We start from the raw sequence: 121,896 nt of genomic DNA on the forward strand, positions 1-121,896 counted from the left end.
TTGAATCCATATTTTAGCATGGAACTAACTCAAATTTAGCAAGAAACAAATTATGTTGATAAACTTGTTTGTTTAATTTCTTTTTACAAGAAAACTTTTCAATTATTTACAGCGAGACCTCATAATTACGTTCGATATTTATTTCTTGTAACGAAAAATACATTATAAAACTTTTTGTATAAAGAATCACAACAATATTAATTTTTACATCGATAAGTATTTTCAAAGTTTCTAGAAACTATTGTCTGATCGACCATTTCTTTGGCTTTGTAAATGAAGAAATGTAGCCAATTAGTAGGAGATCAACATTTTCAAAGGGAGCTGTTTTATGCCAGTAAATATTGTTCAAGGTTTTGTTTCTACTAACCCAGTTGGCATCTAGGGCAATGTTGGGCAATGTTGAACTTATCCTCTGTAACATTTCTAGACCAAAGTTTAATAGCATTAGTTCTAAGAGTTTTAAAAACACACTGACACATACCGTCCTCTGCTGGTGTCAAATAATGTTCTGTTTTCACCTATGGGTCTCCATGGCAACGGGTGACAATGCCAGGTGAAAGAGATCCACAAGAGATACTACTAGAGTCACATAAAAAATATGGAATATTGTCCAATAATTTAAGAACTCAAAGTTCAAAGCTATATGATTCTGTTTGTAGTACATTGAAAATATTTGTATGTCTGTAGATCTTTTCCCATCAGCCGATCTTTGCACATCAGCTTTACTTTAAAAAAGAAAATACTGTATAACAATTCTATAAAGGATGTGTAATTGGGTAGCTCATGAGGTTGGGGTCAAAGGTCACAAGTATTGCCCCCAAATATGCTAGATAGTCAGAAAATGATCTCCTTTGCTCCAATTTCGATTTGATTTTACTGCCACTCTAGAAAGTAGTTAACCCACACTCGAGATATTTTAATCGTCTATTTTAAAAGTCCTCAATGTCTGGGAGTCATACGGTGGATCAGAACCTCTAGGAGAGGAGACTTTTGAGAAAAAAAATCTAGCGATTTTGTAGCTTGCTAAAGTTTTTAACCAAATACTGACAACCTTTAATGCTACTTTACCAAAACCTGATGATATTACTCTTTGAGGTGTGTGAATGGAATCTATCAAACAACTGGAAAATATCAACTTTAATTCACTTTGATCACCAGTTTTCCTTCTTTTTTTCTTTTAAATTATGACATTATATATTTTTTATTCATACACTAAACGTATCAAAGATACGTCAGAAACCCACCTTCTCTCTCTGTTTGTGAGAAGAGTTTTCCGAAGGTGACACCAGTACAGGGTAGATCAGGGTTGTCCAACCTACGGCCCGCGGGCCACAGTCCGGCAGGGTGGCGTCCGGCCCGCCAGAGATGCTGTACGGTGTGAAATTTTAGTGAGCAGATTTATTGATAACAATTTGAAGCTATATAATCAATCATTCGAAACTTCTGAGTCCAAAAAACTGCATACAGGTCAGTTTGTGTGACACTCTCAGCGGAGGAGTGGGGGGGGGTGGCTGTACTTTATTCATCTGTTTTGTCAGGAAGGAAAATAAATCAGTGCTCTCCGCGCACATTGCTCACATTTTGTTGCCTTGGGCTTCGGGCAAAAGATCGAGCGTAGGGTTCATGTGGCCCCGTCCTTCATCATAATCATTCCATGTGGCACTCCTCTGCAAAAGGTTGGACAACCCTGGGGTAGATAATACTTAACTTCAAGATTTATAGTCTTCTGCTGCTATATCTATTTATTTACACTATGACGTAAGCAAACAAAACATTAAAAAAAAAAAGGTGCAAAGTTCACACCGCCCGCAGGGTAGATCAGTCAAAGTTGAATTAAAAACTAGTGTCGACCATAAATTTTGTGGAGCAGATCTTTGATAGTTCAGATATTACATCAATGATCTATGGGTAAAATATAGTATTTACAGATAAAACTAGTGAAGTGCCGGGCGTCACGTCCGTCCGTCACCGTGTAAGCTCAGTGTCTGTATTTTTCTCTGTTATTCATATCTGATCTACAGTCAGTGCTTTTGAGCTCTTAGGTATTCCTCTGAGTCTGTTTGTGAGTGCAGAGTGGGACATACATACTGTGAATGACAAAGGTGGCTGGTTTGTGTATTAACTATGGGTCTCAAAGCTGTTTTGACAAAATGGGGACCGGAGGGGGTGGGAAGGAGGGGTGAACACTTATATGGGGTTTATAGACTGTCATAACCAATTGTTGACAATTAAAAAGGCTGTGTTACAGAAAAATAGTAGATTGCAGAACAATGTAGCCCTTGTTTCCAAAGTGCATTCATCATTCTCACTCCTGGTGGGGTTTTGAAATTACACCCTTCCCCACACCTTCCTCTTCACCCCCCCAACACCCCTCCCCTCCCCACCCTTTTACTTTCATCCCATCTTTCAGTAACATGAACTGAAGGTAGCATATAATTAAGATACCTATAAAACAGATCTCGGTTTGAAGATTTGATGCTTTTCTTGACCTTGTATTAATAAATCAATATCAAAATGTTGGCCTATATCATAACGAGTGTCAATAAGGTAGTTAAAGAAGAGAAAAGATTTTTTTTTATAATCACTTTTTTTCTATTCAGTTTGTAGACATGAAAACAAATGTTGTGAGTGATAATTGAAAGCTCACCAGGTTAAAGACCATATACTAGACAAGGCTATTCTGTGAATGTACTGTTCACTGTTCTCAGTATTGCCCCCTAAAGTTTGGTAGACAATGATGAAAATTCATTCCTGGAGGGTCTCATACCCTGTTAACTTTGCCTTTGACATTACAAAGTGAGTAAAGCTTAGTAAGGTTCAAAACCATTCAGATATGTCCTAGATATGGATGAGGGGTTAGGTTGGTACAAAGTGGAATTTCACTGGCATATTATTTCAGGTCTTTTATGGTCAAAGGTCAGTTTGGGATGCAGGCTAGGTGGCGAGGAATTGACGAGTGACAAGGAAGGACATGTGACAAGAACATGTGACCAGACTTATTAAACATTAAATCGAAGATACTTTAGTTTGTTCATCAGAAAGAGACAAATTTTAGGAAAAAGTTTGAAAAATTAACCTTCCAAGAATCCTTGACGATGGGTTTGTTATGATTAAGTACATGAGATATATAATGCATAGTATAGTGATATATTTTACAATGTAAATGAAGTAGTGTAATGGAGTGACGACGTATCATCCTCTATTCAGAACTTGTGCCTTTGTGAACGATTGTATGTGTTTTACCAAAATGGCTAAATTATAGTCATCCTTTCTTAATGTCTTAAATTTTCTCTAGTCAATACACCACATTCTTGTCATTGATCCTCCTAAGAATTTTAGCTGTGTTTACATTACGGGTCAGACCCCATGTACAGTGTTTGGCATTCAATTGATTTTGGACCCCCTCGCGATTAGATTTGACACCGTCCTTGGTATCGGACCCTCCTCTCGCGATTCACTGAACAAGAAGGGGGAGGTTCTTATCAGAAGACGAGGCGCAAAACATACACCATGTGATGCCTGCTTCTATTTTCTTTCCTAATAACTGGCATAGCAAACAACAATGGAAGTTTAAGGTCACCGCTGAGTACGGGGTCTGATCCTCCCTAGGTCCTAGGGTTCATTTTGCAGGGTCTGATCCTCCCTAGGTCCCAGGGTTCATTTTGCAGGGTCTGATCCTCCCTAGGTCCTGGGGTTCATTTTGCGGGGTCTGATCCTCCATAGGTCCCAGGTTTCATTTTGCAGGGTCTGATCCTCCCTAGGTCCTGGGGTTCATTTTGCAGGGTCTGATCCTCCCTAGGTCCTGGGGTTCATTTTGCAGGGTCTGATCCTCGTCGACGTTACAAATTTAATTTTAAAATCAAACACTGCAGGGTTCAACACCATGCTCGTGGTCTAATGTTAACAGGGTCTTTCATGTTTGGTTTGGTTTCCTTGGGTGGCATATTACTCACAGCTGGAGTTTTTGAAGGATGACACAGTGGTATTGTCAATTTCAATGTTTACCCATTCCCCTCACCACTTCATGTCCCATTAGCATGTATGTCAACCCCCCCCCCCAAAAAAAAACCCCTGCTGATCTAAGCCTCTGTGTATTCCACTGCCAGCACAGAACACTGTCATACTAGCCTGAATGTATTGATATACACAACTGACTCGTTAGTGTTGATATTGTAAATTAGCAGTACAATGCTAAACTGTACAAAGGAAAATGTCTTTAAAATGTATCACATTTCTTTTATTTTCCCCATTTTCTTTTTAAGTGGCCAGTGACATCCATGTGCTAAACTATGATGCTATTTAGTTTGATTTTGATACGTTCTGGTGACGATTGTGTCTGAAATAACCATTCTGTTATCTCTTTCTTGCTTTTCTATTTCCTTTCTCTTTGGATGGGGGAGGGGGAGGGGGTGGGTGAGGGGGGGGGGGTGAGTAGTTGTCATTTTGTAGAATATCAGGTCACAAAGAGATATCCAAAAATCTCTAGAAACTTCATTAATTTTTGCATCATGCTAGTAAAAGTGAACTGTACGGAGAAACTCTATGATGGGGGGGTCACTTGTCTCAAGTTGGAATTAAGGCAAAAAGTGCAAACAAAGACCTGTTGTTTGTCACAAAAGGAACTATTGTGTTTGCAAATAATGCTGATGGTTTTAGAGTTACTCCTTGTAATATATCTGGCAGTCTGGATGTGTACCTGCAATTAATTTCATGTGACCTTAAATGACTTCAGGCAGAATGTTAGTCTTGATTTGTCATAGTCCAAGGAAATAATAAAAAAGAAATAAGAATGAGGGTTATTAGTACAGGTTTCTATAGCTACTCAAGATCTTCATGTCAGCATATAGTAAATCTCTTGAAATGCTCCCTGTATGACTAAATGTAATGTCTGACAACAGCTCCCTGAGGGCAGGCCTAAATGTTAAGTGTTATCCAAAGCTATAGACTGAAACCAGTTCTTTTTAACTTCAGTTAAACCAGGGAGTTGTTCCATAACAACTCCTTGTTAAACCATGGTTAAACATAAGAGCACCCATGGTTGTCATTCAATACCATTTGTCCTTGGACAAGTTAGTAATGCATTTTAAACATGTCATTTTATAGGCTATCAAAAGTCTCATGTTTTCCCATTGAGCTGCTTTGTGTTACATCTAAAGAAACTAGTGGATTAATGGTATGTTGATTAGACTATGTAGTTCAGTCACTTCAATTATTAAACCTAAATTGTTAAGGGGGCCATTTTCTCAAAAATTCAAAGAAATTTGATAGAAATACAGCCGAGACTGATAACAGTGTCTTTTTTGAATGGTTTACAACATATAAATGATATGTTTTTTTGTGTGTGAATTTACCCTGTAAAGCTGTACCTGTAAGATGGTACCTGTATGTCACCTTGATCCGATAGAATCACACCAGGAACAATAGAATGCCCTATGAAACAATGTTACATTAAATATGTGGGACACAAAATTGTCTGTGCCGGAGAGTTAATAAAATGTTAATATCCTTGGTCCACCAGAATGGCACAATTTTTAATGTCAAATGCCATTACATTCAAAGTAGTGCAAATTAAACGATACAACAACATTACATTAAATATGTGGGACACAAAATTTCCAGTGCTGGACGGTTAATGATAACTTACGATTACCAATGGTTGCTTTGTTTAAACATTATATTAAAATAATTTGGACAGGTTTTGTTTTGGAACCACCAGCCAACTGGTTTTAGCCACAGAGAGATATTAGAGTGACTTATAGAAGGGTATGCAATTATGTGTGGCTATGAATAAATTAAAACATGGTCTCACTAACCCCACAAAGGTTAAAACCCAACATGTTATGCAGCTTATATTAGAATCACAAGGCAAGATTATGTGTATCAATTTATTTTGCAATGAAAAGAATAAGAATGTGATGGTATACAAGTAAAATTTCTCGTCATGTCACACTCTTTGCATTTTTCCTTTGTTGTAAATCTGCAATTTCATAGAAGTTTTCAAATTTCCAAGAAGAATCATAAAAGTATCATGTTTCTCTTTAGGTTATTGGTTAAAGTAATCACTGTTTTGTTCCCCTCGATATTATGTTGGTTTACTTTGGGGAATTGATTGATGGAGGGGTTGGGGAAATGACGGGGAGAGGTGGTAAGGGACAACGACTGAACATTTTGAAAAATTTCACGTTTCAATCATTTAAATGTCGTTCATGGGCCCTCCAAATTACACTTGTCTTGCTAGTGTAGAAAAGAAAATACAGAAGGATCGAAAGAAAAACATTTTTCATCATCAAGTAGGATTATTTTTGCTCCTTTAGTAACATTTTAAGTTTTCTTTTCTTATCAATAGACAACAAATTAAAGTAACTTTTAGCAGTGAAATAATTGAAACAGTGTGAAAGTTTGTACCACTGGAAAACATTTGTATCATTTGGGGTTGTAATATGCACCCCCTCTTTTTTTTTTTTTGCTGGTTTTTGCATTTGAAAATGGACAGTCACTCTTTTAATATTGTCTCTTCTTGTTTTGTGCCTGAAATCTAGTTTGTACTTGTGTGGACAAGTGAAGTCACCAATTTGAAAGGAAGTTAATATTTCACATTTCGAAATTAATTAAAAAATATAATACAAGTTGTTAAGAAATGTTTCTTTGTAAAGCCCCTTGAGCAGTGACTTTTGTCTACTGATTTGGTGCTATATAAGTCTCATTTATTATATTATCTGAAGGTGGTAACAGAGAAGGCAGGTTGTATGCCTAAACATTTATGTTCACATTACTGAGCAATTTGCAAATTTAAGGGGAAAAAATGAAATTAATAGTCAGTTGTATTTTTAACAGAAAGGTTCTGTTAGTAATATACTTGATAATTTATTCTGTGACATGTTAATGTGACATTAGAATACTTAGTGGTATAGACAAGAATTATTTTAGCATCGGTAGCCTATGGACAGAAAGCTCATGATCATCATCGTCATCTAGGGAGGGAGAGAGGGGGGTTATGGGGGGGGTGTTCATATGCATTGTGTCCACAGTTTTCTCTCCTGTATTAAGCTTAAACTGTTACAAGCAACATGTGTATCTACTGGCAGAAAAATACCAGTTCTTTTTGGATTGTCTACTGGTAAACGACAAAATCCACTGGCATGTATCTAGTAAATAGACTAAGTTTCGATGCATGTTGTATACTTGTACAATTATCACCAAACCCAACGGGAATTGGGGTCAAAACTGATACTAAGGAAGCAAAATTCCCCATGACTTCTCCCCCCCCCCATCCCCACCCTGGTGTCTATGTCATGGTGGAAGCCAGTACAATGGTAAATATGATTATTCCATGAATGTGATCTCTTGTTCTTCTTGTAATGTCTGTATTCTATTGTGTCCTTTTCTTTACTTCCGAGTGCTACTTATTATGCTGAAAGTAGGACTCAGCATATCAATTAATTATTAATTATCAGCTATTGTTTGGACCATTTCAGTACCATGTGATAACGGTATAATGTATACAATCGGTATTGTTCATATACTTATTATTTTAATGTGAAAACAGTAAAAGTTATCTGTGAGATAATATTAATAAAAAAAAAACCTCTTCCTTACAAAAAATTGTCTCCTTGTACTATTTCTAATTGTTGTACTAACTGTCAGTTGGTGTAAGCTAACTTTTCAGAGAATAAAACTCAGGTTGTCTTTTTTCACCCACACTTTTCGGTCTTTTATCCTTCTCTAATTTTACTCCCTACCCTCTTCCCTTAATCCTCCCTTTGTCCCTCTACAGTTTATCTCCTACCTCTCCTCATCCCCTGTTGGTTTCTTTCTTTCTTCTCTCCATCCCTTGTCTACTAATCCCCTTACATCTATCTCTTTGTGTTCACCGTGCTCATTAACCTGTCTGTATTCTGTGTGTGTTTTTGTCCCTTCTGTTACTGTGACTTGTCATTCAGCCTCTGAAGAAGATCCTGCTAGGATCGAAACGTCACTTTACTTTTGCACAATAAAAACCAGTATTTGAAAAATATATATTTAAAGGGTTCTTCCAATAGTTGACAACGTGGAAAAGTATATAGAAAAGGAAATTGAATATTCTACGCTGTGAGTCGTACCTAACTCGAGGTATGTTTGTTTTTAATATAAACTTTTTACTTTTCCCTGGTAAACTCTCCCTTGCGTCAATGAAGTGGTTTGTAACAGGTGGTCTGTGTTTTATCATTGTGACGGATGTTCTTCAAAAATTGACATCAAGTAAAAAAATTTAAAAAAAAAGTTGATTTATCTTTGAAATGTGATATATTTGTGCTTCTTCCCTTTAAATTCCCATCAAAATGAAAACTTGTTTGTAAGAATATTTTTTCCTTCCATTGATAAATGAATTCATTTTAACAAAAAACAAGGGTCATTTCCAGCTAAATTGCCATGATGTTATTTGTTGCTGTCTCTCAAGGATGCAAACTAACTACAAGCATTGTTATTCAGCTATGAACTTCAGTCCTACAATGCAGTATATTCGCTTTAACAAATTCTCTGCATGGTAAACAAAAGTGAAAATATCCGTAAAAACAAAGTACTAAATTTATCTCATTGCTCTCTTACCTGTCTACTCGCAACAAATGCACTCTCGATCTACCGTCTCTATACCACTTGGTAACATTTTGGCTTTGCCCTTTCTACGGGACAGACCTTTTCATCCGTGGTCCCATTTCGGTCTACCGCCCTACTTCTCATTCTATACCACCCAGATTGTCTGGAGTACATAAGGGGTCCACAAGAGTCAAATCAATATTCTTCATATTATTCAGTTTATAACAACAACTTCAAAGATAACCTGGGAGGTAGCAAAGGAAAATTAATTTTGGTGATGCATTCAAGACTTGCCATTAAGTTCAAAACAATCAGTCTGTACAGGTTGACTTTAAATAACACTTATGTTTTTGTTTTCTTTAAAAAAAGGATTAATTAAATATATGAAGCTCATCAATCGAAGAGGTTATAGATTACCAGATCAATATATTGCAAAAGGAGAGATTTCTGTTTCCTTGAACGTGTCATCATACCAGGTTATTAATTCTAAGGTTAATTAAGCTTCAGTTTACATTTTGCGGCCCTTTACCAATATACTGACACTGCACTTGACCTTAATTAGCCCTACAGCTGTATATGGTGTCCTATGCCATAAAACAATAAACAGTATGAAAATATAGGCTATTAGCTTCACCAGTCACGTTTCGTTTTCAAATAATAAAGAATACAGTGATAAATTTCACAAATTTCCGATTTACTGTTTTTGGATATGATCAATAGTAATATGAAAAAAAAGTGTCAAAAGGGCAAAAGAAAAAATATAAATGCCTAAAATCGTACGGATCAATTAATTATATTATATCCATTAATGATACTCTCTAAACAAGCTTTATTAGGTGAGGCCACTACAGGAGTCGGTCATTGTTTGAACTATTGCAATATTAGTTCAAGGTCAAATTTAGAGCTTGGTATGGCTTGGTAAAAAATATTACCGTATTTTAAAGTAGCTTATTGCATGTGGATATTAACGTGAAATTCCTTATAATTAATATCCCAACCGAGGCCAAGTTAAGGGAGAAAAAGAACTTGAACGTCACAGTCCTAATGATCAATGTGATTATTGATTAAACATATATCCTTCCGTATCCTATGTGGACCGATCCACCGTGTGGTGAGAGCGATTTCAAGTTTTGTTTATAACACACTACATTAAAGGGGCCCATGTGTACTGTTACATATATGCAAGTATAGTAGTAAGTTGAGTCTCGTCTATCCGACATGCTCAGTGATTAACCTCCGCCACGTATCACGATCTTGTGCAAGGTTTATTGCTTCCTCGAAATTGTTAATGTTAACGTCCTTAAATTGCGACTTTATTTTTCCAAGCAAGGTAGTCACGGGCCTTCCTACTGTTTTAGCAGTATGTCTCAATGCTTCTCTTAAAGCAACCTTTGCTGGAGCGTCCTACTGGAGTCTTGCTACAATGATGACCGAAAAATCTCAATCTTCTATGTGCGACTCTGGATGACCAAGGCGTTTGGTTGGTTTCATTGTAGAGTTCATAGTTTGATAATCAATTGCTATTGGTCCATCTAATGTTGAGAATATTACGAAGTAGTCTCCTTTGAAAAGTGTCAATTTTGCGATCAAGATCCTTCGTTGTGCCCACAGTTCGCAATTGTACAAAAAAAAATCTTTAATAAAGCCTCAAAAATCCTATAGAAGCTTAATGTTTCGGCTTGTTTTTGCTTTGAAAATACTTGACAGTGTGTTGAAAGCACCGTTGGTTATACCAATTCTTCGGTTAACGTCTTTTTCGGTCCCCAGTAAGCTTCCAACATATTTACACTTCTTCCAACTTTCGTTTCCTTTTCTTGTGATTGAAAATTTCTCAGTTTTTGTGCAATTGATTTTCAGATTCCTTCCTGTCAGTTTCTCAGAAACTCGTTTTTCGATATCTTGCAGTATTTGCTGACCAGTTGATGCCCAAGTTATATCTTCAGCGTATTGTTGGTCTACTGTGAAAAGGGAGTTGGTGGTTGTGCTGTAATCATGATCAGCTAGCTGCGATGGCAGGATAACTGCATCGATATCATTATCATCTGATTTCAAAGAGTTGGCTAGATAAGTTATAAAAAATAGTGCGCTTGCACTGTCTCGTTGTGGTGAACCAATGTTAGTGTTAAAAGGAAGTCCGAGTTTGCCCTCTAGTTTGACGGTGTATGAGACCTTATCGATTAGCAGGGTATCAGGTGAAGTTCGTCGTTTTCAAGAACCTTTGTTTTCTAGGTCATTAAACAAGGATCCTATTTGAATTGTGTCGAACGCCTTGCTCATATCTGTTTATATCTCCATGCTCATATCTAGCATCAATGGATTTATCGTGTAACATACGGATGTTATAGCTTTTTCTGCTAGCACATTAAATGCGAAGACGAGTTCAGCTGTGCAACGTCCTGAAGTGTAGGCAGTTTGGGTAATGGGGAGGATATGCTCATCAATTAACGGACGAATCCTCCTGGCCACACAAATCGGAAGAATTTTCCTTAGTGATGATCATAAAATAACTGGTCTTAAGTTTTCTTGTGGACCTTTAGTCTTTCCCGGTTTTTGGATAGGAGTTAGGATTCCTTGTTTAATTTCAATTGGGAAATCTCCTGATATACTATACTCCTATATACTATTTAAGATATTTGCTATGTGTTTGTTGGTGCATGGGGCATATTTGAGATGTTCGGCTGTGACCTTGTCACAACCTGGGGTTCTATTATTTTTTAAGGATGAGACTGCTTGTTTAATTTCATCTTCATCAAAGGGCGTGTTTAGTTTTTCTGAAAACACGTTTGGTTTGGGATCTGGGATATTGCAGTTTAAAGTCTTTTCGAAATGTACTGTTACATATATGCAAACGGCTAGCCTTATATGCCAACAAATGCCCGACCATGAAATATTTTTCTTACTATTTTTAAATTTGAAAGGCTATAACCAGCCGTTGCATTTAAATAGTTTTCTTCACTAGTTTCTTTCCAACTGTTTAGAGTTAATTATTTTCTTCTCCAACTATTTTAAGTGTTTCTTCGTCCTTATGCAGATATACGCTGTTGGTTGTTAGTAGCCTTCGACGAGGTTGTATGTACTGCACTGCGGGAATGAGTCGAGTTTTCGAACTCGCCGACTGAAAAACCGTATTGCGGCTGTTTGCAGCAAATGTATGGATCACATGTCCGAAGACAGCTGACACGCACGCGTTGTCTCTGTGTGGAACTTTCGTGCGCACAAAACTTCAAATGCTTGATTGACCGAAATTATACGCGCGCTGAGTTCGCAGAGCAGATGGTTAAACAAGAGGTAATCGAGAAAAATGCATTAGCAATTATCATCACCTGTGTCTGAGATGTGGTGTAGCGTCGAGACAACATTTTTCTTGTTAACCTCAGTAGGGGATATAAAAATGCGTCTATATAATGCGCGCTCAGATATGAAGCATATGGCTGGGATCTCAATATGAAAGCCCGGCGGCATGCTTTCAAGTGCATGATAAGCAGCGTATATATGCTAATACATATTTTCTATTCAGTCATTTGAAAATTAATGACTGCCGTAATTAACCACAGCCTATCTAGCGGTAACCTTAATGGCTGTATATAAAGTTCCCGGGAACTTTGTATGGAGGACACACCTAGAGTCATAACATGTTCGTATATAGTGTCTCATGGCACAGAGAAGGCCGGGGATCAAGTTGAAGTTAGTGCCGTCAACGGTACTCAAGTGGAATAATGCAGGTGATGAATCATGGGGTGTGGGGTGAACAAACCTTACATAACCATAAACTTATGTTTACGACCTATAAGTATAGACTACATAGGCGTAGAAGCCCAATTTGATTGGGGTGGGAGCTGTAACGACTTGCCCGAAAAATATAAACAACATTTTTCGTGCGCTCCGCGCGCGTTCAACATGTTAATGTGCATATCATATAGGCATGCATCAGTTATTACATCGCATGCCAATCACATTCAATCATTTGCCGTGTTGTTACCCTTCCATATTGGTTAACCTTTTTTTGGCGAGTCGTTACAATAATAATGATATCAGTTTAACCATAGAAAAAAAACATTGAAATTTATTTTTCTTTCAGTAGGTGCCCGAAAAATTCTCAGCATATTGCCCGAATTTTCACAAAATATTTGGTCGGGGGGCTGTAGTCCCCCAGTCTCCAGCCCCCCCCCCCCCGCCTCCTACGCCTATGATAGACTATTATATCACTATACAATATATATAACTTAAATATATCCCCAGAATGCACCATTTCACGTCTATTGTTTTTGGTTGGGGTGACACTCAATAGCTACACGAGAGTCGGTTTCCCTTAATCCAGGGTCGCACCTCCTCCTGTGCAAAATCCTGGATCCGCCGCCGAGGAAAGCATTCCGGGATTCAGCCTTTTTTTTTAAATTTTTCTGAAGCTTCCGTTGGTGAAAATCGACTCTGAAAGTTGCGGTTTTAGAATGGCTCTGTGTGAAATGCTTTGTGGTTTGACACTGCAAGCTTCAATTGAGAGGCATTCAACTTTGTACAATCATGGCTCCATGGTACAATATATACTAGTGTTTACAGGATTTCAAATGCTCTCGTGGCTGTTGCAAGGTTAGGCATAGTCGAACTTCTAGCATTCACTGTACAATTCGGGAGCGTGCTTTACATGTATACATGGTTACATGCCACGAGACCGAAGGTCCGCGAGACCGAAATTAAAATAGGTCCGCGACACCGAAGGTCTTCGAGACCGAGGTCCGCGAGACCGAAACTATTACTAAGCCTATAATAGTGGTAAGGCAAATATTACTACCGGTAATATTACGTTGATAAAGCGCGTAATTTAAAAAGAATTTACAGCCAGTTCTTTTCAAAGTAGATTACCAGTGACTTGCGCAAGGGGGCTGGGGCGGCTTGCATTGATACTAGGCCGCCAACAGTGGCGTAATCAGAGGGGGTTGCAGAGGGACGAAAGCCCCCGTTCTCAACTTAAGTTTCGCCCCCCGCCCCCCAAAATATGCAAAAATCAAGGATTTTTGACTGCGGGAAATATTGCAAACCAAAAGATCAATTCATCACGATACTCTTTCACAGCCATTAACACTCGTCGCGGGTTATAACGTCTATGTACGTGAACATACCCCCCCCCCCCCCCCACCCCCTCCCGCCCTCACACACCTACGCATACCTAAATACACTAACCGGTTTAAGATTATTTCGCAAGGCTAGGCTATTATTTCACACACTATTTTGTAACGGCCTATTCCGCACTCAATAACTTCGGTTCAGGTAGAATGACACAGCCGAAACTACTAGTAGTCTCATGATACGCCTCCCGAAAAGGCCGGACTAATAATGCGATTTACGTCCGGGAAGTGGGTATCAGTAAACAGAAAGATAACCAACACTACGACGTTTGTCACAGAATGTTAGCACCAATCAAAATAGATCTCAGAAAAGATTTAGGGTTTCAGCCAATCGCAGGCATTTCCTGGATAAACAACATGTCTGCGCCCTTGTGTAAACTTATGCCGATCCCGGTTTCAGTAGTGTACATGGAATTACGTACTAATAGCCAAGGCCTATTCTAGTTACAGTAACTTTATTACGCTGAACAACCAAAGTGAAGGCTTCAGTTCCTATTTTTGATATGAACGCAATGCATGTGTGCCCGGTGACTGTGCTGAGGACTAGCAGGTAAAAGTGGTCGGATTTTCACAAAATAACGTTATTGCGTTACTTGACAAATTGACAATTCGGCCATATGAGTCAGTTACACACTGAGACGTGAGACTGGAGTAGGCTAGGCCTTATTAATAAATAGGCAAAGGCCTAACGTTTACAGCTCGTATGGCACCAGTACCTATTTATCTGAAAACCAAACTCATAATGAGGGACGTTGAAGATTCATGTGGATCTTCCAGGCAGGTAGGTCTAGGCCAGGGTTGTCCAACCTTTTGCAGAGGAGGGCCACATGGAATGATTATGATGAAGGAGGGGGCCGCATGAACCCTAGCCTACGCTCGATTTTTTGCCGAAGCCCAAGGCAACAAAATGTGAGCACTGCAAGCAGAGCGCACTGATTATACAGTTGTTATTCTGCCGATTCGAAGTAAGCTTTCACATTCATATGGTACGGATTCTAAAGTCAGGCCCTGATGGTACTGATTTATTTCCCGTCCTGATAAAACGGATGAATAAAGTTCAGCCGCCTGCCCCTCCCCCCCCCCCTCCACTGAGAGAGTGTCACAAAAACTGACCTGTATGCATTTTTTTGGACGCAGAAGGTTCGGATGATGATTATATAGCTTCAAATTGTTATCAATATATCTGCTCACTAAAATTTCGCACCGTAGATAATCTCTGGCGGGCCGAACGCAGCCCTGAGGCCGGTCGGACTGTGGCCCGCGGGCCATAGGTTGGACAACCCTGGGCTAGGCTATATAATGTTTCTTCTCCAGTCCTACATTTGTTCAAACAAGAGGATATTATTCCTACTTCCCCATGATATTTCAGAAATATGATAGATTTGAAGACAAACAAAGGTCTGATTGAGATATTGAAATGCAATGGTCTCCAACTGTGTAAACTCATTGAACTTCAATAGGCCTGTACATGTTATGATATTCGTTGTAAATTGATTGTGCCATTAATAACATTGTCTGCAAAAAAAAATCATTTTTACAGGTTGCACAAGATTATTTTTCCCCTGATGAAGTCTTCTCAAAATAGGTGGGCTGTGTGGAATGCAATGTATTTTCCATATAGTGGAGACTTACTCCACATCCATGACTTACTCCACATTCATCATATTCATACATTCATCCCCCTGCTGATGGTTCTCCAAAGTTTCATTCCCTACAGTATGTGTGGCAATTGTATTGAGGTATGATTTGTTCTTTGACATTCAACTCCAAAATTGGACTTCAGTTTTAAAGTTCCAGGTGCTAGAAACATAGACCAAATTGATTTTTTTCTTTTTGGAACTTGTTAGGCCATTATATAATCTGTTCTGGTGATGCAGAATTTATTCAGCAGATGGTTCAATTCCATCAACAGATATCATACAGCCAAACAGTTTCCAAAAAGAAGGTCAAGTATTCGGCACCATCATGAGACTTGTAACAAAAGGAATTACAGGATTTTTCAATGGCAAAGCTCTCGTTGAATTTCCTCACATTGTCTACACAGGAATTTTCTTTGTGATACAGTAATCTAGCTTTCTAGTGTCAATCACTCTACATAGCAAATGCGAACAGTAGGGGTAATTTTAATGTTATCATGACTTCATTATAGACCATCCACTGGTGTTCCAATGAAAGGCTCAAAATGAGTTGTTAGCTCGGCAGCTAACTTCAGATTAAACAACAACAAAAACTGTTTAAAGAAAATGTGTTTGGATGTTGCCATCTCAGACTTTGGAACTACTGGAACAGATAACTATTATAGAGAAGAACAGCTTTCAGCAAACTGGTTATCCACCATAAGCCATGTGTATGGAAATGTCTGTAGTTAGTGGACCTGAAGTTTCCCACCGGGATGCTCTGTAGGCTAGTGTAGGCCCATATGTTTAAACAAAAGAAATTTTTATTACACACATAGGCATACATTTCTCATCAGCGAAACAAATTGTTGAACTATGCAAATATTACAGCATGTTGGCATGGCTGTGCTAACATTGGATGATTTTGAGCACCTCTTGTAAAGCCAATGTGTTCATAAGCACCATTAGATGACTGGAAAAACCCCCGATATTTTCACTTGTATGTAATCCATTTGTGCTTAACTTTGCACCTAACCACCCCAGATAAAGTTATCATGAACAATGTTCATCTTGTATAGTGTTCTCCATAAATTCTCCCTTCGTATTTGCTATTCTGTGTTCCCCAGTTTTCCATTAAGGACATGCATTAGTCACTGAATCACATATATTATCTGTCTAGTTTTTGTCCATTTTAGGGCACTGTACCACCCCAGAAGTGTTTAATACTGAAACTGGTAAATGGAAAGTGGTGGACACAGCATACATAAGCCTATGAAGAATTGGGGACAGCATAATGAACACATAAATTGGTGTCACTGTTCCTGTGGCTATGTAAAGGTCTCTTGTAATTTCTTTATATTCTTGCAAGGAAAAAGTTAATGAGTAAAATGTTTTGTGCAATATAGAGGCCCAGTTAAAAGAAAGTAGATATGCATTGAGAGTGTTTCAAGTAAATCACTAATTCCAGGTGGGGTTCCTCTTAAAGGTGTACTTTATTGGCTAACTATGCTAGATATTCAAATATGGTCACCTTTGGTCAATATTCTTAAACTTTTTTTTATTACAAACTTTCAGGAAAATTCCTAACTGGGACATTTAGTCATCTTGTGTGTTCCTTAAAAATTTCTGAGAACAGTTTGTATAGTAAAGACCTCCAGGAAAGTACTTTTTGAAAACTTCAAGCAGTTATAGCATGCTAGAATTTGGGGCTCATACTGAAAAATCTTGCCCCCTAACAATTGAATGTTGGCTACGCCACAGTGGGAGGCCACGTTGACTTAGAACTTATGTTGTTGGTAGAAGACCACAGATGGGACTCACTATTGTTTATAGTCTTGCCCGATTTAAAATGTCCCGTGATTAAAATGGCATGCAAATGTGGCCAAGGAACAAATAAATATTAGTAGAGGGCGCTCTTGTTAGCTTACATTTAGAGCTAATTTATGTTCTACTTACATTCAGAGCCATGTATACCTTTTTGTTTACATTAATGTAAGATACATAACCTGTCATATTTCAAAGCTATAAGCCTTAAAGTGTTGAGATTCTTCATCCTATCAGACCAACCTATGAGAGGTTATTGATCCCCCCCCCCCCCCCCACTCCCCTTGGCAGTAGTATACTGCATGATGTTGGTGCGAAGAAGAGTTTTGCCTGACCATTGCCTTTTCCAAACTTAAATGATCGGGCTGTTGTTAGAATTATAGGAGTGCTGTTGTAGGTGCAACTTTCCGAGTTTTCCCTACGAAAACACTTGGGTATGGGGGAGGGGGCAAAGTGGAAATGTTATAAATAAATCAGCCTCCCTAGAGAGTCATGTTTTTTGTGGTAACATTAAACATGGACCCTCACACTTGCAAAGTCATTCACATCCAGTGTGAGGGTATGACAGATAGGTGGGGGGGGGCAGGGGAGACACACCCAAAATGTTCTGCTCAGTATCCCCAGGGGAGTCACACCCAAAATGTTCTGCTCAGTATGTGCTGTAGACATGCTGACGGAGTTAGTGTGAAGGCTAGTTGCATGTGAGATAGTTGTTACAACATCAAATGATGTAGCATCACAGGCAATTGGGTTCATCTAATAATTTTAAATTATTTTATGCTAGAGAGCACCTTGACAAGATTTCAGTCCCTTCCGTAATAATAAAAATGACAAGAATGTGGATTTTTATCCATCTGTCAATAATAGTTAATGAAATAACAACCAAATACCATTATCAATTGAGACTTGAGTTTATTGAAATCACCAAGTACAGTCCTCTTGTTGCAATGTCACCAGATTAAAGTATTGCCTTTATTCACCACAAATATGCTTTGATATCACTTGAATAACAAAACAAATCACTGCTTTTTTCCAGCAACTAGATCGTAAGTAGAAATAAGCAAGCACAAAGCACACATACTAATTTACATATGAAACACAACCAGCTATGGTATTTCCAAGATACATTTGGCATAGCAAGGTACTGTCAACCAGAATGAAAACATTTCATGGTTCCTGCTGCTGCTCATTGATTAACAGGGAACACTCCAAGTATGTAATGATGAAGCAAGATCAATAATTGCCTTACAAAGCCACACCTCCTCATAAATACACACGTTATCAATTGTAACACACATCACCATGTGTAAGCTACTGTACCTATCAATAACACACTCACTTTTGATGGGACTGTGACTTATGGTTGTCTACTGTAGGTTTAACCCTGTGACCTCATTAATATTCATGATATGAGCACCAAAATCAATATTTTTATCAACAAATTATGGACCACCCACCCACCCACCAAATATAGCATTGATCAATCATAGCCCTTGTTGAGTTATCGTGCATAAAAACTTAAGTGTCACACACATACACATATACACACACCCACACCGACCTGATTACAAAGGTTCCTTTGCTTTCAGCAAGGAACCAAAACTACAAAATGCCGTACACAAAATGCACATAAATTTAAGTTAACTGCTGTTTTTGATCCAGGCACCATGCAACATGATATTTCTTGTTAATTAAACAAAAAGGTAATTGCATACTACCTTGACAGCAAGGAAATGTTAATTGACTGAAAAGACTGACTGAAACCACAGAATGCTTAACATACAATGGGTGGGTTCATTTACTGCAATGTTCAGTATTTTACATACACTGTGCTTGATCTCCATTAACCAGGTGCCACTCCATTAAATATGGAATAACAACATTTTGCTCCAGAGTCTCCGTTCATACAATACCATGATGGCAACTTCCATAGACCAGTCATGGAACCAAGCAAAATATTTTGTGTGTCTTTGAGTGCAGCTTAACTTTCCTTTCCAATGTTTTTTTGGTTGTGCTTCTATACTGCTAGTACTATCCTTTTTTATCAGCATGTTAACGATCATTGACATCTGCTGCCAGGGTGTGTTGTCAGTAAACCATCTTTTGAAATTAAGGCCAGAATGTATAGTCATGCTTTTGAATGACATATCAAGTTCTCTTGGATCTCATGCTGATCACCTGTCACAATTTTATTAAAATAGCTCAACACCTTGTCCAAACAAGGATCTCAATCACTGCAGTTTACAAAGTCATTACAAACTGAGGGCTTCCAATTTCATCCACAAAAGTCCACGAAATACGTACAGTATAGCCTAGTGCTGAAGAACATGTGGAGTGAGTACTTGGTAATAATATTATATTTTCAAAATTGCAGACAATACGCTGCACATTGTTATACAGTGTACAAAGGACAAACAATGGGGCATTAGACATATTGTGAATCGCCTTTGGGAAAGCACGACACCCCTCCCCTTGGATCCACCAGTACAAAAAGCTAAGTATTGATCCTAGGCCCTAGGGTACTAATAATTATTAAAATACCAGAGTGAATTGCCGTGCATGACACTGGCAGTAGTTTGCAGGCCTAAGTAAGGCTAACACAGTTACATTCCTAAAATACAGTTACGCCTAGTAGTAGTAGTACTAACTACAGTAGTTAATACTATGCCTACTACTAGTTATAGGTAGGCTATATTGAAATTCGGACTTCTCCATCATTTCCAAAGCGCCCGAATCGACCGCTCGCCATTTCTCTATTTCTATGCTCCTTCACCTTGACTATACACGCTTGAAGTCGGGCTGGAAGTCGCCATTCTTCTGGTATACGCTTTGCACTTTGTTTACATCTATGGGCGCAGACATCTTGATTTGGGGTGCGTGGCAGCGATTGGCTGAAACCCCAAACCTTCTTTAAGATCTATTTTGATTGGTGCTAACATACTGTGACACCGTCACCCTCCCAAGGTTGGAGATAAGAGACACACCCCCAAGTTTAAACAGACTCGATTTGCATACAATGGTTTCCGATGAACTATAGTGCTAACCACAATAGGCAAACGGATACCTGTATCCATAAATTATTTCCATATGATACTGCCATACTTGTTACATGGAGCTATAAACAGATAGCTCCATGCTTGTACCGAATATGTTTTTCAACTCTTCGAGTACTTCTCTGTCACGCATTGCATCATTCAATTAACGGAATCACAAAAGACATGTATGTTAGTGATTATCCAACTGTTATGCGACTCCTACGTGATGCAATTGTTCACGTGAACCGTAGCTTCGCTGTATCACTGAAGATCATGTGCGTGGTTTATTGCGATTGCGAAATACTCTGTTACGTCACAAAACAGCTGATTTCTCACACACACAAAAAAAACCTTCACAGTACTGCTTAGGTCTTCGAGTAAGTATGGTGTTCGACACGGAACTAAACATGCAGCCTGTTAGTCTGTTCTCGTTGTACATGAGCGGGGCTAATGAAGTCAACAACCGTTGATACCCGGAGCATTGAGAATGGACATCTATGAAATCAAACATTTTACCTGAATAATTTCTAACATGGACGGCGCGGAGTTCAATGAAGACACAGACAGTCACCATGCATATTTGCATCGTAAAGTGGAGAAACTTTGAACCTCGACGGAATTCCACAGCAAGACATGACAGTGATCCTTGTTCATTCATTAAAGTCGAACGAATGACTGTGTTATGTTCGTATCAATAATACGGTAGTTGTTGGTATTTGTTTGTATATGGCTATTAATTATCGATACAACGACTATCTTGAACTTTGGAGCCCTACGGTACCTATAGTCTAACAAACCGTTACTAAGTTGCAACAATCATTTCAGTTACACCGTTGCTGGTATAGAAGTGTCATGAGGGACGGAGTAACACATACCCCTCCAGATGGAGGGTTCTATGCCTGGTTAGTATGTGCGGCCTCGTGTTGGACCAATGGTACTGTCTTTGGAGTTATCAATTCATTTGGAGTACTTTTGGTCGCCATGAAGGATCTTAAGGGTGCTGACGTATTTAAAATAGGTAGGTATTTATAAAGCTATAATTTAACACATTTTAAATGACAACGGAGTAATTAAGGTCACTCTTTGTTATTGACTACATATAGCCTAGGATGAGATCATATGACTGTAACCTACATATAAAGGCTTGATACCCCGATCGCTGCATAGGCCTAATATACGTTTAGTCAGGACTGTTTGGTTATCCCCTTAAAGTTCCGTCTTAGCTTGACTATTCAATTGAAGATTTTTATATATTGTTATTTTTGTTGACACAATGAAGGATTTTTTTTTTTAATGTGAATAATTCTAATCAATATGAAATAGGCCTAGCGTCTGAACGACAATAGCTTGCAAACAATCTACAAAAGCTCATTGGTTTTCCCGTTTTTTTTTTTTTGGTCTTTTTTTGGGGGGGGGGGGGTGTACGTGGGATCATTAAATCTACTTAATACAAAAAAGATATGACATTGAATACAATTTGATGAAATTGCAATGTTTCCTTGAATAATGGTTCGGTATCTTTTATTAAAAAAGGAAAGATGTTAACCAAAGGCAATTTGCTGCTCTGAAAGCTAATTATAGCCACCTTTGTTTCAGTACAGTATCTTAATTTCTCTCCGTCATTGAATCTCATTACACAAAAGAGTTCTAACGTGATCATCGACCCGTAGTTCTATTTGTATTACTGGTCAGACGGAAATCTTGACCACAATCCTTTTCATTACAACTATGGCTGTCTGCGATAAATTCTCAGTCTGCAGAAACCACAGCGTCGGTTTTCATTCAAGATCTATGGAAGGGAAACAGCTCTTGTTAGTTAGTTAATTATTATCGGGTATTTTGTTTTGTTTTAGATCATGTGCTTAGTGCAATGATCTTTTCAAAGGATTCGTGATACAGTATATAGACACCGTTGCCATGACCACATGGTCACGAGCCGTCAGTGACGCGCGCAGACAAGGTGAATTGGTTTAGTCGGGGTATTTGTTTTACACACAGCAGGGAAGAATGCAAGTCCACTGCTATTGGTGTATTGAAGGTGTATTACGGGTGTACCTTTTCAATCTCACATTGTACCAAAATGCAGGAGTAATTATAAGCACAACTTAATTTACGTTAAGAGCTAATTATGGACCAAATTTTTATAGCATAAATATGCTTCAGAATACACTATTGAACAATTTCAATGTCGAATTTCAATTCTGTTGTCACCCGGCCGGGAAACGGTTGTAACGACCCAAGGGACACAGCCGCAATACTCCCTCCCTTATGAAATCCTTCATTCGCCTCTGGCGCTACCATAAGAGTTCAGCCCCTATACCTAAATCAAACGGGGGTTGTGTCTCCCCCACCTTTGGTAACCACGTGCAGGCCACTGCGAGGGCAGCGGGGGGGGGGGGTGGACAGTATTGCGGCTTACAGTGAGTTGCGTACAGTAAACTCGGGCTGGCTTTATATATACGTAGACAGACTCAATATCGTATGGTGTCTTGTCTTCGAATAGAGTGACTGTCGCCGCATTACCATCAATGTTATGTTGATGTAAAGGCTGTACATTTTATTCTAAACATGTGTGCGCAGTTCTTTGGCTCAGATTGCCTAACATCGTGCACGCATGGCACAAATTGAAACCGACAAGTTTGTCGCCCGTCTAAATCTCCCCATGCTTGCTCCCGTGCACGACTACATTTGAATGTCGAATTACTTCCTTTACCAACTGAAGGCTGACGGTGGTAAAACTTTCAAATATTTAACTTGATCGAAGTTTTAGATGGAAGGCAAATCTTATAGCAACTATAAGGACAACATTGAGTTGGACAAAATATAATAATGATAATAAATTATAATGATATTAAATTATAAGAAAGTACAGTAAAAGCCAAAGCAAGAGTGCTCGTATGCATTCATAGCTTGTAGAGGGAAGTAAGGAGGGGGGGGGGGTTGGAGAGGGGAGGGGAGGTGTTGCGCAAGATTGGATCCAGGGCGGATGGATGTGTACAATAGTGCAACCGTGGGTTTAGATTTAGATATATATATATATATATATATATATATATATATAAACCTTAAGTCTATATATGACTAAGTAGGTGTTATTTCACGTATACTTTTTGTTCATGGGGAGATGTCCCACTGACTCCCGACATGAAAATCGACTTAAACGGCCCAAGGGTCATTCATCCTTGATTGACCCCTTGGAGCCATACGCCACGATGGAAAATTATATCATGGATAAATAGCAACGAACCGGTATGGTTACCTAAATGCTTTCAGTCCTAATAACATTTCTTCCTCGAAAGGTTTAGCAAGTCTCTAGGTCTGCCCAATCCCCCACCCCCCCCCCCACCCCCGCCCCCATCTTCACTTATAGTTCCCACTCCTCTCTTTGACGACGTCAATATTTATACACCGCTGAGATTATGTGAGACAATGAGTATTGTACTTTGCGAACTCCATGGAAGCAAAACATATGTGGCTAGTCAATCATTACAATTGCTCACCTATTTCTGATACCACTTGCCAAAACAGTCGCCCTTATCACTTTGCGGTACGCCAATCTTTGAAGATCATTTTGACATTTACGCCATTTAGTAATTGTCTGTATATAGTACCAGCCTTGAAAATCATATTCTCTGCTAACATTGACAATATCCTGTTCCTGTATATGTATAAGCATTTTGTTGCATGTCGTCTCGTGTACACAGTCAATGTTTCATGATAAATCCCTACGCAGTTGCACTTTGCCATGCACTTACACATGCAGTCTCCCATGCATTAACACAACTTGGTTTTTACAACGTCTTATTATACGATACGATACGTTGCTCGCACCCTAAAAAAAAACTTCAAATTAGATCGTCCCACCCATTAAGGTATTTATAAAGCAGGGGGTGTAGCCATATGGGCGGCCAATACCGCAATACAAAATATATATATTAAACTAAATTCATTAAATTACACCATAAATAAATTGAACACGAGATAAATATCAATTTTCTCCATCGAAAATAAATTTACTCCATCAAAATAATTTACTCCATCCAAAATAAATATAGCCACAGGTTTTGTTAGGTCGACTCACATGTAGGGAAGGGGCCTGGCAGGCCCCTCCCCCGCTAAAGCTTAGTGTAAACGTCAAATGATGTGGTCTGAGGCATATATGTAGGCCATAAATTAGGTGTGTAATTATAGGTCTTGAATGTTTGTGTTTGGTTGCAAAGGGGATGTACATCATGAACAGCGCAATTGGTCTATTTCATTTCCCGACTGAATGTAAAATGTAAACAAATCCCGCTACTGATCCATTTTCTCTCGACTGACGATGGAAGGGGGGGGGGGGTGAGGCATGGTCACATAGAAATTCTATGCTCAGTGCATTAATTCATAAATAATAGCAAAACTTTTAATCGGATTTGAGGTACTGAATTCGAATGCATTGATTGACATCAAAATTGTATCAGCAGATGCTAACTTCGATATCGTTTCGTTACTTACGTTTGGTGGCGAAATTGACTTTGTAAGTTGATCTTGCTCAAGTTTTACGAAAATCCCACAACAGTGGAGCTGGTGATTACTGCTTGACTTTTCTAGCGTCATTTGAAATAACGTACGGTAATTCAAAGTCGAAAGTTTTGTAATTTTGAAATGTGTGTTTTAAATGAATTGCATAAATGAAGATTTTATAATGGAGAATGTGTGGCCCTCGGTTCGTTAAAGCTGACTTTAAGCTGACTCCCAGATTCCCATGCAGGGGGTGTGTGGGTCTTCCTCAGAAAAAAAAGTAGACTTTTTAGACGCCCATTGGTGGCATATTTAGACTCTTAATTAGCCATTTTTGCGTAAATTTAACTAACGATGGATGAATGGGGGTGTCCCACTGCACAACGCCCCCCCCCCCCACACAATCATTGTGCAAGCTACTGGCTTTACTGTTGACCTCTGACCTCTACACGTATAAATATGAACTGTATGTACTATTCTAGATCTCGCAACTCGTGAAGAAGCCTCATTGGCTTATCAAAGCCGCAAACTGACCGAAGTCAGTCTCTTACATTCATATTTAACGTCAATGATTATGAATTGTCATTTGTCAACATCTCTGTAACTGGACGGCATGCAGATTGGAATGCACCGGCGTTAACCACCGAGCTAACACTCCTTCATTGATCAAGCCTGCACATTGCGTCTCAATCATAGGTTAACTTCAAAAGTTATGGCGTTTTCCCAAACAATAATCAAAGATATAACGTGAATGTTATAGTTTGCCACAAATCCCAAGATCCCATAGAGAGTGAATTGCATCCGCCGACGAAGAATCATCCGCGTATTTCCTATGTTTCTTTTTCACCTCTGTTATTTTTGTTTTTGATTTATGGTTTGGGTTAACCATAAACTGTCACCAAATATTAAATTTATCTAAAGAGGAGAATATCCATTGTTAGCCATAATGCCTTGCAAGAAATGCCTAATGCTGCAATCACGGGGACATTGTTCCTTACCATTGTTTTATTGTTTATTAGATTACGGCATAATTTATGTCACATTTTGAATAACACTTGGTTACTAGATCAGGCCTATATGGTAACGTTAAGCTGCCGTCAAATTGTTAAGAATTTTTTTTTTGGTCTTTTTCAATTTCAGTATGTTTTTAAATTTTACTGCAATTCATTATTTTGCTGCAAATTGTGAATATGATGACAGTCCGAAAATCATGTTGAAGCAAAATGTTGATTCTAAGAGATTTACCCATGCAACGGTCAATTTATCATTTTGTTGCAAGATGGAATGTTGAGTTGCTGAAATCGATGACATTGGACGTATAATCAATTTGTCATTTTGCCAGCAAATGTTGAATTCCTCACTTATTACATTGTCTTTTTAACTCTTTTTGTTGCTAAATTGAACAGTTATCACCTTTAGTTGAAAATATTACTACTAAATTAACAAGCCGATCTTAACGTTTCCATGCACCTTTGGATTTAAAAAAAAAAAAAATCTGCTACCTTTGCCCTGAGTCAAAATGTCATAACAACTTCCCTTTCAATTCTCAATGTCTGTGGATTGTTTCGTATTTACAAATTAACAGAAACAACTTATATGAAACGTTTTAGTTGCTTTTCTAATTTTAAAAGGATTTTTCTTGTTATTGTAAGTTTATTTACTATATTTAGGATAAGTAAATTTGGTGTACTGAGTTTTTCTGTATATGGGCACTATTGGAATATTGCAGTAATGGATATATGGAATATTACCAAACTTGGCCACTGGTCACTAAGATCACTGTTAATGTTTAAACTAAACTTGGATCCAATAAATGAGTAATCTTCTTAAACTTTTTAAGTAAAACTTTCGAACACTATAGTCCTTGAAAAATTTGTTATATCTCCTTTGGTTTGCATAGCACGTGACAACAAAGAGAGTAATGTCATTTCTTCATAAGCTCACGTTTCTCATGTCACCCCCCCTTCCACTCCTCTTATCCCTCCTTCGTCCCTTGTAAGGTACCCATTGACCCCCCCCCTCCTCACCCCGTACACACAACTGTTCTTCACAATATCTCATACTTAATCCTATAAAATCATTCAGGAAGTTAATCAACTTCATATGGATACGTCAATGTTCCCTTGCTTAATTTGTGCTAAGTTCCCCCCCCCCTACCCCTTGTCCCGTCACATCCTCCTCTCCCCACCCTCGTACAAAATAAATATAGAATACATTGACTGTTGCGTGGTAAATACAGTATTTGCGAAGATGGGTATATGTCTAGAGAATCCCCAATTAAAAACTTGATGTTCGTTTTACACAACAATGGCGAATATATACAGTAATACAATTACAACTGAATATGTTTATACTCTTCAGCTATGCGAATATATATTCGGTGCATAGGTCATATAAGCTATAACAAAATGGTATCTATATGGCATCAGAGCGTAAATAAAAAATATTGACCAATTTAATCTCTTACTGCCGTCACTCGGTATCAGCACAGAGGCTGCAGATTGGAGTTTGCACTGAGGATTATAGATAACTTCAATTAAAATCCCATTATCACATGCCTAAACTGTACACGCCCCCACAAAAGCGTGTATGTCAATGGGGTATTGTACATCATCGCCGCTTTTTGCTGTTCTTCAACGTCGATGAGAAACGTTATATAGATTGGGAAAACGCCTCAGAATATTGAAATGAAACTTTCACCAGAATGTTTAGTCTATAGATTCATATGCCTCTTTCATCAGAAAACTAAAATAAATTTCCCCCTGGACTATCTTTTCAAATGTTACTCTTACAGAATCATCATTACCTAGTCATGCCACAGAGCATACCGGTAAACAACCATGTGCAACCGCTTCCAAGTTTTTCATTTACGATCGTTTCATGTAGTTTGTCTACTTTCACCAGAAACACACCGAGAAACACAGTAACTTTACTGTGTACATCTTTAAATACTTTCGTACCACTGTAAAGCCTCTGTTTCTTTTCCCACCCAGTTGAGACAATTTATTTCTATACACTGTAGTGCCGTGTCCCGCTTCAGAGCACTCTTATTGTCAACACGAGTAGTATGAATATCATGTTTCTATCATATCAAGGTTAGGAACTGTTTGTACTGTCAACACCGGTGCTTTGAAGCATGATCAGGGATGTGCCCACGCTGGACGGCACTGGGCGGCCCCGCCCAGCACTAAAAATTACCGCCCAGCACTGTCTTAAAATTCGTGAATCCCGCCCAGCACTGTTTTCATCTAAAATCCCGACATTCCTAACAATATATGCAACATAAATTGGGCCTAGCCTATGCCAAAATCATACAGACTAATCAGGGTTCGCAGGTTTCTTCCGGGGGTGGAAAAAACCGCGGAATAAACCGCGGTTTTTTCCACTCGGAAGAAATAGGTTTCTTCCAGTTTCTTCCGGACAAAATGGAAGAAACTCATTTTTTGGGGAAAAACTGTTGATAAAGTTTCATAACAACATGCAATGATTTCTAACTATGTAGTAAATGGACTGGAAGCACTATAGTGTCATCTAGGTAGTCTATATCTAGGTTTGGAGCACATGACCTGCTTCCAGCATATACTGTATACAATGTAGTACTAGGCTACTAGCATCGGACAATTCAGGGAACAACTATGGGCAAGCAATATTTTGCAGACCAGAATGGTCCTGATTATAGCCCGTTCTTAGTTAAAAACTAGTTTCTGAGTGGAGCGGCAAGTGTTCCCTGGAAACTAGTGTAGGCCATATTTTGTAGAGATTGAACTCAAGACATGAGGGTTACAGATTCGACTGGAAGTTGTAGTGTGAAACGAGGGCTGGCTCGTGGCCAGCTGTGTTTAAAGGGTGTGAAGACTCGCGCAAAAAAAGAAACGTCTAATGCCGGTAATCTGACCGAGTTTTTGGCCGCACACGGTTTGGGGCGAGTCTTCAATGCCTTTAATTGTGGATGTTTGTTCTTTTTGCTGTTGGGATGACAAGTCCTGTTAACTACAAGCTCTAATTTAGGGAGTTGCAGAAATTAAACTGTTGCCTAAATCTAACAGATATTGTTCGGCTATCTTCTTGGTGTTCATTGTATTAAATCCTCAGTGCATGGGCCAATCCAGGTTAATCATTCAAACAGTATGGCCAGTTATGCAATTCTGGTTGATGGGGGTATCGCGAGATGATAAGTAGTCCTTCAATATTGTTATTTATAAGCAAACATCTTTTGGTGTAGAAAAAACAACCCAAAATTATAATAAAAACAAAAATATCATATTTTGATGGTTTCAATGGTATGCATTTCAGTCAGATGGTGGTGAACTATTTGTCTCTTTATCATGTATGTGGGCTGTGCTGCATATATGCCAATTTTCACAGTTTCTTCCAGTTTCTTCCGGTTTCTTCCAGTTTCTTCCGGAAGAAACTGGAAGAAACCTGGAAGAAACAGGTTTCTTCCAGTTTCTTCCACGTCCCCGGAAGAAATAGGTTTCTTCCGGAAGAAACCGAACCCTGAGACTAATAATACATCAGTAACGCATGCGAGAAACATAACTTACGGCTCTCAATCGGTCCAATCTCTTTGAAACAAACTAATAACTTTTACCAGGTACGTACAATTTCACTAAAAAAAAAATGTGAGTTGTTAGCAAAACTATAGTACTTGTGCATGTATGTGCTAAAAAAGCTACACAAGTACCAGCATTTGAGCACCTTCAAATAACGAAAAATTTCTCCCTTAGACCCTCCCCCAGGACGGCGATCAGTATACCCGGCACTCAGGAAATCCTGGGCACATCCCTGATGATATTGGAGTACAGTTTAGAGAGGTATTAGAATTAGGAAAATTTTCCCAACTGGCTGTTCTTTTCCCGATGTGTGATAAACATTAAATCATGGTTTGAGGGGGCGGGGGGGGGGGAGGGTGGTACAAAATTAAATTTCGTATATTATATTCCATCAGAAACAATATATACTGCACTTTATTAAATATCCAGATGAATCAAGCTTTATGGAGGTCATCAGTATGGCTCCCAACTTTCTAAAAAGTTTCAAAAGTTCTAAAATACCCACTTCACAACCCCCTGGAGGTCCTGATTCTCCATGCAAATCATTTACATACATTGAGGAGTGTTTCGGTTAGACAGGTGTACATGTCTCAGTGAAGGCAAATGTTTTTGACGGTGACAGTAAACAAATAATATTTAAATCTGACATTACGTGACCATTATTTGACCTTCTAGCATTTTGGGGGGTAATACCGATGAACTGCAAATCTGCCACACAGTTTCTGCCTCAGTTTATTTTCTCTATTTATCCTGAAAGGAGGTATAAGAGACATAAACGTAACCAAAAGACAGACATCATAAACAATAAGGTAATATTGCAGATTGCAGTCACAAGAGAGATACATGACAAACAGGACTGCAGAAAATCATACAAAATTACAAAGAGCCAAGGGCGTAGGAACCGGGGGGCTGGGGGGCGCCAACCCCCCCCAGTAAAAAATGTGGAGGGGCGGAAGTATCATTCCGCCCCCCCGCTTCGCAAGTCAGAAAACCCCTTTTTCATTTCCAAATGAGAAAAAAAATCTCATTTGGAGCACCAAATTGCATCTAAGGTCTGGTGAAAATACAAAATTAAGTTTACAAAATGGAGTGGGTGTTGAAGTGTGCTATATTGCACCAAATTGCATCTGAGGCTACCTGGAAATGCAAAAAATTCCAAAGGAGAGGGGGACACCCCTCCCCTTAGACCCCTCCCCCAGGCCGGCCATCAGTCTTCAGCCCCCCCCCACTCAAAAGTACCTTCCTACGCCACTGCAAAGAGCAGTACTGACATGATGGCAGCAGCACTACTGTAAGTGGTGGCAATTGTGACTGATCTAAATTAACGGGAAGGTTTCCATTATCTTATAGCACAAAGCTGAGCCCAATTGGCAAATAACGACTTTAGACTTCGATTGAACAAAGGTCATGCATCTTAATCGAGCTGGGTCCGGTTCTAAAATACATTGTTTATACGGTCAAGATTGCTTTCTTTCTTAAAGCCTGGGCATTCTAAGAATATAATGAAATTCATCACCTGAATGTGTTACTATTACATTAATAACATATCCGATCATGAAATACAATATCCTGTTATCTTCCTGAAACAATCGGAATGTTAGTATTTCCGCAACTATACACACAAATCACCCCAAATGTCAGAAGGAAATCATAACATATTTTATACTCTCGAGGGATGTTTCCATGTAATCGACAAAGTTGTGACCCTTGGACAGAAGCTGTTGGCATTTATACCCATGGTTAAATCTGCACCATATCACATAAAACAAAAAAATTCTAAAAACTAATTATATGTCTTTAGGTCAAACCTACATATTTATGTAATGTATGGCAAAGATTTTGTTAAAAATTTTATATCATACATTTGTGATTGCATCTGGCAACAGCCAATTGATCTGAAATTGTTTTTTTTTCCCTGTTTTTGTTTATAACATTTATATCAGTTATCTACAATAGAAACATATTTATAACTAATAAACTTGCATTTTGATGATTTCAAAATAAAGGAACATCAACTTTTAAGCAAATATTCCAAAAGTATCTTATTTATAGGATAAATCAATCAGGAAAGAAAAACTTCTTCTTTTGGAGTAACATCTGTCGTCATGAAATCAATAAGATCACCTATACTGTGATCCATCCAACTCTCCTCCTTATCTGAGGGATATTGTCGAGCTAAAGTCTCCCCTCCCCCTCCTCCCCTCCCACGAGCAATGGAAGATGTATTTAACTGTTTGAAAGACATCATCTCTTAATTTAGATGAAGGGAGTCACACAGGGGTTCCCTAACTGGGGTGAATGAATCCCCAGGGGGTGCGTGAGTCCATTCCAGGGGGTTCGTGAGGCGTTTCTGAAAGTCAAAACTAGAGTACTCTTTGTTGAACTAAAATCTGATATATCATATAATTTAGTAATGTACAAAAGTCGTACCTATCGACAAACTCTTTTTGTTTTTCTTCTTTACAATATTACACTATATGAACTTGATCTTTTACGATGCACTGTTAATGAATCAGATTGTGTCTCGAAAAGTTGGGGGTTCGTGGACAACTCTGACATCAACAGGGGGTTCGTGGGGGGGGGGGATAAAGTTAGGGAAACCATATATAGAGCGGAAGAGATAGAGAGAAGGGGGCGGGTTGGGGTGGGGAGGCGCGGTGGTATTGTCCAATGTATGATGAAATATTATGGTACAATATCCTGATCGTAAGAGGTGAAACCATTTTTACGCCTATCATTGGGTTTTAGTTCCAATTTTTAAAATATCCAAGTGGCTCTGAGTATAGGCTTATATACTGCAAGGTACGCTGTTATATCAGTCGACATTTTTAGCAACATTATTCTGTTAAAAAATATATCTTTATCACACACAGCAAAATCAATATACTGTAGATATGAGCGAAGGAAAATCATTTGATATCTAACAATAAAAAACTTAAGGATGCTATTTTGAGATTTGCTCTGACCTCAAAATTCATTTGTTTTCAATTCTATTTGTAACATATCTTGAACATACACATCAAACTCAATACAGATATGAGTAAATAAAATCATTTGATACCTTACAATAAAATACTTAATGATGCTATTTTTAAGATTTGCTCTAACCTAAAAATATTTTTTTATGATCGAAAAAACAATTCATTTGTTTTCAATTCTATTTGTAACATATCTTGAACATACACAGCAAATTCAATACAGATATGAGTGAATAAAATCTTTTGATACCTTACAATAAAATACTTAATGATGCTATTTTTAAGATTTGCTCTTACCTAAAATTTTCTTTTATGATCAAAAAAACAAAACAATTCATTTGTTTTCAATTCTATTTGTAACATATCTTGAACATACACAGCAAACTCAATACAGATATGAGTGAATATTATCTTTTGATACCTTACAATAAAATACTTAATGATGCTATTTTTAAGATTTGCTCTAACCTAAAAATATTTTTTTATGATCGAAAACACAATTCATTTGTTTTCAATTCTATTTGTAACATATCTTGAACATACACAGCAAACTCAATAAAGATATGAGTGAATAAAATCTTTTCATACCTTACAATAAAATACTTAATGATGCTATTTTTAAGATTTGCTCTAAGCACAAAATTTTCTTTTATGATGGAAAAGTCAACCGTGAATTAATATCAGCCAAAGAGAATTAAGAGAGTATATGCACGGTATCCTTTATCTACCTGAAGTTAATCGCTGCTAATATTACCACAAAATGATGATAAGGTTTATGATGATAAGGATGATAAGTTTCAAGGGCGTAGGAACCGGGGGGCTGGGGGCGCCAGCCCCCCAGTGAAAAATGTGGAGGGGCGGAAGTATCATTCCGCCCCCCCCCCCCACTTCGCAAGTCAAAAAACCCCTTTTTCATTTCCAAATGAGGAAAAAAATCTCATTTGGAGCACCAAATTGCATCTAAGGCCAGGTGAAAATACAAAATTAAGTTTACAAAATGGAGTGGGTGTTGAAGTGTGCTATATTGCACCAAATTGCATCTAAGGCCACCTGGAAATGCAAAAAAATCCAAAGGGGAGGGGGAACCCCCTCCCTTTAGACCCCTCCCCCAGGCCGGCCATCAGTCTTCAGCCCCCACTCAAAAGTAACTTCCTACGCCACTGATAAGTTTTATCTACTTTTAAAGCAGCATTTTGCGTCCTTTTCTATGGTTTTTCTCAACCTCACTGTCTCCACTATGTCATAACGACATACATAACTAGCTTATCTATTTAAATCCTACTTCAAATGGTGGCATAAAAGTATTAAAAGTCGAAAATTTGCAACTTTTAACTTTGTTTTTCTCCAAGAGATTTTCCGTTGGGATCCCAATAAACCTCGCCCATAATATGAAAATTTAAACACTACGAACGTCATTGACCAATACGTAATACAACACCATGTTTGATTTGTGTACAGTCTATATGGCAGTTGTACCAGGGAGTTCCATATCAACTCCCTGGTTTGTACCATGGAGGTAAATCTGTTTTGACCTCCATGGTTATACCAACGCAAAGTCTTGAATCTATTTTTAGCAACGGCTCATAACTAAACCTGCATCTCTGATTGGTTGAATTCAAACTAGTGGGTTTGGGGGAACTGTATGCGATTAATTTTAAATGTGGAATTTGTCGTGGACACTTTTCTCATTATCTGCAAATGTCCTTAACTACTCGCTAATTAACGTTGTTGGCAGGGAAAAACTTGGCTATAATCTTAGTTTGCTGTTTTGTGGTTGATATATGTAAAAAACTCGATGGACATGTCAAACAAGTAGAAAACGGCGACCAAACGCAAAATGCTGCGATAAGCATCGAACATTATCAAGCTAATCACTCTGTTTTGGCCAATTTCATTTCTAACCCGTTAAAGTAAAATATTCTCAGGTACAACGATCCAACGCCAATTGTTTCATAATGTTAGGAAAAATATCAGCATATCAGGAAAGATATCGGCATGTTATAAGTTGTTACATCAGCTTGCCGATATTAAAATCAACAAGTTACATTTCATACACAAAATATCAGGATTTATATCAACATGTTATAACTTAATTATCAGCATGCCAGGACTAAAAAATCAACATTTTTTTTTCAATCTGAGAAAACGTTTGAAAATTTGGTTGGAACCTATCGGCGGTCATGCATAGGCTATGCCATTCGTTTCATGTAAAATTACTATACATATTAACAACATTTCTGTAAATAATCGTTATTATTTTATTGTTTTGTAGATAGGCCTATGTGGTATTGCCAAAAAAAAAACACATGTGTAATACGTACATGTGATATCATGTAGTTGCTATTGATAAACTGAAGAATAAGATATAAGGTCATCTTCCTATAGAAGTGATGGCTTGTATTTATTTTTTATTAATTTTTTCATTTTTTGTTCTTATTATTATCCTCCCGAAGTCCGTACGGATTTTGTAAGTTTTTGATTGGGGACCTATGCCGTCGTACTAACGCCTGTAGTGGCAGTGGCGGAGCTAGGGGTATTGGTCACGGGGGGCGAGGATGGTCTGTAGGGGCGCTTTCGCATTATCAAAGCGGAGCGCCACCACAGGTTGGCGCGGAGCGTACAGAAATTTTTTGAGTAAAGAAACTTCCTAGATCGCCAGAAGTGACCCTTTCCTGGCCTTGCTAATTTGCAGATAAACGAAGAATAAATAGGTGTCATCGCCAACAAAATGTGACTAGGTAGATGAGAGCGCAATAAAAAAGTAAATAATCGCGAATAAGTAAAAAGTGGTAAAAAGCTGAAAAGGGCGCCAGCAGTCCATATGAGTCCGTCAGGGGGGGGGGCATCCGCCCCTCTGACTGTATGGACGCTCCGCCACTGTGTAGTAGTTGTTCGTACATTATGATATTGCATGCGTGCACGGCGACTGTAGGACTGAAATTGAACTAAGAAAGACATACGTGCTAACACGAGCGTTTAGATATCATGTTTTTAACCATACAGATGGAGTTTGCCAAAATAAACAATCTTGAATGTAACCAGTTCGTTTGAATGTTATCTCAACAGATGTTGGTGCAGCATACAACAGATGCTGGTGTTTATAACTAAAAGTATATAAAGTCAAATATATTCATTGTTTGTTTTTATGGCCACGTTAAATTCTTTATGAATATATCGCACACATTATAATCTGCCGATTACACACGCTCAAACACTAATTAATTTGTCAAAAAGATACCTGCACGGGCAGCTATCTTGTTTGTCTGCTGACAAAGTGGCAGAAATAGTTACTGATCACAATCTCGACTTTAAAGGGTATGTGTAGTGCAAACGGGAAGAAATGAGGGCGCTCGAGGTGGGAGGATTATATATAGAACGAGGCTACTTGCGATGTAAAGGTTCTTGAATCTGTAACTACACGGTTGTAGTGCGTTATTGTTACAGAGTGTTGGTGTATAGGCGATGGGTTCGAAACAGTGCCTTGTCTCCCACGTTAACCCTAACATATTAGGGAATGTTTTTACGGAAGGAGGGGCTCGGAAGACAAGTGTCAGTAGATATACCTAAAGTAACTAACAAAATGGCGGTGCAGAATATATTAAAAGGTCGGTAAAAGTAACAAGCGGGAAAGGTGTTAAATCTTTTCAATTTGTAGCTTGTTCTGCATGAGCAACTGCTCTGAAATTTGTATTTTGTCCAACACCCCCGCCCACCCCCCCCCCCTTCCCCTCTCCTCCTATTTTCCTAAATGAATCAGTTTTGGTATTTGGCAGATATGCGGATATTGAGAGGTTAGCTTTAGGTTACTCCAAGGAATCGACACACACATTATTTACATATCTATAGTGATATGTGTAAATATATTCTGTGTAATGTAATTTACCTCCCGTCACAAATACTTGTGTGTCCATCATTATAGTGATCATTGTTGCATTATAGGGACCGTTGTGACCAGCTCCCTGATGATATTCACAAGCAAACCTGATGTTTTGTATTTACCATACGCAGTAGGTTACTTGACTGCAGACCGAGCGAATTTGCTACATGGAGGATGGGGAAGGGGGAGGAGGGGGATCTATTGTTACAATATAACCAAAGGAAACCGATTGTGTTAAATGTTCGGGATTTCTATTTGTATGTTTTAACATGCTATTACTTTGTTATCGCAACATCTCACTATGGCGTCGGGCCAAGCTATGATGATAACATGGTACGATATGCTTAGTGCCATGGTGCCATTCAAAGTCATGGCTTAAGTCATGGCCAAAATACACATTGTCCTTGTGATACCAATTGGTAACGTTTCAATGCCAGCAAACGTCTAATAAACTGTTGGTTGTTATAAAACAAAGTTTTGACAATAATAGACTGTCAATAATAGACCTAAGATAAAAGAAAAACATGATGATTTGTTTCTTGCTGTGCGTGCACCGAATTATTTCATCCAAAATAGATTCCTGGTATGTATACTATTAGCACGTAGTTTGAAAGCTAAACACGCGATCGTATATACGTGCATTTACATACGTCAAGAAGAGAGTGAACAATACCTGTATGTTGATAATGTTTCTTACTTGTAAAATCCTATTTTGAGTGTGGATTGAGTGTTGCCCCCCCCCCCCCTCACCCCTCGCCCATACCCAAGTTATATAATCATTCAAAACAATGAAACACTCTGTATGACAGTTAGGTTACATGGAAAGGGGCTCAAGCTACGTGACCGTCTAATGAAACGTTTACTATGGCAATACGTCTAGCTTTGCTTATTCACCTATTGTTATTTCTTCTTCTTCTTTGTTAGTGGGCGGTCATTAATTTATTCCTTAGTTTACTAATTTTAGGCAAGAAGTAATTGCAAGGGCGTAGGAACCGGGGTGGCTCGGGGCGCCAGCCCCCCAGTGAAAAATATGGGGGCGGAAGTATCATTCCGCCCCCCCCCCCCCCGCTTCGCAAGTCAGAAAACCCCTTTTTCATTTCCAAATGAGATAAAAATCTCATTTGAAGCACCAAATTGCATCTAAGGCCAGGTGAAAATGCGAAACTATTGACAAATGGAGTGGGTGTTGAAGTGTGCTATATGGCACCAAATTGCATCTGAGGCCACCTGGAAATGCAAAAATTTCCAAATGGGAGGGGGACACCCTTTCCCCTTAGACCCTCCCCCAGGCCGGCCATCAGTCTTCAGCCCCCCCCCCACATAAAAGTACCTTCCTACGCCCCTGAGTAATTGAATTTTTGTGAAAGTTACATTTTATGCGAAGGATCGAAGGTTGTGTCTTGTTGTCAGAGACCTACTGGGAGGATGGGGAGGGGGTATGTATATGTATATGACACTAGCTTGTAAACACGGTAACTCAAAAAGGTTATGGTGGACTAACCTTATACTTGGTAATTCGATCCGTCTTTATTGGGTACACGAAGCCTATTGTTTTCTGTGAAGTTCAATGGTCATTTGGGGTCAACAAAGGTCAAAGTCTGAAAACTTTGTAAAACACGATAACTCATAAAGTGCATCTTTATTGAACTTCACACACGGTATGTCGATTCAACTTGTTGGGTATAGAAGAACATTATTGAAATTAGTGGGGTCGAAGGTCAATTGCAATCAAAATTTTGTAAACACGATAACGCAAGAGGCATATCTTTCTTGAACTTCACACTTAGTATGTAGATCCAGCTTGGTGATTGCAAGAATCCTATTGAAATTGGTACAGGTCAAGGTGACATGTATGCATGAGGTCAACTGGCATCAAAGTCTGAAAACCTTTTAAACATGATAACTCCAAAATTAAAGCTACAATAAATCTGTGAATTCTCTAATGCTATGATTTTCTTTTAGTGAACATAGTTTGGTTAAATTCAGTCCAGTTTAGGGGTTCTATGAGGCTTCAGCGAATCATACCTAGAATCCAGGTAATTAAATATGTAGAGTTCGTAATATTGCTTTAAACATGTACTTAAACCTCCTATAAGTCCCCCCCCCCCCCCCTGTGAGCCTCAATGAGTCAATAGGTTATCTCAAATGGGCACAAACTGGCTCAAGGGGTCAATAGGTTATCTCAAATTTGTCAAAAAAAAAAGTATCACACAGTGTATAGACAATGTCATGCAATACCCACAAAAATTATTAAAGGGATTGTGTGCCTGTCGTTTCGATCCTAGCAGGATCTTCTTCAGCAGGATTTTCTCCAGCCTCTAAAGAAGATCCTGCTAGGATCGAAACATCAAGCCCATTTACTTTTACACATTCTCTTACACGGTCTCTTTCGTGGATAAGCAGTTTGCTAACAGTTTTGTTTTATTTTAAATTTAATACTGTAAAATCCTTTCCAGTGTATCACATGGTTGATGTCCACAAGGGATTGATACAAACCTTTCTTGGTTCTCACTTAATTCTTTGGACGAATTTAACTCACTTGCTCTACATTAGTCAGATAGTTATTTTGAAAGTTTGAGCAAATTTGATGACAAGGAATGACAAAGCTTACTGGCTTCCTGGTTTTTTTGCTGACTATCGAAAACGAACCAACTGTTATTGCGAATTATTAACTATATGTATGAGTACTTTGATTAAGACTTCGTGATCGTATCATGAAGCGGAAAAAAAGGTCGGCAACAGATTACTCCGCCCTTTAAAGTTCAATGCCATCTAGCTTGTTTTTGCTGTGTATCTATATGCGTATATTGCAGGCAGCCGTATATATGAGAACATCCGTTTCCTTAATGTTAGGTCAGTGTATACTGACTAACATAAACATTCAGTGTATTGCTTATTAAGTTACAAAATCCTGTTCGACTGGACAAAAACTTACGCGGTACATAAAATTTTCTTACGTGATTTTAATACGTGATTGAATCTGCCGAGTCTGTTGTATATACGAACTCCACGTGATATAGTGAGAATTTGCCAGTCATTGGGTACGGTCTTGCCATGAAGGCCTACCTTAGAGATTAAGACACAATAATTCTTTGCTTGATGATGAAGGTTACTTGAAGAAAGTCAATGATGTGATTGACTCAACGATTGATCAGTATGTATGCTTCCCATATATTCGCTCTAATTTAAATACAATTCCAAGAAAGGAAATTCAGTTTGTTATTGATGATCAGCTTCTCTTTGAAATGCTGCTGTTGAATATTAGGGGAGCATCAATTTCTTATTCCTCCTATAAGAAGAAGGTCCAAAACAGTAGAGAAAAATATCTTATTGAGGAAATTAATCGTATTGAGCCTTTTCATAATGAGAGTGAGGACACAAAGAATTATATCGATCAGTTGAATCGTGAGTTGGAGAAGTTACGTGAAAAAAGACTTCATGGGTGTATGGTAAGAGCTAGGGTTGATTGGGTGGAATATGGAGAGAAGCCTTCTAAGTTTTTTTTCTCAATTTAGAGAAGAGAAATAAGGTCAGTAGAACTATTAGTCACTTGAAAGATGCAGATGACCATGATATTTACGACCAGGATCAAATTCGAAAGAATGTGTTCCATTTTTATCGCCAACTTTATAGATGTCATGATGCTTTTTTAAGAAATGAAGATCTCCATGAGAAGTTCTCAGATAAAATTGTGAAATTATATACTGATCAATCAAGTGATCTGGAAGGGCCTCTGACATATATGAGGAAATTACAGGAGTTTTGAGGAATATGAAGAATAATAAGTCGCCAGGTTCTGATGGTTTCTCCGTTGAATTTTTCAAATGTTTTTGGGACGATATTGGTCCCTTCTTATTACGGTCACTGAATTTTGGGTATAAAAACTATATTTCTGTGACACAAAAGCATGGTGTAATTACCCTAATTCCGAAAGGTGGCAAACCACGGTATTACTTAAATAATTGGAGACCAATATCTCTGTTGAATGTTCCCTATAAAATTGCATCTTCATGTATTGCTAATCGTATGAAAAAAAGTATTGCCCAATATTATTTCTCCTGACCAGAGTGGCTTTCTTGGTGGTAGGTACATTGGTGGTGACAGTATTCGCACAGTGTATGATATTATCCATTCCCTGGAGTTAGATAATACACCAGGTATTTTGTTTGGGGTTGATTTTGAAAAGGCCTTTGACAGTATATCAGTTACTTTCATTAGAAAAGTTCTTAATCTCTTTAACTTTGGGCCGTCTATTATTAGATGGTTTGATACTTTCTATAGTGATAATTACCCATCAGTGTTGGTAAATGGTTTTCTGTCAGAAAAATTTCCCATTGAGCTTGGTTGTAGGCAGGGTGACCCTCTGTCCCCTTATTTATTTATTCTTTCTGCTGAACTTTTGAATAGCCTCGTTAACAGTGATGATTCTATTCGTGGTATTGATATTGGGGGACAGATTTTCAAAACTGTTCAATACGCAGACGATACAACCTTTTTCATGCATGGTGACAGTACTTCTTTCAATGGGGTTATGGTACAACTTGACTGTTTCAGAGATTTGTCTGGTCTCAAATTGAATTTGGACAAGTCCCTTTTAGTGGGACTGGGTAGTTTAAGAGGGCTTTCCATTCCAATTGATAAGAAGTACGCTATTCGTTGGAACACAGGTGAAGATTTCACTCTTTTAGGAATTGTTTTCAATACAGATTTGGGGGACATGGTTAAAAAAAAATTACGATAAAGCATTAGATAAAGTTTCAAATGTGATAAAATTGCGTTATCTTACAGCGCTTGGTCGTATTACAATTGTTAAGTCTCTCATGTTACCATGTTTCAACTATTATATTATGTCACTTCCACTGCCTGACTTGGAGTATAGAAATAGGGTAAATTCTCTATTTTTCCGTTTCGTATGGAAAAATAAACCAGACCGTATAAGCCGTCAACAATTAAAGCTCAGTTATGCAGATGGAGGGTTGAATATGATAGATTTTTCTAAACACTGTGAGGCACTCAAAATAAGCACTTTTGGTCGTCTTCTGAAGAGTGATCATTTCAGCTTCAGCTCTTGTTATTTACGTAAATATAATATTTGCACCGACATGTTTTTCACCAATGGGGATTTCTATATAAAATTAGCTAGTTTGAGATCTGCTAACCCCTTTTGGAGAAATCTCTTCGAAATAACATATATATTTATTCGAGATGAGGTATCTACCATTAATGATGATGCGACCATATTAACTTTGCCTCTCTGGAATAATGGGCTGATTGAAATTGGTAACAGTCCAGTGTATTACAAGCGCTGGTATGACAAAGGTATCCGTTTTGTTTGCGATTTTGTCACAGTTGATGGCAGGTTTTATAGTTTTGACAATTTCATCCAAAAATATCTTGTTTCCACGAATTTTGTAGAATATTATGGTATTATTAACTCCATTAAAACTGTTTGGAATGGACCTGCTCTGGATGGGAATATGGATATTGCTTTTCCAAACAATTGCTACTTTAACAAAATGCTTTACAATGGTATGTTCCGTTCGAAAGATATTTACAACAAGTTACTACAGGAATCGAAGTTGATTCAGAAATCCTATACGAAATGGTGTGGTACCCTCGATATTACTGAGGAAGATTGGTCTTTTTATTGTTCAGTGCCATTCAAGTGTTCTAGTGATGTTAATTTGAGGTGGTTTCAGTATAGGCTGCTTCAGAGGATTATCCCGTCCAATAAGTACTTGCATTTAATAAAAGCAATTACTCATGATACTTGTACTTTTTGTCATAGGTATGTTGAGACAATTGAACATTTGTTCTATTATTGCCCACTCTCAGTTAGGCTTTGGAATCATCTCCAAACTTTGTTAAACAATATAGATATTGGTATAGTACTAGACATTAAGACAGTGTTGTTTGGTGCGGACATTGCCAGAGAGCTGAATTTGATTATAATTTTAGTTAAGAAATTCATTTTCAACTGCAAAGTACGGAAAGAAATTCCACTGCAGAATAAGTTACTATTGTTTCTGAGGGACTATTTTCTATTACAAAAAAACATTTTGTTGCGTAATATGAAAAGCAGTGTTTGGAGGAAATATTGGTACCCTTGGTATAATTTTTTACAACTTCAGAATGTATTAAAATAAATACTTTTTAGTTTCATCTAGGAATTTTCACTAAGTCACCACTAGAGTGCTATATTATGTTAAGTTATAGTTGCAAGAGAAAAAAAAAAGACACACGAGACGTTATGAAGGCTGAGTCTTGATTTTTGAGGAAGGGTGATGACGCTATAGGATCCCATAAGGAACGAAACATAACTTAATTAGTTTCGATGACTTATCCATGTAACCTATGACATAGTTGCCTCAACTTGAGAACGTTATATCACAGGCGGACGTGCTTACTGTTCACGGTCAACCTGTTGAGATGTTAAAACATCTTCGGTTGCATTAATGTTTGAATAATATGTACACATAGTGGTTTACGGTCAATCCCTCCCCTCACCGACCTTTAATTCTTTGTGGCCTATATGAATTGTTTCTCACACCAGGAATGCCACACCATCAATCATTGTTAAGTTATAAGTTTCAATATATTTTCTTATATATTCGTAGTTGTTTCACTGTAATGGTTCGATGTGTTTCGTTTCACCCTTTCTTTCAAGACAATTTGACATCGTTTACAGATTTCTTACAGTTTACAACTTTTTTTGCTACTTTCGACAATGTTTAACCATACAAATCTAAATAAATAAATCAAACTCATGTGCATGAAAGCTTGGAAATGTGTGGTCAATTTTAGCATATCTCAATGGGAGGTATAAATGTTTTCTTTTTCTTTATCCAATATCACTGGTTTCGTCACAGCATGTTTGAATTATATTTAGAAACAATAGCGATGTGATTCCTGGCAGGGGTGGTTTAGTGGTGTGTGTCCGACCCAGTTCGAATATGGGAATGGTAACATTGCTAAGAATGTTCGTGAGAACATCTGCTTCCAGTAACGTAAGTTTAAGTGCACATAGAGCCACTACCGTTACTTTCGTTTTTTGGTTGATTTAAGTGCGTATTTGTTAATAATTCCTTAAACCTTGAATTCATGAAGCGATATCATCTACACGAAGAGAGGAAAGCAGTACTACAACATCATCAGTTGGAATATGCATTTGGTGGTTGACCCCATCTGAAGGTCTCGCACCACAATTAATTATCCCATTGACTTAGCATTTACAGCATTGACATTGACAGCAGCTTGTTTCATAATTCAGTTATTTATCACATGCACGATACGGTACTATTATGGCAACATATGCGTATGGAACGCGAAAACAGTCTGTCGATAGGTACGACTTTTGTACATTACTAAATTATATGATATATCAGATTTTAGATCAACAGAAAGTACTCTAGTTTTGACTTTCAGAAACGTCTCACGAACCCCCTGGGATGGACTCACGCACCCACTGGGGGTTCATGCCCCCAGTTAGGGAACCCCTGGTCTAAGCCCATACAGGCATGAATTGTAAAACCGTTTTTTCTCTTCGAGAATGGCACGCCCTCTATTTACATGTACTATACTAATAGACACTTTCGATACTTCAACACACTCTATTAGAATGACATGTATATAGCCTAAAACATGTGATATCTTATTAAAAATTCAGTACACCAAATACCCCGTATATGTATATAGACTCTCAAATCAGAACTTACATTTTACGATTTAATTTCTCTCATTATCATTATTTTTCAAAAATACAATTATTCAAACTTTTAAATTAAATATACGTTTTATTTGTTCCACCTTGCAGCTTGCGTAGGTTCCATGTGCTCCGGACTGACTTTTATGATGTCTCCCATTTCAAGCCTCATGACGGATAGGCTTGGTTGTCGTGCTACCGCCCTCATTGGGGGATCGATCGCGTCTCTCGGTCTGTTCTGCAGTTCATTTGTCAACCGGATCGAGTGGTTATATCTTACATACGGGCTTTTCATTGGTGGCGGATTCTCGATCGGTTATACGCCGTCACTGGTTATACTTGGCCATTATTTCAAGAAGAGGATAGGACTAGCCAATGGCATTGTAGCAACAGGAAGTTCCATTTTTACAATTGCTCTACCATTCTTAATTCAATACATATTAGATGAGTTCGGACTCAAGTTAACGCTTCGATATATGACAGTCATAACCATTGTCATGACGTTAGGAGCTCTGGTTTTTACACCTTTGCTAGAGAAGGAGGTCAAAGAGATAATTGACGAGAAAGGCGTTAAAGTGAAGAAAAAATCGGTCGTTCATAGAAAACAGTCGGTATTTAACAAAGTTAGTCCATTCAAGAACGTTTCACCTGGCATATGGAAAAACAAAAGGTATCGGATATGGGCCGTCGGAGTTCCGCTTGCTCTCTTTGGGTACTTTGTGCCATTTTTCCATCTGGTAGGTGGCTTTACGATTTTCATATCTGATTGTTTGGTAATTTTTTGTTTAAAATTTAAAGGTTTTTTTTTGTTGGATTGTAACCTTATGGCACTCCTGACGAAGTAATATATCATTTGCATATGATTGGAAACTTCGCCGTGTCGATACTTTGTGGGGCTTAAACACTTTTCCAATACAGGAATTGATTGTGCCACAAACGTTAATATATCTTACCCCATACATGAAATATTGCATGTGCAACAAACGTTATTACCTCTTATGCAATACTTGAAATTGCGTTTGCCACAAACTTTACTAGAAATCTGTTATCCCATATATGCAATCGCGAGTACTAAAAACAGTATTATCTCTTATCCCATGCATATTATTGTGTGTGCGTGAAACATTATTATCTTTTATCCCATACATGAACTTGCGCGTGTCACAAACTTTATTAGATCCGCTTTTCCATACATGAAAATGCATGTGCAACAAAACGTTATTATCTCATATATAGCTTATTATTGCAGTGCGCGTGCGCGCTACATTATGAACATTACTGGCCAAGTGAACGATACTTACATGACTGAACGTTGAAACTTGAAGTTTCATATAGTCTCTGTACATTTGCAGTTTCAGAGGCTAGCTGCGTAGCCAACTTATTATGAGCCTGTCACGGCGCCCACAAGCGCCCTCACTTTGTAGGTACCTTCATGATTATACTCCCTGGTGTGTCATCAGCCCAAAAAATAATACCATGAACAACCGAAAAGTTCTTCCTAATTCTGCAAGCACTCCACGCGCACTACAGTACTGCGTATTTGAAGGCAAATGCAGTTCTAGTTTGTTTATGCCTCTATATTGTTCCTGGTGCCAGATAGGTGGGGCTAAAGATGTATTCATCATTACATGATACACGTCATATCTTAGCACTATCAATGACCAGACTTGTTTTACTCGTGTAGATAGCCGTTATTAGACCGATGACGTCATCGTTCATTATCGCAACTTATGATGCAAGCTACATTCGATTGATTTCAGACTATACGTATTTCACCATGACGACAGAACCGTTTGCAGACGCTTGTCGCACATACAACATGACAACATTATTCAGTTGCTGGTTCCATAGGCACACGAATACAATAAGACAAAACGGAACTACGGGGGGGGGGGGGAGGGGCTTAACGCTTTAAATCAAGACGCGTATATACTGTTAATATATTTGATATCATGTGATCAGGATATGCGCTATTATAATTACGAAAATTATACGGTATGATATGAGGGCGTGGTGACCTTTATGCAGTGTCTGTAATGTAGTTCCTTGATTCATTGATGACCACCAAAGGAACCAACGCATGAATCCCTGGATATAGTGAAGAGTTCATAAGTGCCATATATGAATGAATCAATTCTGGAAATAAAGCAATAGCCTATGGTTGGCATTTTCAAAGTTTGGTATAACAAAGCTGCCTATACTATAGCACAATGGATAAGTGCTCTCAATTAATCTTAGAAACACTCATTGTTAAAAGCGAATTTCATAACCACAATATTAAAATCTAGTCTGATCTAATAATGTGTGATTTTTTGTCTTCAAAACTAACAAATTGTAAAGCTGACATCTCCTAAGCTTGTTCTTATTTTAACAACTCTGGTTTAGTTGTAAAATGATCTTTTAAAGTAGATTCGAAAGTAAAAATGAAGTCATGTTGTTCCTGATTCACGCATTTCTCCCAAGTTTGCTAATGATGCCATTATAGTGCATTCAAAAGTCCTCCATTAACCCTATACCCCATAACCCACCCTTACCATTTAAGTCAGGCAATGAGACAAATTCAAAATGGCGTGCTAATGAACGTTTCACTCTTACATAAAATCCGCTAGTTTGGTTGGTGACTCCAATACTCGCAGTTGCCGCTGTCAATGAAACAGAATTTTATCTCATATTTCACACAAACAGAGTTAAATCTCTTTTTTCTGAGATTTTTTTTTTTTTGGGGGGGGTGGGGGGCATTTGTCTAAAGAAAGGTACTGATCCCTTAGCTTACTATTTTTGAAAACAGACTTAAAAGACGTTCGCTCCTCTTTGATTTTCTTTATATATATATTTTTTTCGAAATGTCATCTCGTTGTATATGTTATGAAATCCATCACATACGCGTAATCACTGAAAGCAATCTTCTAAGTATGCACTTTAAGTAATACAACGTAGACATTTTTTTTTTTTTTTTAAGGCGTCAAAACTCATGACAAATGTTCTACGGTGTCTTTTAAATCCTCAAATTTTAAGCATAATTCCAAATTAAATAAAATGAGCGAAGCATAAAAAAAAATTAAAAAGAGAGAGAGAGCAGAAGAAGATATCAAACAGGACAAAAAAAGAGAAGAAATTTAATTTTACTGCGAGCTACAGTAAGTTAAGAGAACCTACATGACGTTTCTTTTATAGCAAGGTCGTTCCCAAAGAGATTAACGAATCTCAAATTTTGTCTGTCTATACCAGGGGTTCCCTAACTGTCGTGCATGAACCCCCAGGGGGTGCGTGAGTCCATCCCAGGGGCTTCGTGAGACGTTTCTGCAAGTCAAAATTAGAGTACTTTTAGTTGAACTATAATCTGATATATCATCATATTTTAGTAATGTATAAAAGTCGTACCTATCGACAAACTCTTTTCGCGTTCCATACGCATATGTTGCCATAGTAGTACCGTACCGTGCATGTGATACTTCATCTTTTACGAAGCACTGTTATGCGTGTTATAGTATAATAATGACTCAGATCGTGTCTCAAAAAGTTGCCGGGGGTTCGAGGACAACTCTGACATCCACAGGGGGTTCGTGGGGGGATAAAGTTAGGGAAACCCTGGTCTATACCCCTTTTTTCTTTTCATTTTAAATTCTGTCGAGTCTATAGCTTTCATCTGTAAAGATTTGCTTTTCTTGTTGTGATTTATGTTTTCTCGCTTCGTATAGATGCGAAAAATCTTTAATTTTTATTGTTTTCTTTTTTGGTCTTTTTTGCAGGTGAACCATATTAATGACGTATTTCCCGCCGCTGACGCCCCTATCGCCATCGCATGTCTCGGCGCTACTTCGGGCATCGGTCGGTTAATATCCGGGCCCCTTTCGGACCACCCTCGGGTGAATGGTGTCTTTATACAACAGCTGGCTTTCTTAATGATTGGAGTCTGTACCACTTTACTTCCTATATGTGTGCATTTCCCGGCTCTTCTGGTCAATGTATCATTGATGGGTATCTTCGACGGCTTCTTCGTCTGTATGATGGGCCCGGTGGCTTTTGACCTCGTGGGCCCTCGCAAGGCTTCTCAGGCCCTCGGGTTTGTTCTAGGGTCCATGTCTATTCCAATGACTGTCGGACCACCTGTCGCCGGTAAGTTAGACTGCCTTTTGAAAAAACAATTAAGCAGATGGGCAAGATATGTGTCCACGTAGAACTGGTATACAGCCATTCCTTCACAAAAATAATACTCCGGCATTTCGTTAAATATGAAATGTTATACAATACAGAAGTTTAGAGTGAAGTCAATTATAGCTGAAGCAACGGGTCTGGTGGGGCGGGTCGAGTTGTGGGGGGGGGGTGGAGGAAAGACGGAATACCACATATAAAGCGAGCCAAACTCAACGGTTAATAATACCGTGGTATCTCATCATCGTGTGCACTAAGTACTATTCACTGACCCTATCATGGCAGGCCATTTGTGTCTGACATAGATCAGTTTACGTGTGTATGGTTTCCATGGGCGTAGAACCCGTGGGTGGACGGGGGACATGTCCTCCCACTTTTTGAGCTGTGGGGTACGTAACACAAAATATCTTCACCCCCATCCCCACACTTTTTAGGCCACTATAATGAATAAGTAACCATCATGAAAATCCATCACGCGTGAGAAGAAAATTTGAAGTCGGAATATTCATTACTGGCAAGGGCGGCGGAACCGGGGGGGCACAGGGGCACGTGCCCCCCCCCCACTTTTCCTCAGGGTTAAAAATGTGCCCTTTTTCTACATAAAAATTGAGGTGTCTCAAGTTAGCAACAGGCCAGGGAACCAGAATGAACACTCGGGAAGGGCCGTTTCCGGCCATCTGAGGGGTTTGTAAAACCAAAATTTTCTTGTACGCTCCGCGCCAACCGATGGTGGCGCTCCGCTCAGAATGTCGTGCATACAACTTTGGATATTGCATTGCTAGTATGCATTTTTTCCATGAAAAGGGGGGGGGGGGGGGCGTTGATGGAGTGATGTCCATACGCGAAAAAGATAATACAATAAGAGTTATAAAGGTTACTAAATATAAGACTATCAGTCCAATTGAATTTCTGCAAAGTGCCCTTTGATGTCGGTGCCCCCCCCCCAGATTAAAAGTGCTTCCGCCGCCCTTGATTACTGGCAAATATCGTCCAATGTCTCACGAATACTGCTGATGATGCGACAGAGGCTGTTCATGATGACAGTCATTAGAATAAATCGATTTTACTATATTCTGGATATCCGGGTATTGCAAAACAGCGACGAATGTGTTGTAGTATGACGTCATTCTGCTTCTCATGTGACGTCATCTTCAATTGATCCGACTGTTTCGTCCCCTCCCCCTCCCCCCCCCCCCTTATTCAACCTCGGAAGAAGCTATCCACGCCCATGATGGTGTCGAAACTATAATGACGTCGTAGGTATTAGGAATCTGTCATGTGCAACCTCTGGAAGAGATGTCGAAGAATAATGCGAAGAAAAACAACAACATCAGAAAGTACACAAATTTCACCCGCTCCGTCACCCCCCCCCCCCCCCAAATCCACCTTTTCCCATTGCAGACTACATAGCGCAAAATACCATGTTGTTATAGGCAACAATGTGCAGAGTCTGTATTTTAATTCTGTAAAACTAGGACGACAGACAGAGAGTGTATCGCTAATTATAAGGTGAAAAAATCTCCGGCTGTTTGGACGTTAAGTATGAACACATGATCATAATCTGATGTTTTTTGGTTCTTTCCCTTTTGTTAACGTGTTTTGCCACTTTTCATGAACAGCTTACTACAGCTGTTGACCTCAAGTCTTGGGAAATTATATAGCACAGTCACGCAATGATATGATAGACCAGTCATTTAAAGAAACCTGTACATAAGGTAGTTAAAGAACCACTGTACCCTATATCATTATCCCAACCTAACCACATGAAAAATCAAAGTTATTTCAAGTGAACAAATCCACTTGACCTTTTCCAGTGGTATGACTCTCGGAGAAATATTGATACGTCATCATATGTACAGGGACCTGTCTGGTCTTTCCAGTTAGCGTCTGTTCAGCGAAACATAAATAATGAAATAAAATAAAAAGTTTATTAGGTCACGTTTAGGCCTACATTATCTGTGTCTGTTACCAAGGTATCGTACGTTCAATCATGTGAATCGTCTGGTAAACTCGATGATGACGTCACATCAGTTCAGGCATTATTATATTAATTTCAGATCATTGTCCTTTTCTCACATTCCAATAACAAAATACAGACAAAACAGTCGGAATTAGAATCTTTTATCTCACGTGACACTCCTCGTTGATACGTGCACTCATACGAGTCCAATAAAATGAAAGGTTAGGAGTTTTTCGTTTACAGTTTTTAGCGATACATAAAGGGAATAAAACACACATACCCATACACACACACGCACATATATACATCCTGAAGAATTGCACGGTTCCTCTTTAAGTGTCAGGTATTATAGAAAAGGCACAGCGTGGAAATAAAGGGACTGAAGTTTCAAGCAGTTTCATACCGACCAAATAGTGACCCATGGTATGAAAGTATATACATAGTGCGCTGACCCGGTGGATGGGTCCCACGGAGTCTCCCTTCACAGCGGGATGTACCATTTTATGAAAAAGGAAAAGAGATAGATGAAGAGAAAACTCATAATTTTATCAAAATTATCATAATTTGGGAGACTACAATGGAACACAATGCAAGGTGAAAGTATAACCACGTGACCAACTCCCCGACAAAAATAGATTCTGTGTGCATTCTGTACCACAACAAAATGTTGAAACGGCAGCTGTTAAAATCACATTTTTAAAAAAAAATTTATACACAACACGGCACTTTTTAAATACATTTTTCTTCATTTCGTAACAACAGCGCACATTCTAAACAACGAAAGGGAATGTTTTACTCCCCCCCCCCCCGCAACAAAAAAGAGGGGGTACAATTAAATTTCAAAAGGCGAACATTTGAGGTTTTCAGTCTTCACATGCATAGCTGAGTGGGGAAGGTGGGGGGAGGGGAGACTCATACGCCCCTGTGTAAAGAACTTCATTTCGTGACTCATTTGATGTATCATTGGGAACATTTGCACACTATAAAGTGACATTAGTGCATAATATAGTGCTTACATGAACGATTAACATTTTTTTATAAAAAAAACACCTGCTATTGGTTTGAAAATTTCCAACTCGAACAAATCCTTGTTAACAAGATTTAACCGAATAGCAAAAAGCATAAATATTCTGATTTATTCATTTTCTATTCCAGGACTTATCTACGACTTTACCAAGTCGTACAACCTCGCGTTTTTCCTGTCGGGATTATCACCAATCATTGGGGCATCTTTCCTGATGCTTATTTATCGGATTCCCTCGGATCGGTCTCCGACAGTTCCCGAAGACGACGATGAAGAATACGAAGATATCGGTGACGTCTTTTACGAGGATAAGAAGGAACCTGCAGGCAGGAAAAATTCAGATTACGGAAGATTGAAGAGGGAGCCCTCAGTCAGAAGGCCGTCCAGGAAAAGTACAGTGACATTTAGTGATGACCATCACGTGACTGAAGAAACGTCACGATTGGTCGATACCGAGGACGGCTACGTGCCTCCTTGGAAACAGTACGCAATTGAGATGGTACATGAAGGTATGGGAAAGAAAAGACGCGGGAACGTGGAAGTGAAATCGAACGAACATACATCTCAAAATGGCGATATTCATCTCCACCAGACACATAATGGAGAAATGCATAATGGAGAGAAACCAATGAACGGTCACGTGACGTACCCTGATATTAGTGAAGCAGATAATCTATGTTGTGATGGTAACGATGAATCAGATGTGCAAGAATCTGTCGTTTGACAAGATTCCGTCGGAAAGAGTCGTGGTTTCATGACGTCAGCATGTCAAACTGTATGTCTGACTGTGTGAACATTCCATTATAGAAGAGGGACAAACATACAATACAAAACAGTAAAACTGTCCGTCTTTGTGAACATTCCATTATATAAAAGGGACAGTACTTATACTGCTTTAGTAGTAACTCTCTTGACTAAAGGGATAAAGAAAATGATATTTGTCACTGTCCTCTAGGTTTTTATGATATATATTCCTATGATATCATATATGTACATCTTTGGACAAGTTAACATCCAACGGGAATTTTTAGTTGCCTCCAATGAAGCTAGAAAAAATATTGTTGAAAATATAGGGGAAAAAACATCGAGCAACATAAATAAATTATTTTCAAGACAGTCGCACAATTTAACGCAATGTATAGAAAATGGGCCTTTTAAATGAGAAGTTTGATAGGTGCGTTTCCAGATTATTAGGAACTAACGAGAGTTCCATAGATTTAGACATTATCAAGGGGGTGCTTATCGATTATGAGGACTTAAAGCAAGTCTTTGATGACGTAGGCTCCCCATGATCGACGACGACATGTGTGCTCTAGTTTGCAAAATTTGAAATTTGCATAACAATAGATAACATAAGTTACGGGTACTTCGGCAAATCATGTAGGTGATCCGTGACATGTTAAAGAAATATACAGTTGGTAACATTAGAACTTCAGAACAAAATTCTAACTGAGAATTGATAAATCCAATGGGGCGTCGAGTGCAAGGAAGTAAAACAACTAAACGGTTCTAAAAATTGTCACCCTTGTTTCTCACTTCCCCACTTTATGATAAAGCTACAACGTTTTGTTCTACCTTTTGGCATTATTGTATAGTTCTTCGTATATACAGCGTTCCTTAAAATAACTTGCACGTGAAAGGGAAATATATTTTACAATAAATATTTCTCATAATTTTGAACGACAAATGTCGTGGTGAAATGCAGCTGCGCAATTAATCAATGAGACAAAAGGAATATCTCATCATATCTGAAGTTTTAATCGATATGGAGAGAGTTGTTCAATTTATAAGCGACAAACAACTTCAGACGACTTTACTCAGTAAAGTCAACATATTGGATTAAAACATTTGGGCCTAAGCCCATGTCGAATTTCGTGCAAAACCCGGTGCGACAAGTATTTTGTTCCTGCCGAGTTAACTTTTAAGCTGATTCATATGTGTTAGCATTTTCGCTTCAAGTTCTTTTTCTCGACAATTTTTAAAATCAAATTCTGAAATATTGCTGAATTGGTTCGCAGGTTGTTGAGAACGACGTAGGCGTGTTATGGTATAATTTTAATTGCTGGCCGCTCGTTCTGAATATTGTAAAGTTTACATTTGGCCTTTGTTTTATGCTTTTACTTCCAATACTGCTTGCCTTTGCTGCCAAACGATGTCAAAACGATATCAAATATGAATTCTGAATTCACAGACATTTATTAACAACCAAAAATATCGACCTAAAATATTCCTTTGCTTTCGCCGAAAAAAAAGTTCCTAAATCAACACGGTAGCGTACATTATATTCGTATGAAAGTATATATGTTCATTAAATATGTGTTGCCTGGATGTATGAACAGCCTTCCACTGTGGCTAGCATGAACGTAAGGAAAAGACCAAGTGTTCAGCCCATATGCCAGCTATACACCTTCAAAGAATGTAAATTATTAACTGAATTTAATATATTATGATAATATTATATATGATATGATACACACACACACACCCACATATGTATATATATATATATATATGTATATATATATTTATATATCTATATATATATATATATATATATATATATATATATATATATATATATATATATATATATATATATATATATAAATATATATATATATATATATAAGACTAGACAACAATCTGATATATAAATAATTGTCACATATTTCTAAACTCACGATTTTCTGTCCCGTCCCGTATAACAATCGATTGAAACACCTCAGAATTTCGAGAGTGACCTTTGACTACAGTAAGCGACATATTTATCCACATGCAATAACTCAGTTTTTAATGACGAGTTTTGAATCTTCCCCGAGTGGCGTCTGATTGTATGTACAGTTATGTTAGAAATTTGTGCCTATTAAAGTGACAGGTGCAGGCAGGGGTGAACCTAGTGAAAAGACCCTTTGAGTCGCCGGGTAGAGTCGCATCCATTAATTTGAAATAAATAGATTGCACCTCGGAAGAGTTACCGGTACCTTGCAGTTTAGAGCGAGTACATAATAAAGTATATCTATACCTACAGTATGTTGTAAGTTACAACATACTGTAAGTTACCGTCTAGGTATACTATATTATATATATATATATATATATATATATATATATATATATATATATATATATATATATATATATATAGATATATATATATATGTATATATGTATATATATATATATATATATATACATATATATATATATATATATATATATATATATATATATATATATATATATATATATATATATGTATATATATATATATAAATATAATCTCCCATACTAAATTTCGAGGAAACTGAAAACTGAATCACAGCTATACACTGTGGCTTATATAGGTTATATTGATAAGGTGAATAATATCTTTCACCTTCATAATATCATAAGTAAAAATGCTTAGTTTTAAACGTGAGCTGAGTTATTAAATCATGAGAGATTAAAGGGCTTTCAATTCAGATAGATATATACATCTCATGATTTTATTGGTGCTAAAATACTTGCTAACTACATATTTTTTTTTGTAAATATATAGCTATTATTATATATACTTAGTAAAATACTTTAGTTTATGTTTATCCTATTCTTAAAGAAACAAAGCAAACGAACAACTGTTTTTTTTCCGTCAATTTTTAAGAATGTTCTTTATATTAGAATGTTCTTTATATTTCTTGAGTTTGTGTAAAACAAAAGCTTCTACCGAAGAGTGAGACTTGTTTACGTTTTCAATAAAGAAATAAAGACTGAGTATACCGTTGTAATACGTTCACACTACGTTATGTTTTAATGCGTACTACGAGGGAAGATATGTCAAGATCCTACAAATTTAATTGAATGTTCTCAACCACTATCACATTCACACCAACATATACACGCAACCCCCCCCACGCCCACCCCCCCCCCACACACGCACCCATACCTGGTTTCTATTATATTAGCTACAACCAACGACATTTCCCCTTTATTCTTATAACCCTTTGTCTGGAGAACCTGTGACTATTGTTCTCTATTGTTCGACAACTGGTGACAGGAATTTCTTTTGTCCCATGTCACCAGTTGTGAGGCCTAGTCATGTATACGTACATACACACACACACATTGTTTGTAACTGTAAAAAGTGTATGACGCTAATTTGTATACAAAAATGATTTACACCTATATAGTTATATAAGTATATATAGCACAATCACAATACAAATATTATGAATTCCTTACTCCATTTGTCTCACCCCCTTGATAGGGATGGCAAATGTGGCCTTTTCTCTGATTCTAAATGGTAGATCAAATTGTGGAGAAGGAAATATAAAATAGGGTACTTTTTTTTTAATCGCCAATACTCTAGCTCACACCATGTTTAGAGGGAGGGGCCTCTTGATGACATCACATTGAACTCAATGATAATACGTGTCTCTAATTTGACTGAACTTCCCGTCACATGGCTAGAACTCAATACATCATATTTAAAACCACAGGTGCACACAATCAATCAATAGCAAACCCAGTCGATCTTAGGTTCAAATTTAGTTGTATCGTAAACTATTCTATGTTTCAATCAATCAATCAATCCTGAAATGTATTAAAGGGCCAAAAACCAAGATAATTTTGCTTTAAGGCGCATTGACACAAGACAGTGCAAAAGACACTTCAACGAATAAAAAAAAAAACACACAGCGAAAGTTACTGCTCATAAACTGGAGCTTAGGAGGTTACGTGGTGACTTGATTCAGGTTTTCAAGATTGTGTATGGTTTTGACAATTTATCCTTCACCGACTTTTCCATGTTTTCTAACAGTAGTTGTACCAGATGTCATTGTCTTACACTCCAAAAGTCACAAAGTAGGATTAATATTCGGCATGACTTTTTTCTAATAGGGTTGTGAATGAGTGGAACGGTTTGCCTGAGAAAGTTGTACTTGCAAGTAGTGTGAATGGGTATAAGAATGCTTTGGACAAGCACTTTAAGCATTGTAATCGGGTCTAAGTGTTTGTGTCTTCAGTTTCTTCTCTCTCCTATAGGGTCCTTGATAAGGACTTGAGTGTCCCTCCTGATCCTCTTTTCCTACTAAACTAAACTAAGTTCCAAAAGATGTTATTTGAGCAGCTTCTTGAAGATACCAATAGATCCAGCACCTCTGATGCGGCAGATTCCAAATACGAAGGTGGAACGGTTTTTTTGTGTTCAATGAAGGAACGTAATGCTGAGGTTGTCGAGCAAAGTAATTTCTTTTAATCCGGGAATGTACGACTTATAAGAGGCAAAAGAACACGGGGTGCATGCATGCCTCACATACAATAACTGAATTGAAATGACATTTTACTTTAGTAAAATATATGACCTATGTTACTTAAGTGAAATACAATTCCACTCAAGTTTAATTCCATTCCATTCCAGTGGAATTCCATTTAACTTCAGTAAAATGCCAGTAAAATTCAAGTTTACTAAAGTAGAATTGAATTTCACTTTTGTAAAATTGGACCCACCTTGGCCTTTATTTTACTTAAGTAGAATTGTTTCTACTTAAGAAAAAAACAATTCTACAAAAGTGAAATTCAATATCACTTAAGCAGAATTGAATTTCACTTAAGTAGAATGTAATTAATTTTAGTAATATTACGATGTAAATGTTAAAACGGCTTGCCATACGCTAGTCATCTTGGTGCATATGTTTAGAAATGCAGTGGCGCTCTTTTCATTTGCAAAATAAAATAGAAAAATGACGATGGCGCTCCACTACAACTTCCGTCGCAAAGACGCTTCAACACTTTGGCTGAAAATGGTACACAGCTGTTGTTGACTGGTAAACTTCCCAGGAAGTTACAGTCTCAATGTAAGGGACTGGGTTTGAAAGTGATGATCAGGTAGTTTGGTTTTCGTGCCCGGGCGACTTTAAAACAAATATACTTACCAGGAGTTCCATTTTTATATACTATTTCCATCATGATTCTGGTTAATAGAAAAATATTGTTGAGATCCCAATTGAGACACGGAACGGAGAATGAAGACACAAGACAAACGGTTCCAGATAACCAGGTATATTGATAACTGCTAACCACGGTGCTCTAATGAAAGTTTCACGTCTACATGGCGAACGACCGTTACAGTAAAATAATCTCTCCGAACTCCATCCTACGTCCCAGGACCAACAAAAGTTAGTCCTGAACTGCAACTCTAACTTCAAGTCAGGGCAAACTCTACCTCTTATACTGAAAAAACCCCTCTCTCTTCCATACACAGGAAACATTCCCCCCCTTTTTTTTTGGATATAGGAAATGCTCTCTACACGCAAATTATGATTTTCATCAGACTGGGTGTATAACATTTATTCAAATAAAGAAAAACCTAGACAAACCCTAACGATTACCAAACTACAAGGTTAAACATAAAAATGAAGTAAACGGACAACAAACTTACCGATGGCTATTCACCATCGATAATCCCGTCAGAACATTCGGATTTAACATGTACACAAGATAAATATATGCATGCAAACAAGCAAAGGACGCAAAAGCATTTATCAAGAGTTGACCCAGTTTATGCAAGGTCATTGCAACCCCAACTGAAAGACTATTGCCAGTCTTAAGACAAAAACAATATAATTCTGACCGAATAAAAGAATAGTAAGTCAAACCTCACTCATGTCAAAAGCCATTAGATTTGACCATCCCATAGAAAAAAACAAAACAAAGAGTGGATTGGTCAGCAAACCTATTCAGTTTTGACGTATGTAAAGTTACATTCGACAGGTTCACCTACCGGTTCGATCGATCTAGTTTGTCCTGGCACAACTTGACCAGCAAACGCCAATTAAATTCTGACCAAATGTTGCAATACTGTGCCATCTCAGATCCCTAGACACACATTCGATTTTTAAAACAAATTAGTCTTGCCCCAACTACAATTAAAGTCTCAATACGTGTTTGCTGATGAATATCGGAAAACAAACTTCCGAAGCAGATTCAATTATTTCTTATTCTAAATGCACTCTGACGAGGTGGGTTTAATGGAGAAAAGCTGTCGCAATCGCAAGAAAAAAATTATTTCTGTTTCCCTTATGGCGCGAACGATATACTGCATAAAATCATTGCGACCGCCCATATCAGCATGTTCATTAAACAAATGTATCCTATATATGTTCGTATCGTCCACCTTTTTACCAATCCCACCACTTTTTTTAACACATTCCCATGGAGGAAACGTCTGAAAACACCTGTCTATTCATTGCAATGGAAGGAAATGACACAATTTCGCAAGCTACATCGGTAGATCGAAAGAAATATACTAATCAAGAGAAGGGACCTGACACAGGCTAGCCACGAAAGTGAAAGTAAGTCCTAGGCCTAACGGTCGTAAAAAACAGATATTTGATTGGCGCATGATCTGTTGGGCGGGCTTAGTGCTCATTTTGATTGAAGTTTGTAGAATCTACGGACTCGTTAAAAAATCTGGGGAAGTTTATTCAGCTCAAAATGTTTTACGACAGATAACTCAATAAAAATAACGAATATTAATATGAAAAATGCATAGAACGGTGTCATTTTCACTGAGTTTTCAGGGTAGAAAGGTGGAAAGGTCGAAGTTTAAATTTGGCAAAGGCACTTCATTGAGACTTTAAGTGTATGACACAACTGTCAGATATGAACCTGGCATTAAATAATTTCAAAAGGAAACTTTGAAAGTAAACGGTCATATGATTGAAAATTCTACACAACAAGTAAGATGATAAGTCCCGTTGCTACCAAACCCTTTAATAATTAGCAAACTCGCCAAAACGCAGTAAATGACTTCACAATTTTCCACAAACTATTCATGTCAGCGATTAGAGGGTGCTCTACACTACATGTATAAATAATCATGTTTTGGAACAAAACACTATAACTTTTGTTTATATTTTATTTTCATAATGGTATACAGATTCTCAAAGAAGAGAAAGTGGGCTATGCCGAATAAGCCAGTTCGGAGATACCAGCAGCCTCTTATGATTACATAACAGGTCAACGGGTCGACTGTGAATAGTACCGTAGTGTCACTCGACAGTTTGTTTACACATATGCACACAATTTAGCGTTATAAAACTCCAAACATAGATCATTATCTGTACTAAAGTAATTCTTATTTTTTTCGCGCAATGCAGGCTGAAATATCCATCGATGGTATTAAGCTATTTAACGGTTAAGGTTTTCAACGACTTTCTAAGGGAGCGAGGACTTAAATTATCGAGAAGAAAAGAATAACTTGTCGCATTTGTGTTTGCTGAGAAGAGATTGCCTCAGCTTGCCCCATCGTTATAAACAACAACATACTCTGAAGTAGCAACATCGGTGCAGAACCTATGGTATGCATACTGTATGAACTGCACTGGTTGTAAAGGCGAAAGTATTTGAAGTCAGAAATTAATCCAAAATCGTTATCTGATGATCATTCACATACAAAAGAAATCTTGAACAGATGTTTTTCTATCGTATTAACATGTTTTAGTTGACAAGCTACGATGATATTTCCCATGTATAATTCATTGGTGCTAACTTTCTATATATTCGCGTGAACACTATGCGACAAATGACATACTAAATAATCTTAGCGTTCATACCGCGAACGCAGTATCATTATCAACCCCGGCGGACGTTTGTAATCCTGAGGTGTAACGCAAAATTACATCTATTTAAGCAATACTATTCATAAAATTTAACATTTAAAACATAAAATAGAATAGAAACTGTTTGTTAGAAAGTTTCATATAACTCTTGCATTTTTTTCGCTTCATACTTATTGACCTAACAAGTCATAAACCAACAAAAACCTGTTTCCTGGTTTTAAGCTTCCAAAACCTTTGGGGTGAGTCATTGCCGCGTTGAAAATCAAAATTATAATCCAAAGCAAGGCTAACCACTCCCCACCCCAACCCCTCCCCTGCCCCGTTGAACTACTTAAATACTCTACTTAATGTACATATTTCTGGGTACAACTTTACAGCAGTTTGGCAAGGCTTTAAGAAAAAAATAATAAATGCGTTGTCCATGTAGCTTTTGCGAAAATCAGTATAAACCATGTATCAATCTTAATTACTAACAGGGCACTGGTACAGAAAGCATGAGAAACTGATTCAGTCTTTACCTACACAGCGCCCTCTTTTATTCTGACGACGTCGAATTTTGCGAGATGAAGTATACTCAAACCCATAATATTGACCATTTATGTAAAACATAACGGATAGCAAAGGAAAGCTCTCAGTGAGTGAGAAAATCATGCAACGACCTAGTTTACGATGTGAGGCCACCTTAATTATACTCTTCCAACCCTTAAGCGATTGTGTTTACTTTTTCGAACGCGGTATTTGATTCTCCGTTTCCTGTAGAATTTTTCTCTTCGTTGATATTTCCGCTGTCTCTCGATTTTCCGTCAGTCCTAGGAGTAAAAAACAAAACAAACATTTTACAAAGTCTAATGTTACCTCACAGGATGTTCGGAGTTCGGAAGAAAAATGCAATATGACGAGAAATAATAATAATAATAATAATAATAATAATAATAATAATAATAATAATAATAATAATAATAATAAGAATAATAAGAATAAGAATAATAAGAATAATAAGAATAAAAACAAAACAAACATTTTACAAAGTCTAATGTTACCTCACAGGATGTTCGGAGTTCGGAAGAAAAATGCAATATGACGAGAAATAATAATAATAATAATAATAATAATAATAATAATAATAATAATAATAATAATAATAATAATAATAAGAATAATAAGAATAAGAATAATAAGAATAAGAATAAGAATAATAAGAATAAGAATAAGAATAAGAATAAGAATAAGAATAAGAATAATAATAATAATAATAATAATAATAATAATAATAATAATAATAATAATAATAATAATAATAATAATAATAATAATAATAATAATATAATAATAATAATAATAATAATAATAATAATAACAACAATAATAACAATAATAATAATAATACTTATGAACCTACATCCTGAACTCTTCCCCTTCTGCTAACGTCTCCGGTAAACGCCTGCCTCGAGTGTCCGGTAGAAACATTACAAGTAGTCCACCGATGATGCATGTTGACCCGAAGATGAGGAGGGGCAGTGGTTTCCAGAAGTCCTCTAGGATAAGTATAAGCGGTGACATGATGCCCGCCACTCTTGATGCAGTCGAACATAGCCCGAAACCAGAACTCCTGCAAGTTAATATTGGTGACGATGAATTAGGAATAGGCTACATACGGCTTAGTTGTGTATTTTACAACATCAACCAATAACAAAATTAGAACTTGATTCGTAATATATAACTACTGTACACTGTTATTATCTGGGAGTGCAGGCGCCCTGAAAAGGCACTTTTGTTTTCAACTTCAGCGAGCGAGCGAGATGGAGAGAGAGAGGTGCAGTGGCGGAGCTAGGGGTATTGGTCAAGGGGGTCAAGGGGGGGGGGGCGCTTTCGACACTATCTAAGCGGAGCGCCACCATAGGTTGGCGCGGAGCGTACAGAAATTTTTGAGTAAAGGTACTCCCTAGATCGCTGGAAATAACCCTTTCGAGGCCTTGCTAATTTGCAGATAAACGAAGAATAAATAGGTGTCATCGTCAACAAAATGTGACAAATGTCAATAGGTAGATGAGAGCGCAATAAACAAGTAAATATTCGCTGAATAAATAAAAAGTGGTAAAAAGCTGAAAAGGTCGCCAACAGTCCATTTGAATCCGTCAGGGGGGGGGGGGGGGCATCCGCCCTGACTGTATGGACGCTCCGCACTGGAGAGGTGGAGTAGAGGAATGACACTTAACCAGTAATCATGTTTGCCAACAGTTGCGTGAATGATACAACGTTAGTTATAAGGCGACTGGTATAGTGTGAAAATTTGGTACAGTGTACGTCAGATTTGCATGCATATTCTTATTGTGTCACTGTTATATTTTGAATAATGCATGATATCTACCCCGTCGATAGTGATCGAATAATGTGGCATAGGTTAGGTGGGCGTGGGAGGGGGAGGGAGGGGAGGGAGGGGAGGGAGGGGAGGGTGGGGGAGGGGAGAGATGAGGCGAATGTATATGCATCCTCACCTTTTCAATTAATAGTGCATACCAGTGTCAGGTGCTAATTAATTCAACTGGATCCTTTGGTTTATTAAAAGAGAGCCAGGCTGTGAAATTATCGGGGGTTTCCCGTTTCATATACCGGTACCTCAAAATAGTCTGATGCTCTTGTTAAGTTATTCTCGAAAGTTTGTCGTTTACCCCACTCTCTGTCTAACGTCAGAGGCTACCGGACATGCAACACTAAGAGATTATAGGGCAAAACAGTACATACCTAACCGGTGTTGGAAGCAACTCAACGGTATAGAAGTAAACTATGACGAATGATACAGTGATGGCGAATTTACCAATCATGGCGGCAGTTGTTCTCCAGATTCCTTTGGCTGAGAAAGAATAATGAAATTTACAACAACAAAAATAACATTTTGGTAACGTATATGTTTAGCTTTGTATACAACAGCGTTGTTCGTTACTCAGTGTTACAGGCCAATGTTCGGATACCCCAAACGCTTTAGATATATATATATATATATATATATATATATATATATATATATATATACATATACACACACATATATATATATATATACATATATATATATAAACATATATATACATATATATTATAAATATATATATAAACATATATATATATATATAAACATATATATATATATATATATATAGGCTATGTATATATATATATATATATATATATATATATATATATATATATCCATCCATCCATCCATCTATGATAACACATTGTCATAAAACACTTGACATCTTATCGTAAATTTCTAATATTTATAAAACGGTTGGCTGTCCGTATGCCAATATAAGGCAAACGATATAACAAATAGTAATTATAGTGTACGGTTTACACTGATTTGTTTGTTAAGCTATCATATTAATATAAAAAAAATTTACGGTACAGTCCCAGTTTATACATACGTAATATAATAGTCAGCAAACATGCTGTTCCTCCTATAAGTTCTGCTCCACCGACCGAATATTTTCTACCCAGAGGTGATTCCATGATCGGGATGGCCAGTAGGTAAACCAGAAGTTCGGTACTCACAGATATAAAGAAGATCATGTAATCATTGGATCCCAGACTAGCGGTGTTTAATGCAAGGCCGTAGTACACCAAACTATTGATGAACCTGTACAAAGAAATGAACAAAGCAAGAAAAAGTTAGACGACATGCTGACATTCTGCAATGGCTATAACAAAAGCGAAAACAGACTAAAGACACATTTAAAACAAAGCACACTTGCTGCGAACTTGTTACTGACAACTCTTATGTATATAGGTATAATTGAATGCAATTTATTATATTACCAGTTGTACATTAGATTGAGGATGGACTTTCGAAGGTTCGGTGTCCGGAAGAGATCCACGACAGTGGGTGTTCTTTCACGTCTTGACTTCACCTTAAAGAGATATAATGGTGTTGTTACAAATGCTTTACATTAGGTGTTATTGACCTAAAAACTACGGAAGCGTAGAAGGGACATTGCCTTGAGGAGTTAGCGACTTGACAAAACGACAATTATCTGCAAATTGACGAGTTGACGAGATGGTAACGTGACAAAATTCAGAAAATTGACGTTTTGACGAGATAACGGATCTCGTCAATGCATCAATGTTCTGCAAATTAACGAGTTGCACACTTACTACCATCTCGACAAAATGGCAAAATTCAGAAAATTGACATTTTGACGAGATAACGGATCTCGTCAATGCATCAATTTTCAGCAAACTGACAAGTTGCACACTTACTACCATCTCCACAAAATGACAAAATTCAGAAAATTGACGGTTTGACGAGGTAACGGATCTCGTCGATACGTCAATTTCTAAATTTTGTCACGTTACCATCTCGTCAATTTGCAGATAATTGTCGTTTTGTCAAGTCGGTAACTCGTCAATGCAATGTCCAGTCTACGCTTCCGTAAAAAAACAGTGTCATAAAAGAAAGACAAAAAATCCTCCCATTTTTCACGAGAAAGTCTATTAGCCCTGTAAAACAATATTTTTCTACTTCATGATTGGATATGGAGGAATTAAGAGAACGGTAAATATATATATATATATATAAATATATATATATATATATATATACGGGACGTGAAAGGGGAGAAGAGGGGGCGGGACAAGGGGCGGGACGTGAAAGGAGAGGAGAAGGGACGGGCAAGGGGCGGATCGTGAAAGGGGAGGAGAAGGGGCGGGACAAGGGGCGGGCGGTGGATAAGGGAAACCCCAGATGTATCAAGTTTTTTATTCATTAATCTATATACCACATCCTCCAATAATAGCTATGCAAACTTAAATGATGCTTTTCGCTTACCAATTCTTCTGTTTTTATTAGTTCTGACATGAAGTTATCCGGAAGATTCGCTTCCTTCCCGTTCTGCTTGGCTGCCTTATGGATTATCGCCTCTGTCTTATCATATTGTTTTCTCGATATTAGCCATCGAGGTGACTCATTTACAAAGCTGTAAAACAATCGGTGGTACATTTACAAATAAACCTGCGATCTTAAGAGAGTGATATGAACTCAACGAACTTCAGTCGATCATAACATTCATTCATGGCTGTACTTCCATTTTGCATGAGCCCCATATGATGAGGGCAAAGAAAATTCCGTTTTCCCATAACTGGTAGTGTCATATGATTTACAATTCACTCATCGCATAGCCGGGGTGGGGGAGGGGTGGCGGTGGAGGACTGAATTCCACCTCATACAATCTTCATTAGGCCTACATGTGCTGCATCTCAGGACACAGATTACACTACATTTGAGCGTAGAAAATACACATGCATCAGAAAATTATGTCCTTGTGTAAATAGCACCCTCAAGTAAGAGTTGTACCCCAGCGCTACTCTGGCTCTGGTTGCAACCATCGTTTCCAGATTAGACGACACATAACTGGTGATGACGTCACATTATGTTCAACGACGATGAATGCTACTTCACAAAGCGTTCAAATGATCCCATCGAACATTTTTATTTATTTATCCAGTTTAAGAATTATATTTTGAATGGTAACAGTTTATTATAAAGTAAATTCCTTTCATTACTCACGGCATGGTGAAAAGGCACAGTATAGTAGGAACAGCAATTGCAATTTGTAAAGTGCGCCACTCTCTGATAAGGTAAGCTAAAAGTGACAGAATTATAAATCCAATACCAAATAACGATTGAGCGATGATTCCAGCGAGCACCCGCTTTGATGGACCAACAACTTCCATAACTGTGACAATTGAAAACAAAATGAAAGGAATATTGTGTTAGTATACATTATGGTCAAAGCTGACAGGTTTTGATAATTGAAAAATAATGTTTCTGTTGTACGCTAAGCAATGGCGGCGGAACCGGGGGGCACAGGGGGCACGTGCCCCCCCACTTTTCCTCAGGTTAAAAATGTGCCCTTTTTCTACATAAAAATTTCAAAATAAAAAAAGAGAGTTTACAAAGCGTTCAACATGTTAATGTGCATATCATATAGGCATGCGTTGGTAATTACATCGCATGCCAATGACATACAATCATTTGCCGTGTTATAACCCTTCCAAATTGGTTATAATTATTCGGAAAGTCGTTACAATAATAATGATCATAATAATATCACTTTAACCATTGAAAAAAAACATAGAAAATTATTTTTCTTTCCGTATTTTGACATATTTCATTTGCTTTCATGCATGTATCGATCGCGTGTGCAGGGACTTGGACTTTATAATGATTTCACCTCATTTGGTCTTTTTCCTTGTTTCCCAATTTGCACATTAGATATTGTAGTGCTAGTATGCATTGTTTCCTTGAGGGGTGGGGGGTAGCGATGATGGAGTGATGTGTATACGCAAATAAGATAATACAATAAGAGTTATAAAGGGTGCTAAATATCAGGCTGCATCAGTCCAATCGAATTTCTGCAAAGTGCCCTTCGACGTTGGTGCCCCCCCCCCAGATTAAAAGTGCTTCCGCCGCCCTTGACGCTAAGTGATGGTTGAATTCGAACTGATCGTTGTGCTGCATATGTCGTTATGTGCTGTCCTACATATGTACATGTATACATGATACAGTGTACTGTACAGTGTTTCACCAACGGTCTCTCGGCGACGATACGGTTATAGCGCGCATTACGCGATATTTACGGTAAATGGTAATGCCAGTTGCAAATCATGCTGAATAAAGAGAAAGTTCTTTTAAAGTTTGAAATGGAATGTTTAGTTACAAAATATCTTTAAATATTTTTTTGCCTTACTATAAATATTTATTTAACAATTTTAACAGGAAAATCATGAGAAATGAACAATGTATGTTTTAGTAACTTTTACCCATGACCCAAGTGGAAGGAAAACCATTTCCGTTAGCAATTCTTTCAACCAATCAAAACATTGAAAATAAAAATACTTTGTCGTTTGAGAGACGAAATCTGGCCTTTAAGTTATCGGTCCGATTAGATGAAACATCACATTCTAATAGCACGTTTAATGAAAAAAAGAGAATAAAAGTATGATTTTTCTTCAATATCCTGTGATATGAAATACAAATGCGTTCGGCATCGTTAAACAATATCATTACTAACGGTCACGATTTTTCATAGCTGATTTATTAATCCGCGTTATTTCGAATTGAGAGCATATTGGCACAGTGTCGTGCACATAATATCAAATGTGGTGGTGTAGCCCGGGAGGGAGGGGGTGTGGATTCTTATTTTCTCACAATGATTTATGTAGTAGAGGTATATGAACCTTTATGAATGTCCCAGAGGCGAAAGAAATTTTCTATAAAGGAGGGGGCGTAACCACGGTGACGTAGAAACCGATTAGCATGTACGGAGTGTTGCGAGTGAGGTATTTTTTTTTAGGTGTAAACCTATACACTGGGATTGGTCTAATTCTACTCTGATTAAATGTAAAAGGACTGAAATAACCCCCCCCCCCCTCTCACCTTTCCGACTGACGAGGACAAACCAATAACTGTTTCACATTATTTGAATGAAATATTCATCCGTCGTTTCTGTTTAGTTATTAAACTTTAATAATCCAATATTATTTTTCCATCTAGATAGATTTAGTGCGGCTTTTATACCGAATCTCTCGCAGTCCTCCAAACACATGAGCTCACGCGCATTAAAAAATGGTATAAAGGGTTAATTTTGATACTGTAAACATTGTACAGACATATCAAACTCTTGAGTCAGCTGGTCTATTTTTAATCAATTAAATCAAAATAATTTTGGTAGAATGAGTAGCACGATTTCTTTTTTAATATATGGTATTTATATTTTATTTATATATTTATTTCCCACCCGGCCGGTGCATGGTGTATCTACCTCATCCTTACATACAGAAGATGCAGTTTTGACGTAACAGAAATCTGTGAGAATGGTAACTAGCTGTTATTCAAGATCTTCCTGCTCACATAAAGCCCTGCATGGATTAGCACCAGAATACATGTGTAGCATGATCAGTCGGAAGACCACCACCCCACTCTCTCCGATCCTCAAATCAGCTACTGCTCCATATACCTAAGTGGAAACTCAAGTCATTTGGTCAACGGATTGTTTTCTAATGCCGCTCCTGCTCTTTGGAACTCACTTCCACTGCACATCAATTAGTCGGCACCCAACGTTAACATTTTCAAAAACAGACTCAAAAGTTATATATTTTTGACTGCCTTCCCTGAACACTAGCGCCACTGAGCATTGGTTTTCCTCTGGATATTGGCGCTATATAAATTTGCATTTATTATTATTATATTATTAAAACAAAAAAATAACGGTCAAGACGAAAGTTTACCACAGACTTAGCACAGGTCGTCTCCCAAGTCACGTGAGTGAATCGGGCTCGAATTCGTAAACTATAGTGTGATGAAACGCAACCAAGTTATTTAACTTTGTTCCACTGGAAAAGTTAATATATTAGTTTATAATTTTACATCAACTAAAACATATTCAAATGGATGGTCCAGGCGAGAATTTAGACATCCTTGTAAACTAGCTTCATTAAATAACTTCATTTGAAATTGAAGTTTTGTTTTCTTCCGAAGTTACTTCCATGCTTTTCAACTGAGATACAACTCGAAAAGAACACAGCCTTGTCATTGGTTTATAATTACAAAGTGGCTATTTTTGCGACTAGTTGTAACAATAATTTCCGGTTACGCATGCGCAGTTGCTTTAACGTGGCTATTTTTACAACCAGGAGTACTATTTTTACGACCAGGAGTAACAATAATTTCCGGTTAGGGTTAGGGTTTAGGGTTAGGGTTACCCCTACTACATGCGCAGTTGCTTTATTTACTTTACTGCGCATGAATTCGCCGCTGTTATAAGAATAGTTTATAAATAATTGTTACAACTGGTTGCAGTGACGTAGCTAGGATCTTTTGAGTGGGGGGCCATGGGGGGGGCTGTTCTTTCTCTTTTTTGGGGGGGGGGGCGGAGGTTACTATCTAAGCGGAGCGCCACCTTGGTTGGCGCGGAGCGTACAGAGAAAATTTGAGATTTCAGCACCCCCCAGATCGCAGGAGATGGCTCCTGTGAGGCAAAATAGCAACCAAAAAGATGTGCAACTTTGTGTAACTCTATTTCCCAAATTGTTGAACAAAAAATATTAGTGAATCGCACTGATGAGTGTTTTTTTTTTTCACAACATTTTTTTTTACCCCATTCCCAGTGGGGGGGGGCAGTGGGGGGGGGCAGCCGATTTCATGGGAGGCCTCGGCCCCCCAGGCCCCCCCCCCCCCGTAGCTACGCCACTGACTGGTTGTAAGAATAGCCACGGCCTTATAATTATTGGCCAAAGAGCAACTCACTGCTTGACATCAAATTCTCTGGGATCAACTTTGAACCCTACCTAACACAAAAGGGTTAAAACAATAAAACCAACAGACAAGTAAAGATGTTGTTGTCAGTGTGTCACTATACGTTACACGCGTTTGTTCCAAGTTCATTCAGGGCGCAAATGACAATTCAAAATAGCATTATATCAAGGGAATTCAACAGGATACTACTAATACGTTCTTCTTATACTGCATCAGTCAAAACAAACTTTGAAAGTAAAGGGTTGACTTACCTATCACAAATGCCAAGAGAAAGGTACCGATACTCGAGAATCCAACTAGAGTTCTCATAAAGGTGTAGGACCAATAGTTTGGCATGAAAGCAGTAGCCAAAGAGGAAAGAAATGACATCAGCACTCCAATGTAATAGGCGTAGAACCTTCCAATACTGTAAAGGTAAGGATGGGGGTGATAACGGTAAAGAAATAAGAAAAGGGTTGCCAATTTACACACATGTGCAATGCAATATAATTTCACAAAGAAACTTCCAGTACTTTAAATGTAATAAGGGGGGTTGTTAACGGTAGAGAAATAAGAAAGGGTAGCCAATTTAAACACCGCACTGCACCATACTTTGGCAACGAACCTTACAATGTCGTAAATGTAAGGACGAATAACGGTAGAGAAATAAGAAAGGGTTGCCGATTTAATCATTAATAAAATAACAGCACTGTAAGATAATATGTATAGAACATTCCATAACTGTAAATGGTGAATGTTAAGTTAAGGAAGCATAACGAGTTGACAATTTAAATATTAATAACAACATCACTCCGATATAACAAGCGTAGAACCCTCCAATACTGTAAATGTAAGGATGAATGTTCACGGCAGAGAAATCAGAGAGGGTTGCCAATTTAAATATTTATTATAACAACACTCTAATATTGTAGGCATAGAATCTGCTAATAATGTAAAGGTAAAGATGGATGTTCAAGGTAAGGATATTTGAAATGGTTGCCAATTTAAGTATGAATAAAAACACATTTCATCTAATCTTGACTGTTCACCTCAAAATGTTTAATTGACTTCATCTCAAAATTTTGTGTTTGGTTGTAGATGCAAGTAGTGCATCCTGAGGCATGGTAAAGTCTACATATACTTTTACTTTTTTTGTGAGGGTATGCATACCTTACACCCCCCATGGATCCACCCCCCCCCCCATTGGATCAACCGCGCCTGCTACACTTATATACGTTTACGAAACTTACACGTCTGCTAAAACTCCGAGAGAGATAGATCCGAGCAATACCCCAAAGAAGAAAGCAGATTGGGCGAATTCACCAGATGACTTCTTGTCACAAACTAGGTTAAACTAAAAACAATAAATGAAATATTCCATGATTTTATACGAACAAATGACTTACTTAACATGTATGCTGGAAAAGTGCGTCTGGTACGTCTGTTACTAAAGGCTTGAAAAGTCATATCTGAATTTATTAAAGCTACGTTCCTCGAGACTTATGTATTGCTTTAACACAGCATAAGGAACCTTTGGAGAACGAAAAAGCCGAGGGCTACAACGTTTCATCAGTATAACAAACGTTTCAGAGAGATTTGTTGGCTGTTTTAAGGGGAACTGTTTCAAGGGTAATATATATATTAACTCTTCCCATACCTTCTTAAAGGAAGAGTGAGGGTAGTAGGTCACCCCCTAATGTGACCATTTAGTGTTAGTTCATATATACGGGAAACCGCTTTTAATAAGAGGTTCAATCAAAAGCATATTAACAAAACCAGGTTTCCTTAAAGAAAGAAAATGCCAACAAGATATCTTACTGTTACTTGGACTCTGCTTTATTTTTCTAAGAAACAACATGTCCTAATATTGCTGTTACAAGGACTAACAGAACCAAAATGGCGGCAGTCTTTCTCAATGTAAATAATATTTGGAATACTTCGAGTTTGTCAGATCATGAAAATACAAACTCCTCTTATACCAGTTAAACAATATTCAAAGAACACAGTTTTTTTACAGAGGATATAGAAAAGTATTGCATTTTAATAATTAAAACTTGGCGCATGTGCGATTCTACAGGGCAAGAGCATATTCACTTAGGTTTTCACCGACCTAAAACTTATAGATGTTTTAGATACATTCATTATACATTACCGTTTGAAACATGTGTTCTTTCAAATGGGAGGAGGGGGGGGGGTATTGAAAAGGAGCCCTTGTAAAAACCATAACCATGAATCTTTGGATGCATGCCCAAAGGGACCCCAATGATGGAAAAAAAGGGAAACTCATTTAGATGATAGTTCATGGGGTGTTCTATATAAAAGTATATGAACTGTCCCTTTAGCCCCTACCCACAAGGTTTTATGGGGGATGACAGTATCTCACTTTTCCATATTTTAATGGAGCGATGTTTTGTTTTTCAAAGAACTGCATGATTATGAGAAACGACTCGTAACCTTATCATACCTGAAATAACCTTCGAGTCAACTGAGAAAGGTTGTTTTTTGTTACGAAATAATAAGAAGAGAGAAATGTCCCCTCGGTTCCACCCCCCCCCCCCAAACAAAAACCCAAAATACAGTCGTTTGATGGGTCCCTGAGTTTTGGTCCCTACATTCACTCAAAGATCCCATGAATTCCAAAAATGATTCCCCTAAGGTTACGTTTTGGCATACTCTGTCAAATATGCATTAATACTCTGGAAAATATAATTATTTTCTAAGTTGTTAAGTAAATATATCTTTCAATGTAAATATGCAATTTGCAGATGTTGGCATCTAAGTTTATCTTTTATTTTGTCCATTATACGACATTGCTAAGTTGTTAAGAAGCCAAACGATAGTACAATGTAACTATGCAAGAATGCAGACGACGGCATATAGCTTTATCCTTTGTTTTGTCGAAGTAACGAATTTTCGCTGTTGTTATAAACATGATTATGTAATACCAGTATAAGCACGACAGGGTAACACATACTAAAAAAGAAATACATGCTAAAAAATACATACTAAAATCAGAGGAAAAGAGTAGTCTACGGATCTGTCAATGTGGACATAAGTTATAATAGCCTATACATATTTTTCATCGTACCGCTGAGGGTCGCGTGTTGTAGCTTCTTGTTGTTACGATCAGTTACTTATGGAACGCGAAAAGGGTAAACGTATTTCATTGACTAAACTAATATAAGTTTGTTGTTGTCTAAACTAAGTTTGTTGTTGCTGCTGTTTTACCATGCTGTCGCTCAAACTCACGTTGATGTCTAAATTTCCGTTGTCTAAACTTACGTCGTTGTCTAAATTTACGTTGTTTCCATCGACGCTTTTCAACAATTGCCCAACCACATGATGCAAAAAAAAGGAGCCTTTTCTCACGGAATTCAACTTGCTTACTATACGCACGTCGTTAATTAGGATATGTGGGTAGTTTAGACTGTTTTCTGTAACTTCTCTGTGGCTCCACTTTTCACATGAAAATGAGCTCTGCCGAGACTTCACATGAGAGAAAGCCATGTCGCGACTTCACAAGAGCCCTGCTTGATTACATACTGTATCAGTAAAGATTTTCCTGCTTTTGGGCATTTTTTCCTGAAGGAAAACACTTGGGGCATATTGATATAGACTCTTATAGGTTACGACGCCTTAAGTAATATGTTTTTTTTTTGAAAAATCCAAAATGATACTTTTTGTAGTCGTCACAATAAACGAAACACCAGAATTATATGCAATCATCATTTTAGGTCCGTTAAAGATGTATTTCAGAGATTTCAATATGCACAGTGCACAGTGTGTAATATGAGCCATGCTGTGTGTGCAGTAACCAGGTCTAAATCTTCAACAACGCTATCAGTGCGGGTGCAGTTAGATATCTTCCAGCTTTTTACTGGTATCTCTGATTCAGTGGATTTGGCCTGGCTTGTCCTATTTGCAACATCATTTGTCATGAGAAGTTTCAACGGGTTGAAGTTTCGTCCCTGGGTCTGAAAAGTGATGAAAAGTACTTTGAATTAGTTGACCTTTATGACATTTCCCAATGTATTCCAGGTCTGTAGAAAACATGTTAAGCTGATTTTGTCAATCCAGGGCAACTGTTAATTGCTACGAATAAAAGAAGATAATTTTGCTACAATCTGGCTCATCACGTTTTGTAAACCACATAACATATTGCAACAATACATGTACAATAGTCTTTAATATTTCTTACTGAAATGTTATTTACAAGTAGACACACTGTTCACCTCAATATTATCCAGTCCCGTTAAAGGTTGTGCATCTATAGAATGTATTGTCTTTAAAAACAATCTTAGGGAAGAGAGGTGGGAAGGAAGGCATATTGCATGATTAAAACAATGTCAAATTTGTCGCTTGGCAAAAGAAAACAATGACCAATTACCTTATTCTCCATAATTGGTGGGAAGCATTGTCTATTGTAGTTATAATAGTAGATCTCCCAACATGGAAGCATCAGAATATTTATTCTGCGGCCAGGGTTCTGTTAGCCGGGATTCGCTCAGTGTTACCTCATTTAACCGGTGTATTCCATAACTGACGCGTCCCACACTCATGCATTCAAAGTATTTATCTGTGATTGCTGTGGACTTCACTTATCTCTGAAAATTTGCAAGACAACAGACAATCAATTACAGTGAGTAGGCTAAAAAAAATACTTTGATGCACATATGTAGGAGCAGGAAATGGCATACTGTAACCTAGTGGATTATAAGACTCAAAACATTCTCTGTGCAAGGTATTAACACTCAGCAGCCACTCCACTTAGGATATAGATCCTGTTACGTAGTTTGGGATAATAAGTTCAAGACAGTGTCATTCGTTGCTTTTCTTCCTTTATTTTCCAGACTCCACAAAACGCCACTGCTTCCTTTCACAATTATCTAACATCAATTCTCCATCAACAACCTCTGCTACCTTGCAACACTATCCCCGCTATCCTCTCACACAACCTAGGCTTCTCCCTTTGATCGTCTCTCCTTAATACCTTGGCTCCTCACCTCACAAAAGCCACAGTCCAACTGCCCTAAACCCCCTCTCCTCATCTCTAGCTCTATCCTTTAATCCTATTAGCAAGTCTTTACATGTCTAAGTAATCCCAGCTTTGTAATCCCCTTAAGCTATCCCTAGGACATAAGCAGCCTTCTTCTCCTTACTTGCAGACTTCACAACAGATCCCATACAACATTATTAGCTACAGCTGGTTTAGGCTTAGTATAGGCTACGGTTACATATACAGTGAGTGGCCATTTCTATTACATCCTCATTATAAGAGGATGGCAGTGATACTATGTCAAGTGAAAAATACCCTGGACTGGGTCTGATGTATATCTTGTGTGTTAACAAAAAGTGGAAGAAATGTACATACTGAACTTGTATATGCAATAGGTCTCTGAAGAATGATTGGATGGCAACAATGCAGTTATACAGAAATGGACACTAGATGGATTGTGAAGGCAAATGGTAAGATTTTGAAGAACTCTGAATAAAGCACCTAAGTTTACAGTATTACAGAGCACAGTTTACCGTGCTTTAGAAATGGCTGTTCGTGTGATTCTCCTACAGTGATAGTTCTGATATATTCAAATACATATTGGTGTTTTATTTTTGGTTGAATGTGTATATACCTAAACATTTAAGACGGTAATATGTAGGACTTGCATGGGCCCTTGGATCCACCAAATGCCACATTTCAACACTTTTATGACAAGTGGGGGATACATCTTTTAAGCCCATCCCTTGTACACTTCAGTATGCTGATATATGACATACATACGATATTACGAAATACCGTATGATATGGTCTCGTCAGTCTATCTACAAACTCCCTCCGGCATACAACTTGTGATAAACATGATTAAATTAGCTGGCATCAGGTCATATTTTATTTTTTGCAGAGTAACCAGCTTCGGGATAAAAGAGTAAGGGTTATAGGAGTTAAGAAGTTAAATTGATTTTATGGGGAATCATTTCAAAGTTCAGGGGTCAATATTGGCCAGTTAATGATTGTTTTGAATTACTTTTCATGGAAATGTCAGATTCAGTTAAATATTTACATCACTGCACCATAGTGAAAATGTACATCTTTTAGGGGATTAAACTCTGATACCTGTTCCAAATTCGGTCCCTTCACAATATACTTATATATATATAAGGGTTCAATTAAATAGGTTTAAACGTGCAGTATTTTTACGCTGGCATTTTGTCTAGACACTCATTTCACTTGATTTCCGACATTTACGGTATTTGCACACAGCATTAATGGGCTCATTGAAATAGGTTTAAAAGTGCAGTATTTTTATGCTGGCATTTTGTCTCGACACTCATTTTACTTTCTTCCCGACATTCACGGCATATGCACGCAACATATAATGGGCTCAAATAAATCAGTTCCGTATTTTTATGCTGGCATTGACAGTCATGTTTTTATTGTGTATTAGTTAAAGGTTTCATCATTTCATTTTGTTTGAACAAATTATAGGCCTACCACTATACGCTTCCCTTACGCGCAAGCCAGCGTATTGCCGGAGATCATTATAACCATTTATTGTATGTTCCTATAGAGGTATTTTAACGTGGAAGTTTTCGTGGAGGACAGCAGCCTAGACGCAAGTTTCACTGAGCCGAGGCAAACATTGATGCTGCGTCCCGTGGACGCAATTTTTAAAATCCTTGTTACAATACTGTTGAATTGTGAACATCGCATATTGCTAAATTAACAAAAAGCATTTAGTAGTGTTTCATATGGAGCATTTTGTAATTAAACTAATTAATACTATAGAATTAGAAATGTTACAATTTTATGTGGGGGACATGATAAGGCTAATATAAAGTTTCAATGATGTATGAATTATGTTAATAAGGCCAAGGCCAAATGTCATATGTCCTATAAAAACACTTTTATATAGGTACACATGTTTACTTTACAACCATAAGTTAATTATAATATGTTTAATGAAATTTTCCAAAAACAGTCATATATACCACCAATCATAAATGTAATAAATAAACTAAATGAAACTATTTAATGTAAGTTATATAATCACTCAAGTATTTGTTACGACGAATGGGACAATTGTGTATCGTATATGGGACAACTTACTGTAACATGTGTGTGTTGATTATAGGGACAATATTGTTAATTGTGGGTAGCACACAGTTAGAAATGTGCCCAATGTGTATCAACAACACTTTGCAGTCTATCCTCCATCAGCCCCCTCCCAAGATCCCTCTCCTGCTTCACCACACCATCACCACCCACAAAAAATTTAAGAGATCAATGCATGTGAAGCCAATTTATCCATGACAATTATATGTGCTATTGTACTTCTCTGCAAGTTGTTGAGCCACCTACCTGTAAACTTACAATCTAATTCAGTACTGTACGGTATCTATTAAAATATATGCCGACATTGTCACACATATGCACAATAAGCTTGCAACAGGGAGTTGTTTCAATAAAAAATCCCTACTCGCAGTAGCCTATCAATATATAGGGAGAGTTTGCTCAGTGGTTAACGCCGATGACTTTCAATCATAACATCCCGAGTTCTAGTCACTCCAAGATTAATGTATGTCGTACAGTTACAGAGTTGTTGACAATTGACAATTCATAATCATGGACGTTAAAATATGAATCTAAGAGACTGACTTCAGTCAGCTTGTGGCTTTGATAAGCCAATGATGGCTTCTTCGCGAGTTCCTGCTTGCAGGAGGATCTAATATACATACAGGTGTCTCCCGTGTTGCCTACTCTATGTCTTTCACCCTCTCTCTCTTTAAATTCTGAGCACCAAGTGAGAGGCAGCAGGTGCCATTTTTAAAGTCTTTGGTATGACCAATATTTGACACTGGGCCTCCTGGCTGGAACATGGAAGCTCTTACACACTGAGCTAATCAAACCTAGATGAATGGTCCACAAAGAAAGCTGCTCTGTGTTGGGTCTACCTTATGTTGCCAAGGCATTAATATTGTTTTGTACTGATTTATTCATTTATAGATTGCAATATACAGTATATAACATGCATGTACAGTGCAACACTGTATACATGTTACAATGACGTGTAAGGCTACACTGATAGCCTACAGTGCAATTATGTTGAATTAATATATTTGACTGTCTTATGTTAATTTCTAATTACTTCACATGAATGTTTTGTGATATGGACATTAGCCTTAAAGAAATATTCACTGGTCTCTTCATTCTGAATACATTTACTGTAATTATTTATGTATAGTTAGCTTAATCTTAGCAAATTTGGGGTAATTATGACTTAATTCAACAATTGTAATTATTAATGTTACTATGGTTTTAATTACTTCATGTGTGTAACTAACATAGATTATCATTAGAGCACAAAAGGAATTTAATTATGATAATTATCCAATCAATGAACAGTAACTATAGTGTGGACAAATATCCCATACAAAACTTTTCTTTACCATGTTACACCACCACGCTAATTCCTTGATTTTTCTTCCTGAACATGTATGCCCACAAGTAATACATCTATGACTGGTATTGTTAACAGGTGATTTAAATAAGTATTTTCAGGTTTACCTTGCAACTTGCCCTAGAAGTGCTAGTACGTCTATATTAGCCTAGTACTTGCATTATTATTAACACTAGTATTAGTCCCTCTAATGCTTGCATGGTGGGAACCAGAGATTACATTACTAACGTTGCAACTGGAAATATTCCTTCTGAAACACAAAACCAAACCAAAAATCTCACCACAATTAAAGCTGATCTGCTCTCTTCAAGTAATCGTATTATTGACTAATGGCGGTTACAAATGCAGGAGTTAAGTGAAAATTTACAAAAATAAGGCATCGGCCTAAGTGGGTCTTCTCTGGACCTTTCAAAGCTGTAGTACAGGTTGCAAATTGTCACAACAGTGTGTTCCGAAAATGACTTTAAAGAAAAAAATTATCCCTTCCGTACATTAGGCCAGGGATAGGCGGAAGGGGGACATTCTGTGGTCCCCAAATTTAATGACACGTAGCCTATAACATGAAGTTATAGTTAGCATATTCAAACCATAATGATGGGATACGAAGTGAAGTTTTCACCAGACTACAAAAAATGGTTAAGCCATTATTTTGCTACAGGGATATGGAAAAATTTCAGAAGGTGCGCAGTACATGGACCTGCACAATACATGGTCACTTGAAGATCCTATAGGTTTAACGTATAGCCAAGTTATACTAGGCCTAACGTTAGTATTGGCCTAGTAAACTAGGCATACAAACTAGTACTATAGGCTACCATGTAGAGATAGCCTATACCTGGAAGTTGCTTCAAGTAAGAATTCAAGAAAAAAACAATATATGCCTGGGCAAACAATTTGAACAGTAACAATAACCCATTGGCCTACCTTGAGTTTAAAATAAGTTAGGCTTAATGTTAGGCCTAGGCCTTAATAACGTATTACTAAATAGTATAGTGAGCCTAGCCTAACGTACTTAGGGGCGCAGCTATACAGCTATTGCAATTTTCTGAACTACATAAATGTGTAACTTACCGTTCACCCCGCGCTGTCTGACTCGCACAATCTCCGGATTTGGATGGATTTTATCCGATCTCAGATACTGTATCAAACAGTTTGAGTCAAGGGCGTAGGAACCGGGGGGGGGGGCTGGGGGCGCCAGCCCCCCAGTGAAAAATATGGGGGGCGGAAGTATCATTCCGCCCCCGCTCCGCAAGTCAGAAAACCCCTTTTTCATTTCCAAATGAGAAAAAAATCTCATTTGGAGCACCAAATTGCATTTAAGGCCAGGTGAAAATGCAAAATTCTTTACAAAATGGAGTGGGAGTTGAAGTGTGCTATATTGCACCAAATTGCATCTGAGGCCACCTGGAAATGCAAAATAATTCCAAAGGGGAGGGGGACACCCCCTCCCCTTAGATCCCTCCCCCAGGCCGGCCATCAGTCTTCAGCCCCCCACTCAAAAAGTACCTTCCTACGCCACTGGTTTGAGTTATATCTAATATATGCTAGCTACGTACGTGATGGCAAGTCATGCCCAATAATTCGATAAATCTGGTTCATGGAAAATCTTGGCTAATCGGTCGACAAACCTGGTTAAGATGCCGTACGGTGCCATATTGGCAATATATACATCTGCAATTTCTTGTTTTCTTAAAGGAGCTAATGTATTCTTCCTTGTGGTGGTATATTAACAAGGGTGATTTTATAATAAAAATATACACGTCCATTTTTCATAGAAAGGGCCGAAATCAAACTGAATGTATATCCGAAACTGCTGTATTAACTGTACGCGAATATATTCAATATGAGAATGCATATCTTCAATGCATCCTATTTTAACTAGGATTTAATTAATTTTAATGAATGCTTATAAAAATAAACAGTTTACATTCCTCCTTTACTCCCTTCTTGCAATATGTGCAGAATGTATAACCACGTTGTTCCAAATTAAAAGGCAGAACTTAGGGCGACAGTATATGTGTCGCCCTAAGTCAAATGTGTCCGTAAGTGTCATAAAGTTCACATGAAATGTTTTCAAGCAATATATAATTAGTACTTTTGTTGGTGAAATCAATTTAATCCTTAGTTCATCATGTTAAGAGGTTCTATATTTAGATTTCAGCATTTTTGTAAAGCCTATTACAGAAAATAAACATTGTCATAAAAAAAACTGAGCGGAAGGAGAAGGAGAAGATAAAGAAGAAAGCAACACATTTGACTCGATAATGTCATGTTTAGACTTGTTTAAGTCTTTTACCTGGTGCGTCCAGTAACATTAAACTTGTGATATATATTCCAGATGGAATTAGATTTTTCCTATAGACTTTGTTTTTTTGTTTTTGTTTTTGTTTTTGTGGAAGTTTACTTTTGTACCACCCTTATCTCTATCATATAGACCAATGATGACCGTTTGATTTGTGCAATGTTTTTAAAAATAATGTAATTTACTTGGGCTTTATGAGTTGCCGTCTGAGGTATGTGTACTCACCTCTGATCTAATAGTACTTTTGTATACACTCTGGTCAAAGGCCCATCCGTCATCACAGCGTATGACTTCATCCGTCTCATTACCCGCGAAATATCCATCCGCCCAAGTAGCATAGTTCGCATCGTATTTAGAACACTGGGAGTACAGACTTTCGGCATCACCTGGGCCAACTTTTGGGATGGAAGCGTCTCGGTACTGGTGGAGACAACTTAGGTATTCGTCACCGTTCAGATCTGAGCATGCGTCGTACTCCGCCTTCCATTCCTTCACGTTACACCAATGATCGGAAGATGCCCCAGTGAACACCTGGGCCAGCAAGTTCATACCTACAAATATCCCATAGGAGCCTACCAATAAACAGACCTTAATTTGGTAAGGTCCAAACTCCCCGATACTCTTTAGAACATCATCGAATTTCATCGTGTTCAGTTAGTACCTTTAATCAACAGATAAGAGAAAATGGATGTAAAAAAATAAAATGAACAAATACTTTGAATTATGCTTAACTCATATGTTGAGCTAATGAGCCACGCTGAGCTTAATTGGCTGGTCTGATATATACCATTGAGACACAGTTACAAATCTATAAACTGTAACAAAGGGAATTAGAATATAAATAGCACAAAAGAAAATACATGTCGAATGGGCCAACCCTTCTTCTATATATATATATATATATATATATATATATATATATATATATATATATATATATATATATATATATATATATATATATATATACGGAATTGAAGTTACGTATTTCAAGTAGCGCATAGGGCCTAAATCATAAGAAATTGCGAACATTTGAAGGTCAGAATTTGAAGAACTATATTAGTCCCAACTTACCGCTAAAGTTATGACCATGGAGAGAAGTATACCGTTGTTTGATCCTATACCACTCCTGACTACATTAAAAGTACACTGGCACTGTGAAATCTCACATTAGTGAGACAATACGAACTACATTTAGCTTACAACGATGCGCACTAACCCCTGTGTTAACATATTACTGATTAGAACCGCCAACGATGAATCTACAGATGAGAAACCTCGAGGAGTTTCATACCCTCTGAAATTCTTTTTATTTTTGTTGTTGTCATGCATTTGATCAAGGGATTGGTTAAACTATGCTCCAATGCGGCAAACAGTAATATGATCTCAGACTGTATATTGTAGACATTTAGTCAACTAAACAGCTACCAGTTACCTTCCATGAAGGTTGTTTTTCATGTCGCAGGTATGGTCTTTAACGTTTTCGTCACATGAGACAAACAGGTGTACAGAATTGTTTCCTTGTGTTTGGCAATCTCGCCGAGGGAGTGCAATTTTACCGTAAAGCGTAACTCAATTCATATATAGAGCGTCGAAACATATTCAACAATATGCATATATGGCGTGTCCACGGGGGCTTATATCTTCTTTTTATATAGGACGTTTGAGAGGAGTCAAGGACCACCACTACACTTGATGATGATGATTATGATGATCATGTAAAACGATAGCTTTTCGTGAGGTATGAATTTTTCAAATTCATCGGAAAATGTTTCTGTTTTTTAAGAATATTGAAGTCACTTAATCACAGAAGAATTTAAGTTTTCTACCAAAACACACACACACAAAAAAATGCATTTTGATGAAATTTTAAATACGTGGACCCCTGAACAGCTATAGGAAACCATTCCAAATATATCGAGTTCAATGATAAATCAATAAGAAGATTATAATAGGAAAGTGAATTTTTTTGGAAGTCATTTGACCATCGACTGTGGTCCACTCCAGGATAGAATGGAAAGTTTATATTCAATCAACCATATACCTTGAGCTAGGTTCAAGATACATATATGATAGATATTGAAATGGCATTTCAACTAACAGTGTGGAATATGCTTCTTTTCCATATAAGTATCATGTAGTCAACAACCGGGATACATTATATGGCTATGATAAGATAAGATAAGATAAGATTCACTTTATTAAACCCATTTCGGGTAATTAAATGCTCGATGTACAGAATAAGATGGATATAACATTAAAATACAGCACATGGAAAATGACTCACATATAACAATAAGACAATAAAATTACAAAGTCCAACAAGTACATGGGGTGTTAGACAAGAATTTAAAAGCTTGAGGCTGTTTTACCCATAATAGTATTTGGGTGTCGAACCCATTTGATGTAGAATTAGTACAGTATATATAGGGCGATCGGTTTGAGAACAATTTCGGTATTAAGAGGTTGCGAGCTTTCACGTTTTCAGGCTGTACAGTGTATAAATGTCAGGTAGTAGTTTGTTCATTTTGGGCAACCTGTATGTCGAAGAAGTGATTTTACAGAAAACAGTTTCATTTCATATTGGTGGGAGTTTTTGGGGAGAGGGAGGGGGGCCTTAAACTTTTAGAACTTAAGTAGTAGGGAGGGCCACAGATCGCACCCGTGCAGTCCCAATTTTGAATATGTACCCAGATTCCCACATTAGATGTACCCCCTATGATGGCACCCGTGCAATCCCAACTTGTGATGTTACCACAATAAGATGTAGCCACTATGATGGCACCCGTGCAATCCGAATTTGTTATCAATTATTGGTGGTACATCAAAAGTTGGGATTGCACGGGTGCCATCATAGGGGGTACATCTATTATGGGAATCTGGGTACATCCAAAATTGGGATTGCACGGGTGCGATCTGGGGCCCTCCCTACTACTAACTTATATACGCCTATGACATCATCACCTGCCAGATAGAAGACTAGTACGCCAGTAGTCATTGGTCTACACCGTCTTAGTTTAAAATGTTTCGCAGAAATAAGCAAAATCAAAATCTAAACGCGACACGTTCAGACGATTTACTTTTGATAAATGACAAAAGCAGATAAGATCTTTATCAGTGTCGCTAACCATCAGTACCGTGTCTTACACCCCGAAATACAAACAAAGAAGGAAAAAAAAACAAGGAAAAGAGGAAGATAATCTTACTCATTTACTTCGTCCATTTCACTTTCTGCGACAAAACATTATGTAATTAACAGAAAATGTCATAACACTAAGAAAATCCTCAATTGCTCATCTTTCTGTCACTGTTAATGTTGTGATACAAAATGTGCCAAATAATTTTACACTATTAAGTTATGAATAAACTCACAGAGGCCTATTCACTGGGTTGCTGCATGTGATAGGACTAATAATGATAATTATAATCAATTAGGAGGGGTCAGTTTAGTTCAGGGTTGTCCAACCTTTTGCAGAGGAGGGCCACATGGAATAATTACAATGAAGGAGGGGGCTGCATGAACCCTACGCTCGATTTTTCGCCCGAAGCCCAAGGCAACAAAATGTGAGCACTGCGCGCGGAGCACACTGATTTATTTTCCTTCCTGATAATACAGATGAATAAAGTCCAGCCGTTCCCCCCCCCCCCCCCACCTCCGCTAAGAGAGTAACACAAGCTAACCTGTATGCAGTTTTTTGGACCCAGAAGGTTCGAATTAGCTTCAAAAATAGCTTCAAATTGTTATCAATAATTCTGCTCACTAAAAATTTCGCACCGTAGAGCATCTCTGGCGGGCCGGTCGCAACCATGCGGCGGGCCGGACTGTGAATGTGAATATGAATGTAAGAGACTGACTTCGGTCAGCTTGCGAATTTGATAAGCCAATGATGGCTTCTTCGCGAGTTCCTGCTTGCAGGAGGATCTAAAATACATACATACATAGCCTACATACAAGCCTACTAAGGGTGTCTTCCGTCGACAACATCAAAACTATAAAGTGGAATAAACAAGAGAGACATGAGCATGGACATGAAATCAATCACATCACCATTGTTCTGTTCATATGATGAGTAATGACTGTTAGCTAAGAATACATATTTTGTTAGTATAGTCTGTCGTTTGATCGAAGACCGAGTTGCAAACTGTTGTACACTTGAGCGGTGTCTTTCAGGTAGTATATATATAAATATATATATATATATATATATATATATATATATATATATATATATATATATATATGTCAATTTTATCAGCACTACCTAAATATCGGACATTTTTTTTAAATTTTGTAAATCTATCCTGACACCTATTAATGACAGAAAAATCCGGACGTATATGGAGATCTTTCATTATAGGCTACTGTGTCAAGACTGCATGAGATACATATCCAAACCCCTTCAATTTTATGTCCGAGGTCCAAGCTTTGCCATCACGGCCTAAACTAGATTTGCACACAAAATGTCACCAAAAGAAAAAGAAAAAGGAACGCTAAGTTTTACACTCGAAAGAGTTTCATTTCACATTTGTGTGATTTTTCTTTGTCTACTTATGACATTAATTGTTTTCATATTTACGGCAATAAGTGATTGCTTTTTGTTATAACATGGTTTACTTTTACATATGTCGTTCAATTTCTTTTACAGTTGAGGAATATATTTTGCATTATGTCGTTTTTGCACAAATCCGTTAGCTTGACATCTTCATATATATATATTTTGCTTACCTTTTCCTTCTGTTTCCATTAAACTCTGAGATGAAGGTATCCTAAATGTTGGCTTCTCTCTCGTAACATTCGATTGTCGTACGGAATAAAAAAATTATGTCCTTTCCGCTTCATCATTTAGGCCTATTTGTTTTAATTATACCTTTCCAACAGTCCCGTGAGTGCTGCAACCAATGGCAAGGCCTTTCCTGCTAAACAGCAGTTATTCATACCAAGTTTAAGGTCAACGCAACAGTGAGGTTAATCTATATAATTTGTATAGGGAAGTCTTTAAAAAGATATATAAGGTATTGTTTGTTGTATTTTGTAAACGATATGAGATACAAAGGTATACGGTTATATCATTGTAATCATGTTTGAGTTCAGTATTTGTAAACAGATTTATATAATAAAACCATTGTGATTCACATGTAAATCTTATCAGTTTCCAAAGTGGGCTTGCTCGCAACAGTCAAATTAGAATCAATAAATCTGTTGAATGCGTTTCATGCAAACAGATGACATGATCAGACATCATGCATGCTATAGTGTAGAAGTTTGTGTAAACAGTTCTGCATTGACATTAAATCTTTAGTATAAAGCGTAATAAACTAAGATACGAGTTGTTTTATAAACTTCAATGCCACCCGACATAGACATGTCATATAATTAGGTACCGCACCACAATTAGATCAGTCCATTCAAGTGGTCAATATGCAGTCCACGGAGCCACTTAGTATAAGGTGATCATACTTGCCTGACTGGAATCAGGGATATTTATTGCGTGACTGATATTGGGGAGGGGTCTAAGGGGAGGGGGTGTTGACATTTTTCAAGTGCCTTAGGTGCTTAGATGTAAAATGGTGATACTTAGAAACACTTTTTAAATCAATTTTATTTTCAAAAATGTAGCTTTTCTTAGGTGAAATTTACTTACTTTACGAAAGAGTGCTAGGCCAAATCGATCTAGCATATTCCACTTTACACTGGCACACCTAAAATACTGGTTAGTTCCGTTCTGCGACTGCACATTTGATTAAATTTTGTTTTTACAATTATTTACTAATAATGTGGGATATTTTCGAAATTCCTGAACATTTTGACGAATCGGGGACATTTTCGGGGACACTTGTTCATCGGGGACAGCACACTGTAATCGGGGACTGTCCCCGAAAATCGGGGACGTCTGGTCACCTTAACTTAGTAAGGCGTGATCATTTTCAAATTCCCCCCCCCCCCCCCAAAAAACAAGAAAAGAAAACAGCTCTCGCTATAATACTTACCACAATGAACCTACGACTATATATCATCACGGTTAATATATATCTAGAAATCCCACTGAATTTGATTCGTTCTTTAAACTGTCTGCTATACTCTTCTCATTGATGTCATCAAAGAATTTCTCCGGGATGTCATCGGCCTTATTCCTTCTTGGCGACCTGCTGCATAACTTCTTCAGCTTTGCTATATAGTTTTGTACAGAGAGTATAACCAGCGCACCGATTCGGGGAACAACCTTTAAGCAGAATGAAATAGAAAAAAACGTACCACTAACAATCAGTTTTGTGGTATGTATGTTATCGCTTAGTCAGTTGAATTATTTTACGGGTAGCAACTCCCCCCCCATCCCCCCCCCCCGTACATCCGCCCGAAAGGTTAACCGAAAGGTAAAGCTTGTTTAAGCATGTTATCAGTTACTGTCATCGTTTGTTCTGCCTTTATGTGAAAGAGCATAATTTAAAGCCCAGATGGTGTGAAAATAGGGAGGATCGAAGGTGATATAAACCATTTTAGAAAATCTTTGGTAAAATCTTGATATTACTCCGAGCGAGCAGATGGAAGGGTGGGGGTTCAGTATTCTAAACTTGCTCCTCTTCTAGCTCAAAATCTAAATGGTCATGATATAGAAGTTTGCAGGTGCCATGATAGGCCAAAATCTCAGCTATATATCATGTAGTGGGTATAGGATATACCAGTTGAAAACTTCTATCTATGCTTTTGCAGGTCTTGAAAGTGACGAGTTTAGTGTGTAAGTCAATGGAACAATTAATCGTGGTGCGAGACCTATAGACCCAATAAATCTGTTGAATGAGTTTCATGCAAACATATGACATGATGAGACACCATATGCTATAGTGTAGAAGTTTGGTATACATTTCTGAATTGACATCAAATCTTTAGTAAGGCGTAATAAACTAAGATACGAGTTACTTTATAACCTTCTATGCCGACATAGACATGTCATACATTAACAGCAGATACAAGCAAATACAGTCGTTTCTAGTAAACTTACGGGATACATTTTTTTTAAAGAAAGAAAGAAGAAATGTCACCCAAGATATATTGAGTTGAGTTTGAGTTTGAGTATATTTCCACAACAATAAGAGAGGAGTAGTACAGAGTCAAGATAAAACAAGGTGGTGGTGGAGGAGGACTGAAAAAAACATGAGCTTGTACGAGCAGTCCCCCTTAAACAAGTTAAAAAGTACAGATAAGCATAATACAACAATAGAGGAAAAGAACAAAGAAAGGGGGAAAAAAAGGTAATTAACAACCCACAAGCAATAATAATATAGTCTGGGCACGAACACCAAACAACTTGACCGTATTTTAATAGTTCTTACTTGTTTTCTCTCAACATTCTCTCGAGGTTATTTTAAGAAGAGTCACACAGGTTCTATAGCTTCAATTGGAATTTTCACTTTTTAGCATTCATTTTGTAGTCAATCTGTTTTATCGCTTTACTCTTCACCAGTGCTTGTAATCGTTTTTCGATCTCATATTCCTGTATATATCCGTAGATGGTATATGTATTTACTGTTTTATGTATTTACTGTTTTATGTCATTGTATATTCTAGATTGTTTGTAAAGCGCACAGATACAACGCGCGTAGTGCGCTGTATAAGATTTTATTTACATTACATTACAGAGCCTTATCACGACAGCCATACAACTCGACCCATGCACTTTCCAACCATCGAGTCCCTTTTCACCGAGATGTGTGATCATGGCGGTGTTATGTCAAGAGAGTATACGGGTATTACAAAAGCGGATGAATATACTATACAGCAGATCTCGGTGAAAGGTAGACAAGGTCTGTGTGTATGTTGTATCCGAAAAGTGAACATACGGGATTATTTTAAGGAGCGAGTAAGATTATATATAGATTCACTTAATCACGACTTGTAATATAACACCACTGTTTGATCATGAAGTACGCTGCTAAGACCAGAACCCTATACATCCAACCAGATAGAAAGAAACTCAGTGAAAAGTCAGCCAATGACCAATGTTCCTGTGAATGCAGAAAGAAGAAAGGAACAGTCAAGGAAACTATGTTTTTGTGTAGAATTTAAAGGTGAGCTCTATTGGCCCCAAATATGCTAGATATTCAAATATGGTCACCTTTGGTCAAAATTCTAATACTGTTTTTTTATCACAACCTTGAAGGAAATTTTCTTCACTGGGACATCTAGTTTATGTTGTGTGTTCCTTAAAAATGTCTGAGAACAATTTGGAGGGTAATGACCTCCAGGAAAGTAGTTTTTGAAAGCTTCTAGCAATTATAGCGTGCTATAATTTGGGGCATATATAGACTGACTACCTTTAAGCAACTGGTTGCCTCATTCTAAATATAATATGTTTATACACTTTTTGAAGGAAAGATAGACTCAAGATAGTAACTGGTGAAAGCAACCAAACAACTTGATCCACTCTAAAACCCAGTTCCCCCCCCCCACCCCCCTTGACATCGAGACTGTAACCGTATGATCAGGGCAGCGTTGTCCCATGGTGAGTTTTGGTGAGTTCCTTCTAAAGGGAATAATATACCTCTCAAATGATCATGGGTATTGTGTATCTGAAAAGTACCAATGTGGGGAACTCGTTTGTGAACAGTCTCGTATTCCTAATCTATTGCAATCTCTATACTCGACTGGTTTCTTGTTGGGATGTCTACTATTTGGTTGGTTGGCTGACAAGTACGTTATGTTTGAAACAGTTTCAAGTTAAACAGGACTAGTTATATAAAAAAGTAATAAAAATAAAAACGGGGGCCAGAATCCGGTCTCCCTATACTACCCTTACTCCGCCCCTCCCGCTGTCCACGTCCTTCCCTTTTCCCTGAAAACATTAGAGTTCAGAGAAGGGAGAGCGATAATAGCTGTTGTAATCTGAGGGAGGCAGTTGGTCATCTCATTGTTAAAGGAACCCGTAGGCAGTGCTATAAAAGCATTCTTAATAATTGAAGGAATCGAATAACGGGAACAATTAACATACACCACATACAATGAGGGAAGAAAGGAATCAGAGTACACACCTAGAGTGAACTTACATGGTAAAAATTAACATATATCACATACAATGGGATCAATAAACATACACCACATACAATGAGGGAAGCAACGAATCAGAGTACACACCTAGAGTGAACTTTATTTGTAACAATTAACAAATATCACATACACTGAGGTAATAACGAATCACGATACACACGTAAAGTGAGCTTAATAGGTAACAATTAACATATATCACATACAATGAAGGAAGCAACGAATCATGATACAGACATAGAGTGAACTTAATAGGTACAATTAACATATATCACATACAATGAGGGAATAACGAATCGAATAATGGGAGCAATAAACATATATAGCACATACAATGAGGGAAGAAACGAACCATGATACACACATAAAATGAACTAAATAGGTAACAATTTAACATATATCACACACAATGAAGGAAGCAACGAATCAGAATATATAGATAAATTGAAATAGGTAACAAATAAACGTATACACATCATAAAACAGGTAAGAATATTATAAAACATATGCATCATAAAATGAGGCATGTAACAATCCGATCACAAATATTACAAATTGTAATGTACATATGAAATGATTAGATTTAAGCATGTCGTCACATCAAATGATACACGTCACAAATCAGAAAACACATTAATGAGACTGAACATGTCTGTTTATATGAATACAATACACACAAACTATACAGAATGCAATAAAGGAGTACACATAGTAAATTATAAATGATGAAAAGGCCATCATCAAATGCAGTTATTTAAAACTGATCATTATTAAAAACTTCCCCAATGAGGATATTCAGGTTTATAATAGGCTCAACGACATATACGGTTCCTCTTCTGTTGCATTTATTATCGGTATTTAACGTTAAAGGGTAAAAGGTTCCATTACGTTCTAGCACAAATCAAAATAGTACACTCATCCTCAAAAATAATAATAATAAATAAATGAATAAATAAATAAATTAAACGCCGATCACAAATGTGGTTCAATCCAATCTCAATTAATTGTAACGTTTAGTGTAGTAGATTAACAAACATAAATGCATCACCGCACTTTGTATTTACACGTTTATATTAAGTCGTATACCCAAGAACCTTTGCAGATGGTTTAATATAATATAAGTATTACCAATCATTAGTCACTTTTATAAATCTATCATATTTACTCATTTTAGCGACAGACATTGCAACCCCGGAGATGCGGGTATCAGGCGCGGCGGAACGGAAAAATTATTGGGGGGGGGGGGGCTAATGTGTGGAGACTATCTAAGCGGAGCGCCACCATCGGTTGGCGCGGAGCGTACAAGAAAATTTTGGATTTTTTCAAACCCCCAAATGGCCGGAAACGGCACTTCCCGAGTGTTTTATGCTGTGAATACCTGGCCCTAAAATATGGGTCTCAAGCCTGCAATTTCTCAGATTGCACGTAAAGTCTGTAAAAACATTGTAATATGTATATTCGATGGTGTTTTAAGAGAGTAGCTATTACTCGTAGTGTACTCGCAAAGACGTTTTTGAGTGTAGTAAGGGCAGTGGCGGAGCTAGGGGTATTGGTCGGAAAGTGGGGGGGGGGGGCAAGAATGGTCTGTAGGGGCGCTTTCTACACTATCTAAGCGGAGCGCCACCACAGGTTGGCGCGGAGCGTACAGAAAATTTTTGAGTAAAGATACTCCCGAGATTGCAGGAAATGACCCTTTCCGGGGCCTTGCTAATTTGCAGACAAACGGAGAATAAATAGGTGTCGTCGCCATTTTGTCGGAAAATTACACCGACAGAATATGACAAATGTCAATAGGTATATGAGAGCGCAATAAAATAGTCAAAAATCGAGAATAAGTATAAAGTAGTGAAAAGCTGAAAAGGGCGCCAGCAGTCCATTTGAGTCCGTCAGGGGGGGGGGGGCATCCGCCCCTGACTGTTTATATGGACGCTCGATCAACCACTAAGTAAGGGGATGTTGGAGAACTGGCTGGAATGAGGCATTGGCCTAAGACGAAGTTGTGTTACGCTTAACGGTACTCACACTCACTGCTTCCACTTTTCACGGGGCGTGAAGATAAGTAAGGGGATGTTGGAGAACTGGCTGGAATGAGGCATTGGCCTAAGACGAAGTTGTGTTACGCTTAACGGTACTCACACTCACTGCTTCCACTTTTCACGGGGCGTGAAGACGCGGTTGGGGTGACAAAGTGGTCTATAGCCAAGGGACGGGCCGAGGGTCCCCCAGCAATTATTAAAATTATTACACCTATAGAGTATACGTGTGAATCGGACAGATCGACAAGTATGCATTGAAAAATGGGCAGATGTACGTTTCGGAGCCTTGGTAAATATTGGGGGGGGGGGGGGGGCTTATCATGCATTTGCCCCCTCAACTTTTTTATTGGGGGGGGCTGAGCCCCCCAAGCCCCCCCCCCCCGGTTCCGCCGCCACTGGCGGGTATTTGCTGGAGTGGCAATCTGGTATTACTACTCTGCAGCATACTTTGTGTTATCAGCTGCAGCCAAATTGATACCAAACTGGAGATTACTTTTGGCGTTGGTTTCAGTCCCTTATCTCCCTCTGTTTTTCTGCGTTATGTAAGTTTCAACATTAGTAATAAAGTGTTAATCTACCATGGATCGGTTTTTGACTGCCTTTCAACAATACAAACGTTATTCAGAGTCGTTATAGTGTTTCGGGTCCTAAATAGAGATAAGCTTTGCTGTCCTTTCTTTTTAATGTTTCCACAGGGACACCTTGTGCTATACTGAGTTCATACGTCTCAGAATGTGGTAGACTTTCAACCTATATGATCATACCCCAGTTTAACTGTAATCCGGTCCTAGCCAAACTATTAGGTGGACGCAGTATTAACCATTGCTGCTTCTAATAACGTTTTTTAGAGTGCACCATTATAAGTGCATACGTCTCTGGAAATGTTTTTTTTTTTTGTCTTTTGTACCCTACGTACATCGCTTTTGTACACAGGTTTCAAAATATGACAATAGAATTAAAGTTAATATGGAGTGGCAGCTATACGACTCATAAGTCAGCATGTGGTAGACCTATGTGATCATATCCCAGTTTGACTGTAATCCGGTCCTAGCCAAACTATTAGGTGGATACATTATTAACCATTGTTGCTTCTAATAACGTTTTTTTTTTTTAAGAATGCACCATATAAGTTCATACGTCTCGGGAAATGTGTTTTTGTCTTTTGTACCCTACATACATTGTTCTTCACACTGTCATGGTTTAAAGTATGACACTAGAATTAATATTAATACGGACTGGTAATTACTTATATGACTCATAAGACAGCGTGTGCAGGTCGACTTGCAGTTTTGAGTATAGCATGTCCCAAATAGTATAAACGAGTATTGAGTAAAAGGTACATGATTTTTACTTTAAGTACAATCATCAGCATACTAGACTATGATTGGTGGAACAAGTACATGATCATTACGTTGCTGAGTACCAGTGCGATTGCAAACCCACGAGTACGGTACGAGTACAGAAGAACAAAATGTATTGTCTCGAGTACTACTCATTATGCAACTGAATAATTTTCAAAATCTTTTATTTTGTTGACTGAATCTTTTGAATTCTGTTTATTATTACTGTAAAGTTGGGTGAATATCTTCGATACGCATCATCTGTTCTGATCAGTAAACGACTCTAACTATTTCATTGTTTTATTGATTCATGAAAAGTTCTGTAAGCATAATCAACTTCTAGTTATATCGTTTGTCTCAAAATGTAGTAGACCACTTTGGGCCGTTGGTACTTGTTTAAAAAGAATCGAAGAATGATGGAGAGAGGATCTTTGTAGAAAATTAAAGTCGATGATTAAAGAGATTAAAATCGATGTTGCCTAGTTAAACTGAATCGTACAGCAAATGTTTTATTTTGACAAGATTAAGTACAACCGGCTATAGCATTCTATACATGCACAGCCGCTGCAAACACAGCACATTCCTCTCAATTTTACGTCATAATAATCTCCAAGCAAGAGGTCAACACTCAGAAGGATTGTTGATAAATGTCCAGAAATTGTCTGCACCTTTAGGTCAAAACTACAATCTATTAACATTTTTGGTCATGTAGATACAAATGTTTTAAATTTTGTGAAAGTTTATGAAGGTTCTTATAAAAACATGTTGCAAAAAAGTGAAAAATTAAAATCTGTATGGACGACTAAGCAAAATTGTAAAAATGAAAAGCAATATTATTTAAAATGAATGCTTTTGGAGAACATCTGACATGACATCATTGACTATCTTCTGTACATGATCCGGTTCCTGGACATAAGGAATGGATTCGTCTGGTTACAAAACATGTTGACATGTTAGAAACATGGCAATGAGATGTGGTTTACACAAACAACATGGATTAATGTTCGCTATTATTAGTGTAATGTATAACTAATAGGCACTGGGTCTACGAGCACTGTTTGTAGTACGTGGTGAGTATATGTAAATTATGAAATACAATACTTGTGCATTTATTAATGGGAAGGCAATATCTCAATCTTGTTGTTGAATTGATTATTAGTAAATATCAAAATACCAGCAGATATTGAAACTCCTTCCTGCGATATAATTGTAAAATATTATCATTATGATCATAGGTACCGTCAAGTAATGATAATGGTATTGGCGTAAAGCTGATATACATGAATGAATTCCAGGGAAATTCCAGGGTATGAAGTTGATCCTTTATATAATAAAAGTGCTTGAAACTTCTTTGTAGAATATTATAACTTGTCGAGATATGAGTTTTGTTTTTCAATGTGGTGATATTTTGTGCAGGTTTCTGGCAACAGCAGAATGAAATGATATCGTCATAACACTGAATTCAGCTGAGGTGTTTTTCTAATTTTCTTTGTGATATTGAAGTCGTTTATCAAAAGATGAAAATAATATTTAAGCAAAATAAAGCTTCCCACTGATGGTACTCTATAACCACAGAGTACATTGCATTGCAAACATTCCATTTATATCACTATTCATGAATAAATTAACAGAACCATTTTCATAGGAAAGTAGCATTTTATATATAGTATGTACATGATGACATCACAGACGACTAATTCCTGGAGTTTGCAATAATTAGTACAAAAGACAATCCACGTAATCCAATATTACTTCAGAAAATATCAGCAAATGCTTCATGTATGTATCAAGCCTCAACTATATGGATGTTTCAGCGTCATCTTCGTTCAAAGTGTCATGATTTTAAGCCGACTGGACAGGTTCTCGGCAAAGAGCCCTTGATAAAACCAACAGTTGTTACCACCCCCAGTGTCTTCATCACTCGTTGCTAGGGGAGACTTGTAGGTTAAAACTAGCCGTTTCTAAGGAGCAGAGGGCGGAATGTGCAATATGTTTTGTACACAGTCATCTATAATCGTGAACTCTTAAACCGTAAAAATTGTCTTATTTTCGTGTTTAATTGAGTGTACAAGCAATGTCCATCCATTGCTTTGTTTCAGCGACATAAACGGTCAAACTTCGGCAAAATTGATACATTTTAATTTTAGCGAAGAATGACACTTGTTTGTGAATAGCGTATTGTTTTAGTTTTGTTCTAAGGCAACGTTTCCTTTGAGGTATATCATGTTATAACAATGAGTAGTATAGCTAGGATCAACCAAAACGACTGTTTAACCTAATCACGTTAATTTCAAAGCCATTTGCTCATCCTCTCCCTATGTCAGAGCTCTATATGACAGGTCCATGATACTTTGAAACGATCACGCCTCTTTAGTAGTATAAGGGAAGTTGAAAGGAAAGTGATACTCTAATTATCATCGAATAGTCAGATAACTCAACGGTTAAATGCATGACTGGGGTTGGCAACCTACGGCCCGCGGGCCAAATTCGGCCCGCCAGTGATTTTTTTTGCTGCGGGTAAGATGTCTCAAGAAAAATTAATAAAATATATATATATATTTTACATCATCACAAAAAACGAGCTAGCTGCTTATAATTTATCGCCACTAAGGATGCTGTCGGGTAGGCCTATTATCCCCATTAATTATCAACTGTACTGTATTGACATTATGTTTTTGTGAATACAGATTAAGTACACACACCTATTGCTTGAAAGTCCTCGGAATCAAATGTTTGAAATCAACAGCAGGTCGTTGGTTAGGTGCGGCCCAGTCAATTTATATCTGGCCCTTTCATTCCAAAAGGTTGCCCACCTCTGGCAATATGAGCTTATGTGTTACGGATTCGATTCCCACTGAAAAAAATTGGGGCAACTCTATTTTTCATTTTCAGTTCATTTGTAGGTCGAATCTTTAAACGTAAATTCTGAAATTACTTTTCTAGCTGACGTGTTGGTTAGCGAGAAAGTTTAAGCGAAAGAACTTGAACTGTTAATTGTATAAATCATATAGGATTCGATACATGTCTGTAACTACAATACTCCGGTTGTAGGTATTGTTAATTTTTTTGTGGCATAGGAACCCGTGCCATGTCTTCCTTGTTGTCGCAAAAGCACCCGGGAAGATGCGAGGAGGGTCGGTCAAAGGTCCACCAGAAGCGTTCTAGGTGGCGTGCGTGAATCATTGCCTATGGCCATATAGGGTCGAAACACTATTTGCGAACGGCATGTGTGCTGCCACCGTCCACTTAACACGTGGCTCGCTCTCTCCTAAAAGTCTGTCTATGGAAGCTTGTAAAAGCAATCACAGTATTTCATAAAGCGTAAAGAAAGTTAATTAAATGACGCCATCTCTTTTCCCACACTTTCAAAGAGAGAGTTAGCATCATAGATCAGGAAATGGATGTAAACCAGGTGAAAACTCTAACAAATAAGTTATACGGTGCTACCTATATATATATAAAGGGATCGTTGCAAGAGATAAAAAGTTGAAGTCAGACTCTGATCGTTAATATCAGAAATCAAACGAAAAACAAATCAAACATGTCTTACCAAATCACGGACTCCTTCAGCTCAATCTAAACTAACGATTTTGTTATGACTGTGGGGTGGGGAAGGGTAGAGGGAGGGAGTGGAGTCCGTTATTTTGCGTTGAATCTCTTGATCTGGCAATGACACGGTCATTTGATAAGTTTAGTATTTCTTCTTTAGTTATCTAACCAATCAAAGTGATTGCCCTCAGAAAACGTTGACGAGTGTTAACAACTGACCAGTAACATGTTTCAGCTATAGAAATGTCACAGTGATAGCAGTCAAATACTTGTTAAGTTTGAAGATGGATTTTCTAGCATATTGTCATGCAGTGGCATGAATGCAATAACACAAAACAGATGTGACGTATCAGTACGTAATAATCTAGTCCAAGGTTATATTTGGTGAGCAGTTGCTGTGTGTGCGCGCAAATATACTATAATTATAATGCGAAGATGTTATGAAGCTTTCGATTTTTTTAAGCTGATACTTTCACGAACCCCATCTCTGCTTTTACAGCAGCAGAACATCCAATCAATCACACGTAACATAACAATATCCACATAGTGTTCACAATTATGGATATATTTTACAGAAAATCATCACATTTGGTGGATCTGTTGGCGTTCTTTTTGGTTTCCTTTATTTGCCTCAGAGAAAAAAAATACAAAAATTGGTAGACACACACTTCACGGCTTGTTTTGTGTATACATTATATAGGATAAATCCCCGTTGAGTGCATTGGGGGGGGGGGTGGGGGGGGTGCGCTTTGGCAACGTAGGTTATGCTTATTCATATTTCTCTTTGCGATCATCGATCGGTTGATGGAAATCTCCCCCTAAAAACAAAATGAGATAAACTGTTGAATCGTTTCCGCGTATGATTCGAATACGGTAAATCGCGCCTAAACCTGTCACTTCCATAAGATTTCCGATTCGCTCTTCCATTCTTCTTTAATCAAGGCAGTTTATATGATAAACCAGTCATGACATAAATACTTTATTCCAATTTCAAAAGAATATTTCGACCGAGTCGTACTAATCGTTGATCGGAGATGGTGGGTTACTATATACCTTGACATTTCTGATCAGTCTGGCCTGTATAATGGTTTCGATGTATGATATTGTAACACAATGACCCAGATTGGGCGCCAATATTGCCCACAGAAGTGCATGGCGTAGCTATTGTGATGAAGAGAGAAAGAAGAACGAAATACATTACGTTTATGACATAAAATAAGTAGTAAGGTAAGTTTATATGTTACTTCCCTCTCACATTTGATCAAAACTAAGACGGAATAACACTCTGTGACACTACACATAGACACATCTTCATGTCTTAAGGCTGTTTTGATCAAAATACTATATATGCATGGCGATTCAGGTGGGCTGCAAAAAAAAAGACGTGGATATTTACAAACTTGTTTGATTAAAAACAAAAAAGAGGGGTTTTGGAGGCAAAACTTTAAAAGGAATGCCACCCTGTAGCGTTTCATATGAGCACATCCGCTTGTTTGCAAGCTGTTTTTGATCCGATTAATGTCAAAAGGTTTATGGCGCTTCGTGCTGGATACCAAAAACGTGCACATTGGCTTGGTTTCGTAAAAGAAAGGGTTGATTTGCCAAAGATGACAGTGACTTAAAATTAGTATCTTCCCGCGACTTTCGACTCTCCCTTTAAAGATAAGTACAGTTTCAAGAACGTTTTCAACTATTTATTCTACATAATTGATTTTAGTAGCTGCACACAGAACGTTAATTTGTATGTTATGATGTTTACTATTATATAGAGCAGGGTTTCCTTAACTTTATTCCCCCACGAACCCCTTGTGGATGTCAGAGTTGTCCACGAACCCCCAACTTTTCGAGACACGATCTGAGTCAGTATTACACTATAATACGCATAACAGTGCTTCGTAAAAGATCAAGTATCACATGCATGGTACGGTACTACTATGGCAACATATGCGTATGGAACGCGAAAAGAGTTTGTCGATAGTTTTGACTTTCAGAAACGTCTCACGAACACCATGAGATGGACTCACGCACCCCTGAGGGTTCATGCACCCCAGTAAGGGGACCCCTGATATAGAGCTTCTGTTCTAACCTGTAAATGATCATCTTTGGCTACGAATATAGGTTTTATTCCTTTTGACAAGAAACTTACACGACTTACCACGATGTATATTCCAACGGTATATATGTAGTGAGATTTGCTTTCAGTCAAGACAATAAAAGTGACGTGTTGATATAGGCTGTGTGATTGAATTAGCATAATCATGCAATTGAATAAATATATATCAAGCAGTGACGTAACGAGTAATGACTCGAGTCACTTATACTTTCAATAGAGAAGTGACTCGAAAGTTTTCCCGATGGAGATAACACAGTGACTCGAGTCAGGAAAACCTCTTGCAAGGACTCTACTCGACCATAATACGTAGCGACTCGTTACATCTCTGACACAAAGTAACAGTGAAACCGTATAGTCTACGGTCATCACCATATTTACAGTAACCACAAATTACTCCATTGTACATGTGAAGAGCCCACCTCTTACAGTTTATTGACATGCGAACAAGTTAGAAGAAAGCAACTAGTGAACTGAGTTAAACGACCACATCTTTCTCTAGCTCATCGTCAGCGTTCGGATCACTGAAACAGGGAAAAACAGAAAAGGAAGAAGAGGGAAAATTAATTATCTGTAAAAAAAACTGTGTTTTAAAGTTCATGGTGTTATTTTTTCAATGTTACACACGCATTCCGTTATCTTGTAAAATTTTGTTAGTTACTTCCTGTCTTCCAGGTAACTTCACGTCTCGTCGCCCTCTACCCATTTTGAACAACCATATATTCCCTGTATTCTTTACATATTTACTCCACATTAAATGCACATAAGCACATAAATGTATGGCTAGAACTACGGGATTCGGGCCAGTGATCTTTGGATTACAAGCTCAGTGCTCTACCAACTGAGCTTTTCAGCCCTTAAATGATGGCGATCCCTTAGCAATGTCTTGGCTAAGGGCGCCAGTCGGAAGCCACATTACCCCTAACCTAACCTTACCCATAACCTTCGCAAACGTGTTACCAGAGATGACGTCTCGTTTCAACTCTGATAATGGGTTTATTCAATTTCATTTTATTTGTTATTGAGAGTTATTATTTGTATTGAGACTAAGTAACATGCAAAATATCGGTTATTCTTTCCATTAGCTAAGCAGGGGTGCGTCAACTAACGTGTAAAGTGTCATATGCAGTATCCATGCCGTGTGAAATCATGCAATAATCTTCTACTCGAAATGTCTGTATGCTAAATTGAATAACTGGTACATTTCGTTACTAAACTAATATAGGAGGGCAATCCATGGAGTTGCAGATCTCATCTCCTTCATGACGGGAATGATTGTTGGATAAAAAAAAACAATGTTTACGTTTTTCGACCTTTGACCCTTGACGGTAGACCAATGACGACATCAATCACACAGGCACAACTTTACATGGTCAGGCACCTGTCCACCAAGTTTGAACTTGATTGGACTTACGGTGTAGGATGAGTTGCGACACACTTTTTTTCGCAAAATTTAGGCCAATTTGACCTTTGACCTAAATTGATCTTTGACCCCTACCCTAATCACCTAAATCTGTCCAATTTAAAATTCCAGTCCAGTTGTGTTTGTTTAACGTTGGTTTATGGACACTTCATCCCAACCAAAATGAATTGAAAAAGACAGTTGCGATCAAAGGAAAGATATACGTCATCAAAAGTGCATAACGTCAGACTTTCGTACATCCTGTGACCTTAACTGTTGATCAGCTGAGATCAAGTTTTCACTCACCATCTTCCAACTTTCCCGAGGTTTACCGAATCTTGTATGGTGGCTGGCATTGGCTTTCCTTTGGTCTCTGGTAGGAAGAATACCAGCAGTCCAGCAAGGATAGATGAAGATGCAAAAAGAAGGAGAGGAAGTGGTTCCCATAATTCCCGAAGAACCAGGATCATGGGAGCAACCAAACCACCTATTCGAGCAGCAACAGAGCAGGAGCCAACACACAAGGCCCTGATCGGAATCAAAAGAATATAACACATACTGAGAAATTGATATTTTTTTCAATTTTGCATTGAAGATCATTTATATTCAACTTTATCTTTTTGAAGAAACAATTAGTTAGTCAAAAGTGGTTGAGACGTCTGACCCTCTAATTTGTTTGTATCATTATCGATTGGTGATTATTTATACCAGGCGTTCTCAATCAATTTTCTACCAGCTCCAACACCAACTAAGCAGTAATTGGCCATCTTGAATCACGCCTCGGCAGGGTCTGTGAGGGTGAGGAGTTCCAATGCCTTAACAATTTTAAGAGCATCCGTAAAACGAAACGTCTGAACTTCCAACACAAAGTGCTGCATTACAGTATAAAACAAACCAAGCCCTTTTAAAACATTTCGAGACACTTAAAAATAATATGAAACTCAAAACTTGAGAGAAAAAAATCGTAATAGTTATAGTGATCATATCAAAAGAGGATCCTACCTTAACGGGGTTGGGAATATTTCGGCGGTGTGAATGTAGATGTTAGAAAAAGAAGCTGTGATAGCAAACTTTCCAACCATTGCGACGGCTACACGGATAGGCCCTAATGCTGTAAAAAAAATAGTGTTAATGTGTAAATAGTTATTTTATTTAACTTGATTCCAAGAAGTGTTAAAAAAATAAAATTATTTATCACCTATACAGTTGTGCTCATGGTCTCATCATATGAAAATCTCTATTAACGAACTTTCATATTTGGTCAGTTTACTCAGACATTTTTATGAACGTCATGCCCAGCAAGGAAGGGAATCAACTTGTTAATATCTTGGAACCGTTGCTCAGCTATGATTTACATTACTTTGTGACCACCTCTCACAATGTTTGACCTTACTAAAATCATGAGACAGTCCCTTCAAAACAGTTGAGAGTTGCACCAGGGATGCCTTTAGTAAGACAACCTGGTTGCGCGCAGACCAAGTGGCCAGCTAATGTCGGGCTCAAGAGCAATGATGTCACCTGGCCTCCATTCTTTGAACTTTTAAGTTTCATTTATGATATATAATACTGAGAATACATGATCTTCTAAGTCTTGCATATTTTTTAAATATTTGATCAGTATGAAATCAGAATAACAATGCTCTCTTAATGATTATATTATATTGCAATTATTTTCATCGGAAATACAACTTACGAGCAAATATGGTCGCAAAACACGATATACCAGCCAGGATCATAAGGAATCCAGTAGAGGCTCTCCTGCCAAACAATTTCATAGAAAAGATGCTGATGGTGTACGCTGGTATCTCTACTGCCCCTGATATGCAGAAGGCAATGTAAACGTTCATCCCTAGTGAGGAGGTGCCCAATGAGAGGCCAAAGTACAGAAAGCTCTGTACAAACCTGAGAAAGAACAATTTCTTACCAGATAACATGGCATAGTGTAGCGTTACACAATAAAGACGACACCCTTTATTAAGATAGGCATGCAAGATAGGACACGGGCACGAAAACCCAACGATCCAATCCACCTCTCAACCAAAGTCACTTACACAATCAGATACGGTTGTGTGAAGAGGGATCAATTGCCATATAAAATATGATGAACAAATGTAGAACAATAGTTGTTATATTTGAAAGGCTGTGGTAAACATACCAGTTGTAAGCTAGATTGATGAAGTACAGGAATAGAACAGGATTACGAATAATATCAACAAAGGTGCCCTGTGGTGTCCCTGACTCTGTCACGTCCTGGTAAAAAAGAATGGAAATATTTGTAGAATGGACCACAATGGATCACCATAAGCAAGTATAAGTAGTCTTTCATGCGTGTGAGACTCCTCTTGCCGAACCAACCATCGAAATATATACAATCTGGAAGTATTGCTACACGCTAAGTGTACACATTCAAGGAGTATTTTAATAGTTGATTGCTAAAAAGTAGCACTTCACAGACCATCCATGGTTGTTACGTTTTTTGTTTTTGTTTTTTTGTGCGTCACCTGATTTACGTGGTCGGTCCAGATTTATATATACGCCGATGGAAAGTACTCAAAGGAAGTTTTCATATTACATTTAGCTAATCGTGAATGTCTACTTGGACATCTCTTTTGTTTTAATTGATATGTGAAAATTAAGAACTTTTTAATTGAAACATGAATCATGCAAAAAAGTAAAAAAAATCTTAATAACAAACGTTGATACTTACTTTTGAGTTAATGACTAATCTAACTAAATTGAAAAGTATCACATTTTTGTGCCGGTTTTGTATTTCTACCGTTCATCAGTTTCGTGAATTTATCAGTAGACTTAATTCTTGGCCTGGTAGATTTTTACCTACTGTGAAGTCAGAGATCATGAGAAGTTGCCATCCCAAACAATTCTAACATACATGATAATGATGAGTTTGGCATTGTGTCTAATTTAACTGAAGTTGGTCAGTAATTCTTTTTGTGTGAAATTGCGCCAAATTTTCGGCTGATTCAGGTTTTCGATCGACTAGTATATATCCTTAGCATTTGTCGCATGTGACTGAGCAACTTCTCAAGTTGAAAGCAAATTAGACATTTGTGCGACATCCATTTTAAATTTTTGAAGAAATGCTGTTATTGTTATATTTTCATCGTTAGCTATCAATTTGATTCACAATGATAATCTGTAGTACATTTTCCTCTATCAGTTTGGAGATGACATCCTCCGATAGGTCATTGCCGTTGACATTGGCCATCTTTTGGATCGCCTTTTTCGTTTCTTCAATTTTGTTCTTTGTCAGCAGCCATCGTGGGGATTCCGTCAAAAACCTGCCGAAGAGTTTAAATTAAAAGGAAATATCATCTGATATATACCCATTCATCCTCTCTTAATTACAAAAATGATTAATTTGGGCTTGACTACATAGAATCCTAGACGTCAAAACTTTGGCACGATGCCCACTGTTGTTGGTTATATGATGCATTCTGAAAAACGTCAGTAGAAGCAACAATGGGTAAGAATGCATCCACCAAATAGTTTGGCTAGGACCGGATAAGTTGAAGGTCTACCACATGCTGACTTATGAGTCGTATAGGTGCCGATCCTTCTTAATATTAGTTCTCTTGTCATTTTTTAAACCTGACTGTGTAAGAACGATGTACATTGGGCACAAAAGATGTATGAACTCAGTATAGCACTAGGTGTCCCTGTAGAAACATTTTTTTTTAAAGACAGCAACGGTTCTATGTTTAGGACCCGAAACACTATAACGACTCTGAATAACGTTTGTATTGTTGAAAGGCAGTCAAAAACCGATCCACGGTAGATTAACACTTTGTTACTAATGTTGAAACTTACATAACGCAGAAAAACAGAGGGAGATAAGGGACTGAAACCAACGCCAGAAGTAATCTCCAGTTTGGTATCAATTTGGCTGCAGCTGATAACACAAAGTATGCTGCAGAGTAGTAATACCAGATTGCCACTCCAGCAAATACCCGCATCTCCGGGGTTGCAATTTCTGTCGCTAAAATGAGTAAATATGAAAGAGTATATTTGACCAATTAATGGTAATACAAATATTATATGAACCTATCAGAAAAGGGTCTCATGTGGACGACTTAATATGACCGAAGAAGTGTAAAGTGCGTATTTTTCGTTCATTAACCTGCTACACTTAACGTTACAAATTTCAGTCAAAACGCATTGACACTTTAGAATCCAAGATGGCGGTCAAGGAGAGGGAATACGAAGATCTTTCTCGGAAATTACTGCTGTGGGACAGAGGTTAGAATCCACTGCTGGTGACGTGCACAAGCAAGAAAGAATGCCATGACGTAATAACTTCAGGATAGTTGGAATTCCTGAGTGAAGACACAGGTATTTTCTTTGATCCCGGGACTTCCAACATAGGGATTGAGCATTGCTATAGAGCCGGCAGAAGTGCCGAAGATAAATCCCTTCACAGTTAAAGTACGGTGTCTGTCGTACAAGGACAAAAAATGCGATCATGAAGCCAGACGAACGGCTCTAGAAAATCAACCGTTTTTTTTATCGTCGATGATTTGACGAGAATTGATCTTACGGAGAAGAAGAAAGCTATTTTTGGACGACTAGTGGATTGTTCTTGTTGTTTTGTGTGGATTACAAAATTGCAAGTACTTACAGTTTATTCACTTTATATTAAACTAGAGATCCCAAAACTTAATTTTTGTTAGTGTTTTTCACACACTCACTCCGCTGACTAGTGGAGTGTTTTCCTTTAGCCCACTATAAATTGCTGATGTGTTTGGGTCTTTCTTTGTCCCAGGGTGGTGACTGCACATTCAGGGAGTTGGTCCAGTGCATGAGATCATTATTTTTCGGAGCTTAACTGAATCCACTGTTAGGCTTCTTTTTTTTTTGTAATGTTTTTCTTCCTTACATTTCATCTCCCTTTTCGGTGAATGTTACGACTCTTCGTTTATCGTATATTTTCAATTTGACTCAGCCGATTCACACAGAGATTACAAGTAACTGCTGTAAATTTTAAAGTTTTGTACCAAAGTAAAACCTGGATCATGCTATAATCGGAAGCATGTGCTATAAGGTATACACTACGAACTGAGGATATGTGTAACCCCAACAAATTCCAACAACTGGATTTAACATTTCTCAATCGATCCAGCAACATGGAAGAAGCCTGCCTATCTCAGCAATTTCAAATTTACTTGGACTATTGGTCCCGTTACTGCTGTAGGAATTACTTTTGATACTTGTAGGGACTGCTTATTTCGCTAAAATCATATACCTAAGTTGTCGCGCTTATATAGTATTCTTATTATGTGGATCCATCGCGGACCGTACGCCAATTAGGAGAAAATATAACTATCGTTAAATCGTGTGCTATTTCCCAGTTATTTTTCCTGTATCCAGACACTGCTTGATCCTCCACAGTATTATTGAAACCACTTGAAACGGTAATTAATAACTCTATTTGGCCCTGCAAACGACAAAGCCTGACAAAGTGAAACGCACCAATATAATCTCTCCTATCTCTGAAGGGGGTTTAAATGCCACACATTTGTGTTATGTTAGTCGGAAGTCTTAAGCCTGGGTCACATCTGCGCGATTCAACACGCGATTCAACTCGCAACTAAATCGCGCGAATCAGAAAGTTGCTTCTGAGAAGTTGCGCTGATTAGGACATTGCTCTATTGCAAATCAACCCAAATCGACGGAGCAACTTTTATTGTGCAACAAGTTGATACCCGTGTCTAACTACGCGATTCAACTTTCAATTGTATTGCGAGTTGAATCGCGTGTTGAATCGCGCAGATGTGACCCGGGCTTTAAAGGCATTGAAGACTCGCGCACAAAGAAACGTCTAATGCCGGTAATCTGACCTAGTTTCGAATGAGGTGTAACAGAAGTGTTAGACACCATCATCGATCCAAGAAAACACACTCACACAGCTTGCTACCGTCGATACTTATACACTAGTGCACATTGTACAGTCAATACATGCAGCTACAATACCCACAACACAGTGTACATGGCAGCGATGGACAGGGGCGTAGCGAAGGGGCTTTTGTTGGGGGGGTGTGGAGAATTTGATTTGCCGACGGATCTGGAAGTGGTGACTGAAATGGGGGAGGGGTCTAAGGGGAGGGGGTGTCCCCCTCCCCTTTGGCAATTTTTTAGTTTGAAACGTCCTTAGATGCAATCTGGTGCATATTTTAAGTCAAATTTGGCACGGAAGGCGGATCTGGAAGTGGTGACTGAAATGGGAGAGGGGTCTAAGGGGAGGGGGTATCCCCCTCCCCTTTGGCAATTTTTTAGTTTGAAACGTCCTTAGATGCAATCTGGTGCATATTTTAAGTCAAATTTGATTTGCCGACGGATCTGGAAGTGGTGACTGAAATGGGGGAGGGGTCTAAGGGGAGGGGGTGTCCCCCTCCCCTTTGGAAAATTTTTAGTTTTGAAACGTCCTTAGATGCAATCTGGTGTATATTTTAAGTCAAATTTGATTTGCCGACGGATCTGGAAGTGGTGACTGAAATGGGGGAGGGGTCTAAGGGGAGGGGGTGTCCCCCTCCCCTTTGGAAAATTTTTAGTTTTGAAACGTCCTTAGATGCAATCTGGTGTATATTTTAAGTCAAATTTGATTTGCCGACGGATCTGGAAGTGGTGACTGAAATGGGGGAGGGGTCTAATTTTTAGTTTTGAAACGTCCTTAGATGCAATCTGGTGTATATTTTCAGTCAAATTTGATTTGCCGACGGATCTGGAAGTGGTGACTGAAATGAGGGAGGGGTCTAAGGGGAGGGGGTGTCCCCCTCCCCTTTGGAAAATTTTTAGTTTTGAAACGTCCTTAGATGCAATCTGGTGCATATTTTAAGTCAAATTTGATTTGCCGACGGATCTGGAAGTGGTGACTGAAATGGGGGAGGGGTCTAAGGGTAGGGGGTCTACCCCTCCCCTTTGGAAAAATTAGTTTGAACGTCCTTAGGTGCAATCTGGTGCATATTTTAAGTCAAATTTGGCACGGAAGAAGCTCCCGTTCTCCTTTTTCTATTCAGCTTTCCTTCTTTCTTCCCCTTCCGCTCTCTTCACCTTTTCTCCTTTTGCCGACAGACCCAAAATTTGCCGACAGCGACCAAATTATTGGGGGGGTGTGACACCCCCCACACCCCCCCGCTCGCTACGCCCCTGGCGATGGACATCTCAGGTCTAGATAAAGATAACAAGGTATCACGTTTCATTAATGTCTGCATTTTGTAGCGACAAGGAAAAAAATTCACTTGCAAGCAACGGAAAGTTAACTTTTTTTCGGAGGGAGGCACACGGTTGAGGCGAGCCTTCAATACCTATTAGTGTTATTGAGTAAGGATGTATCTCGAAGACAGTGATGTTTCTTAGAATCTCCTTTTTTTATTACTTTCATCTTACGAAGTATGGCAAATCGTTGCGTTTCCGTGTAGTTTTAATAGTAAAGACATAAACACCAACAACATAGCTTTATTAAGGATCAAGTATGAGGTTTGGTCACACTGCGCTCTTAAGGAGTCCAACTCGGGTTTCCGACACGAGATTATTTGGAATAGTTCTTATATAGAAGTGAATAACGGAATTGTATGTTATAAACATTGGCTCTATGGTAAAATGTTCTTTATGTAAAAATTTATTTTAGACAGTAAAAACATGCCACTTTTCCTAAATGACTCTTTTAAGTTGAAACACTTTATATATCGCCTATACCCATTAACTGTTATAACGGGATCCTTACTGCTATCCCGAGGTATTGTAAACTTAGATTGCCGGCTGATCACTGTGATACTGGTAAATCAGATTTTCAAGAGCACACTGTAAGGACTCCACATATGTCTTTCTTCATTTGATTTTTTTTTTTTTTTTTTGGGGGGGGGGGGGGAAGGGTGTAAAACTTTTGATTCACACTGAAAACTTTAACCTTGACGTTACTTACCGAGAATAAAGGCAACCAAGGCAGAGCCGTATGTCGTTGAGGCCGTTATAAACCTGAATATCCCGTAGAATATTACGCCAGGTGCCAAGGCACACGAAACTCCACACAAACCGGCGACTAAGTTGCAAATGGCGAATGTTTTTAGCCTGCCAATCCTTGGGAAAGGACACCAAATCACCGAGAAAACACAGAAAACATCATTGGGAAACATTTGAACTATATAGTCAGTTATTAAATAACTGCATTTGATAGAGGTATCATCATTCATACTTTCTGCGCAATTCCTTGTTTGCATTCTGTACATTTTGGTATGTATTGTTTTCATAAAAACAGTCATGTTCACTAGTCTCATTTGTTTGCGGTGTTTTCTGAATTGTGATGTGTGTCATGTGATGTGTCATGTGATGCGATGACTCTTACTTGTCTACCTTTCTCATTTTATATGTACATTGCAATTTGTAATCTTTGTCATATGATTGTCACATGTCTCGTTTTATGGTGTGTGCTTTATAATATTCTTACCTGTTTTATGCTGTGTATACGTTTATTTGTTACCTATTTCACTTGACTTATGTATTCTGATTCGTTGCTTTCCTCCGTTGTATGTGGTATGTGTTAACTTGTTACCTATTAAGTTCACTTTATGTGTGTATTTTGATTCGTTGCTTTCATCATTGTATGTGATATGTGTTTACTTGTTACCCATTAAGTTCACTCCATGTGTGTATCATGATTCATGATTCGTTGCTTGCCTCATTGTATGTGATATGTGTTAACTTGTTACCTATTAGGTTCATTTTATGTGTGTATTCTTATTCGTTGTATGCCTCATTTATTTGATTAATTCATTGTTGTATCAGTAACACCCTAACAACTCACTGGTACTATCAAGAATGCTTGAATGGTTCTGTTGTCATTATTGATTTTACATGCTAATAAGGGACCTACTGGGGGCCAAATGAGCTAAGTCACTAGTGGGTGGGCCGTTTTCGGGACTGGGGGCCACCGCCCCTAGGACGAAAAGGCCCGTATATTCACAGTGCGTAAATAGTTTTAGTTAAAACATTGGGTGACTGATAAAGGGGCTAACAAAGAAACCGATAGGCCTACATAAAACACATAGACGTAATAAATAAAATTATGAACCGTAGTTTCGCTTTAGACTGATACACTGTTCACACAGGTTAAATCTTAAGAGCTCTCTACGTTTACTGTTATTCTAACAAAACTCGTGAAAACCAAAACAAACGCACGGTTATCGCATACGCGATCGTGCATATACGTGATGCGCGGTTAAAATAAACCCTGTGTTCTTATTGAACGCCATTCCTGCAATTCGTGCCTAGAATCTTGAGGTTGCACACTACTGACTAATGAAATTAGAAAAAATGATATGAAACATTCGCTAAATTAACTGTTCACAGTGTTATCGTAGTCCTACTTGCGTTCAGGAAGAGGAAATCTCAGGAGGGCGGTCAGCAGCCTTCTGCCCCCGCTCCCCCTCCCTTCCCGCAGGCTACAGCCCTGCTTTTTAAATAATTAGTCCTGTTCAACATGAAAATGTTGCAAATATAACGTACTTGTCAGCCAACCAACCAAATAGTAGACATCCCAACAAGAAACCAGCCATGTATAGAGATTGCAAGAGATTAGGAACGAGAGACTGTTCACAAACGAGTTCCCACTAGATGTAAAGATAATAGAAGAAAGAACTCAAGCATAAATATCGTCTGTTTAGTCTAGGTGCAGCTGTAAACTACCCTGTACCCACCCACCCACCCACATACACGCACACACACACGCACACACCCACACAGTTCAGGAACGGTGACGTCATTTTGCTTTGCCGAAAAGAGAAGTCTCATGATCTCACATTTATTAAGCTGAACTAATGCTACAACATGCATTATCTTTGATTAATACATCTATATATACCTCACCCCCACCTTCGATCGTCAGTCGTGTGAAATAGTTCCGCCCTCCCCCTTCTTTATAAAATCTTCATTCGCCTCTGTCACTTCCACAAAAGTTCAGCCCAATTCATTAATCATTCTGTATTTTCCCACAACAACCCCCCCCCCCCCCGAACCCACCTTCGAAATAAAATCACGCCACTGATCTATGGACGTATGTGTGCACTAGTTGTGGTTACCGGATCACGACAAACGGCGTACCATAGCTCACCCGTCGACCCACCATGTCGTCAAAATTAGTTGACATATCAAACTCATCCTTCAAGAGTAACCAGTACACTAATCTTTGTTGCTTATGTCTTCCCCTTTATTGAAAACAAAATATATTCTAAACTCACATCTTCGGTCATCGTGCTTCGATATACACTTCGGTCAAATACCATACCCTCATTACACTCAGTTACGTCATAAGAAGAAAGGAGACCATTATTGCGATCGCTGTAGGCTTGCTCCAAGTCGATCCCGGTGAAGTTGTACGTCAAGCACTGTGGGTCTCTGTCGTCGTCCAAGGGAAGACTAGGCGTTGAGAGTGATTTAAGGATGTCCTCGCATGTTTCATTCTTGAATCCGACCAGTCGGTCACAGTCTCTCTGATCCCATTGGGGTATTTGACACCAATGGTCGCCGACACCTGCGATGAAAACTTGCAGGAAAGTGGTGCAACCAACTAGCAGAGGTGATATGAAGATGATAGCATACGTTCGAATCTGGAAACTTCCAAATTTCACGTTGTGCTTGAGAATGTCGTCGAAGTTGACCATTTTCTTTTGCGTTCCTACTTAATGGAAGGATTTACCTAAATAAGCAGAATAGATACTGTTACAAAAATAGGTGACATTTTTGTTTAATCATAATTATATTGTAGTGCTTAATAAGCTACCGTAGATTACGGCTGTTAAGCGTCATGGCGATGAGTGCACATGAAGGCCTCGTGGGCCGGAAGTTGAGCTTCCGCTACTATTGTTTAACTTTGTTCAGTAACTTCCTGACACGTGCTGTGTGAAAGTTACGGCCAGCCTGCACTGATACGCAGGGTTAAGACAGATCTGTTTTTGCAGCCGAAGAGAAAGGATCTTTATCAAAGTGGTCGTTATATATATAGATTAGAATTAGAATCGTTAAGTTGTGATTGAACTTTTGTCGTTTGTATAGTCAGTCAATTTCTCTGTGTTTGATTTGGGTAAACCAACTGTTAGTTAGCCCTAATAACTTTATATTCTGGAGTCGTTGTGCACCGTCGCCGTAGAAGTTTTGCCGTGAATCTAACAGGGCCTAGAGTAAGTACCAGTAATCAACCTACATATATATATATATAAATCGGTCGTATAGAGACCAGACGTTGAACACCTAAATTAACGGTGACATTAATCAGGCAGAGTGTAACTCGACATCTGTCTGGCTGGGGGTTAAATTATTCCGTATCAAGGGGGAAATTACATTTACATATTTCTGCTGGTATTCTGGACCTAACGGGAGGGCCTCTTTCATTTTTACGGAACCACATATTTTAGCTGCTGTTATATTCTAGATGTAGGGACCATCTTTCCACCCCATACCCGCGGAATTGTCGGTAATTCGCCTAACAGCGGAACACAGGGCTATTCCGCCTACCCGCGGAATTGATGGTATTCCGCCTTACAGCGGAACAGAGGGTATTCCGCCTAACAGCGGAACAGAGGGTATTCCGCCTAACAGCGGAACAGAGGGTATTCCGCCTACCCGCGGAATTGACGGTATTCCGCCTAACAGCGGAACAGAGGGTATTCCGCCTACCCGCGGAATTGAGTGGATTCCGCCGAACAACGGAAAGGAGGCTCGTTCCGCCTATTTTTCGGAATATACTATTATACTGGTTTCTGGCGGAATTAGGAATATTCCGCAGGTCATATACTGGGACTCTACACCTGACTAGTTGTCATTAGGGTCCTACATTGTGTTGCATTGATGTTCCTTCATATATATACTTAATAAATGTATTCAGATGTTCATTTAATGCCCGTAGCATGAAACTGAAAGCAAGTCGTGTTGTAAATAGATTGTTTATACCTACGACCTTGTGTGCCTGAGTATTTATTTCAGAACAGAACTCCGTTCCAGTGATCCCAGACTCCAGTCGAGACCTGATCTCACACCACGGACGAGGTAGCGTTACAATACAAACAAAAATAGATAATAAAAAAAAAACCGACAAGAGCACAGGAATTATTGTCTACAATGAGGGAATCGACACAGCCACATTGAGATTTCTTCCGCTTCTGATTTACATAAATAATAAATACACAATACATATTATAATAATCCGACATGGATATATATATATATATATATATATATATATATATAAATATATACATACATATATATTTATTAATGCCAATATATATATATATATATATATATATATATATATATATATAAATATATACATACATATATATTTATTAATGCCAATATATATATATATATATATGTATATATATATATATGTATATATTTATTTATGCCAATAGTTATTGTATTGGTTAATAACTTCGGAGTGCGGCGCTAGGGCGATCGTCATGTATTAGTATTTGTTACATGTAGTACATGCTCGTTGTGTATGTGTGTGTGTATCTTTATGTGATGTTAATGTGATGTTTGGAATGCCGGCATGTTGATATGAGTTTGGAACGTTTGTTTAGCAAATTGGAATGTCTGAAGTTAAGTATAGCTATGTGGTCAGTCATGCAGAGGATACATTGGCCGGAATTGCTTAATTATGCTCCATTTTATGATGTATTCGATTGATTTTGTTTTTGGTTCCCATATATATCTCGACTGTATCAACATGCCGGCATTCCATGTCATAAATGCAGTCAATCAATACAGTAACCGTATCTTACACTCGGCCATATCGCAACGAGCACTCATAATATAGCAATACACACATATTATATATCGTATATACAGCGTCAGCTTAACCATGTTTATATTACGACCAGTATATATCTATGTTTGTATTCAATGCCGCTTATATAACATTACGCATATATCGCTGTTCTTTTTTAAGATAAGAAGTTACAGCGATGTGAATTCACTGATCTCATCACTTACATAACAATACAAATTACGACCAATATTTATGTGTGGGATGTTTGGTTTCCCGAAATGGAAAAATATGGCGGTACCCTTATTTTTATGACGGGGACCGCGGATCACAAAGTCATTAATTACTATTTAATAAAGTATGTATGTATGTATGTATGTATATGTGATCTTCCCGCAAGCAGGAACTCGCGAAGTCGTAGGGTCTGCACTGTTTGACAATATAAGAAAAAAACATTCAACAGTTAGAATAATATTATCAAAGGGAATATTAAAATTGTATTTGGTAATATTGAATAAGCAAATGTTGGTAATATTATGTAGTTAACATGGTCATTAAATATTAAAATATGTTGTGTTTGATACATAATTGTTAACACCATGTACAATAGCCTACGTGCCTGAAGCTTTGTAGGTTAGACCATTATTTGGTAGGGGTAACTTAAGTTGGCTTTATACACACACACACAAAAATGGAAGTATATCTATAACGAAAACTTCGTCTCTATGCTGGTTATGACAGGTTTTTTTTATCATTGCAGTGTCGTTTCTTATACATTTCATACAATTTGGTTAGAAAATGGATCATCAGAAAAAAGAAAATGGGGTAAAATACATTGACATTTGTAAGTCCAACGTGGACCGCTTATTGTGACTGGTTATTGCTGAGTTGAAAATAGGCATGGCTTGCTTTGTCGAACATTGCGATATCTTTTGTGGGGAAGGGGAGGAGGGGGGTCAGGGATTTACGATACATCAATACAGATTATCGCATATAGCAACAGCTGCAAAAAGCAATGTACCTCGATATTGCGTTTGGTCGTACCATATATATTTGACGGTATCGCAATATCTCTACAAAACTATTCAGAATACTTTTTGTATGAACGTAACCGTTACCATGGGCGGCGATCATGGGGGGGACGGGGGGGGGACATGTCCCCCCAATATTTTAGGTGGGGGATATAGTACCTAATATCCCCCCCGCCCCAATATTTGGTGGCATAGTTTTTTTTAAGCATATGTTTTGTATTTTTTTATGATATCGCTAGTAATTTCAATATAGAAAATGCTTAGATGCAACTTACAAGGCCTGGGAAGTGCCATTTCCAGCGATCTGGGAGGCATTTTCGGCCAAAATTTTCTTTTGCGCTTCGCGCCAACTTATGGTGGCGCTACGCTTAGAAAGTCTGAGTACAAGCTTTGCCCCTCCCTTGGCAAATTCCTCGCAAGGCGCCTGTCTAACCGTGTCACAATTTGTTACTATATATGACCGAAAGTAGTTTTTACTTTTTTTTCGAAATGAATAGCTAGACGGACCGCATCCGTAATGAAATTTGGTTTGCATCTTGTGTATGAGTGTAAGTACGTACAATCACATATATGATCCACATCGATATGGGTTCACTGGGTTTCCATTTGGCCTGTTTCCTACAAGATTTCTAACCGCAGGTGCGTAGCCATGGGGGGGGGGGGCGAAGGGTGGAGACCGCCCGCCCCCCTCGAGCATATTTTTTGGGTATTTTTTATGATATCGAAGTTTTATAGTAGCCGTTATAAGAGGTTTTAATATTTTTACACCAATAATTTAACTGTGTCTGAATTTTCGAAAATTCCTTGACCAACATTCTTCATCATACTTCCCTCTACTCGTGCAATTTGACCGGTCTGTTAGGGGTTGAGGTTTTTTTTCTATATTGGTTGTCCATAGATGAAATTTTGTGCAACATTAAAGGTATGTTTTGAAGTGAATTTATTATTCAAATTCTGAACAAATAATGGGCTGACGGGTATTGTGGGGCGTTACGTAGAATTACCTACAAAAGCAATGTTCCACAGGAGATGCAATGAGGTCAAACATGATGTGTGACTGGTGACAATCTTGAAAAAAGGCTATGAATGAAAAAAAAACTATTAGGAAAAACTTGGTTCTCAGGCAAAAGTGTACATCTGGTTGGTCATTTTCAAGCCCGAGAAGTGCCATTTTCAGTGATCTGGGGGGCTATCAAAACCAGAAATTTTCTTGTACGCTGCGCGCCAACCAATGGTGGCCCTCCGCTTTGATAGTAATTCGCCTGCATCCAAGCAAATGTCCCCCCCCCCCCAAAAAAATTTGAAACATATCGCCGCCCCTGACCGTTACTGCATGATAATAAAAAGCAACCTGATATCAGTTTTCTTTGAAAATATGTATTGTCATTTTGCATTACTGAACAATTTTTTTTACAATTTACAATCATGTGATTCACGTGAGTGTTCTCGTTTCATGAAGTATAGGCCTAACTAAGTTTGAAAAATCTAACGTCAGTTGTTAACGATTGCAAATCGAGACTTTATATCAATCACTCTCTCGTATATTATTCTAATTTGCCAAACTATATATTCGCAATTAACCAATTGCTCATTCAATGTTGATCTTTTTTTAATATAATTAATTTATAGTGCAGTGCCGAACTTCTCAATTCCAGCGTACAATGTGTTGTTGGCTATACTATACTGTAGGTATAATATCCAGATATATTATTTACTTAAAAGTCATAACTTTATAGTTTGCTATATACATTTACCATTATGGTCAAGTGTTTTTTTTCACGTGATGAACATTAACAGCTATAATGAATAAACAGGCTACAACGTCAAAATTAATTCATTTCATCATTGAATGCGTGCCCGGTGTTTATTTTACCAACTTGTGTAAATTTTAACTAATATGGGAATGTAACACATCTATTTTAAAGTAGATATGACATATTTCCTGTTCTCTTATCAAATCCATATTATCCTATGTTATATCTCTAGCTAATATATATATATATATATATATATATATATATATATATATATATATATATATATATATATATATAGATATAGATATATATATATATATAGATATATATATATATATATAGATATATATATATATATAATGATCATTGTGTATTTTACAAATAGTCTATTATCATTGCAAATTAGCAGATATGATGGTAGGATACCATGGTATAATAGATCTACCATCATAATTGAGCATAAGATAAAAAGCACAAATTGTTATTTGATGAAAAATAGAGCTGAAAGTAAATATTACTCAACTAGACCAACTGAGAGCAAAGAAAAAAAAAACATATATTAGTAAATAAAAAAATAAAAAAAAACATTTACGATCAGTTTTAGGTATTACCTTCTCCGGGTTAAATAATGAATGCAAAACACAATACGGATGGTTGCTAAAGGCTGTCACAAAAGAAACAACGTCCCGTATATAACTTGGGTTATTCAGTTTATGACTTGATAACAAACTTGAAAGTAGTAAACTACAGCAAAGTAAAAGGAGAACTTTAATCACCAGAGTATTTCAAGGAATGACAAGAGGAATTACACTCTAAAAAACAAAAGAGTGAAAATTCACTCTAATTGAGTGAATTTTCAGTCTTTCAAAGAGTGTCTATTGAGGGAACATGCACTCTTCAAAGAGTGAGTTTCACTCTTCTAAAAGAGTGAAACAATTTCACTCCTGTAAAGAGTGAATTATTTCACTCCTGTAAAGAGTGAAATTCACTAAGGTTGAGAGTGAACAGTCACTCCAAAGGAGTGATGTTATTATTGTGTGTTATTATTGGTGAAAGGAAATCAGCAGTTTTTAGTCTAATCTTTGCTGAGCAAGTTAAAGTCGGTGGTATTACAAATCAAGGCATAGCAATGAAGAACTCTTGCACTTTACACCGGACAGGATTATGGGTTTTTCATTTGTGAGGGTAACTTTCTCATTCACACATCCAAATGAACATAAAATATACAACATATGATCTAAATGTAACAGAAATAAACTACCGCGAGATTTGCAGGGCATTTTAGAGAAATGCAGAAAAAAAGAACATAACAAATTGTTCTCAAATTTGTGTTGTTTGTATTTGAGTAAGGAACTTAAACAGAAGCTTCAGGAAAGTATTAATAGCCATGGATGGACTACGTATTGCCAAGTACAGAACAACAAACAGGACAATACAAACAGTGGTGAATGGCATAGACTAGTAATAGTAAACCGATAAAAAATATATAAAAATATATCTTAAATTAAAAAGTTAGAAAATATCTGCTTAACTAACGGACATTTTAACATGGTAGAAAAGTAATAACCATGCATATTCATCAACCATACAAAAATGTTATCAAATTTAGCATAAAACATCACGCACCGGTCTTCATGCCTCCTTACCTTCCGTGATGTACAAATCAAACAATAGTTTCAGTCAAAGCATAAACTAAATATTAAAGTGTAATGGAAGCCTTACAGTCCTAAGCTATTCTGGATAAAGGTTTTCTCAAGTGGATCATGAGCTAACTATAAGTACGATAACATTTACAAACAAACAGGATAAGTAAGACAATTGTGAGACTTCTGCAGGCTTTCATTAGCAGTTTTAACCGACACACAACAATGTTGACAACATCGTTTGACATTGTGTATTTTCACTTTTTATTATTATACTTTATTAATACTTATTTGGATGGTGGTCAAGAAAGTAGGATTAAAATAGGATTTTTAAGGACAACGTAGAAGGATAAGAGGAAGGTTCAAAAGGTTGGAATTAATTGCAGTGGGATAAGAATGAGTCACTTGAAAGCATGTGCATATAGTTAATTTAAGGAATGCTGTAATCTGTTAGTTGTTATGATGTATGCTCGTATAGCTGGAACATGCTCTCAATTAGGCATATTATTGATTGCTTCATTAAATCACCTTACTTGTGGGTGTAACTTATCTTGACTCATCACCTTATAAAATGAGACCTTCAAAAAAGTAACAAAAAGTAGATAAAGGTAGAGCAAAGTGCAGATTCAAGACAAGGGCGGCGGAACCGGGGGGGCACAGGGGGCACGTGCCCCCCCACTTTTCCTCAGATTAAAAATGTGCCCTTTTTCTACATAAAAATTTCTAAATAAAAAAGAGTTTACAAAGCGAAACCCACGTCGAATGAAATATTTCGGGAAGTTTTAAATGTTTACTACCACAGGCGTAGGAGCCCAATTTGATTTGGGGGGCTGTAACGACTTGCCCGAAAAATATTACCAAAATTTTTCGCGCGCTTCGCGCGCGTTCAACACGTTAATGTGCATATCATATAGGCATGCACCGGTTATTACATCGCATGCCTATAACATACAATCATTTGCCGTGTTATAACCCTTCTAAATTGGTTATAATTATTGGCAAAGTCGTTACAATAATAATGATCATAATAATATCACTTTAACCATTGAAAAACACATAGAAAATTACTTTTCTTTCAGTATTTTCACATATTTCATTTGCTTTCATGCATGTATCGATCGCGTGTGCAGGGACTTGGACTTTATAATGATTTCACCTCATTTGGTCTTTTTCCTTCTTTCCCAATTTGCACATTAGATACTGCAGTGCTAGTATGCATTGTTTCCTTGAGGGGGGGGGGGGGGCGTTGATGGAGTGATGTGTATACGCAAATAAGATAATACAATAAGAGTTATAAAGGGTACTAAATATCAGGTTGCATCAGTCCAATCGAATTTCTGCATAGTGCCCTTCGACGTTGGTGCCCCCCCAGATTGAAAGTGCTTCCGCCGCCCTTGATTCAAGATATAATGAAACTTGAAAAGCCTGTCAAAAATCAACTATTAAAGATTCACCAATTCACCAACAGGTATATTGGTGTAATCACAAATAATAAAATATTGAATTGGCCTGCTGCTGGCTGGCCCAAGACTTCACAAGAAAGGCTGGTTGTACTTCTCAAGCTTTTCTCTGCACCACTGATCAACATCGATTACCAACCTGAAAGTAAAAATAGGAATTTGTTTTTATTTCAAATTATTACAAAAACAGTTTTAAATAATTAAGAAAAGTGTGATATAAGCCATTGGAATGTGATGAACGGTTGCCACGCCTGCCATCATTCTTATAAAATAATCCCGAACAGATGTTGAGCTGTGGCAAACAGATTCAGCTGCATTTGCTATCGAGCACAAGAGCTTAAATTTTGGTTATATATGGTGTTATATATAGAGTCACTAGAAGTATAAAACCATCATAAAGTGACTTTGTTAAGTTCTTTATACTATACAGCAGCTGCTCAACACTTGCTGGTAGAATCATTGTAACAGCTTGCGAGAAAATGATGGTAAGTGACAACATGTTCAGCAAAGCTCCACTAGAAGGAACCCAAGTATAAGTTCGATAAACAGAGACAAGATTCTAAATCAGGGTTGTCCAACCAACGGCCCGCGGGCCACAGTCCGGCCCGCCGCAGGGTTGCGTCCGACCCGCCAGAGATGCTCTACGGTGCGAAATTTTAGTGAGCAGATTTATTGATAACAATTTGAAGCTATATAATCAATCATTCGAACCTTCTGGGTCCAAAAAACTGCATACAGGTCAGTTTGTGTGACACCCTCAGCGGAGGGCGTGGGGGCGGCTGGACTTTATTCATCTGTTTTATCAGGAAGGAAAATAACCCAGTGCGCTCCGCGCGCAGTGCTCACATTTTGTTGCCTTGGGCTTCGGGCAAAAAATCGAAAAATCGAGCGTAGGGTTCATGCGGCCCCCTCCTTCATCATAATCATTCCATGTGGCCCTCCTCTGCAAAAGGTTGGACAACCCTGTTCTAAATAGTATACACTATGCAGCCTGAGACATTATTTGAATTTTGTTGGGATATCATGAAATGAAATTACAAGAAAACTGTCAATGGTGCCTCTCATTCTATTATCAGCTATACGATCACCTCTTTACGGTGGCTTAATAGGGATATAGGAAAGAAAACAAAATTAGATAAAGAGTCAAAATTTCATGAGATAAAAAGTCAATTTTTTTTAAGATAAAATGTCAAACTTTTGTTTGATATAAAAAGTCAACATTTTGAGATATGGGGACACTTTTTTCTTTCCCTTTTCCTTATTAACCCACCGTACTTTTTTGAGCTGCAAATCGAGACGTTACGGAATCTCATTCAACAACTTTAGCAGTCAACTTGAGTAAGTCTAGGCTAGGAATTTTTCCTTCAACGACCATGGTCAACGAGAATTTAGTGTGAAAAATGGATCGATCTTTTCACGTGCTATATGTACGAAGGTTTTCCGTAAGTGGGGCGTATGTCCCGAACCCCATCGAAACCTTGCACTTTTCAGAGTTATACTATAGTATAGGTTGAAAAGGCCAAACCAACGCAAGTAAAAACAGGTGGAAAGTAAATAAAATGGTTGTTGATTGATTGCTCATTTTGAAACACAATTCAGTTTTTATGTAATTTAAAGGAACGAAGTTCTGAACTTAAAGTACATTCCATATTCAAAGTATTTTAATTTGGCCTGATTAATATTGTTACTGGTATAGTACTACGATTAAGCAATTAAGGCTTAAGTTATAGGTCTACTACTAGTAGTAAAATGAGTTATTTTATTACTTTGACAGCCTATGCCAAATGTTCAATAAGATTAAACTTTGTTACTCGTTAAAGTCACAAGGCCACCTGTTACTTTGTTTGTGTGGCGTTAGGCCTAGCCAGAAGCCTGCAAGTATATAGTTATTAGCATACTCTTGCCTAGTACTACAACTAATCCTAGTACTAGTACATATTAATACTGCCAGTATATCACCTGTGATAATTCGACTTATTAAAGATAGATTGACTTACCTTCAAATAACAATGTTTTCTCCAAAACCATGACTCTCAGTTTTGAACAGACATCTTCAATTCCTTCAGAAATTCGCTCCGTCCTTGGTTTCAATTGAACTGTTATTGTGATATTGCAAACGTTATACTTTACTATGTAGGCAAATTGCATGTGTTCGTGAACGTGAACCCTTGCAGCTGTCAACTTATAAATTAAAAAAAGCGGGAGCATTCGTCAATGTAATTGGCTATTCATATTTCAACACACACTTATTATTAACTCCGCATCAAATAGTGAACAGAGAAGTAACTGGAGGGACGGAGCACCAATAGAGTGAATTGCCGCTCTTATGGAGTGAAAAAATTCACTCTCGGTAAAGAGTGAAATTTTTCACTCTTTTGCTTTTTAGAGTGTAAAGTAGGGGGGCAGACACTGTTCTCATATACAGGGCCGGAATGTACATCTTGTAATTCTTGGGTCAGAGGTCGAGTTTTGGATCCTCCACTGACCGTTAGACAACCGACAGGTTCAACAAACACATGCGTTGCATTTACATTTTAATTCGGATGCGCGGCTCGTACGTGTCTGTGTGTGTGAAATTTGGGCACATTAAATAGACGAGGGTGGCGGGGGGGGGGGGTGTTGGGGCTAGAACCGGGGCAATTTGGTGTAGTGTTAAATCTTGTTCCGCTCGTTCAACTCATAAGTGGCACATTAATATTGGTATACACACTGTGTTGTTTTTTTTTTTCAAGCGTTTTTTACTGCAGTTTAGCAGGTTTTTTTTATCAAACCCTTGCACAAATTAACGGCTTGTATGAATCAAGATATTATATTTGTTCAACACTTATCCATGTTTTCCGTTTAGCACTAAATCTTTGCAAGAAATTCAAAGCTGATCTTGGGTGTTATATCTCTAATCCGAACAGAGCTCACAATGAGCGTGTTCTATAGTCAACCATTGCAATTAGTGACACACATCAAACATGATAATTAACAGTTTCAAATTAACGTGTACAGGTTCGCTTTAATGCGGCGATTGCAGCTATAATAGCATCAGCTAGAATGACCAAGTATATATAACACATGGATTGAAAGAAATCTGATATACTCTTCATTTTGGGCAATTGGTGTCGAAATGAAAAGCATAGAAATTTCTAACAGTCCAAATATGCCACCAAATAAGTTTTTTCCCCTTCAAGTATACAAAGATGACTTTGAATATAAGATATGAGTTGAAATATCCGATAAAATTGAATTCGTGAACAAAATTATGGTTAAATAAAAAAATAGACTGCATTAAAGCAAATCATAACGGTTTATACGATATTTTCAGTGAATATTTTAGTATGAGCATACATACTTACAAAGATGTCGGCGAGCGCTTATATCGAAACCACCGTCTATAGTATTCAATTCAAGTGATAACAGAATCCCCTCTGATGTACGCTTTCTATTAAGTACGCTAATACATATCAAGAGGTAGATGGAAGCTGGTAGGTATAGATTTTTAATCATGGACAATTATTTTAGCATGACTATCTATACACAAAATCAGCTATAATGAATGAATATGGTTATTCTACCCTCATTTCCGATGCCGTCTACAATCAAATGATTAAAAGTCTGTCCTATTTCTCGTTGATGGTTTAGCTGTGTAGGCGAAAGAAATCAGTAGCATGGCAGGTACTATCATTGTTGTGCAATCGTCACTTTCAACTAGTAATTCGTATGCCCATTGGCATATACTACATTTCTGCAATTCTTACTTATATGATCTGGCTTGGGGAATATCTTAACAACATGCCCCCTCTAAATATCTGAAGACGCTGATGGGGAAATTTACATCAAATTTGGCTGTACCATCATCGCGGAATACTGATGCAGTTTACACTACACACATTGTTTGGCACTGACTTTTGGTATGATTGAAGCTGATAATTTAGCACAGTAACTGGAATAATTTATTTCTTATATTTCTTTTTTTCTTTCATAAGATATATATTTTCATGGTTATCTTGGGGGAGGGATTGTGGGGTGGGATGGGGTGGGGTTGGGTGGGTGCTTTACATTGTACTATCTATGTTACAAAGGGACCAGACCAGAAAAGTATCCACTTATTTCTGGTTCCTCTACTTCCATCTCAAATATATTATTTCAGTACTCAATATTTACTGTTTACTGTTTTTGATAACATCTATATTTATCTTATAT

General features: G+C 37.8%; 4 protein-coding genes across 11 annotated transcripts in view; 2 read left to right on the top strand and 2 right to left on the bottom strand.

Moving 5' to 3' along the window:
* LOC139962555 (polycomb protein SCMH1-like) overlaps positions 1–2,391 on the top strand; it is a 42,379-nt gene extending 39,988 nt beyond the window's left edge. For all 4 annotated transcript variants that reach the window (XM_071962657.1, XM_071962658.1, XM_071962659.1 and 1 more), the window contains exon 12: positions 1–2,391. This exon is cut by the window's left edge and continues 1,892 nt beyond it. The gene's annotated coding sequence lies outside the window, so the exon portion shown is untranslated.
* Positions 2,392–20,201: 17,810 nt separating this feature from the next.
* On the top strand, positions 20,202–53,439 carry LOC139962771 (monocarboxylate transporter 10-like). Its single transcript, XM_071963085.1, has 4 exons — positions 20,202–21,190; positions 43,894–44,519; positions 47,532–47,898; positions 51,050–53,439. Exons 1-4 carry the CDS (start codon positions 21,025–21,027, stop codon positions 51,640–51,642), a joined length of 1,752 nt encoding a protein of 583 aa, XP_071819186.1. The 5' UTR covers positions 20,202–21,024; the 3' UTR covers positions 51,643–53,439.
* Positions 53,440–58,748: 5,309 nt separating this feature from the next.
* On the bottom strand, positions 58,749–85,577 carry LOC139962859 (organic cation transporter protein-like). 3 transcript variants are annotated; one of them, XM_071963242.1, is made up of 11 exons: positions 85,554–85,577; positions 79,791–80,226; positions 70,058–70,161; positions 69,080–69,234; positions 65,079–65,247; positions 64,341–64,488; positions 63,332–63,423; positions 62,941–63,152; positions 62,258–62,366; positions 60,915–61,124; positions 58,749–60,324 (listed from the first exon to the last, which is right to left on the bottom strand). In XM_071963242.1, exons 2-11 carry the CDS (start codon positions 80,208–80,210, stop codon positions 60,219–60,221), a joined length of 1,725 nt encoding a protein of 574 aa, XP_071819343.1. In that variant the 5' UTR covers positions 80,211–80,226; positions 85,554–85,577; the 3' UTR covers positions 58,749–60,218. The 3 variants fall into 3 exon arrangements, with proteins under 3 accessions (XP_071819343.1, XP_071819341.1, XP_071819342.1); XM_071963240.1 differs by lacking the exon at positions 85,554–85,577 and adding an exon at positions 84,292–84,507; XM_071963241.1 differs by lacking the exon at positions 85,554–85,577 and adding an exon at positions 80,640–81,090.
* Positions 85,578–96,158: 10,581 nt separating this feature from the next.
* Positions 96,159–121,318, bottom strand: LOC139962860 (organic cation transporter protein-like). Of its 3 annotated transcripts, none has more exons than XM_071963244.1 (11): positions 121,046–121,318; positions 109,287–109,744; positions 108,556–108,659; positions 106,976–107,130; positions 102,868–103,036; positions 102,203–102,338; positions 101,195–101,289; positions 100,733–100,941; positions 100,042–100,150; positions 99,346–99,567; positions 96,159–98,161 (listed from the first exon to the last, which is right to left on the bottom strand). In XM_071963244.1, exons 2-11 carry the CDS (start codon positions 109,707–109,709, stop codon positions 98,116–98,118), a joined length of 1,668 nt encoding a protein of 555 aa, XP_071819345.1. In that variant the 5' UTR covers positions 109,710–109,744; positions 121,046–121,318; the 3' UTR covers positions 96,159–98,115. The 3 variants fall into 3 exon arrangements, with proteins under 3 accessions (XP_071819345.1, XP_071819346.1, XP_071819344.1); XM_071963245.1 differs by lacking the exon at positions 121,046–121,318 and adding an exon at positions 117,700–117,755; XM_071963243.1 differs by having other exon boundaries at positions 96,161–98,161; positions 121,050–121,317.
* Positions 121,319–121,896: the final 578 nt, after the last annotated feature.

This window comes from Apostichopus japonicus, chromosome 21 (genome assembly GCF_037975245.1).
Source record: "Apostichopus japonicus isolate 1M-3 chromosome 21, ASM3797524v1, whole genome shotgun sequence".
Taxonomy (NCBI): Eukaryota; Metazoa; Echinodermata; class Holothuroidea; order Aspidochirotida; family Stichopodidae; genus Apostichopus; species Apostichopus japonicus.

What these genes read in the sequence shown, in the direction of transcription:
- LOC139962771 (XM_071963085.1), top strand. Translation starts at nt 21,025, where the DNA reads ATGAGGGACGGAGTAACACATACCCCTCCAGATGGAGGGTTCTATGCC. An exon ending in TTGTGCCATTTTTCCATCTG is followed by an intron (nt 44,520 to 47,531) that starts GTAGGTGGCTTT and finishes TCTTTTTTGCAG; the next exon opens with GTGAACCATATTAATGACGT. An exon ending in TGTCGGACCACCTGTCGCCG is followed by an intron (nt 47,899 to 51,049) that starts GTAAGTTAGACT and finishes TTTCTATTCCAG; the next exon opens with GACTTATCTACGACTTTACC.
- LOC139962859 (XM_071963242.1), bottom strand. Translation starts at nt 80,210, where the DNA reads ATGAAATTCGATGATGTTCTAAAGAGTATCGGGGAGTTTGGACCTTAC. An exon ending in CTCAATCTAATGTACAACTG is followed by an intron (nt 63,153 to 63,331) that starts GTAATATAATAA and finishes TTCTTTGTACAG; the next exon opens with GTTCATCAATAGTTTGGTGT. An exon ending in TTTGCTGACTATTATATTAC is followed by an intron (nt 62,367 to 62,940) that starts GTATGTATAAAC and finishes ATTCTTTCTCAG; the next exon opens with CCAAAGGAATCTGGAGAACA.
- LOC139962860 (XM_071963244.1), bottom strand. Translation starts at nt 109,709, where the DNA reads ATGGTCAACTTCGACGACATTCTCAAGCACAACGTGAAATTTGGAAGT. An exon ending in TTTGGTTGGTTGGCTGACAA is followed by an intron (nt 107,131 to 108,555) that starts GTACGTTATATT and finishes TCCTTTCCCAAG; the next exon opens with GATTGGCAGGCTAAAAACAT. An exon ending in ATCAATCTAGCTTACAACTG is followed by an intron (nt 100,942 to 101,194) that starts GTATGTTTACCA and finishes GTTCTTTCTCAG; the next exon opens with GTTTGTACAGAGCTTTCTGT.